Source organism: Malaclemys terrapin, chromosome 11 (genome assembly GCF_027887155.1).
Source record: "Malaclemys terrapin pileata isolate rMalTer1 chromosome 11, rMalTer1.hap1, whole genome shotgun sequence".
Classification (NCBI taxonomy): Eukaryota; Metazoa; Chordata; order Testudines; family Emydidae; genus Malaclemys; species Malaclemys terrapin.
Window position 1 is genome coordinate 31961605 of NC_071515.1, and position 144179 is coordinate 32105783.

Sequence of the window (144179 nt, forward strand, 5' to 3'; positions counted from 1 at the left end):
GGTCTCAGGGAAGTCTAAGTTGTTGTAACTTTCACCACAATGGACAGAAGAGGGATGTAGTAGGAAATGTAAATAAAAATAAACCACCTGCTAATATAATTTACATCTTATTCCAACATTTATTCATGTAAGTTATACCAATTTATCTTCTTTAGCCCCATTTTTTGGTATATAGAGTTGAGCAAAAGCTGCAAAAAAAGTTAATGGAAATGAATTTTGACTTCATAATCATTACTATTTATACCAGAAACCTGTTTCTAACAGATATACCCATTCAGTCAGGAATCAGATACGCATACATGACCTATGTGTCAAACCAAAACAACTCACATTGTAAATACTCTTATAAATTGCTCCTGAACTAAATAGACTGAGAATTATTCACAGAAATATGAATAACAAATAAATCTGAGAAAACTGCAATCTGTTCACAGGCCACTCATGAATAGAAAAAGAGCTGAAATCTATTAAATGTGGTATTGACCATGAATTATTTCCTGAGCTCTACCAATATGAAATGTTGTCATATTGTAATTTTGTAACAGAATCACTGAAAAAATTAATTTATTTATATTGGTTTGTGGCCACAAGAATAGAAACTGCAGAATGAAATGCTATTAAGCAACATTCAGATCTAGCTAGCAGCTTTAGAGGAAATAATTTCCCGCTGCATTCGGAAAACATGAAAATATAAATAAAACAATCAGCACTTCACTTGTACTGTAGAGAAAAACATATTTTAAATTTCATCTAATCTGTCTTAAAGTATCCAGATATGTTATATTTCTTTGATTCAGCTTAGTTGTCTCCCAGGAAAATTGGGAGAAATGATGTTGTAATTATTTATGTGTTTACTCAGCTTTTGCTTAGGTTGCTGCTAAACTGGTTCACTTCATATACTTTCTGCCACAGCAGATTTAATATTTAATTAAAAAAGCATTAATGATGGCACTCCACTGAATTTCCTTTAGACGAGCTCCAGAACTATAGCAATCCAAACAAGGTTTGCACTCTGGGAGATGTGCTTGAAAACAAAGCAAAATGAAAGGCAATAGTGAAGTGTGGTTTGAGTGTTGATAGCATTATATTACACTCACAGGTAAACTTCTTCCTTTTAGAAATAGAATGTAAATTCTTACTGCAGTGTCACCAGTCTGTTAAAGAGCCTCTGGTGCAAATTGTCTAGAAAAACAAATGTTGACAAATTTCTAGTGTGTGTTTTTCCCTTTCCTGTTTTGGGTATTTATCAAATGTCATCTAGTTAAACAGACAACTCTCCCGCTTTAACCACTCCATTCTGCTCATGAAATATGTTACCATCTGAGGGTATGGATGCATTTCCAGTTACATCTTTTCCTCTTTCCACACTCACACTCTTCCTTTTTCCTTGCCAGAAGCAGCAGCAGAAGTAAGGGTTACTTATTTTGAGAAGAAAAGGAATGCTTATGCCATTCTCGAAATCAATGGAGACAGTTCTTCCCACAGTCACATGAACCTTTTAACTTGCAAAGCCTTTTTCACAATCACAGAACGACCAACAAAACATCTATAAGAGCCATCACTTAAAAAACAAATATATTTAGATTTGTCCTTATTAAACTGAATTTCCTTGAAAGCATCTGACTCTTTTCTGACATAAGCATGTAATGGTTAGAAAAAAGACAATTTCATGGAACAGGCTCATCCCCTTTCTGTTGCTCTGAAACCCATCACTATGTTTTACCACTGTGTATCTCAGAGCTGGTCCTTGAAGAGGGTTGAGGGCTTACCTGAACCTATGCCAGATTTGGCCTTCCTCTCCAGGTGGAGGAAATGAGTAAAGTCAGCTGTTCATAGAGCAGGAGGCCAGCTAGCTAACCTGTTACTGTAGGAAGAAGCCCTGGGAATGAGTGTTTCTTTTATTTTATCGTATTTGATTTGGGTATGGTGACTCTTCAACTTCTTATGGGTTCTCAGGGCTGGGAGACTATAGAGGGTGAACTTGGGTCCCTCCCCATAGTACCACCTGGTGAGGTGAGGTGGTGACTCTGGATGTTAAGGGGAAAAGACAAGACAGGACGGGGACTGTTGGGTGCCCAGCATGAGTTGAAGATGGAAGAATGGCGTCTTCCATTTTCCTCTGACTATGCTGGAAGGAGCAGACTTTCTGGGCTTAGCTCGAGGGCCAAATCACCTCTGCAACTAGATGGTGCAGGAAGCAAGTCACCAGAGACACTTAACTATGCTGAAGACTGAGAGAATGCAGTTTTAACTCAACTCCCAGTCACATGCCTAGTGTAGTCTAGTTCTGCAGGTATCATCCAGGAAGGAGAACTGAGAGAACTCCTGAGAAAAGGCTGGTGTTAGTCTTTCCAGAGCCAGGGGTCAGACTAAGGCAATTATTTGCTAAATATCCTGAGCTGGAGAGAGCCACTGGCTCTCAATCATACAGGCTTCCTTCTTTCAGCTGTGCAGAGGTTTCCTGTGCAGTTGCACTGCTGACCTCTACACCTGCTCAGCCTCACTATGGGGCTGAAATGGTGATAAGGACCCCACATAGCTTCTCTACACTGAATCCAGTGTGAAGTGAGATCTGTGGATGAAAGTCACTATGCAAATGCAAAAACAACAAGGAGTCTGGTGGCACCTTAGAGACTAACAGATTTATTTGGGGATAAGCTTTCGTGAGTAAAACCTCACTTCTTCGGATGCAGAGGTTTTTACTCGCGAAAGCTTATGCCCAAATAAATCTGTTAGTCTCTAAGGTGCCACCAGACTCCTTGTTGTTTTTGTAGATACAGACTAACACGGCTACCCCCTGATACTATGCAAATGCAAAGCATTTGGATTTTGCCCCCAATCCTTAAATATTGGTCGTTTGCTACCTGACCATATTTTTTGAATGCTAATGTGATCAGAGGCAACTTTTAGTACTTTTTTCCTCCCTTCCAAAGGGAATTTCAAACACTGTTGGAATATATTTTTCCAGAGTGCTTTTGCCATTTTTAACCTGACTCCTGAAGCTCAATCTCTCTCTCTCGGTTTAGATTAGAAATAAAACTTGTAAAGGGGGAATAGCTGGTTCATCCCATGATTACTGACTTTATTATCATATTTGGCCTCTATGGAGTGTGACACTTTGGCATTCAACCCAGACCAGTAAGGGGTTGTGTCACCACCTGCCCTGCAACTCTAGATGCCTCAAATGTTATGCTGCTGTGCCCCACAGCCCTGACACCAACAACCAGTTTTACAAACATGCAGGTCACACCCTGGCTTTTACTGCATAGTTTATTTTTTACAGACTGACTCTAACACCCCCAGTTCTGAATTTCTGCAAAACCACCTATCCTGTCATGTCCAGCCCATTTCTGGAACACTCACAGAAGTTGTTAAGTTTGTTGTTCCTTGAAAGAGTCAATACAGTGGAGCTCATTAATTTAACGGGTATTGGATAAACACGCTTATTTCAATCAAAGCACAGGGTTTGTTTAGGTAAAAAGTAAAACAAGTTTGTTTAATTAAAAAGACAGATGGTTTAAATGAGTTCAAGTATAAGGAATAATGATAGAGGCTTGCAAGCAAACAAAAAGTAAAAATATGCTTCTAAGACTTAACACTTAATTTCAGTAAGTTAGTCTTTTCCTAAGCAAGTTTCTTACCTAAACTTAGTTCCAGGAGACTTCCCCGTTGGATGAAGGACCTAGCATTCTGGAATTTCAAGTGCTCTAGTCTCTTGGTTCCCCTTAGTGATAGATAACAGAGTGGTTCCCCTTTCTTTTCATAGTCCACTAAAACTCTGAAATGTATTCTTTAGAAAGTAAACCCAGCCCTAGCTTCCCTCTCCGGAAGGGGTATAGATGCCATGCTGTCTTCCCAAAGTTCACTGACCCTGCTTCAAGAGGCAGAAAGGTTCCTGGGAGTGCAGTCTCCATCCCCCTGGTGATATGTATGTAAACTGCGCTTTCATTGTTTTGATTCTACCCTGCTTAATTTATGGTGGAGACAGGGAGACAGTTCATAGATTCATAGATTCTAGGACTGGAAGGGACCTTGAGAGGTCATCGAGTCCAGTCCCCTGCCCGCATGGCAGGACCAAATACCATCTAGACCATCCCTGATAGACATTTATCTAACCTACTCTTAAATATCTCAAGAGAGGGAGATTCCACAACCTCCCTAGGCAATTTATTCTAGTGTTTAACCACCCTGACAGTTAGGAACTTTTTCCTAATGTCCAACCTAGACCTCCCTTGCTGCAGTTTAAACCCATTGCTTCTGGTTCTATCCTTAGAGGCTAAGGTGAACAAGTTTTCTCCCTCCTCCTTATGACACCCTTTTAAATACCTGAAAACTGCTATCATGTCCCCTCTCAGTCTTCTCTTTTCCAAACTAAACAAACCCAATTCTTTCAGCCTTCCTTCATAGGTCATGTTCTCAAGACCTTTAATCATTCTTGTTGCTCTTCTCTGGACCCTTTCCAATTTCTCCGCATCTTTTTTAAAATGCGGTGCCCAGAACTGGACACAATACTCCAGCTGAGGCCTAACCAGAGCAGAGTAGAGCAGAAGAATGACTTCTCGTGTCTTGCTCACAACACACCTGTTAATACATCCCAGAATCATGTTTGCTTTTTTTGCAACAGCATCACACTGTTGACTCATATTTAGCTTGTGGTCCACTATAACCCCTAGATCCCTTTCTGCCGTACTCCTTCCTAGACAGTCTCTCCCCATTCTGTATGTGTGAAACTGATTTTTCCTTCCTAAGTGGAGCACTTTGCATTTGTCTTTGTTAAACTTCATCCTGTTTACCTCAGCCCATTTCTCCAATTTGTCCAAATCATTTTGAATTATGACCCTGTCCTCCAAAGCAGTTGCAATCCCTCCCAGTTTGGTATCATCCGCAAACTTAATAAGCGTACTTTCTATGCCAATATCTAAGTCGTTGATGAAGATATTGAACAGCGCCAGTCCCAAAACAGACCCCTGCGGTACCCCACTCGTTATGCCTTTCCAGCAGGATTGGGAACCATTAATAACAACTCTCTGAGTACGGTTATCCAGCCAGTTATGCACCCACCTTATAGTAGCCCCATCTAAATTGTATTTGCCTAGTTTATCGATAAGAATATCATGCGAGACCGTATCAAATGCCTTACTAAAGTCTAGGTATACCACATACACAGCTTCACCCTTATCCACAAGGCTCATTATCCTATCAAAGAAAGCTATCAGATTGGTTTGACATGATTTGTTCTTCACAAATCCATGCTGGCTGTTCCCTATCACCTTACCACCTTCCAAGTGTTTGCAGATGATTTCCTTAATTACTTGCTCCATTATCTTCCCTGGCACAGAAGTTAAACTAACTGGTCTGTAGTTTCCTGGGTTGTTTTTATTTCCCTTTTTATAGATGGGCACTATATTTGCCCTTTTCCAGTCTTCTGGAATCTCTCCTGTCTCCCATGATTTTCCAAAGATAATAGCTAGAGGCTCAGATACCTCCTCTATTAGCTCATTGAGTATTCTAGGATGCATTTCATCAGGCCCTGGTGACTTGCAGGCATCTAACTTTTCTAAGTGATTTTTAACTTATTCTTTTTTTATTTTATCTGCTAAACCTACCCCCTTCCCATTAGCATTCACTATGTTAGGCATTCCTTCAGACTTCTCGGTGAAGACCGAAACAAAGAAGTCATTAAGCATCTCTGCCATTTCCAAGTTTCCTGTTACTGTTTCTCCCTCTTCACTAAGCAGTGGGCCTACCCTGTCTTTGGTCTTCCTCTTGCTTCTAATGTATTGATAAAAAGTCTTCTTGTTTCCCTTTATTCCCGTAGCTAGTTTGAGCTCATTTTGTGCCTTTGCCTTTCTAATCTTGCCCCTGCATTCCTGTGTTGTTTGCCTATATTCATCCTTTGTAATCTGTCCCAGTTTCCATTTTTTATATGACTCCTTTTTATTTTTTAGATCATGCAAGATCTCATGGTTAAGCCAAGGTGGTCTTTTGCCACATTTTCTATCTTTCCTAACCAGCGGAATAGCTTGCTTTTGGGCTCTTAATAGTGTCCCTTTGAAAAACTGCCAACTCTCCTCAGTTGTTTTTCCCCTCAGTCTTGATTCCCATGGGACCTTACCTATCAGCTCTCTGAGCTTACCAAAATCTGCCTTCCTGAAATCCATTGTCTCTATTTTGCTGTTCTCCCTTCTACCCTTCCTTAGAATTGCAAACTCTATGATTTCATGATCACTTTCACCCAGGCTGCCTTCTACTTTCAAATTCTCAACGAGTTCCTCCCTATTTGTTAAAATCAAGTCTAGAACAGCTTCCCCCCTAGTAGCTTTTTCAACCTTCTGAAATAAAAAGTTGTCTGCAATGCAGTCCAGGAATTTGTTGGATAGTCTGTGCCCCGCTGTGTTATTTTCCCAACATATATCCGGATAGTTGAAGTCCCCCATCACCACCAAATCTTGGGCTTTGGATGATTTTGTTAGTTGCTTAAAAAAAGCCTCATCCACCTCTTCCACCTGGTTAGGTGGCCTGTAGTAGACTCCTAGCATGACATCTCCCTTGTTTTTTACCCCTTTTAGCCTAACCCAGAGACTCTCAACACTTCCGTCTCCTATGTCCATCTCTACCTCAGTCCAAGTGTGTACATTTTTAATATATAAGGCAACACCTCCTCCCTTTTTCCCGTCTATCCTTCCTGAGCAAGCTGTACCCATCCACACCAACATTCCAATCATGTGTATTATCCCACCAAGTTTCAGTGATGCCAACAATGTCATAGTTGTATTTATTTATTACACTTCCAGTTCTTCCTGCTTATTGCCCATACTTCTCGCATTTGTATATAGGCATCTAAGATACTGGTTTGATCTTTCCTCCCAGTTTTGTCCTGACCCTCCTTTCTCTCTGACAATATAGCCCACACTCCCTCTCGTTTCCGACCCATCTCCCCGGTCTCCATGTTCCCCACTTACCTGTGGGCTTTGCTCACCTGTCCCCGTCGAACCTAGTTTAAAGCCCTCCTCACTAGGTTAGCCAGTCTGTGTCCAAATAGGGTCTTTCCTCTCCTCGAAAGGTGAACGCCATCTCTGCCTAGCAGTCCTTCCTCGAATAGCATCCCGTGGTCTAGGAAGCCAAAGCCCTCCTGGCGACACCATCTTTGCAGCCAGGCATTCACCTCCATGATGCATCTGTCTCTGCCCGGGCCCCTACCCCAAAAGGGTGCTTGCTTTTCTTTCTGTCTGAACTTATTTCTCCCTGTGTTTAATCACTGACTTTGAAGCATAATATCATTAGGTGTCCATAATTGGTCATATAGTGTTAATGCATACATTTTACCACATTACTGTATTATAAAAGTGTATACAATCAGTTGATTCAATTGCTTATCATTTGTGGTTCAGACCTCCGGTCTTTCTAGTTGAAACTATCTCCCCCACTCAGTGTTTTGCTGGGTTTGTTTATCTTTTAGGTAAATGTACTTTCATTGTCTGTGCCTGATGACCAGGTTGGTCAGATAAGCAAATACATATTCTTTTGTCTAAGGCAGCCTGGGCTTATGCATTGCTTGCCGAACATAATTCTAGGACACATGTAACTCTCTTTTCATACCACGTACATACATCATGCAACAATTCAAATGGTCAGAGAGTTATTAGTTTTCCGTTGATACTACATGACATCTTGTGGGCATATATCATAAGTATGTTGGGTGCAGTGAGTCTGTCATGCCTGATAAGAGTTGCTGACACAGAGTAGTTATTCACCAATGGCCCCTGGCCTCTGTGTCACATAGGGTCATAAGGTTATTTCCTTAGTGGTTGTTTACATGTTGAGCTGGAAGGTGTGATTTCCAGTTCAAGGAGACACTAGTGTGCTAAAAATAGTGTGGGTGCAGCAGTGCAAGCAGCAAAGAGGCAAGGGTGAGGGGGCCTGAGGTAGCCACCCAAGTACATACCTAGTGTATTGAATGAGTATGTACTCAGGTGGCTAGCAGCTCAGGCCACTGCGGCTGCAGTTCTATTTTTAGTGCGCTAGCTCCACAAGTGTTAGCGTGGGTGTCTCTCCTCAAACTGAAAATTATACCTCCCAGCTCTAGTGTAGACATGCCTTAAGTACCCTAACATTCTATATGCTTTTAGTACTGCCAAGCTTGAATTTATTCCAGCTTATTCAGTGTTCAGTAACAGATCATTACAAACTACATACTCAATAGGAATCGTTTATGTGCCAAATACTATGAAATAGAGCTAACTTTTTATGACTGAATACTTTTCTAGCAATCTGTGGTTGGTGCAACTCCCAGCATGAAACTCTGGTATCACATGACTCCCTTGCACACTGATAAATCTGACCACTGCCTTGTATACTCAGCAGTGTTCTTTGCATTGTCTTGTAGGTGCTTCCTTTGTGGACTAAATTCCAATATTGTCTTTTCTTTTCACTTCAGCCATATAGTGAACTGATATTTCCCCCCAATAACTTTTCTGTAGCTCTTACCTCACTCTCCTCAGGCCTGATCCAAAGCATGTTGAAGCCAACAAACTCCCATTGACTTGGGCTTTGGATTTGGCCCTTTGTCATCATTGTGAAACTGTAAATGCATGTTTTCTGCCTCGTGTGTGTGTGTCTAATAGATGTTGTTTTACAATCATGTTAATCCATCTACATTTTATTTACAAGCCTAGTCCCTTAAATGATCCAGACTCTTCTGGAAGGCTTGCAGTATATTTTTATTCTTTGATTTTCCTCCTTTCTTCTTCTCCTCATCGTCATTTTAGAGTTTCATACGATCATCTACTGCCACACAATCTCGGTGCCTACTATGTAAACAGTAGACTTCTTTGAGTCGTTGGCTTGTCTTCTTTTTTGGGGTTATAGAAAGGTTTGACTTGGAATAGTATTTTTGCTGTGAAACTCCTTGTTATGATGGCATCATCAGAAAAAATTGCTAGGTCATATTTGATATTCTCGAACTTGGAATTGAAGAAATTCAAAATGGATCCAGGATAGCATCAACTGTTAGGTCATCTCTTTCCATTAGATAATCAACTCTATGCAAACATAATAGCTTCCTAGGTTGAAGATAGCATTTTCGCACAGAAAACTCTGACACCTCATAAAATCGATCCCTTTATATTGAAAATAACCTTAAGTGTGGGTACTTAGGCCATGCTTCTGCAAAAACTTGGGCTTGTGTTTAGTGCTCCAGTGGCAGAAAAGGGAAATACAATAAAACATGCCCCATTTTTTCAAATCTGGAATATAACTATACTTTTCCGGGTAGGCTTTTTTTTTTTTTTCTTAAACTGACTCTCACAACTTGTTAGGCATTTCCTCAACAAAGGATGTGCTATGCAGTGTCTTGGGCTGGTTTCTAAGCAATAATATACTTTTGCCATTTCCTAGCCTTTAAAAATCTGTCCTGAAATTAGGAAAATTCTTAAAAACAGGATTGGAAGTGAAGTGATGTTTTTGAACATTAGCATTCTCACTTTTAAGAAAAGGCAATCGGAAAAAAAATCTAGTTTTATAGCTGGCTTTTCTTTCTTCTCCCCTGAATTGTATGGGGAAATGGGCTCTTAAACTCACGTGCATGCATCCACAAATAAAAAAAACCCCTCATTTGGACCAGAAGGGCCCTTAAGGTAAAAAAGTCCCGTCTGTCTAAAAATCCCAGTTGTTTGCACTGGCTATAAATGACCCAGCACAATCTGCTGTTGAAGTCAGCAATTTTACCACCATAACAGAAAATGCAGTTTTAAATTCCTCTTTTTGTCCAGTTGAGGTGCCTAAACTGTAAACCTCTGAATATGTCTGATTGCCGTTTTTTCCAACATGCTCAATTGCATATGCACCATACTTGCCTCCCATTCTCTTGACTAGCTTGTCAATACTCCCAGTAATATTGTTTGTCACTGAAAGAAGAATCACTGCCTGCTTGCTTGCCTCTTCTGACAAAAAATGCACACACCAGTGAGCCTCCTCTTCCTCCTCCTAATATTTCTTTTTCTTGGTTCTATAGCTACCTCTATTTATTGTCTTGTGTTATATAAACCCATCCACTGAATCGCCCTCACTGACATCCATTTCCCGAAAGCTACTGGGGGTGTGTGTACCTCTATTTCATTCATTTTTTACTATACATCCTTCCTCTTTTACTACCTTTGCTATATCATCCTATTTCTCCTTGTTGTGCCTGCAGATTCTTTGTTGTCACTCCTGAATCTAAAAGCAGTCATGGGTCATCAGTAAACTTCTCCTGTTCATTGATCTTCTTGACAACATCAAGTTATCTCTTTAAATCTATTGCAGTGTCTGCATGCTAATATCGTAAGATATTTACATTAAGGGCCATATCCACAACTAGTGTAAATTAGTATAGCTTTAGATTTCAATGATGCTAGGGCAATTTATGCCACCTGAGATCTGGCCAAGACTTAATATTTTTAGGCTCAAATTCCAGAAAAGCACTTACACATATGCTGAACTTTAAACACACAAGTAGTCAACTGGATTGAAAACTGAGAATAGGTCAGATCTTCAGCCAGTGTAAATTTGTGTGGCTCCGCTGAAATTTGGACCTACATTAATTACACTAGTTGAGGGTCTAGACCGATTTCCTACTGTGCTTAAAGTTTAACACAGGTTTCAGTGCTTTGTTGGATTAGGGCCTTAGTTTAAATGCACACATCAGATTATCTCCATATTAGAAAGTCAAATAACTCTCACCTTACTTTTACTAATAAATAATGTAGCTTTGTTGGGACTTGCCTTCTCCTTTGGAATTTTAACTTACTAACTGGTTTCCTTGAAAACTGTGGTGAAAGAAGAGAAGATGGTGTCCATTCTGCTTGACTCAATAGTATGAAAGGCCACAATTTAAGATATATTTCTCTGCAGGAATAATCTTAGAAATGAGTTAAAAACATTTTACTTACAACCAAAATTTGAACCTGGCTCCTGGAGGTGGCCATCTCACTGAAAACAAATATTATTTGTCAGCATGGGATCCCATTGTGAAAGATTATCCAACTGAGTTTCCAAATACCTTTAATACTGTAAGAAACTACTATTTCAGGCCAGAGTTTTCTAAGTAACGTCAGTGATCCAAAATATCTAAGCAAGTGTGTGGCCTGACTTTCAGAGGTAAAGACAGCTGTAGCTCTGAAAATCAGGTCCTTTGTATTTAGGCACCTAAACTAGGACTTTTTTGGCACCGGTTCAAGAATTTGTACTGCATTTTGGGTGGTGAAAGGGAGAGAATTGGAAAATAGATCTGGACAAAATTCTTGTCTTCTAACAAATACTACTATTGCTAATCAAGGGTCAGTTACACTGGCATTAGCAATGTTAGTAACCCTAGAGTAGGCAGCTCTCTCAGTTGCTTTCACTACAGTCTTAATTAGACTTGCTCTGAGCAGGTTTAATTAAATGGTGCTTAAGATGGATGTCAGAGCCAGACAGCAATACTGGTGGAACTGAGCTGGTGTTCCCAATTGTCAATTGGGAATTCCCGTCTTTAAATACCCTAGTGTAGGCAAGAATAACGAATCCAAAGCTACAGCCCTTACTCATGTGAGTGGTCCTACGAAAGACCAGGATTCGAATGAGTATGGACTATGTGATTGAATCCTACCAGATAACATTGAAAATGCTTTAAAAACCCCACAGATTGTTTCAAATTCTGTCTAGGTGGATTTTGCTACTATTTGTGATACATAATATAATAATGCCTATTATACAGCACAGACACTGTCTGCAGAACCCTAATTCTTGCTATAGGCATGACAGGGTTACTACTTCAATTGTCATTCCTGAAAGTGCCAACTATCTCCATGTAACACAAATGATCTGTAATCCAGATGTTATGACATCTTCCAGAATTATGCTGTAAAGAAAAAATATCCTATTGCCATATTCATATGATAGGAGGATTAAATAAGATTCTTATCTCTGCTGTACTAATTTATAGTCACAATCTGTGGTGAAATAGAAAGTCATGGACATTAAGTGCAGCACGTGGTTCTTTTATTATAAAATTCATGTTGTGCTCTACCATTTAGCCTTCATCATGTGGTTTTGGTTTAATTTGTTGCCGTTTGTTATGCTAGATAAGTTTAAAAAAAAGTTGTTATATATTAATTGCTACAGAAAGTGCCTGAAAATCATAGTGTTGGAAACACAATCATTGATCAAATAATTATTTTTTTACTCTGAGTCTACAGAACATTTTAAATTGATTCTAGATATATCTGCTACATACTAAAGGTTTTGGCCTCAATCTCTTTGTTAAAGGCCTTTTATCTTCAGATCAGTTTTGTTCCTTCCAAAAATACGTTATTTTTTTAATGAGAAATACTCACTCCCCTCCATTTCAATTTATTTGCTGGGAACTGGTCCCACAGAACATCTACAGAACCTTTTGAAGGAGAGAGCAAAAGAATGAGCTTTTAATGTAATCAGTACCAGCAAAGTGAATTCAGAAACCTCGGATCTGAGGATGCTTTGGTACAATTGGTTAGGTTCTTGAATATTTTCCTTCAGTACAAGAACTCTGCCTGGAAAGTTTTTTATATTTTGTCATACAGGATTTGATGCTTAAGACCTTTGCAATAGTATTTATAATGTAAATGTTTTTATTCAATAAATAAGGTTCAACTGTTTTCAGAGTGCTTTCTACACAGTTTGCTTGACTTTAAATGTGGATTTAGATGGTATCTATTCAATTCTCCACTACATTTTGGGAGGACTGAAATATTCTGATTTAAAGTTTCAGTATTTTGTAAATGAAATGCAAGGTCTTAAGAATAAAGACTACCCATGACATATGTCAAGAAAAAAATGTGAATTCAGTGTCCAAGGTCAAAATCCTGTATTTGATTAAATGTCTATTTATGAAATATAGTAAATCTATGTTCTTTAATGTTTTTTTTTATCCTGTAAGAACCAGGTGTCATCGAATGATACTTCTTTAGTTCCAGTGGTAGTTTGTTATGCGTGTGTCCTGGCTCTCTTATTTCTCATTTTGCTTCCTTCCTGTTGAAATATTAAAATGCAAAATTCCTAATAAGATGACATTTATGGGTCTTTTTAAATATTCTTGGAGAAAACTCTCAATGGATGAATCTCCTGAAAGTTCCGTGTTTTGGTTTCCATGAGTGCCTCAAAGTCAGGATGTTTATCTGAATTTAATCTCAAGATATCCATAACACCACCTTACGTAGGAGACTGAGCCGACAATCTCATTGGATATTGCTTTTTCATGAGATCTTCAATGTAGCCTCATTTCAACTGTATCAGAAATGCTGTGATGGTCACTATCCTCGTAATATTAGTGCTTTTGGTCCTAGGTGAAATTAGGAAATTTAGAAATGTAAGAAAATTAAAAACCGAACACACATTATTAATCACTTTTTTAAAAAGCTGGGGATTGACTTTTGATTAATGACTGTAAATGAACCAGTTCACCGAGCTCTAGGGATGAAGGGCTTGATTCTCAAGCCTGGTTATGGCTCAAGGGACCATACTCCTGTTACAAGAAGAACAGGAGTACTTGTGGCACCTTAGAGACTAACAAATTTATTAGAGCATAAGCTTTCGTGGACTACAGCCCACTTCTTCGGATGCATAGAAGTGGGCTGTAGTCCACGAAAGCTTATGCTCTAATAAATTTGTTAGTCTCTAAGGTGCCACAAGTACTCCTGTTCTTCTTTTTGCGGATACAGACTAACACGGCTGTTACTCTGAAACTCCTGTTACACATTGCCAGCGGACAATTCCCCTGGCATATGTGAAATGACTGGGCACCTCTGCTGCCATGCCCTAGTCCCTGGCCCAGTATAGGGGCATATTCAGAGTGGAATGGGAGTAGGATGGAGCTCTGCTCTGTAATGCTGATCCCCTGCTGCTCTATTATGACAATTAGTGGTGTAATTTAGGCCTTATCTTCACTGTGAAAAAGTTGTGCTTTTAACTAGTCAGCTAACTCCAGTTAAAATCCTAGTGAAGACTAGGCTATCTGTAGTTCCCATCTGTGTTAGCTGGCAGAGTTAAAGTCTAAGAGGGAGCATTGGGTTTCCCTAGACCTTCTAGCTTGTGTGAAAACTACAAAATGCCTTGTTTTCACTAGGATTTTGCCTCGAGTTAGTTAACTCCAGAACACTTTTTTTCCACACTGAAGATACTACCTTAGAGTAGGCTGGCAGTAGCTCCATGATATTAGAGTTGGGTCTCACGCACAGAATCAGGGAGCTGGAACCAGCTTCCCAATGCACTCCCTGAGCTGAAGGGAGCTTTGGCACATCTAGGAATATATTACTAGGCCTCAGCAGTAATTATAGTATATAAGGTAAAATGGACTAAGATAAACAAATTAGAGTTTAGTGTACAGACAAATAGCATATTCCAGGATATAACCACTTAGCTAACTATATATTTGCTCCTTTCAATGTGATATACTACCATATAGATGGTGTTTTATACTTCTGTGGTACAAGGTTAAGGCAAAATTTATGGCTAATCTGTTGACAATAAACATCTTTTGTAACAGGAGTGAACAGCCAATCTATGGACTTTGGTTATGAAAAGGAATTATACCATTGTCAAGATCTTCCCCAAAATGAAATGGTTCTTCTCTCTTCTTGTTTATATTAAATAATTATATTCTAGGCAATCCTATTTGGGTGTTATACAGATCACAGATTTCCTGCTAAGAATAAAAGGGAGGGTACAGAAAGGGGGAGACAGACAGAAGAAACTGCTATTAACTGGGAACCACCCTACAAATGTGTTTAATTCTGTCATCGAGCCCTTGCTGCTATAATTTTTTTAAAATTCCAAGCTAAAATACACCATCCGCTAAGAGTACAAAAACATGCTTAGCTGTGAGCTGTCATAACTGTGTACGACACTATGGAATGTCATGATTTTATCCAGTTCTTAACTGCAATGTGACTTTGCAATCATATGTAAAAGTTTTCCCTCAGAACTTTGCAATAAAAGTAATCAACCCTGCCTTCCTAAAATCATTCAATATAATATCCCAAAATTCCAAGCTTTTGGAGACAGCTTTGCAAAATGTCTGGTCCTTGCCAAACACTCTTTTCTTGTCAGCCACAAAGAACCTGAACTGTTGGATTACAGCTTAAAAAACATGTTTTGTTAAAGATTGGCCTGTTAAACCCAGGGTTGTGAGTTCAATCCTTGAGGGGGCCACTTGGGGATTTGGAGCAAAATCAGTACTTGGTCCTGCTAGTGAAGGCAGGGGGCTGGACTTGATGACCTTTCAAGGTCTCTTCCAGTTCTAGGAGATGGGATATCTCCACTAATTATTATTATTATTATTATTATTATAGTTCCCGCAATGGATCAGATCTTGACCTAGAAAATTATCTGAGGATACATGACACTGTTTTTGCTATACTTTAGAAGGAATAATAACTCAATAACCTGGCAACAGTCTTATAACAGTTACTGCATTCAATCTGACCAAAATTGGACTCTGAAGGACTGTCTTATATCATTTGGTATATCCTGTCACTTTATATTTCTTATATTTAGAATCTTTTTTTTGCATATAAATGTTTTTACACTCAAGCTTAAGAGCATAGAAAAAACTAAAAGGGGAAGAGGGCTAGATCATCAGCTGATGTAAATTTGACATAGTTTTACTGAAGCCAATGGCCATAAATCTTCCAGATCCTCAGCTGGTTGAACACCATGGACTTCAATGGAACTGTGCCCATTTACACTAGTTGAGGATCTGGCCTATTGTGTTTCTGTTCTATATCTCATCCAGCTTGATTGTATTTGTTTGGAAAAGGTATTGTGCACTGATATGTTCGTATAAAAAGTTAATAAATAAAGGCAGTGACTGAGCTAGCTCATTCTGTATTTGAGAGGATCAGAGGAAAAAATACTGTACACACTTCTTTATAGATTCAAATTGTCAAAAGCTTAAAATAGTGGTGGCCTTCTTTAGTTGCACTACCAGCATGAGTATTAAAATGCAAATCTAATGCTTAGAGCAAGAACTCTGGATTTATTTCTAACATTGGCAGCAATTTGGGTAAATCATGTAACCTCTTGTATTATTTCTGTGAATTATAAGGTATATGGGTTAATAAAATGTGGTTGAGGAAAGTTCCACTGTAGCTATTACACTTTAAGAATAGCAAACAAACAAAACACCACAAAAACGACTTCCTAAACTAGCTTCATGAGGGGGACAAACCCTGAAAGACTGGCAGAAAAAGTGACATTTAGAGAACAAAACTGTAAGGGTCTCATTACCCACACACTTTTCTTTCTTCCAATGCAACTTATTGCCAAGTATCTACTGGTGAGCATCTATCAGGAGACTGAGTCACAGGCAGTCAGCCTAGTGATCAAAGTGGGAGTTGGGTCTAGCGGTTGGAGTCCAACTGTCAGAATCCAGGCTCAAGACAGAGTTGGAGTCAGGAATTAGGGCCAAGGGTCAGAACTGGATTACCAGGAGTCAGGTAAGGCAGGAGCAAGGCTGGGACAGGATGGGAGCAAGGCTTGGGTGCAGGGCAGGATCTGGGCTAGAGCTGTGGAAGAGCAGAGCAGGAGTAGGGTTTGGTGAGCAAGTAACTGTGTGCATTGAGCAGCCAGCGAGCTGCTGCTTCTGAGCTTAAGAACTGGCCTGCTGGCTTCCTCAGCCAATCAGGCAGGGTGGTCCGTCAGGCAGCCTCGCTGGTTCATTAGGGCGTCAGACATATGGAGTAAGCACAGCTGAAGGGCCTTACTCCTGACCATACCTCAGGAACATCTGGAAACAAACGTGTGAAAAACGAGGGATGGTTCTAGATCCAGAATATCAAGCATTCAGCACAGGCCGCAAATGGATGGTTGTATATTATACTTGAGGTAAGTGTGTAAACATCTAATTCAAGCAGAAATGGAAGAAAATTTGAAAAGAGACCATAAAGTGCTGGAAAAAACCCAGGAACTTATGATCGCTCACCGCAAATGGAAGTGGTGAAAATTATAAATAGATTGGAACTGGAGTCCTGAAAGAGCATACCGATGTTTGTGTTTTTGTTTTGTATTTTTCTGTGCTGTGTATGGAAGCAGTAAGGCCCTAACCTTCATACCGAAGTGTCTGATGTTGGCTACAAAATTCCATATTTTAGATGCCTAAAAAGTGGCTTTTTTTCAGAGGTGTACCCTCTATTCCTATGTAAGTGACCTGATTTTTCAAAATTGCTGAGCACCCTTATCTTCAGAGTTGTAGTTGCTTAGCACCTCTGAAAATCAGGCCACCTTTTTTTTTTTTTTTTTTTTTTTTTAAGGTTCCTCTATATACGTATGGGTGCTTCATTTTAAGCACTGAGTTCTGGAAATGTATTATTAATAAAACATGTTTGTTGTACTAGTGTCTAAGGATCAACCAAGAACTGGACCCCATTGTGGTAGACATTGTAAAAACACAGAATAGCAGACAATCCCCGCCACAAAAATCTTACAATCTAAACAGATCTGAAAGGCACAGGCTGGTGGAAAGGGTATAACACACAAGCAGAATGAACAATGTGATGGCAAATATCATTTTAGGGGATGTATTTGGGGGATAAGCTAAATGGAAAGAGAGGTGAAGGGAAGGTGAGGTGAAAGGGGCAGGTGTGGAGTCAGACTGAGGGAGTGGGAGGATGTAGAGGTTGGAGCAAACAGTCAGCACAGGGCAGAGACAGTCCAGTCAAAAGCATAGAAAGTTCTCTGAATGTTCAGAGCTCTCTGCATTAGCCACTTCTCCAGCAGCTCCTGGTGGCTGGAGCCTCTGTTTGCTTATTCCCTGGTGTTTTTCCCCAAGCCACAGGGCGGAGGGAGGGGAGACATAACCTGGGTTTCAGTGCCCCCAAAGCATTTTGGGGTCCATGTAAACAGTTCTGGTCTGTTTGGTATTGAATGTGTTATTTGATACTCCCACCATACAACAGTACCCTAAAATAAGATACAGGGCCAGCTGATGCAGACTATCTTGACACTCCAGCTGAGTTCAGTAGGTGCTGGATTGGGTCCATAGTTTATATACAACCCATCATTCTTATTTTTTTCATTTTGGAAAGAGAAGTGGTGTGAATTTTTTGTGTTCACATTGGCTTGGGAAGAAAAACTCTCTAGTTTTATTTTCAACCCTTGAACAATAACATTTAAATGTACAATTACAAAGGTAATTTCGCCCCCTCCAACACTTGTTGAAGCAGCCCCCCAGTCTCTTGTGCATTATCCAAGCTTCAGGTGTAGCAAAGTGGTAGCTTTTACATACCAATGATAGAGAGGGAAATAGCCCAGCAAATAAGGAGAAGCTTTTTTGACTATTTAGTTGATTGCTTTTAGATAGTGGGGAAATATAAAAGATTAGATTTTTAGTTAATCGTACAGAATTAAATCCATTTGAGTAAAACCAATTGGAAATGGATTTTATCCTTGGCTCTGGCCCTTTGTTCTGCAATAACTGCGCCATTTAATGTAAATTGTCCATCAAAGCACAATTCTATTCCGGCTTTTGACAAATTGCACAAAACTGTTTGCTTCCCCCCAGGGAAACACAAATGTGAGTAGTTGTGTAGGTTTCTTTTATTTTTTTTTCCTGCCTGACATATAGGTTGCCTGAACTTGAGGGCTGAAATGCTTTTAGGTGCAGCATTAAGTAAGCCTAGAAAGGTTATATGTAGTCCAGCTGAGCTGAAGTGAAGACATTTCAAAACAAGTAGCTTATGTGGTGTGATGACACCAGAAATTGCTCTTTCACCACAAATCATCATTTTCAAAGCATTCCTCACTCTTTAACAACGTAATAATTATCCAAACAAAATCACCATTGATTATAAATCTTTTGTTTGGTCAGAGATGCTCTGAGCAGCATGAAAATAATTCAGGTGCTTTCCAAATTGTTTATTTACTGCACAGTTGACATTGTAGGATATATTGAGCTTTCCTCAGCTAAGAAAAGTTTAGGTAGCAACCTAAAATTGATAGAAGGAAGCCAGTCAGATAAATGTATCATTCTTTTGAAAATTACATGACCTAATTTCATCACTCACTGCTCTGTCTAATTTATGTGCACACTTTAGTGAATTGGATGTCTGCTTTTAAAGAAGAACTTTACATTTATCCATCCTATTCCATCTATCCACAATCTTTTTTCATATATAAACACACCCACAAGTGCACCCACAGCTCTTCTTTATATTTAACATCATTGTATATTGGATGTCAAGAAGAACAGGCTAATAATCCAGAAACGTCATTACTGGTTAGTGTGGTGGAATCTGTTGTGAGGACAGCAGAAGAAGGAAGAAAGTAGCAAGTCAGTGTCTGAGAAATAACACCTCACTTTTTCTACTGGTTTAAAACATCAACAAAAACACTTCTTCCTCTTACATAGATGTACTGTTTTGGGTCTCTGTTCCTCTTTTGAAGGTGTGCATAACTTCACTTTTTGAAATAGGTGCATATTCTGAGGGAAGAACAGGGAGTCAAACTCAAGTGAGTGAGGATTAATAACGTCCTATACTAAAATATGTAGGTGAGTAGGATGAAACTGTTATGATGGAAAGTTCTAATGGCTGCCCTTAGGGGGTTCTTGGATCCAAAGCCAATATATGTGCAAAGTACTCTTTTTTTTTAGCCTCAATGGGTGGAGCAATGAAGCCATTATACAGTAAAACCAGCTGTAGACATGGGGGCACTGGACTGCATGACCAAGCCAGAGCTAAACTAGGTGAAGCAATGGGGGTTTACCTGATTGCAGGTTGTGTGTGTGCTGACAGGACAAGCCAGCAGAAGGAGTTGTGAGCAAGTCCCTGAAAAGAAAAAGAGACAGCACGTGCTAGGTACAGAGCTTTCCGGAATGGCAAACTGTGGAATTTTTGAGCAAGGAAACTGCCTGATGTTTGCTTCCTCTCTGCTCAGGGAAACAGGACTTAATATAGTCTTGTTTGTTTACAAAACTGTATGCAAAGACTATGCCTCACTTCTGTCACTGATGTCTCATCCAAACTGAAATAACCCTGCAAATCCCTGAATTTTGGCTAACTGCTTGGGCCAAATGGGCAACAATATCTGTCATTTCAGCATTCTCCAAAATAAATATAAGGCCTGATCCACTGTTCATGGAAAGGCTCCCTTTTACTTCAATGAGCAATTAATTGGGCTGTTAAAGTATAAGAATCGCCATAGTAGAAAAGATGCACTTAGTCCTGTACCCTAATTGGGCAGTACCCAACACTTTAGATATAGGCATAGAACCCCCATAATGTATCCAATTGCACTACCAAGAGGAAATTTGGTCAGTTTGTGTGGTCAAGCATTAAGACTGATTGCCATTGTATTTTTTATTCCCACTATTGTAGCTATGGAGACTATTTGTAGTCTTCTAAACAGGATTCAGACATTAGAGACTGAAACTCATCCAGAGTACCTCTGATGTGCAAGGATAGATGCCATTGTATAGCACTGTTTCTCTGACCCCTCTGGAAGAGAATTTTAATTAATGCTTTCGGTGACATTTAGAAGTGTGAACTTTGGCAAGTTTTTGAAATTTTTCATACAATTTAAACACATCCATGCTGAGTCGTGTCTCCAAAAAGTCACACTTCAGACATACTAAAGTCAGACAGACTGAGAAGCAAACCATTTAAGACCAATAAGGAAAAAGGCAATTAAAAGGCATGAATATTTGGAAGCAAAGCATAGCTGCTGAGCAGTTGCACTAATAAATCTAAAGACAATAACATCAGTTCTTAAAATATCAAATCATATTGGGAGTAGGGGCTTGTCTCTTTAAATAAATTATTTTTTGAATGCTGTTGAAAATCTGTCCCATTTGTGTCTCTCTCGCTCTCTCTCTCTTTTTGTATATATATATTGAGCTTTCCTCAGCTAAGAAAAGTTTAGGTAGCAACCTAAAATCGATAGAAGGAAGCCAGTCAGATAAATGTATATATATATATGGAAAAATAATTTCATTATGTCAATTTTTGGTGTCCAAGAAGAAAAACTGCTATACTGTAAATGAAGACAGATATGTTAACAAGCATTCCAAAATAATATTAAGGATAAACTTACTGGAATAAAGAAATATGTATACATATTGTTGTGTACAGTACATAAGTCAAATCCTTAAACTTTAATTTAATGATGGCTGATCAAATGAAGTATGTGTTTTTTTTTTAAAATGCTCATTCAACAAAGCTGACTTGACTCCTGCTGAACTGAAATAATTAATTAGCAATCAGAGGGGTTGTGGACATGTAAAGGCCAGGAGACAGAGGGCAGAATAGGAAAATACTGAGAACTTGAGGAGGAAAAGCCAGAGTCAGTTTGTGAAATTGGATGTCTTTCTCAAGACTTATTAAAAATTGCTAATGGGGAGAAACCCTAATGTAGCTGGTAATGTTGTTAGTGAGCCTCTCTTAATACTGATGAATAGCAGGTGAGGAATGTAGAATGTGTGGATTCTGTTGCAATAACTCACAGAACAATACTTACTGTTAAATCCTGAGTGGAATGGGGAGTTGAAGTCACAGATCAGTAATGGGGAAAAAAGAGGGGATATACCTGAAATCAGTAAGGGGAAGGAAGCACAGCCTGCTTTTACATTTATGGAGCCATATGTAAAGATGATGTGGAATTTTATCCAGATCCCCACCACCACTCTGTAAAACTATAACATCTTGCCTCCACTTCCAAGCAAATAGTAGTGGAAATTCCTGGTAAAGTGGAAGATAGGCAGGGGCCGGGGTGGTGGTGGCCATAGTGCAAAAGAATGAATCTTGGATTGGGCAGGTGCAGTGGTACAGGGGTTCATTGTGTCTTATGCAACGCATAGGCTGTTTAAGCCTAAGGTTGTACCTGGAAGTTAGCAGTAAGAGGGCCAGCGAGTGCAGTGGACTAATGAACGCTATTACCACTGGAAGAATAAGGGTGAAAATAGACACTGGAATGAGCAAGAATATACATACAAGAAGGAAGAAGAGAGGCAGAGAAAAGTAAAAACCTGCTTTAGTATTGCACAATTCTGAGATCTTAGTCATGCTGGGTAATTACTAATAGCACAAAGCAAAATGACTTCCTAGTCACAGAGATCTGCATATTCAAATCCAGTTCCTCAGTGGATCTTAGTACTTTGGGGGCTTCTTAGCACCTTCCAAATTCTTTGCTTACACAAATGCATATGCCTAATATACTTATGCCTTTGGGCTGGCTTTGTACATAGTTTACATATCCAAACTATGCCTGCATTTGATCATGAATCTCCTCTCTGTGCTGTGTATCAAAGAAATTTACTCTAGTTTACCGGTGCTAAATATGGGTAAACTCTCTAGTCAGTTCAGAACCTGATATGGTAAAGCTCATTTCTTATCTTGCAATCGGATCACTTGATGCACACTGATGCTTCTGCTGAAAGTGGTATCTTTAGACTCTCTTGGGAGGGTACTTTGTTGCACACACTCACGTGTGCTGCCTGAACAGCTTTATTCTTTCATGTGGATTTTGTCCCTGATGCATTTGTTTCACATAGCTTGTTACATAGGTCCTTTTTTCACAGTATTTCCAATATAACTCCCCCTTTGAAATAAGTTCTTTAATGGTCTGGCCACAGAGAAAATACTTAACTGGGATGCTTAATCTGACACAGCTAACATGGAGTTAATTTGGTTTACATAATTTTTATCGTGGATCACTTCCTCTGTTTCTCTCTTTCTTCAATTTCCAATTGAGAAAGCAGTAATCACAGTTTAGGAATAAATAAGGTCAACCTTTGTCAACAAATGTTTGTTTTTATTAGACCGTATGCTAAATGAGCCCTCAAAGAATCATCTTAATTTGCCCAAATTCCTAGTGCTGTCTTAACTTCTTCAGTTCTGCCACATATGTAGACAATGCAAGCTGATGATTCTGCTTAAGGAACTGGAAATGTTTTGTTGTGATGAGGTTTTGGAGTCAAGTGCCTTTGTGTAAGTCTTCTGGTATGCAGCAGTCCATGGTTTATTTCACACAAGGCTCAAGAGTGATGTTACCTTTGTGACCCCCATTCCGCTATTAACAAAAACTGCTTCAGACTTTTGGGTTATGATTCACATCTTCATTATAAATGATTGTGTCCAATAAACCAGCCTTTAAGTCTAGAGACCCAGAAAGATCTTTGGTGGAAATTAAAATACATCTTCTCAAAACTATTGCTTACTATGATCATCTTCACTGTTCAGGAGGGATATGAACAAAGAGTTTACAATTACTTTTTACAACACCTTCCAGGAAAAACAATATTTAGAGAAATAGTATGGAAAGGGCATGGAGGTGCGGGACTGATAACTGGTAACAATTTGCAGTAATTTTGTAATCTCAACAATTTATATTTTGAATATCTGCAATGGGCCAGATTTTTGTACCCTTATTTCTCTTAAGTAACACTTTGTCCCCAGTATTCTTTCATTTATTCAGATGAAAGGGGTATTTGAAATAACTACAAACATAAGAAATAATAAAATGTATTAGAAAAAATTACATCAAATACAGCAGGTATGGTGTATATTTCCCCTTAATTTCCAACATTTACTTGCTAATAAATACTATAAAATTGCCGGTATCTGTTAATGTCCCTCACAATGCCAATGTAAGCAAGTAGATATAATTTCCTTCTAAATAATATTGAATATATGGGAGTAGACTTGTATGTCTGAAAGGTTACAATGGACCAAATGATTCTGATCCAAAGCCTGAAAATCTAAGGGCCTTATCCAAAAGTTAATAAAATCGGTGGAGAAATTCCCATGGAATTCAGTTGCTTTTGGATCAGGCCCATTGACAGGGCCTGATCCAAAACTCACTGAAGCTGATCGGAATCTTTCCACTGATTTCCCTGGGCTTTGGGTCAGGCCTTTAGAGTTCCAGGAGCTGTTGAGATGCAACTGTTTTATGCATTGTATTAAACAAATTGATTTCAATGTTTGCATCTGGTCTCAAACAATGGCAGTGTGGTCTGTTTTATTGTATCTATTGTACATGGTGGTACATGTAGACAGTATAGATGAGTTGTGTGCAGGAATGCAAGATCAGGCCCATTCAAAGAAAACATCCGTATTTATTTTTATGATCTCCGTTTCAGTAAATGGGACCCAAAGCCTACTATTCTTAAATCTATCTGCTTACACTGATGATTTTCTCTGTTTCCCCATAATAGTAAAATAAGGGAGCATCCAAAATAAAAGGACAGTGAATTTAAAATGAATAAAGAAGGCTGTCTTTACCCAGTGTAATACCGTGCTTATTCAAAAAGGGGTGAGGTCAAGGCTAAAAGGGATAGCTAGGTGTCTGAGACACTTGTATAATAATTAGAGTACTGTCACATTGTGAAGTGAAGCCATTAAAATTCTAGACTTTATGCTGTTAAGTCATGATAAACCACTTATTTCAAAATGACTCTTTTAATGCATGAGAAAAACAACTTATTAAATTCAAACTGAAAGTGAATTATGATTAATATTCATTATCACTAATAACAGCTTAAAAATCTCCCCCAAATATATCTGGAGATAAGCATTTTAATTTTGACATTATATAGTTAGTAATTTTCTTTTGCCTTGTGACATGATTGTGTCTCAGATCTTTTAAGAAAGATGGAAATTTGCCATTTGTCTCTTTTCATTCCCACTGGGTGAAAATGAAAGTAAAATATCTAAAATGGATAACTGTTGCAGGACCAGGCCTTGTTTGTATGCAGAGAAATGCCTGTTTTGGGATCAAAAGTCATCATGCAGTAGCTTTGAAAGAAAGAAATGAAGCTGCCTAAAGGGGAGACTGTTATCTGCTGGTTAGAGCAGAGGAGGTTTACATTCAGGACTGCATTTATTCCAGACTTTGCCATTAACTATTAGAATACGATCTTGGGCACTTACAGCCTGATGCAAAAAGCCATTTGGATTCAATGGAAAGACTTCTATTGGTTTCAATGGGTTTTTGATCAACCCTTAAATGCTCCATCTCAGTTTACTCATCTGTTAAAATGTCTTTAATAATATCTACCTCAAAATGCACTAAAAGTCTTAGAGAAGTGCAACTAGAAACAAATTGAAACAATAATGCAGTACTTTGCATTTACAGTATATCGTATGCAGAACGGACACTAAAACTGGGCAGAGAATCCACCTCTTCTGCAAAATACGGCTGCAGACTCCAAGTTTTCATTTAAAACAGAAATTTAAGTTCCTAACTCTTATGATTGGGAAAACAGCTTTCCAAATGTTAACCTAATGTAATTTGAAGGTCTGCTGTCCTGACTCTGCTGACAGCATGAAATAATTTTTAAGGGTGGTGGTAACTGCTTCCATTCATCTCAGTGTGGTATTAATTCTGAAACCTAATTGTGACACTAAGTGTCAATATTGTGAACTATTTCACTGCTGCTTATTTTGGTAGAGATATCCAGCTAATTTACTTATTCATCATTTTGGATGCAATATAATAGTAGAGAGCAGGTCTCAGACTGGTTGCTGTTATGGTGACTGTGGTGGGTGGAAGCAACTCCAAAAAGTGTATACATCCTTTGAATAAGGGCCATACTCCTTCCTGGAGGTTTCTTTTATTGTTAATTTGAAGAGAAACAAAAGTTAGCCAGCTTTCTGCTAATATTTGGTTGTTCCTATGATCCTTCTATTTCCCACACTAGCTGATTTTGTCTCAGCTTCTGGGCTGAAGCTAATAGGCTTCAGTTAATTTGGCATCAAAGTGTGTCAACAAAAATAACTACATTTCTATACAGAAGCTGAGTTTTACTAGCACCAATTCTAGTGGAAGTGGTATATGGAATGGGACTCTCCTCAACACTATAGTGAGACAATGTTTTCAAAACTTCTCCCTTTGAAACCAGGTAACAGAAACAGTGTCATGTCATTTGTAGTTAACCCACATAGTTGATTTTTTGAAATACAAATGATCAAATATTCACAGTGAACTGTTCATGATCAGTCCTTCACATACAGCTGCAGGAACTTCTAAAATGTGGCAGTTTCAAAACAGCAGACTTCTGAGTTTGAGTATATTAAAAGACAAGTAATGTTTTTATCATATTTGAAAAGTTCTCTTGCAGCATTCGGGGAGGACAGAATTGAGGACTCCATAAGAAGCTTATGGGAAATTCATGTCTAATGCTTATAGTAAATACAATCTGTATCTGTAGCCTGTTGTACTTAATAATTAATGTGACTTATTAGTGAATGATGCCTGACCGTTATTCCAGGTGCATCTCTATCCTTAGACTGAAACTTAAGAAAATTTCCCAGCAGTTATGTGGCTCCCCTGCTAGTGAAAGAATGTCTGTCTTGAGTTGACTATAAGTAATAGTCTCTGTGGTAGAGATAGATACGTCTAACCAAACATACAAGGAGCTGTATGGGAAGATTGCTATCACTGGCAGTTGTTCAGCTTTTCAAATTGCAGGCGATTGTTCAGATTTCCTTCAAGATAATCTCCAATAAAAGGATATAATCATATTTATTTAACTTAATTGGCTCAGCAATGGCAGATAAAAACTTTGGAAAAACTGTATTGCAATCAGTGGACAGAGATGAAAGCTTCTCAACAATAAATGAAAGGAAGTAATAAAAAGACTCACTAGGCTGAAGTGCCTCATATCAACAGCAGCCGATAAAATATTAAATGATTTACCTTGTGTAATATCTTTGGAGTGCACTGTTGGAGATGCATTGTACCATGACTGACAACTTGGAAACCTCATTGTAAGCCACACAAATATTGCACTAGATAATATGACTTTATCTCCTGTAAAAAAGAGCCATAATAAAGACTACTAACTTACTTTATTTTTTTTTTTTAGTGGAAACATCTTCTGTTCTCTGACCTCAGTGTAGTTTATTTTGCTTACAACAGAATAATCTTTGCAATGACTTCAAGTCTAGAGTTGTGCATATAGCTGGCAATACAGTGTGAAGTTTGAAATAAACTTTCACAAGTACGATGTGATCACTTATCATACCTATATCCATTTGAAGGCATAGGGGAATTCTTTTAATAGATAAGTGGTGACTTTTTAAAAAATTACACAGTGTAATAGATAGCAAGGAAACCATTACTGTATAAATCGTAAAATGTGCTGATGTAACATCATAATTTCCCTGCCAAAAATTGCTTCTGGTATCAAAAGATGACAATCATAAATATAGATTTGTTTGGGTTTTTTTGCTTCCTGATAACCTAACCCAAAAGCCCAACCTGTTGTAACAAAAGACAAATTGAAAACGTAGAGGCCCTAAAGCTAAAAGTAAAGGAAGGAAAGAGATGGAATGGATGCTACTTAAAAACAATAATGGTCTCAGCACATGCATACCACTTTACAAAAAGGGATCTAGGAAGGCAAGGAGCAAACCAATGCAGTTAAATGGCAAGATTTGAGAAGCTATTGGAGACAAACAGAAATTCTTCAAAATTTGGAGATCTGACCCTAGTGAAGCCAACAAAAGAACATAAATTACAGCAGGCAATAGGTAAGAGAGGAAATGAGAAGGGTCAAAATGCATTTTGAAGAGCAAAGATGTAAAAATCAAATGACCCTCACAAAACACCCTCCTTCCACCCTAGATTTGCTGAACATTGAGGGGAAATAAAACGAAACATGCCTTACTGTTTAGAGACAGATTCTGTGAGGAGAAGAGTGCCTTCAACCGCAACTGAATTTTGTAGGAAATGAGAGTGCTTTGCATCTCTGAAGAGGCCCTAAGAGGATTGGACCTGTAGAGCACTCCTTTTGGTGCTCTGTGTCCCCTTTCTCTCCCACACTCACATTCTTCTCATAAGGGACACTGGAGTGTAGATGATAGCATCTGAAGTGACTGTGGTTTTGGTTGTACAAAATGGACAGCAGTCATTATTTTGGTGATGGGTTAGCTTCAAAATACCTGACTTCTTATGTGGGTTTGTTTTGAAAGAGATCAAAGATTCACTATACTTGTTCCTGAACTCCCATTTTTAGAGTTAGCAAAGAACAGGTGCAAAATGGTGTATAAAGGCCGGAAGTGGGAAAAGTTGTAAACTTGCAGAAAAGAGTCTGAGTTTTCCCTTTGTAACTTAAAACAATAAAGTCAGACACATCAAGGAAAGTTACATTTCATTTTTAATTAGAATAAAAGTATATAAATTAGGGCTGTCGATTAATTGCTCAAGTGATTAACTCAAAAAAATTAAGCATGATTAAAAAATTAATCGTGATTAATTGCACTCTTAAACAATAGAATATCAATTGAAATTTATTAAATATTTGTGGATGTTTTTCTATATTTTCAAATATATTGATTTCTATTACAACACAGAATAGAAAGTATACAGTGCCCACTTTATATTATTTTTTGATTACTAATACTTGCACTGTAAAAATGATAAACAAAATAAATAGTATTTTTCAATTCACCTCAGACAAAAATTGTAATGCAATCTCTTTATTGTGAAAGTGTAACTTAAAAATGTAGATTTTGTTTGTTTCATAACTGCACTCAAACAAAACAATGGAAAACTTTAGCACCTACAAGTCCACTCAGTCTTACTTCTTGTTTAGCCAATCGCTCAGACAAACAAATTAGTTTACATTTACGGGCGATACTGCTGCCTGCTTCTTATTTACAATGTCAACTGAAAGTGAGAACAGGCGTTTGCATGGCATTGTGTAGCCGGCATTGCAAGATATTTATGTGCCAGATATGCTGTACACTTGTATGCTCCTTCATGCTTTGGCCACCATTCCAGAGGACATGCTTCCATGCTGATGATGCTCGTTAAAAAAAATGCGTTTATTTAATTTGTGACTGAACACCTTGGGAGACAACTGTATGTTTCCTGTTCTGTTTTACCCACATTCTGCCATATATTTCATGTTATAGCAGTCTTGGATGATGACCTAGCACATGTTCTTTTTTTTAAGAACACTTTCACTGCAGATTTGACAAAACGCAAAGAAGGTACTATTATGAGACTTCTAAAAATAGCTACAGCACTCGACCCAAGGTTTCAGAATCTGAAGTGCCATCCAAAATCTGAGAGGAATGAGGATGGAGCATGCTTTCAGAAGTCTTAAGAGAGCAACACTGCGATGTGAAAACTACAAAACCCGAACCACCAAAAAAGAAAATCAACCTTCTGCTGGTGGCAGCTGACTCAAAAGATGAAAATGAACATGTGTTGGTCTGAACTACTTTGGATTGTTATCGAGCAGAACCCATTATCAGCAAGGACGCATGTCCTCTGGAATGGTGGTTGAAGCATGAAGGGACATATGAATCTTTAGCATATCTGGCACATAAATATCTTGCAACGCCAGCTACAACAGTGCCATGCAAATGCCTGTTCTCACCTTCAGGTGATATTGTGAACAAGAAGTGAGCAGCATTATCTACTGCAAATTATAACCAAACTTGTTTGTCTGAGCGATTGGCTGAAGTAGGACTGAGTGGACTTGTGTGCTCTAAAGTTTTACATAGTTTTATTTTTGAATGCAGTTATTTTTTGTACATAATTATACATAATTATACATTTGTAAGTTCAACTTTCATGATCGAGATTACACTATAGTACTTGTATTAGGTGAATTGAAAAATACTTTTCCTCTTGTTTTTTTTACAGGGCAAATATTTGTAATAAAAATAAATATGAAGTGAGCACTTTGTATTCTATGTGGTAATTGAAATGAATATATTTGAAAATGTAGAAAACATCCACAAATTTTTAAATAAATGGTAATCTATTGTCTAACAGCGCGATAAATCACGATTAATTTTTAAATCGCTCGACAGCCCTAATATAAATTACTCCAAATCCAGTGAGAGTCTTACGTTGATTTTAGTTCACAGGTAAACTTAAGGTGCTTAATATAAATGTGAGAACTGCAATTGAATTAAGAAATGAATGGATAGAACTATTGGTTGGAAAGAAATACTACTATTGAAAACTTGTCTTTTTTTTTAATAGTTGTTCAGGCCTTTTCTAACTTGAGCTGGTGCCTAGGAGTTTCCAGGAAATTGAGGCACCAGCTAGAGCATATAGTCTCATCACAACTGTGCAAACACTGGTGAACTCTGAGTCTATTCACATGCATAACCTAACTCCTCTGCACAAGTAGGCGCTAGGCCTAAGGGGGGAGACAAAAAGAATCTGTTCTTCCTGGGGCTCTGAGTGCTATACAAGGATATCTGCAGTAGTTGTAAGGGGTAAAAAAACCCAGAGTGGCCTCACATGTTAAAACACAAGTCCAATAAATGCATGGACTACAGAAGAGGGCGACTGATCCTAAGACAAAGATAATGTTACGCCATGTTGGCACTAAGAGTTACAAAGAAACACACAAATTACCATCTTCACTCTTCTATAACAATAGCAAGCACAGCATAGTGTTTACAACAAAGGCCTGGGGTTCCAGACATGAAGGATTTGGTTTTGGTTCTGTAGACTTGTTGTGTGACCCTGAGCAAGTCATTTAACTGTGACTCAGTTCCCACATCTGTAAAATATGGATAATAGCACCTCCCTGACTCAGAGGGGTGTTGTGAGACTTAGTTCAGTAATATTGACAAACTGTTTTGAGATCATCTTACAGAAAGTACTAGGAAAGTACAAATTATTACTGCTTTATTATTTTATTCAACTATCTGCAGGGAACAGCTAGGATTAATTAAAGGATTAACACATCCCTCTCATGCAGACACTACACCCAATATTTTCACGGAATGTGGATATTCAGAAATCACAAAATGAGGTAATATATTTTTTAAATCCCCTGTTAATCCTCTGCAGTCAATAAAATACATACTTTATGTTCAGTTTTCCTAAACCGTGTCCTTTCCAACTGTTTTCAGCTCAGCTCATTGAGACAATGGGGTGTACTTTGTTACATTGTCTCCTTATATTGCTTTGTGCAAACTGACATGATGAAAGAACAACTAGGCAGACTGCATAGGAAAGACTATTCTGACTTCGAAAAAATCTGAGCTGTGTCCCAAAAATAGTTCCACAGAATAATCAATCAATCAACCAACCAACCTCTCTCTCTCTCTCTCTCTCACACACACACACTCGCACTTCAACTCTGAAAAGTAGATCATAGGGAGAGCCTGTGGCCTATATCAACTACAGAGGGCAAAGCATGAGCACCAGCAAGGCAGAAATTCCATATTTATTACATATGAAATGATAGGCTTTGTGCTCTGACCTGTTTCTATGAGAACTGGTCCTTTCCCAGTTGACTGCTCATTGGTTCCCTATGCACACACCACTCTGCTTTCTATTTATTAAAGAACTTAGATTATCTGTGTTGTGTTAATTAATGTGATAATGACAATAACAAGTTAACTTTTGAGAGGGGAAGAGGCTATGTTTATTCACCTCTTACTTTCTTGCTAGCTACTTTTTTCATATGTTCTCATTCTCCTCCTCTCTCATTCTCTGCATTTCTTCTGTGCTGTATCACTTTGTCACCCTACACTTAAAATCAGCGTAATAACTATTAATAGTTTACTTCAGTTTTCTGACAGAATTACACCAGATAAGTAAGCTTCACTACCAGTTTTTGGCACCAGTGGATTTGGCCTAGAGACTTGAGAGGAGTTGTACCCAATCACTATAGCAGATAATTTTAGCCCTTATTTGGATGCCATGAATTACTGTCAGTATCTCCTTTCTACGGCCCACTTAGCTTCTCTATCATCTTTCCAAGACCCTGACATGCATATGGAGCTTTTGTGGATGTGTTGATCCAACAGCACTGTGGAATGACTGTTTCTTGGAGCAGCTTGTCCTGGAATCCACAAGGGGAGAGGCAATTCTTGATCCAGTCCTTAGTGGAGCACAGGATCTCGTCCAAGAGGTGAATATAGCTGAACTACTTGGTACTAGTGACCATAATGTAATTACATTTAAACATCATTGTAGTTGGGAAAAATGCTAAAGAAACCCACCACAGCAGCATTTAACTCCCCAAAGCATTAACTATACAAAAATGAGAGAGTTACCCAAATGGAAATTAAAAGGAGCAGTAACAAGGGTGGAATGCCTGCAAACTGCATGGAGGCTATTTAAAAACACCAATATAGAGGCTCAAACTAAATGTATACCCCAGTTTTTTTTTAAATACCCTGGCTTAACAGCAGAATAAAAGAGGTGGTTAGAGATAAAAAGACATCTTTTAAAAATTGAAGTGAAATCCTAGCCGGGAAAGTAGAAAGAAGCTCTTGGAAGACATGTGTAAAAGCATAATAAGGCAGGCCAAGAAAGAATTTGTAGAGCACCAAGCTGTTGGTTTTTTTGTCTTTAGTAAAATTTGTTAAAAGTACATCAAAAGCAGGAAGCCTGCTAAACAGTCAGTGGGACCACATGCCAGTCAAGGTGCTAAAGGAGCACTCAAGGAAGATGAGCATTGTGGAGCAGGTAAATGAATTTTTTGCAGGTGTCTGCACTGTATAGGATATGGGGGAGATCATCACACCTGAGCCTTTCTTTCTAGGTGACAAAACTGAGGAACTATCCCAGACTGAGCTGTCAGTAGAGGTGGTTTTGGAACAAAGTGATAAATTAAATAAGTAATAAGTCACCAGGACCAGATGGTATTCACCTGAGTTCTGCAGGAACTCTAATATGAAATTGAAAAACTACTGATGGGTATATAACCTATTGCTTAAATCAGTCTCTGTACCAGATGACTAGAAGATAGCTACTGTAATGCCAATTTTTAAAAAGAGCTCCAGAGGTGATCCTGGCACGTACAGGCTAGTTAGCCTAACTTCTGAACCAGACAAATTGGCTGAAACTATAGTACAGAACAGAATTAACAGACTCCTAGATGAACATGATATCATGGGGAAGTGTCAACATGGCTTTGGTAAAGGGAAATTATGCCTCACAAATCTATTAGAAGTCTTTGAGGAGGTCAACAAACATGCGATCTAGTAGATGTAAGGTACTCGGACCTTCAGAAAGTCTTTGACAAGGTCCCTCACTAAAGGCTCCTGAGCAAACTAAGCAGTTGTGGAATAAGAAGGAAGTTCCTCTCATGGATCAATATCTGGTTAAAAGATAGGAAACAAAAGGTAGGACTAAATGGTCAGTTTTCACAATGGAGAGATGTAAATAGTAGTGTCCCACAAGGATCTATATTGTGACTTGCAGGGTTCAACATATTCATACATGGCCAGGAAAAGGGTTAAACAGTGAAGTGGTAAAGTTTGCAGATGATACAAAATTACTCAAGAGAGTTAAGTTCAAGATATGGAAGACTTACAAAGGGATCTCACAAAACTGGGTGACGGCAACAAAATGGCAGATGAAATTCATTGTTGATAAAGGCGAAGTAATGCACATTGGAAAATAATTCCAGCTATACATACAAAATGATAGGGTCTAAACTAGCCATAGCCAATCAGAAAAGAGATCTGGACAATGTCAGGAATAGTTAGTAAAGGGACTGATGATAAAACAAAAAATATAACAGAACTATATAAATTTACGGTAAGCCCAAATTTTGAATACCTTGTGCAGCTCTCATTGCCCCACCTCAAAATAGATATATTAGAATTGGGAAAAGTTCAGAGAGAGGCAACAAAAATGATATGGGGTACAGAATAACTTACATATGAGGAGATATTTAAAAAGACTGGGACTTTTCAGGTTAGAAAAGAGGTGACTAAGGGGCAATATGATAGAGGTTTATAAAATCATGAATGATATGAAGAAAATGAATAGGGAAGTGTTGTTGTTTACCCGTTCCCGTAACACAAGAATTAGGGATCACTAGATGAAATTAATAGGCAGCAGGTTTAAAACAAACATAAGGAAGTACTTCTTCACACAGTGTACAGTTAACCTGTGAAACTTGTTGCAAGGCGGTATTGTGAAGGCCAAAAGTATAACTGGGTTAAAAAAAGAATGAGAGAAGTTCATGGAGGATAGGTCCATCAGTAGTTGTTAGCCAAGATGATCAGGGATACAAACATGTTCTGTTCATTCCCTCTGGAGTTTTTGGCACTGGCCACTGTCAGAGACAGGACACTAGGCTAGGTGAACCATTGGTCTGACCCAGTATGACCATTCTTATCTAAGGTCATCATGCCTCAGCTACAAATGTTAATTTTTGTTGAAATGGCAGCAAAGTGTTTTGGATGTTCTTACACTACGGGGGTGAGGGGAGAAGATACAGAATTCAAAACAGCAGATGTGTGTTAGTGTAGTCCAGATCACATAATCTAGGCCAGGACTCTGAGACACCGTGTGGTTTGGTCCTGTTCTGAAGAAAGGGTGCAAGGTATGGGACATTTGTTTAGTCTGTGGTGCTTTCCTGTCAACTGCATCCCCCGCCCCTGAGTGCTGCTGTGCACAGCAGCTCCCACTCTGGGTGTCCTAAGGAAATACATTTGGTTTCTGGGCTGCTGCAGTGAGTCTCACCTGCTCCCTGCATGGCTGAGGAGCAGGTACTCATTTGGATTTTTCTGGGCCTCTTCTCCCCTGCTACATTTGGCCTCCGAGCAGCAAAACTCTCTTCTTCAAACCTAAAGCCCACGGCAGGGCCTAGAGGAGTTTTTTTTCCTAGTAAGGACTGCTGCACAAAACTTCATTGTGCTCGTCCTTGGGTTGGGGAGGGTACAACACAATGTTTGTGGGTCCCTTGGTGGTTGTGCGTGGGTTCAAGAGGTGCCTGTGTCTGTAGGAAGGGGCAGACGTTCCAGCTCCAGTTCACATGAAAAAGAAATCTTGCACAAGCAGCTTGTGAGGTTCTGCTGCAGTTGTACCCAAAGCCTTAGCCGAAGCCTCATCCAGGTCTGGATCTGAACACCACTGCCTTTTCCCATCTGTAAACTAGATTATAAATCATTCCTTTTGAGAATGATTTGATTTTATTGTTCTGGTGATATATCACACTTTGTAATGGTGTTTTTGATTATTACTAATATAAACAGATATGCAGAGATGTGAGCAGGCTATTGGTGCATAAGGGGGAGAAATATGATGGAAATTTCACAAAAAAGCATCTCAAGATTTCAAATTTAGGCTTATGGACAGGGAAGACTTGTAAAGTTTGGCTATGAATTTAAAGTTAAAGTAAAGGGCCTGATTTAAAGCCTACTGAAGTCAACAGAGACTCTTAATGACTCAGCTGGGCTTTGGATCAGGCACTTACAAAGTGAAGTTAGCCCATTAATTAAGTGAATTTAGTACTTGTAAAGGGGGCTGTACAAATGACTTTGGAAATAAAGTCCTTCTGTTAGGACACCCCTGATGATCATGCTGTATTTGGCTTCCCTGGTGTGTTGACTACTTGCAAATATTTTATGAAATATAAGTCATCTGTAATGAAAATTGTTGCTAAAAAGAAATCGAGTACTTTACAGTCAAAGTGAATTATGTATAGTCGTTGCATCATTTTAATGTAATTATTGCTGCAGTTTGTGATTATACATATTAGTAGATATGTGCGTGTGGATTAGTAGAACGTAATGAATCTAAGTTCCTGATGTCAGTAAAATACCAGTTTTGTGTAAAGAGTGATTTTATAGCGTATAGAAATTGCCTATCAAAACCCATGAGAGATTCTATTAAGACATATTCTTTTCCCAAGTGGCTACTAAATCAAATTATTAAATGTTAATTAAAATCCATTAATGTGTTGCAACTGAATATTAATATTCAGTTTGTTGTTAAATTAAACATCTGTTTAGTTTAGAATTAAAACCTGATGGGTAGGACACCGTTTTCAGAGTTGATGTGGATCCTCCATTAGTTGTACCATTGAATAATATAAGCCCCAATCCTGCAGTGAGCTGCAGATGGGTGAATTCTTGCAGTTATCTGGCACCCCACTAACTGCCAAGGGACCTCACCTGGGTGTGGGAGGGTGCCTCCATACAACTCTGTTACAGGATTGAGGCCTGAATCTGTGCAACATGATCATACTCCCCACCAATTGCTGAAGTATTTATAACAAATATATCAGGGTATGTGTGACAATTTGGAGAATGTTTGTTGCCAAGGAAGCACATGGGGGTTGGGGAAGGGATAGGCAACACTATTTTAAACAAATACATCAGAATGTAGTATTCCTTTCTTTTTCATAATAAATATAAAATTGTGTTATTGGCTTCTACGCATAAATAACCAAAGCTGACTGTCGCAGTTTCAACATGGGGAAAAATACTTCCCTCATTTCCCTTAACTCCATCCCACCCAACTTCTGCTTCTCAGTCCATCTAAAGAAAACACAAACAAATACAACTAAAGAGATACCTAAGGAGGAATATTTCAAACTGAGAACAGGAATCATAACAGGGTAAGGTACAATAGTTTTGTATTGGAACAATACTCTCTAGCCTACAGCAAAGTACCATATAGAGGACACAGAATGTAGACATTTCCTTATAAACTGTGCTAGTATAATGACTGGATAAAAGATTAGATCTAATTATATTTTGAATTGAGGAGCATGAAAGTAAAATAGGAATCACTGAGACAAAACTGATTTGTTGAAAAATGACAAATCAAGGTGCAATTATTGGCTTATTGATTCAGGGGAAGAGAATATGGGAAACCATTTGTGAAATTGCAATTTAAGCATGCTAAAGTATTCAGTGAATACCCAAGAGTGAAAAATATTCAGAAATAATTTCAAAAAATCTTGGTGTTCTTGAATCCTCTTTCAAGTAGAAGATTTCTATAGTTTTGGGATATAGTCTCATGATATGTCATACTCATATACTTTCATAGTTGTGTGCTATACTTACTTTCTCTTTTAAAAAGGACATATAGCAGTTTTGGCATGTCATAAAGTGTGTTATATTAAGATATGTCATACTGACAGTGAGCACAAGAAAATATACTTGGACCAAAAGACATTTTTCCAGACTTGTTATGGGCACTAAAAGAAATGAAGGAAAAAGGGTGTGTTCTGTCAAAAACTGATTTTCAGTGTATTAATGAGTTGACGTTTTCTACTCAATTTTTTCTGTATTTCTGTTGGTCCCTAAAACACAAAATTTTATTTGAAAAAATCTTGACCCCTTAAACTAGTATCCTCAGATTGCACATTATTCTCAAAGGTACGCATAACACTTGTAGCACCTCTCTAGTAGACCAAAATGTTAAGAGATTGCTTGTTGTTCTAGAGTATGCTGTATAGCATTCATAAGTTTTAACAGCCAGATTTCTCAAACAACTGCAACAAAAGAAGTGAATCCATGTGAACCGCCAACCCTGGAATGAGCATGGTACCATTGTCATGAGGGCCATGTCAGAGGTGGCCTGGAGCCTTCTACAATGCTCGGGCACCAGTTTCAGGAAGGGAATGAACATTGACTCCTGGAGGCAGTGGAGGGAGGTGATAGGTTAGGTGAGTATCAGATATTAGCAATACATCTACTGAAAGCTATTGTACGTTTTTGATAAGCAGCCTGATCCAAAGTCCATTGAAATTGTTGGAAGTATTTTCATAGTCTTCATTGTTCTTAGAATCAGGCCTATGCAGTATAATACAGGTTTTTTTTTAACTTTGGCTGTGAAACTTTACATGTTAAAGTTTACTATCTAAATCTTTCCCTGGCTCTAATTTCCATTTATGCTCAAACTTAAACAGGGAAGACAATATGGGGAAGACAAGAATACAGTTTTGAAAATCCTCCAGTACAGTCTATCACAATGTTCTTCCTAAGCAAAAAATAGTATAACTTTCTAATATTACTGACTCAATATTTTACTAGAATCCTAGTTGTTAGTCTAATAAAGTATTTCTTAGCTTAAGCGTTGTATACTGCCTTGTGAATGCATGCACTGGATATAAAATATGTTGTCTTCATGTTGGATCAGTTTTAAACAACACAGTGTCAGTTGGAAAACAAATGCATGGTGTTATTGTAATGTGCTTACCTTTCTACATCCTTACTACCTGTTGCAGTAGCACCATAATTATTATGTATTAATTATCGTGGTACTAATTAAAGATCCAGTGTAAGAACATTAGGGGAACCTTGAGTGATTTTCCTTGAAATGTTACTTTCAGAAAAGTCTGCTGGCTACACTGGTTAATGTGGATTATAGCATTATGTCCAGTCTCAATTCCCATGTACAGCAGCCTGCCTTTAAAAAGGAAATGTTCCATCAGATTCTCCTTTTATCTTGCCTTAAGCTGCTATATGTGATCTTCTGCACAAAACATTTTTTCGTATGAACATTACTTTAAAAGTCCTGTAATACCAGTAATTCAGAGATCCTATAATGTGGTACCCTTATTCTCATGTTCTGTTAATTCCTCCTGTGAGCCATTATAGGATTTAAAATGCATACAGAGCGGTTTCTTATATAATGGTAGCTATTATCTTTTAACTGTCACTAGCACCCTTTTAATCTAGACGATCTCTTTAATGTTTTGACTGTTTGGCATAATGCTTCCACTCCATAGTACCTGTTGCTTGGAGCCGGTGACATTGTTTGCTCTCATGGATCATATGTGAAAAGATAGATTTTGTAATGGAAATCAACTGTAGTAAGAGCCAGACTATACTAGTCTATCCCCAAGTTTTATAGGGAGGAGATAGTGTAGTGTCTGTATGACTCCAGAGTAGTTACAATTCTCCTTATGTGTAATGAACAATTAATTATAGTTTTCAAAAGGAACGAAAAAGGCAGTCACTGTGGGTAAAATCCCACCCTTCGTATTAACAGCTGCCTTGAGGAGAGGAGAATGGAACAGTGCCAGCCATGCACGAATAACAAGAATCATCCTCTCAGTGCAGGGCAGAATGGAAGTTGGGGCATACACACAGTCATATTGAATAGGGGCAGCCTGTGCCCTCAGCAAGCATGTGCTGTAGACTACACGCTAGCTGACTCAGGGTCTAGCCAAATGGCCTAGCTGGCAGATTCTGCCTCTTTGGGGAGATGAGCTGGCAGTGGTATGGTAACTGGTTTTGAATCCAGCTCTGATGCTGGGTGGTGGTGGTGGTGGTGGTGGGTTGGGAGCTTCTTTGGGCCTTCTTTCCTGATTAGTCCATTTGGGCAGCACACTGCGGGATTTGATCAGATGTGTTCAGATGGATTCATAAAATATGTATGCAGGAAAACTTCCAAGGTGTCTATAGTCCTGTCTGTCTAGATGAGGTACAGTGGCCATTAACAAGTCATTATTTGCCAATAACTACCATTCAGTTGCCACAATTTTTCCATATGTTTACTACAGGAAATAACTGTGGTAACCATATGCCAAACTGTTCACAGAAGTTGGCTTTTGGATGACAATCACTGTAATTCAATACATGTAGATCTGAGGGCCCAATCCATGGTTACCCATGGTAACCCAAAATGCAACAGAAATCCATCAGTTCCACTGCATGGGGAAGTGAGGAGAGGACCTTGGGAAGCTTGTGCAGGATACTCATTAGTTACATGTTTGCACTAGCATGTCATTTCAGTTCTTTATTTAGGCAGATTGTGGGGTGGGACATGTGTGCAGTTTGGGGGCAATGGACCAGTGAATCCAGTTTGTGTACACTGCTGTTCCAAGGAGGCAATGTCTGGTGGATCTGTGTAGTGGTGATCCATCAGACCTGCTTTTCCCTAACCTGCCTTCCTCCCCACCCCCTCAAACTTGTAATTACATTAATTCCATCTTTTCTTTACATTTTTAGATTTTCATGATAGATAATAGCAGTAATGCTGGCTTCCAGTTAGGCCTTTCATGTCAGTGAGTAGTGGCTGGGTTAACAACAAATCCTGCATTGTGGCAGAGGGTTTGACTAGATGACCCTTGCGATCCCTTCTAAACTTATAGTTCTAGGATTCTGTAAAGAGCCAAAGACCAATCTCTAATCAATAATTAACTGCCAGGGAGCATTTTCCTCATGGATTATTTTGATTTAAACATGATAATTCTGGAATAAGTTTTTAATATAAAATGAGCAAAATGTATCCAAGTTTAAGCACTCAAACCATTGGAAAATTAATGAATGGATAAACAGAAAGAGACCCCTATTTATTGCTGCTTTGTTCACTGACAAATGTAAGCTGTTTAAATTGGGGAACATTATTTGTATGCTGAAGGTTCTTTTCCTGTCTTTTTAGGTAGAATACTACAGCTTCTCTTTTCTCAACAACTTCCTGACTTATAATACCTCACAAAAGTCCTATAATGAATTGGCTGCCTCACATTTTAAGATTGATTTTTGCCCAACATCTGTCTTTGTCTGCATAACCTCCAGACTTTGCAGTTCTATACAGTAATTACTTTAACAACTATTTAAGATCTCTAATTGGAATAGCCAGGATTCCACCATTAACATTTCTCTGACTGTATGAATTTAGAGTTGTATAGCAGCTAATATTCTTGCCTATTTAATATGGTGATTATATTTGTAAGCTGTTGCATAAGTAATATATTTAATTGGCACTGTTGAATGTCAGCTGTAGTCAAATAGAAGCATAGGTTAGTTACTCTTAATTAAATTGTAAGGATTTAAAAGGATGCCTTTACCAGAGTCCAGTGTCAGAAGCAATAACAATCCCATATTGCTGACTCATTGACTTATATACGTTATTTAGTAGGCTGTCAAAAATATTAGCATATACTGATTTGAAAAGTGACACACTGCACAGATTGTTCAAGATAGGAAGCCATTTCACATCTGGGGGAATAAATATACTTGCAACATTTGCAATTTTGTGGTAACCTAACATACACACATTTTCTTCTTGCTGGGAGCAATGTCACTCTGTATTTTGATATCACAGATAAACTTGAGGTGGGTAAAAAGTTCAGTTCTTGTAAGGTTCCATAAATATTGTAAGTTTGGCAGGATTTTGTAACTTGCACATTTTCAGGGTAATTTAGAAGTATTCTTAAATTATATGTTGCCTCTATGTTCAGCCCTACATAGATATATCTGTCTGTGTACAGTTTCTGCATATATCTACACATGAATTTTAATATAAAATTAATATAGTCATGGCTATGGATGTACATACAGACAAATGCAGACATTTTAATTAGAAATTAAAGTCTGGAGGTTATCCAAGCTATTGAAAACTCAGGCCTTGATCCATCAAAGCAATTAAGCATTTGCTTAACTTTAAGCAAATGAACAGTCCCATAGATGTCAAAGTCACGGGACCAAGACCTATATTTGCTAATGGTCTAGGGTACATATGATAGCCAAAAATTGTGAAAAAACCAAGTCATCAAGTTTATAAGGTGAAGCAATGATAATGACCTATAGGACCCTCATAATGTGAATTATGTTTCACGGTTCATATCTGGCTCATTTGTGCTCAGAGACTGACTCATTCTTTAACAGTTTAATCATTCTTTAATATTTTATTGAAAAATCCCCAATAATGATTTTCTAGATGGATAAAATTCAGTTGCTGCTACACAGTGAATTCCTGCATGCAGTGTTTGTGATGAAAACTAATGTCAACCTTATTAATATGTCAAATATGGTAACAACAGTATTGGTTACTCACTAACAATTTCACTTTAATACCATTATCAAGACAGCTTGACAAATTTTCAGTGTGCACTTTCCTTGATGATGATGTCATATCTGTTTTGGTTGGTTCCATTCCATTAATAAACATTTGAATTACTCAGTGAAACTTGTTTATTCAACTTTATATGGTGATAGGCACATTAGATATATGTAGATTGGCTAGAACTCTTAACAGAATAGATTTTTCAGCATTCCACCTTACATCACCAGTTCTTATTAAGAACGGCATAAATCCCTCCTTCCTTTTCTTTAATATCTCTGTCTCCTCCATTTCTCATCTCTAAATTTCTTATGCATTTCTTTGCCTTAGACCTTAGGTGGTCAGCAGTGCCCACACCAAGGCTATCCAGCAGTAGACAAAAATGACAGTAATGCAACAATGTGTTGCATAGTTAAAACTTAAAAAAAAGGCCAACATTTAGGTTTCCTAAAGCTATGTTAACTTGGCCATCTTGTACATATGTAGTAGTTTCTGATTTTGCTTCTCTTGGTAAATTTGTAGTTTAATATATTTCTGTTTTTAAATGTATACCATAAAATAAGCAATATTGGCAAATTAACATTGCTATAGGGATTTCTTACTCCTGACTGGGTCTTTGCTCCCTGAATGACCACAGAGGGAGGAATTAACCCAGCATCTGCACTGTCTTGCTAAGCCACAGAAAATAGTAAGGACAAATATTTTTCATGACTGGATTGCTAAAGGAAGGTGCAATCTAAAGTATTTTTACTATGTCCTTTCCTTTAAAGGTCTTTTCTAAACGTCTAAGAAATTAGAGATCGGGAAACTAGGCTATTCCCCCTCTAGTGTAACCTTGCCCCAAGTCTAGTTTTAAATTAAGATTCTAGAGGTGAACTGCCATCATTTTCCTGGTGAAACAGCTCCACAGACCTATAGCTCTCACCATGAACAAGTTTTCTCTGATATTTAGCTTAACCTTTCCATTTGCTTATCTTGACCCTTTCAGTTACTTCCATGGACATCCTACTCATCTTTATTTTTATTAAGAAAAAATAATACCTTGTCAGAAATAAAGAAGGGTGAGATTTTCAAAGGTGCAAATGTCTGTTAGGAGCTCAGTTCACGTGGTCTGTGTTATTATACACTTTTAGCAAACAGCAACTATACCAAGAAAAGTAGCATCAGAAAATACTGCATTTGACTTCTAATTGGAATTGGAAACTTAACTACCATTTGTGCCTTTGAAAATCTTCCATGAAATGTGTAAGCTAATGTTTTAAGTTTTAGTGTATCTGTCCTATTCAGGAACAATTGCTTACCACAGATCTTTGATTAGAAAGTCCTGTCACCCAAGCCAAGCCTGTCCTATATCTTATAAAGGTTTTGGGGTTGAGTGGAGGTATTTTCTTTGGCAAGCAAGAGAGAAGCGAAGACTTTTTGTTCACATGGAACTGATGAGATAGGGAAGGCAGAAAAGGACAAGAAATCATTCATTTTCACAGACTTTGTCAAAAGGATACTAGAGTGCACTGACCTAGTATATAAAGTATATCTGAAATCTGTTGGGCTCAACTTGTTCCATGTAAGTTAGAAGGACTGAGGTAAGTAATGTCAGGTTTCAGAGTAGCAGCCGTGTTAGTCTGTATCCGCAAAAAGAACAGGAGTACTTGTGGCACCTTAGAGACTAACAAATTTATTTGAGCATAAGCTTTCGTGGGCTACATCCCACTTCTTCGGATGCATAGAATGGATCATATATTGAGGAGCTATATATACACACACATACAGAGAGCATGAACAGGTGTATCATGTTTGTGGGTCTGGAGGGACAAAAGGAGAGGCCCCGAGATAGGACAGACTCTTCTGCTGGGCTAAGAGTATAGCTGGAAAGATTAATAATATTGTTGGGTGGGTTACCTACATGCCTCTAGCTTCCATCCAGGACACACCACAAGATCCATTGTCTACAGCCAAGCTCTAAGGTACAACCGCATTTGCTCCAATCCCTCAGACAGAGACAAGCACCTACAAGATCTCTATCAAGCATTCTTAAAACTACAATACCCACCTGCTGAAGTGAAAAAACAGATTGACAGAGCCAGACGAGTACCCAGAAGTCACCTCCTACAAGACAGCCCCAACAAAGAAAATAACAGAATACCACCAGCTGTCACCTTCAGCCCCCAACTAAAACCTCTCCTGCACATCATCAAAGATCTACAACCTATCCTGAAAATGATCCCTCACTGTCACAGATCTTGGGAGACAGACCTGTCCTCGCTTACAGACAACCCCCCAACCTGAAGCAAATACTCACCAGCAACCACACATCACTGAACAAAAACACTAACCCAGGAACCTATCCTTGCAACAAAGCCCAATGCCAACTCTGTCCACATATCACATATTCAAATGACATCATCATAGGACCTAATCACATCAGCCATAACATCAGGGGCTCGTTCACCTGCACATCTACCAATGTGATAAATGCCATCATGTGCCAGCAATGCCCCTCTGCCATGTACATTGGCCAAACCGGACAGTCTCTGCGCAAAAGAATTAATGGACACAAATCTGACATCAGGAATCATAATACTCAAAAATCAGTGGGAGAACACTTTAACCTGTCTGGTCATTCAATGACAGACCTGCGGGTGGCTATTTTACAACAGAAAATCTTCAAAAACAGACTCCAACGAGAAACTGCTGAACTCAAATTGATATGCAAATTAGACACAATCAATTTAGGTTTGAATAAAGACTGGGAATGGCTGAGCCATTACAAACATTGAATCTATCTCCCCATGTAAGTACTCTCGCACTTCTTATCAACCTGTCTGTACTGGGCTATCTTGATTATCACTTCAAAAAAATTTTTTTCTCTTACTTAATTGGCCTCTCAGAGTTGGTAAGACAACTCCCACCTGTTCATGCTCTCTGTATGCGTGTGTATATATATCTCCTCAATATATGATCCATTCTATGCATCCGAAGAAGTGGGATGTAGCCCACGAAAGCTTATGCTCAAATAAATTTGTTAGTCTCTAAGGTGCCACAAGTACTCCTGTTCTTTTTGAGGTAAGTAAGGGTCTTGTTTGGTGGAACAGTTTCAGACATGAATACCAATGACTTAGTAGTGTTTTGATTTGGTTCTAATGTTATTCTGTGGGGAAATCTAAACCCACAAAGGGATTCCTTCTTTTGATGCCAGTGGATTGAACGCTTGATGCAACAAAATGCTCTGGAAAAAGCACTGAAGATTCTGCACAGCAGTAGATACTGTACTTTCAAAACATTAATTCAATAGTGAAATTAATGTATTGCTGTATGGTATCTCTTCTACAGTATTTATTTTAAATAGCTACAAGCACAATGTTGGATTGAAGGAACTAACTGAAAAATATTGTTCTTGAACCATTCATACATTCCCATTAAGAACATAAGAATAGCCATTCTGGGTCATACCAGCTGTCCGTCTAGCCTCGTATCCTGTCTTCCGACAGTAGGTGGTGCCATATGCTTCAGAGGGAATGAATGGAATAGGCAATTATCGAATGATCCATATCTTGTCATCCAGTCCCAGCTTTTAAGAATCAGAGGTTTGGAATACCCAGAGTATGGGGTTGGAACCCTGACCATCCTTGCTAATAGTCATTGACGGACCTATCCTTTATTAACTTATCTTTTTTGAGCTCAGTTATACTTTTGGCCTTCACAATATCTGAGTAGGGGCTGCTCAGTTAGGTGCAAAGTAATTGACATGCACAGGATCCTATTTGTTGCCATTGATTCTTTTTTCATGATATTGGAGAGCCTCGTCATGCACAGGATGCATCACAGAAATGGTTACAAGAACTCTTGATCTGATTTTCATAGTAACTGAGCACCCAGAGCTCCCATTGTAACTAGTGGACCAAAGCTAGTTGACATCAGTGGGAGTCTTTCCATAGGCTTCAATGGGATTTGGACTAGGCCCTAAATGTTGAACATCGATGAAAAACAGGCGGCTGTTCCTTGCTGCACAAAGCTGCCAAGCTAAAGCCAGACATAACATATAACAAGTGATTTCCAGAATCAAAAGGAGGAAAGAAAGGGATGAAAAGGCTGATTATAGAGGTACTTTGCTTACTGCTCAAACTCAGACCTGATTAAATTTCACATCATTATACTTTTCAGCACTATAAATTGTCAGAATCACCTTAGGCCTCCTTATTGAACAGCGCACTGACTGAATACACATAGTATCATTTACAATTAATTGCCTTCATCAATAGAACTTTAAAAGGTTTTATTCAAGTCATATTGATGGATTGCATTTCATTCAGACAAGAACGACCCACTGCAGTTACCTGGAATTTACATTAGCAGTGTTCAATTGACAGTAAATCAAACTAACTCTTCAGTTTTATGTTCTTAACATTTGAGGAGCTAACCTCACTTTAAAACCAATTTGCATTATTTTGAACATTTTGAACCCATCACATTAACCTCCCATTATGTTCTCTTTTTCTTTCCGACATGGCCATTTTCTTTTAATTTTTTTTGCATTGCTTGGAACTTTTGTTGCACAATTATTAATACGCAGCACCTGATGGCAGGTTCTGCATGACTCAGAATCAATTCAAGCTCTGTCATTTGGCCATTTGAGGTCTGTTTTCTTTGTGACTCTGGGAAAAAAAAGTTGATTATTACCATGCAAAAGATTTCTCTGACTATACAAACCACAATTCGTTTTGCACATTGTGAAATTAGTCAAAGAGACTAATTTAGTTTGTGTTCTTTCCCCTCACTATCCCAACTAAGCAGTCCTACATCATAAATAAAGTTGCCAGGTTATTTCCTACTGTATATTCAGTACTTAGTAAATAGCATATATAGCTATGCTGAATATATTTGTGCAAATAGAAATGAATGTGTAGCTCTAGAAAATTAAAATAATGCATCTTGGAACTTGGGGGTACAGATTTATCAAGCCTTTTTAGAGTATGCATAATATAAGCATTCTTTGAGTTCACTGGTACATCTCAGTTGATCACTCACAGTAAGTGGTGATAGAGAGATGGGAAGATGGGGAAAAGGATAAAAGGGAGCGAAATAAGGTGGGGATAAACAAAGGGCTACAGGGGTAATTAGGCAGGCAGTCTGCATCCAGTTCTGGGTTCTCCATCATAGATATCTTTCTGTTAACCATAGCTAATCAAGTGTATGTGCATGCATCAATAATACTTCATAATTATTACAGGGTTACAAGTTGAACCCGGTGAACAAATCACTTATAAGTTTATCTTTTTGATTCATACTGGTATAGATAAATAAACTGCAAGCTTAGGGCTTGATACACTACACATGTTCTGTCTAGTATTTTACAAGGTCTGCCACCAAAATTATGGACTGTGCAGAGAAGTAGCGCTCACTGCCCGTGTAGAAATTCTGATATTTTATATAACATAAATTTTACCATCAGGTGTTCCACAACTCTTAAAGTAGAATTCATCAGGCCAAATTGATCCCTAGTATACTCTACTGACTTATTAAAGTGGCATTGACTGCCACTTATTCCAAATGGAAACCCGGGGAATTCCCCCAAATTCAATGCCATGTACCTCTCATGGAGAAGCTTCTGTGAGATTCAAGGTAAGGATCAATTCAACGTTATGAAGCAGCAGCTGTGATACACTGAATCTCAATTATTTCCAGTCATAGAACAGTAAAATCCATCAGGCTTTAGTTTGTTGCTGTCAAGTCTCTTGGGGGAAGATCTTGTGCTATCATCCATCCTTATGGACAAAGGGGGAAGTACTGTGCAATGGGGAATTGGGGTGTTTTAAATAACTTCCACCCACAGGGATTCTTCTAAAATGTTCTTCATAACATGCATAATTTCTGGTTTCAGTTTACAGCAGGAACACAGGCAGAGTCTATCAGCAACTTTCATGGGTTCTTAATTCTGTGTATTTCAAAGAATTCTGCAAGTTGAATTCATTTCCGTAGGGTAAAAAGTGTGTCTTTGGGTCTGATCCAAACTGCATCAAAGTTAATGGGAACCTCTAAATTGACTAAATGGGTGTTGGATCAGGCCCTTATATTCTTTTCCAAATGTTTCTATTTAGTAGTTCTTAAGTATTGACATACATGTCTCAACAGCAGAATCAACAGATAGTAGGATTTGGTTGCATTAACTGATTGCCATTGAATCAATGACAAAATGCCTATTGAATTCAGTGAGACCAGGATTTGGCACTAAAGGTTAGCCTTGATACAAGGCCGCTGCATTCTAACTACCACCACCAGCTTGAAATCCCTAACAAACTTCCTCAAATATGAATACCTCACTCCAGCTATGCAAAATTCTTATATCTTAAGAGCAGCCTAATAGAAAGTGCACTCTGGGTGAAATCCTGACTCCACTGAGGTCAATGTCAAAACTTCTATCAATTACACTGGGGCCAGTGTTCAACCCATTGATATTGTTTAAATACTGTTCATTATATTAACATAAGAACAGCCATACTAGGTTAGACCAAAGACCCATCTAGTCCCCCCCTTTTAAAACTATATTTAGTGTTAAAATTGTTTATGGAACTCATATCTTAGACTCACATAAGAACTGTTTTGCCTTAGTCACCATAGAAGGTTTTCCTTTAGATGTATCTCTTTGAAGCTTACCTGGAAACAAAGAAACCTAAAGCATGTGCCACAACTGAGAACTTTTATTAATCATTAAGTGTTAAATAATTGTAACTTGCATAATATCTCTGTCTGCTGAGCTTGAGTGGACTGGGATTTGTAAATGCTGTTTACATATACAGTATTTTAAAAGCATTATATTAAGCAGTTGAAAACTTTATGAAAACAACCATTTCATACAGCACATATAATCTTGGGGAGGGGATTGATGGGGGAGAGGATACAAGCTATCACAATCAAAAAGACAAATCATATTCCCCAGTTTTATCTTTTTTTCTGTGTTTTTAAATAGTAAAATGCTGCAGTTATGCATGCTTTCTGTCTGAGTTGTCAAAACATGTTACTAATGGTAATAAGTACTATTTCCCCTCATTTTACATATGATAAAATTGTTGTGCAGAGTTTGAAGACTATTTATGTGGTTAAAATTAAGCATTTGATTAAGTGCTTTGCTGCTTTGGGTCTGGTTGCTAAAGATCTGATCAACCACCTGTTGAAGTCAATGGGAATCTTTCAAGTGACTTCAATAAGCTTTGGGTCAGGCCCTAGGAGCCTGAAGCAGAGCAGGCCAAAGAACCCATGTTTCCTGGCTCCCAGTCCCCTGCTTTAGCAACCAGATTATTCTGCTTCCCTTTTCTAACCTCTCCTGATCAGGTTTGTGGCACTGGATATTTTCTAGGAATTTACAACTAGAGCTGGGTGAAGGTCATTGGCCAAAACATTTTTTCATCAAAAAATGCAGATTTGGATTGACCAAAGCATTTTGTGAATTCAGGTTGAGTTTACTGAATTGTTTCACTGGGGAAAACAAACAGGAAAAATAATCAGAAAAAAAATCAATGTTTAGTTTTAACACTTTTGAAATAAACCATTTTATGATTCCAAATGTCTTTTCATTTTGAATGTTACTGCCATTTGAGTTTAAAAATATAAATTATTATTAGTCATTAGTCCATAAACTTTTGACTGACTGTACAATAAATATTACTACTTTAATATTATTCAGTAATTGTTCTTACATTATAGCAGATTGCAGTTCTTGTAAAACCAGGTTAATTTTTATCACCTGCTGAGAGATTAGACTAATGGCAAAGAGATCATTAATTTAAATTTCATTTAAGGAGCATTCCACTTCTTCAAGGCCCAGCCTGACACACATTAATTTTTCACCCAGCATGCTCAAAGCAGACTTGTAGATATCCACACATAGTAACTCAGCATTTTGGGATACATTATCTTCCTTTATTTTTTGCCTGTGCACTAGGGACCTGATTTGTTCTCTTATATTTCTTTCATCTTCTTCGTAATAAGTGAGGATCTAGCCTTCCTCTCTGAGGGCTGAAAATCTATGTAAAAAGGTATTATCTGCAACCTTTTTGTCTAATGAATTATGGTGTCTAATTCTATGTCTAAATATCATTGCCAAATGGATTGGTTTATCCTTGGACTTCTGGGATTCTAAGAAATATTTGTTTCCCTCAGTTCCATTTGGTATGTCTAATGTCCTAATGTTGTGGGGTTATTGTTTCATTCACAAAGAGTGAAGCTGAATTCAGGTTTAATTAAATAAGGGTACGTCTACAGTACAAAATTAATTCAAAATTATTCTATTCAAATTTTCGGAAGCGATTTTATCCATTCGGTGTTGTGTGTCCCTACTAAAGCGCAGGAATTCGGTGGAGTGCATCCATGGTACCGAGGCTAGCATCGAATGTCGGAGCGGTGCACTGTGGGTAGCTATCTCACAGTTCCCGCAGTCCCCGCCGCCCATTGGAATTTTAGGTTAAGCTCCCAGTGCATGATGGGGCAAAAACATTCTTGTGGGTGTTTCTGGGTGTGTGTCATCACTCACTCCTCCCTCTGTGAAAGCTACGGCAGACGCCATACTGCCAGCAGACGGTGCAGTACGATGCATCGCCTGTCTCCTGGTACTATGAATCCACCTCTCATGTCCTCTCGTCTTTCTATCTACTCTTTTATCTAACCATTTCCCGCCTTTTTTCGGCCATCGTGAACTGAGACGCACAGCTTGCTCCGCAACTCTGCTCTCATGCTTTTGCATCACTAGCTAATTTTTCCATGTTGTCGGTCCTGGGCTCCCATGGAAGCTACAGAAGGCAACAATTTCCCGCCGTTTTTTGGCCATCGTGAACTGAGATGCACAGCTTCCGCTGCAAACTCTGCTCTCGCTTCCGCAGCAAACTCTGCTCTCGCTTCTGCCGCAAACTCTGCTCTCCCGCTCTTGCAGCTCTAGTGAGCTTCCCACCTCTGTGAAAGCTACAGAAGACAACCATTTACCACCTTTTATCGGCCATCTTGAACCGAACATCTCTCCTACGTTTTGCGCCCTTTTTCCAGGATTACCTGTGCAGATGCCATCGCGCGGCAAGCATGGAGCCTGCTCAGATCTCTGCTGCAGTTTTAACCATTGTAAATACCTCGTGCATTATCCAGCAGTATGTGCATTACCTGCATAACCGGGCGAGGAAGCGACGACTGCGCAATTACTATACTGATGAGGACCTGGACACAGATGTTCCTAGAAGCACAGCATGTGGAGATTGGGAGATCATGGTGGTGTTGGGCCAGGTTCATGCCATGGAACACTGATTCTGGGCCTGGGAAACAAGCACAGACTGGTAGGACCGCATACTATTGCAGGTCTGGGATGATTCCCAGTGGCTGCAAAACTTTCGTAAGCGTAGGGCCACTTTCATGGAACTTTGTAACTTGCTGTCCCCTGCCCTGAAGTGCAAAGACACCAAAATGAGAGCAGCCCTCAGAGTTGAGAAGCGAGTGGCCATAGCACTGTGGAAGCTTGCAATGCCCGACAGCTACCGGTCAGTCGGGAATCAGTTTGGAGTGGGCAAATCTACTGTGGGGACTGCTGTGCTGCAAGTAGCCAACGCAATCATTGACCAGCTGCTATCAAGGGTAGTGACTTTGGGAAATGTGCAGACCAATGTGGATGGCTTTAATGCACTGGGGTTCCCTAACTGTGGCGGGGCGATAGACGGAACGTATATCCCTATCTTGGCCCCGGCACACCGGAGCGGCCAGTACGTAAACCGCAAGGGGTACTTTTCCATGGTGCTGCAAGCACTGATGGATCACAAGGGACATTTCACCGACATCAATGTGGGATGGCTGGGGAAGGTGCATGACGCTTGCATCTTCAGGAACTCTGGTCTGTTTGAACAGCTGCAGGAAGGGACTTACTTCCCAGACCAGAAAATTACTGTTGGGGATGTTGAAATGCCTACAGTTATCCTCGGGGACCCAGCCTACCTCTTAATGCCATGGATCATGAAGCCATACACAGGCACCCTAGACAGTAGTAAGGAGCAGTTCAACTATAGGCTGAGCAAGTGCAGAATGGTGGTAGAATGTGCTTTTGGATGTTTGAAAGCGCATTGGCGCAGTTTTCTGACTCAATTAGATCTCAGCACAACCAATATTCCAATTGTAATTGCAGGTTGTTGTGTGCTCCACTATCTGTGAGAGTAAGGGGGAGACGTTTATGGCGGGGTGGGAAGTTGAGGGGACTTGCCTGGCGGACAATTTCGCATACCCAGACAAAAGGGCGATTAGAAGAGTGCAGCAGGGCGCGCTGTGCATCAGAGAAGCTTTGAAAGCCAGTTTCATGACTGGCCAGGGTACGGTGTGACAGTTGTGTTTGTTTCTCTTGGAGTTACCTGCCCCCTATATATATGAAAGGAAATAAAGTCACAATTGTTTAAAAACCCTTCTTTATTATTTGTTGCACAACACATTGAGAGAAATCAGAAGGTAGACCGGGGGTCGGGGGGTATTGGGTTAGTGGGGTGGAGGAGGAGGGAAGAACAAGTTCAGAAACCAAATCAAAAGTTTGCATATGCCAACTTTCTGCTGCTTAGGCGATCCTCTGGGGTTGAGTATGTGGGTCCCTGTAGCCTCGCCCTCGTATTCTTGGGAGTCTGGGTGAGGAGGCTATGGAACATGGGGAGGAGAGAAGGCGGTTATACAGGGGCTGCAGCGGCAGTCTGTGGTCTTGCTGCCATTCCTGCATTAGATCCACCATACAGCGGAGCATGTCAGTTTGCTCCCCCATGAGCTTGACCATAGCGTCCTGCCTGCTCTCATCACATGTGTCCCTCCTCTCTTTGTGTTCCTGTAATGCTTTACGGGACTCTGCAATTGTTTGCCTCCACGCATTCAGCCGGGCCCTATCAGTGCGGGAGGACTGAATGAGCTCGGCAAACGTGTCGTCCCGAGTTCATTTTTTCCGCCTTCTAATCTGGACCAGCCTCTGGGACGGAGTAGATAGGGGCCGCGTTGCAACATTTGCACCTGCGGGAGGAGAAAAAGGGAGGGTAGTATTTTAAAAGATACATTTCAGAGAACAAAGGGGACACTCTTTCTCAGTGAAACAGGCAATTCATAGTACACAGCACATGTTCTTTCTGTACAAGTTAGCATTTTGCCTCTTATACTGAAGTGCCTGCCACTTTGGTGTGAGTAAGTGATCATACATGGCCGACAACAGAATTCAGCTTGCAGGCAGCCTAGGGGCCCGCTGGGTTCTGCTTCTTCCACATTCATTTCAATGCTTTCAAATTGCTGGGCCCCCTTTCCCATAGCAAGCAATGCCTGGTGGGTTTGCCATATAAAAGGAGGGCCTGCGGGCTCTCTGGGATGATTGCTTCACACAACACACACACACACACACTCCACACCCACCACGTGGCTCTGATGAGGTTCTGAGCAGGGATAAGCCCTTAAAACTAAACGCAAACAGCCCAGCACGGCTGGGTTTCCCCCCTGCCCCCTACCGCATGGCTCCAATCAGGCTCTCACTCACCAGAAGTACCTTCTCCGGGGTCATGGTCCGGGAGCCCGCCTTGGGAGTGGTGGGAGGCTATTGGCTCCAGCGTTAAGAATAGTTCCTGGCTGGGGGGAAAATGGATTCCCCACTTGCCGCCTGTGCACTGTTGTCGTCCTCCTCCTCCTCTTCATCCTCCAATGACTCTTCCTCCTTGCTCCATGTAACTCCCCCCTTGCAGGTGTCCACGGACAGTGGTGGGGTAGTGGTGGCGTCACCCCCCATAATTGCATGCAGCTCACAGTAGAAGCGGAATGTATGGGGCTGTGACCCAGAGTGCCCATTTGCTTGCCTGAGCTCCTTGATTTTTGTACGACACTGCTCTGTGTCCCTGGAGTAGCCTCTTTCCGTCATGCCCCTGGAGACTTTAGTGTACGTATTTGCATTCCTTTTTTTGGAATGTAGTTCTGCCATAACAGATTTGTCTCCCCAACATGTGATGAGATCCAGTACCTCCCGTTCGGACCATGCTGGAGCTCGTCTGCGAATCTGGGACTGCATGATCTCTTGCGGTGGTGGACTCTGCATGGTCGCCTGCGATGGTGGACTGTGCTGATGGTGACCTGTGCTGATGGTGACCAAACAGGAAATGAAATTCAAAAGTTCCTGGGGTTTTTCCTGCCCACCTGGCTAGTGCATCAGAGTTGAGAGTGTTGTCCAGAGCGGTCACAAGGGAACATTCTGGGATAGCTCCCGGAGGCCAATAACGTCGAATGCATCCACAATACCTTTAACCTGGGATTGTGATCTCGATTTAAGTGCTACTCCACTTGCCGAGAAATTGGATTAAAGAGCCCTTTAAATAAAAAAAACCAGTTTGGTCGTGTGGACGGAATCATTTTTTTTTAATTAACTCAGCTAATTCCGAAATAACCGACTAGTGTAGACCAGGCCTAAGTGGAACTTCATTCAACCCTGTAGACTGCTCTGTCTTTGTGACTGAGTTGCTTCTAGCCTAATTCTCTGCGTTGCCTGTTCCCCTCATGTTCTGTCAATAACAATTCCTCCAGGGCACATGGGCCCTCTGACTCAGAGCCACTGATCATGATACACTCTTATATAGAATTCCCCCTAATCTGCTCCCTCACTCTTCTTATCAGTAATGGCTTGTCTTTCAGTAAGCAGATGATCTGTAGTTAATGGCATATATTCTATTTACCCCTGCAGAGCCGAGCTGTGGAGGAGGTTGCTTGGCTCTGATGGGCTTGTCTGTGCTGGAAACCATGAGGCGTATTCATGAAGACAAAGAGTTTCATGTTTAACACAGTTTCAGTTGGTTGTGGTTAACCCCACTATCATATTTGAGTAGTTGAAGTATCAATGTATGATTCCATTCAATTTATTTTAATTTTACTTCTGTACTAAGTTTTCCCTGTGTTTTTAGCTTGTGACAATTTTAACTGCACTGGACAATCTATCTTCAGTACATTTAAACTTGATCAGGATTCATTTGGGCAGGAAATTGTTTTCCTGTGCAGTGAAAATTTTAGATTTTGAAAAAACCTTAGTCCTGAATTAACATAAAAAGTAAAAATCTCAAAATTTTGTGGACCAAAATTCTGGAAAAAATATTTGGTTCAGAGCAATCAAAATGTTTTGTTTCAATTTTGACTGTTTTTAAAAGCTTTTTTTTTTACTATCATTTGCTTAAATTTCAAAATGAAGTATTTGTTTCAAACTAGAAAACTGGATTTTGTTTAAAAATTGTCAATAAATTTTTTTTTATAATTTTGAAACAAAATTCAATTCAAAAATGTTCAAAGTCAAGAAATTAGTCAAACTGACTTTCCTGTGAAAATTTTTGATTTTGATGAATCCACATCTTCCGGGTTAAAAAAAATCATTGAAAACTTCCTGATGAGCTCTAAAAAGAATATGGTTTACCACTTTTAGGACTAACAGGATAATAATCTGTATTAGTAGCAGCTTGTGAATGTAATGAGACTGCATGTGATGATCTCTTCTCTAGTTTCCCTGTGGAAGCTTGACATAATTCCTGCATTATTAGTTAAGCATAGTTACACAGAAAATACTCAGTTTTTGTGGTAAGTGGAAATCTGTTGGATAGTTACTAATGATGACTTTGATCTTACAATATAATACTGCTATTGTGAAATGAGATTGGTTGATCCAGTGAATAAATATGCACGAGATGTGAACCTAACTATCCTGTTCCATAACAAATCAGCTCCTACCCACCATGGACAGAGGATTAGCGGACCCATGGAGGTTGCTCATTTGTTTCAAACTAGAAAACTGCACAAATGAGCAGTGCTGTGACCTGCAATAGGGTAGTCAGTGCAGCAATCAGGCCAAAAGCCTCTGGTGTGAGTTTGTCATTTTATGACCAAATGTTGAACAGCTGGTGATGGGCAAGTTTTGTATAATTTCTGACATAAAAGAATGAACATAGATAAGCCAATAATTGCTCACATCAATGGCCAAACCATTTTTGTGAACTGAAATAACTTTTACAAGTTTTCACTTCATTGGAACACAACCTTGATAAAATGATTGATTGATAACATGTGCGAGGAGTTTGGTTAAGATGCTCACAGCAAGTTTAAGCAGTTTTACCTCGGTCTGATCTCACTGCTTCTAAAGTGGATATTTACCCCTTCTTTTTTAAAGCAGTACCAGGAATAATAAAGGAAACACCTTTTGAAAAAGATATGCAAATCTATTGTGCCTAACAAGGGATTTAAATGAATCAGGCAGGTAAAATCAATATTGACATAGTTAGTATCTAAGTCAGTGAAAATACTCAGGTTCATTTATTTCTGGAAAGACAAAAATAGATTTAGACACCATTAGTCATTTTGAGTGCTGTTGGAAGGACTTGGAGAGAATGTTTCCGTATTTTTCTTATAATTTTGGTTAGTGGTTAAACAAACTATGTTGGTTTCGTCTTAGTAAAAGTCATTAAACTTATTTCTGTAAGAGGTTCACTTGATACACAGAGCACGTGTACGTTTGTAACTTGGCAGTGGTGCTGCAGTTACATATTTTGATTCATCAGTATCAGGTACTATAGAAGATCAGTACAGTTCCTATTCATAGTTTTCAAATTGAGAAGAGAGTTTGACTTGTCTGACATGTTTAAAGGTCCATTAGGTGGTATTCCCAAAAAGTTAAAGCAGAAGTCTTGGCAACGAAATAATTATGGAAATGAAGTAACTTAGCAATGGAATAACTATGCTTGGTGTCAAATGGAGAGCGAAAAGATCAAGCAAATGCGCACAAGAACAAGCCAAAATGAAAAATATCTTACAGTGAACAAGCTATAGTGGCAATAGGCTTTGTGACTGTATCAAAAGAAGTAAAGATGAAAGATAGACTATAGAGATGACAGAGATGACAAATGCTGGCATAGCTGGTCTTTTAATGGCAAAGATGAAGGGATGAACTAACTATAATAAAGACTTATACAGTCACGCTGGGCACTGGGAAAGGTTGCTTTGTATCACGATATTGAGATGGACGGCAAACGAGGTTGTAATGATGATAGTAACCTGCATGTAACTGTGCTCTGAGCATTGGAACTCTCTGGTACAATAAGGTATTATGGTTGGCAAAGCCTATAGATAGCACTTTGAAAGCTATACTGTAATTTTTGAGGATTTGAGGGATAAAAGGATAGATATCTGCCTCTGAACTGGGTGATGTTACTTTTTTAGTGAAATAATTATATATGTGTGTCAAAAACCATTTGCCCAGATAATAAGCAAACTGCATTTTTTGAATATTTAATAAGTTATTATTATTGATATTTCTAAGTGTCTGGCTGTTTATGTGGCCAGTTCAAAATAAAATGTTTTAGAAAGATGACTTACTCTTTGTTATTTACCTCAGACCAGGCAGAAGGGTAGAATATAAAAACTTAATCTGTAGCCAGTTCTAGACTTAGTCCACATTTCGGCCAATAGAAAGGTATTAGGGACATTTTGGACAGCAACACACTGTTAGGTGAAGCATTGAGGAAAATGCTTATTTATTTTGTTTTCCTACTAGGCAGCAAAAATTTCTGGTGTGTCCTCCACATTCAGTCTACGGGGGTGGGGGTGGGGGTGGAGGTGGACAAAAACAGAGCCTGCAATATAACACAGAAATAACATATGCATTCATAAAACTAACACAAAGGGTTTTGGACACACGTCTACTGGGGCCCATCATCTTTGTCTATGTTGTTTTGTTCCTGTTTTCTCTTCTGACTCCCATTGACCAGTTTGGGAATTTTTCAACAAAATACCTTGGTCAATCTGGTGGTGTGGGAAAAATTCCTTCCCAGCCCCCCCAAGAAAGGAGCAGCTAGCGCAATGCCCACAGCAAGCCTGACCACCTCCGGTGGTATTTGCCACCTCCGATGATAGGGTAGGTGGATGAGTTTGCCCCACCTGGTCCAGGAAGAAGGGGCTTCTCCTGCTGAGATTGCCCTTTATCAACTCCTCAGACCTGTGGGGTGAGTCAGCATCACCAGACTGACGCACTGCCCTTCTGCAGCAGCCACCCATAAAATGCTTTACCCCTTCCCTTGGCAAGGCGGACCAGGCCCCCTCCCCACTTAAAGGTGCGGTGTGGTCATTGTCTGAATTCTCATTTCTTACAGATATTTGAAGTATCTCTTCCTTGACTTGTTCATCACAATGAATACTTTTGTATAGGGATTTTCTTTCTTCACTCTCTCTATGTAAAGTTTATACAACCTTCCCCCAGTTATGTGATGTGTGCCTCAGATATAAATCAGGTATACTATTAGACAAGGCATATTTAATATATAGTACCACCATTTAGAGGCTGTTTTTAGTGCTGAAGAGCATTAAGTGCTGAAGAGTATTAAGCACAAAACTGTGTCTGCAACTATTGTTAAAAATCTGAATCAAATGCACAAAAGCTAGGAAATACAGATGTCGGCTTTCTTTCTTTCTGTAGCCTTAGCTCATGCTTTTGTGCCTTCGTATTACAGTCTGTATGGTATTGTGATGAGCTACAATAAAGAAGGAAAGCTTCCCTCATTCTTATGTGTGGAAGTCATAATTGTCACATCACTTTTGTCCTTTTGTCATTTTTTTTTAGCATACAGCAAAGAAACAAAATAACTGAAATAATGATTGTTCCATTAAAATATTGCATTTTGTTACCAGGAAGCTCAGTCCTACAGAGTTCTGGTCTTGATCCAGCATGAAAGCACATGCTTAACTTTAAGATCATAAATAGTCTCATTGACATCCTGAGATAGAATGCTTTGCTGGCCTGGGGCCAAGTGCTCAGCACCTGGCAGGACTGAACCCAAAAGGCAGAGGAAAAGTCTCCAGTCCTGTGACATAGCCCCATAAACACCTTCCTTTCCTCCTGATGCCCTCAAGTTCAGCTAACTATTCTCTGACCGAGCAAGCACTGTGTGGAATCTGTCAAGGCTACTCCTGAGTGGAGCTGGCAATAAACTAGTATTTTCCTTCAAGAATTTTGAAAGAAAATTAACAATAATTGGGTGAAAATTTCCCATGTTTTTCACCAACTGAAAAGTGAAACATTTTCTGGTTCTTTTTTAATTTGTTTGGTTTAAAAAAAATTCAAAATTTTGAAAGAAATTTTTTCATGAAAACTCTTTTTGAAAAAAGGCCATTTTTCACTGCAAATGTTTTTTGAACAAGGAAAAAAACCTTTTAGAGGGAAAGAAAGAAGTGGAATGTGATAGGAAAGAATATGATGTCACAGCCCCAAGGACCCCCCCTCAGGGGGTCCCACAGGGAGGCAGATCAGCTTTGTTGGTTGCTAACACTGGTGCAGGCATTGCAAAGCATGTCGGGAAGGGTCAAAGGTGTGATGTGGAGTGAAAGATTCTTTTGCAGGTTGTGAGAGGCCAAAGAGGGAGAGAGAGAGCAGAGAATGGGTTAACTCGACACTTCAGCTAGCTCAGTCCAAAGATAAGACGCTGAGTCCAGCCCAAGGCCACAGCACACATCTGACTCTCAGCTGCCGGGCAAGAAAGACGGGGGCATATACCACCCCGACCAGCCATGAGAAAGGAAGATTCAGCTGAACAGGACTGCAGGGGCTGCAAAAACGAGCGAGACAGTGAAGGCCATCAGGGGGAGGGGGAGAACAACCGTTTCCGCGTCCCTGAGGCTGGTGTATTTTGGGAAAGCTGAGAAAGCCACGGAAGGCCGGTTTGGACTGGTACAAAGAGCACCAGGAACAGAGGTTCCTGAACAAGATGCCCCCAAAGGACCCCAGGACTTAAAACCCTCCTGAGAGCTGAAACAAGTCGGAGATCAACAGCGGACCCTGGACGACGCGTACACGGGGCAAGAACTCCTGTCCACCCTTCCCCCTCTTCTTCTGACATTATACCCAGGCTTGGCCAGCCTCGGGTTGTGCGGGTGGGAGTATGAAAGTGGGTTAGGGCTCAGGGCACTAACGCTTTCTTCCTTCCTCTGAGTGACGTGGGGAACCCCGAGCACTCTCCGCTGTTGTTTTTTTATTTTATTAATAAAGCTTTAAAACGTAGACACTTGATGTGCGCCGTCATCTCCTCCCCTAATGATCCTGTGGCCTCAGCCTGCTCACCTGACGCCTCAGGCAGATTGGTAACAGAAATCTGTCACAATAAGAGCCTTAAAAAGTTAGGTTAGAGAGATCTTGGATAAAATGTTCACAATTGGGAGATTTATCTGACCATCTGAACCTTTTGTGATTTTCCCATTAATTGTATGTTCTTGCAGATTACTTGATGATATTTTACTAACTGTTACCCAGTTCCTTAGCTCAAATGTTTCTAAGTGACTTGCAGTTTTATAGGTTTAATATAAATGCTATAGTGTTAAAACCAAAAGAATTAGATGAACACCCTTTCTTTACATCTTAGATTACCACACATAAGAATCTTTTTATCACCTTCAGGTAGTTACAAATTACATGGATCTTACTTTGTGTGAAGGTAAAATGAAGGAATAGCTTTTTTTCTCACCCAATCTTCAAGAGATCACATATTTTTTGAAAATAATTACATATTTAGAGACGCAGCTGGTGTAAATCAACATAGCTCCATTTGAAATCAATGGAACGAAGCTATTAGGGCCTTAATGTTCAAAATTCATCAAATATTTCGAGGTTAGGATTGCCATCTAAGATTACATACGTGGGCCAGCTTCTCAACAACAGATGTTCCCACTGTGAGAGCCTGTGGTACCCATTTATCCTCCTCCTTTCCAAAAGACCACAAGAAAAAAAAATTGTCCATACATAGAGTAGTCATGAGACTGTAACCTTTATTCTGACAGTGCTTTTCAATCTTTCCTCCATGCTGTGCTGACTGCAATAGGTCTTTTTAGCACTCACATGTTTATTTCAAACTCCTGCCGTTCACAAAATTAATTTCAGTTGGAATCAAAATGTCATGATGAGGCTGGTTATTTTGACTGGGCTTTTACCTTATCCTCTATACAAAGCAACTGATTTACTTTCTATTAATTATGCATCAGCTATAGGGACCTCCTGGTGTGTTCTCTTCAAAGCATTCTGCCATTAAAACTTGTTCTCGCATTTACTGTATTGAAAGGTGTGTGTGTGTATGTGTGTGTGTCTGTCTTACCATCAAGCTTAAAGTACTTTTCAATTGTAGAATGCAAGGGAATGATTATTTTGTACATGCATTACACTCCACTTATGTTCAAAATAACAATACCTGTTGCAAACACTTTACATTTTTTTTTATTCCTTATGAATATAAGCAAAGGAAGTTCAACCAAATTGTGCTTCTTTTTATCTAATTATGAAAATTCCTGCAAAATTAATCTCCTGTTCCTTCCTGCATACTACAATGAAATGCTTAACATTGCTTTGTCAGGAGAGCGATCTAATGTACCAAGCTTACTGAAGCTTGAAAGATTAATAAAAATGATATTCTTATATGGTTTGTCTAGAAAATATATTGTTCAATGCACCTTGAATTTAAGGACACATACTAAAGGTGGTTATCGCACTTATTTGCTTTGATCCCTTTACAGTACTAGCCAATAAATTTTTCTTTGTTTTGCCATTTCCTGTTCTGTTGTTTGTCTGAGAGGTGTAGATGGGGATTACACAAAAAGGTCAACTGAACCTGGCTGATCTCATTGCTATAGGGCTGGTTTTCTTCTTATTTGCAAGAGTTGAGGCACATAGATATCTGCAAGTGTAAAGAATGATAAGGGTGTATAACTTGGAGTTAAGCTGTAGGACACTATAACTGGATGTCAGCCTGCAGGATACTGAATGGAGGTGTGGAGACCAAGTGTGTCTCATTAGCACCATTCAGTAGCATAAAAGGCTGAGTGTCTCTGAATCAAGTATCGGAGAGGTAGCCGTGTTAGTCTGTATCCACAAAAACAACAAGGAGTCCGGTGGAACCTTAAAGACTAACAGATTTATTTGGGCATAAGCTTTCATGGGCATAAGTTTACAGCTACTGGCATAAATATATTGGCACATGAAGAGAAGGGAGTTACCTTACAAGTGGAGAAGCAGTGTTGACAATGCCAATTCAATCAGGGTGGATGTGGTCCACTCCCAATAATTGATGAGGAGGTGTCAATATAGGGACTGGGAGTGGCTGGCTCACTACAAAAGCAATTTTCCCTCTCTTGGTATTGATACCTCCTCATCAATTATTGGGAGTGGACCACATCCACTCTCACTGAATTGGCATTGTCAACACTGGTTCTCCACTTGTGAGGTAACTCCCTTCTCTTCATGTGTCAATATATTTATGCCCGTATCTGTAATTTTCACTCTATGCAGCTGAAGAAGTGGGTTTTTTACCCACGAAAGCTTATGCCCAAATAAATCTGTTAGTCTTTAAGTTGCCACCGGACTCCTTGTTGTTTTTCTGAATCAAGAGAGAGCTAGAGGGAAGGGCACGGGATGTTTTGTAGGGAGAAATGCTAATGAGCCTAGTAAAATGGGAGTTTCCAGGCTAACGTTTGTGTGAGTACAATCTCTCCTTATATCGGGGGTAGCCGTGTTCATCTGTATCCACAAAACAACAAGGAGACCGGGAGCACCTTAAAGACTAACAGATTTATTTGGGCATAAGCTTTCGTGGGTAAAAAACCCACTTCTTCAGCTGCATAGAGTGAAAATTACCAATCTCTCCTTATGGCCTTTTACTGTACTGTGATGTCAAGGTGCTTCATAAGATCACTCTTCTGTCTGTTATAAGCCCTCTTACATTGCTGTGTTTATTCAAAAGCGTTTACCAAAGTATTCTATAGACAAGTCAGGCACTATATATAGCACTGTACCGAGGAAATATTGTGTCTGCCGGTGCTGTTCATCACATGAAGCTATTTGTGTACTCTGTACAACACATCAATAAGTGTGGAATAAGTGGCTCTAGTGACACTTTAATTGCTTGGAATAGGATTATCCTATATGGTATCTGAGAACTGTTTTAATCTCTCTTATTCTGCTTTTGCTTTACAATATATTTTTACATAGGTAATGTAGAGCATAGAACATTTTGAGAGTTATAATAAAATTCAGAAGCAGTAAACAATATTTATGATGGAAGGACAATCTGATATTGATCAAATTAACATAATAGATCAAAATGTTTCCACTAGCACTGCAAGCTGCCATGGTATATGAACTGTATGTCTCCGTATTATGCCAGTTCTAGTTCCGCAAGAAAGGGCAAAATTCATCTGTGTGGGAGGCAGAACTTTCTCAAGGGCTGGTCTGCAATGGTGGAATTAACTCCCACAGGAACTAAGGCCTTCACAAACCTCATCACCGTCTGCTTCAAGTGAAAGCTCACTTCTTTGACCTTCCCTTCTCTGATATAAACACATAACAGTACATACATTTAAAACAGAAACAGCCCCTGTATACCGCAAGCAACATGCAATCAATCAATGGCACCGTCGCTCTTTACAGAGCGTGTGTATGTGCCAAAGAGTTCTTTGGATAGCAGCTGAGTCCGATGCACGAGTGACAGTCCCATCCAAAGGTAGAGCACACCCACACCCTAACAATGCTCTGAATCCCAACAGCATATTCTTTCCTCCTCTGACGTCGGTCATCACAAAGCTTGGTCCTCACAACACCTCGCTCCATCTACAAAGTGACTCCGCCAATTAGAACGGCATTCTGCACTCCTTTCCCAATCATTCACATTCCAAAGGATACTAAGTCGTCTTTGCAAGCATTCCAAAATTTGCGCAGTGGTCTGCCTCTCTTTCTAGACTTTTTGTCCTCTTTGTTCCTTTTTTAAAAATAGGTACTATGTTTGCACTTCTCCAGTGCTCTGGGATGTTACCTGTCCTCCATGAGTACTTGAAAATAATTGCTAATGATTCCGAGACTGCTTCAGCTACTTGCTTAAGTACTCTATGGTGAATTTTGTCAGGCTCACTAACTTGAACACAGCTAACTTATCTAAATATTGCTTAACTTGTAAATCAAGACAAGATCACAAGTTAACGATACTGCTACCTGATTGCTAATCTGATGACTGCTCTCCAGTCTTTATGAATATATTTTAAATAGAAAGCCAGTGTGATAGACAGTGATGCAAAGTGTTGGATTTTGAGTTCTTTTTTTGTTTTTGTTGGTTAATTACAGGAGAACCTAGAGGCTCCAATCACAGATCAAGGGCTCATTGTGCTAGGAACTGTTCCCACATGTAATAGCAAGACAGTCTCTGCCACAAGAGTTTACAGTCTTAGCATATGATGGACAACAGTTGGATACACCAAAGAGGGGGGAAAGGACAAGGTAACAGTGAAATTATCCTGGTGAAGTATAATAAAAGTTAAGTCACAGCACATTAAACACCTGTCCATTGCTGAGTGTTTTGTAAGAGCCATGGCAGAGGTGAGTTTCAAGAAGGGATCTGAAGGACAATGTAGTGGCTTTATGGATTTTTACCGGGAGTTCTTGCCATGAAGAAAGGTAATAGAGAATCATAGCATAGAATGTAGGTACCAGTTTGACACGACGATTCATTGTACAGCTCCCAGTCACGTCTGTAGGAGTTGCACCTTTTTAACTTATAGCAAATTAACTTTATGGGGTCCATTACTTTATGACAGTAATTGAAGTTGCATCAGGCCCATAAGGTATATAGATGAAAAAATGTGAAGTTCTTTAGTTCATTCTATTGTCAATGCAGGATTATATCTCCAAATAAGTATTTTTTTCTAGATCTTTTTTCCAGTCCAATTTTAAAATCCACCAAGTGATGGCACTTCTACCTCTTCCATTGGAAGATAATTCCAAAGTCACTGCTAGGAATATTCTTCAATAAACCATCAAAATTCATCTATGTTAATTGTATTCCCTTACTCTGTGGTAGTTATACCCCCCTGAACAGTTCCTGCCTAAACAATTCCTCTCACTCTTTGCAGACAGTTATCTCCAACTTTCCCCTTAGCCAAGCTAAAAAGCACAATGCAGTATTATGTGTCTCCTACAGGTGTTTCCCTAATGCCCAGACAGTGTCCCTCCTCTGAAATTGACAATCAGATCAGTGAGGTGCTTCATTTGGTCTTTAAATTCATTGATCAGCTGAGTTCCCATCTCTATAATATGAACATAATCCTGGGTCATCTCCCATTGACATCAGTGGAGCTCCATCAGCTGAGGATCTGGCCCAGTGATTTTAAAAATCAATGAGTTTTTCACCTTGAAATTTGTCTTTTATTGTGAAACTACTCTTAGTGAAGAGTGAGACTCAAATTTTCACATGGATGTACACACAAGTGTATGCTCAATTTTGGATTAACCAGTTTAGGTGCACACAGCTCCATTATCTAAGCACATGCTTAATTTTAAGCACCTGCATAGCCTAATGGAAATTAATGGGGTCATTCCTGCTTAAAATTAAAGCTTAAAGTTCTGCAATCAATGCGACTAACTCTGTATTTAAGTGCTTTACTGGATCAGAGGCAAAGTGCTCATCACCCTGCAAGATGGAGCCCAAATCCCTGGATTTATAAGAACAAGCCAAAGTGGCAGGTTCACAAAGAGGTTTGATTCTGTATGGTATTGAGTAATGCCCTCACTGTGACTGTGAAATGAATGCGATTTTAGGGCAGTTAGGTCCTCTCAGGATTGATCGGACAGGTATAAGTGTGCAAAGCCAAGTTGTATGCACACAGGGGATTTGTGCATGCATACGTTGGACAAGACAAATGTGCACATATGCTTTTGCACATACCCTGTTAAATATTAAAAACTCTTTCCAACTGGCAACACAAACAGTGAAATGGAAAGTTTTACTAGTTTAACTTATCTTGTAACATTTGTCATCTCTCTTCCAGTTTGTTTATTTTTATACTGAATGTTCTTGCATTCACAAACTGTAGTCTTACCTTGTTATCTCGGACTCAGTGCCATTAGCAGCTGGCACCGATTGAAAGGTTCATTTAAAAAAGGTTATTGTCTAAATTAAGAACACAAAGGAAATCCGTAATGTTCAGTAAGCATTAGGACTGGATGTGAAATTAACACCTATATGTATCTGTGTACATATTTTTACTATATGTTAAATGTGTATTAATTCAGATGAAGATGATCTTGAACCTTGTATGTGCCAGTTTTAAATAAGAGACTTATTTATTTTAAATGACCATCATATTGCTTATTTTAAAGATTGTGTCATTGAGCTTAGTGAAATGAAGACATTACCATCTCAATACTCCAAAATCATTATAAATTTCAAATGGCAACTAAATCTGAATAAAGTACGTGAATTTAGCTGAAGTGTATGATAGGCACACAAGCAGGGGATAAAATGCAAATTATGTATCCTTCAATAATCAGCATTCCGTTTTGATCTGATAACTTGTTTATAGTTGTAAAGAAAAAAATAATATGTGAACCGTCTTGTCTAACAACAAACATAAAATTCATACTATATTTATACTACTGGGATTGCTATGACATTCTGATTTATCAGTATCAGAAAATGGCTTATTTTTATTGAGATAGTTGTCATTGGCTGATAAAGCAAGGCAAGAATACTGGCCTTATTTAATGTAGCACTGGTGCTTGAGATCAAATGTATTTTGGTAAACTGAAACATTAAATTAGTAATATCATGTTGTATCATCTTCTCTGGCATTCTGGGCTTTTATGTTCAGATATTTGCTGAACATTGTCATTGGAAGACATATCTAATTCACATAGATGGAAGGATTAGCAGCAGTAACTTGATAAGCAGAATGTTTTTCTGAAGTGAAGATTTTTTCCTCTCTTTTTAAAAAAATGGTCATTATCTTTATTTTGGGTTCATCTGTGCCCCACTTTTCCACCTATTATATTGCTATGGAGACATCTCCAGTGGCAATAAGATAACTTCTTCAGAAATGATTCCCACACATTTCATTCTCAGGTTGAACTAAAAGCCCTTTTTGCATTGAAGAGTCGTGAATATTTTTACGTGACTATTTTTGTTGCAGCAATTAACACTCAATCTCTATTTTGTATATACTGCTTTAGTCAATAGTAATATGAACTGTAGTCTTGTTTCCATCTCCTGACCTTGCTGCTTTATATGACTACCCTCCTGTCCCTTTGAACTCTGACCTGAATGACACTTTATGGGGGCCTCAGTTTTGGATTGGCACGTATTTTGCAACAGCGAAATAAAGACACTCTTTTATGATGCTTGTTTTAATAGTTCTTTCATTAATGGCTATTGCATTATCCAGCTATGAGCAACAGTATTTTATTTTTGACAATAGTTCACAAATAATCTTAAATTCAGTGGTTTCATTTAAAACATTCAGTTCAAATGGGATTTGACCGAAGTTTATTTTTCCATATGTTTGTAACAATTTCTTTATTGCTAATATTGAACTATGTTCACAAAAAATCTATACAAAATTATTAGACATAGATCTGACAAGTTAATACTTATTTTATTTCCAAGCTTAACGTAAATGGAACTTTATGTAGCATAGGCCAGCAGGTTTTATATACTCTAAGACCACTAAGCTGATTTCACTTATGATCTAACTGTGCAATCCCTAGAGTACTAATGAAAAGTCTTATAAAGGTTCCATCAGGCTTATTCTTGCTACCTTTCTTTGGAGTTACAGTATATATCAGAATAATCAGACTTTCAATCCTCAAGAGATACTATAGCTATAAACTATTAATTTTTTTCCTTCTCTCTGATTTTATCAAAAAACATCAGTTTCTTTACCAGAATGAGGACTTCTAACCAGTAGACTTGTCCATGCTTTCAAAAGGTTTGAAAGCTAGACGCCTCTGGTAAGTGGCTGAGCCTTAATCAGTGGGCGGGGCATTCATACAGGCCAGGGCTTTATAAAGCAGCACACAAGCGACCAGGGGCTGCTAACAGGGAGTTTCTCAGGGGAGTTCTCCAGGTGAAGGAGGAGCAATACAGCACTCTTTTGGGGTAAGTGACTGTCTGTAGTGTGTGTTTGTTTGTGTTTGGGGGTTACTTGCTGTGTGCTGAGCTTGGGTTTGTCAGTCTGTCTGTTTGTTTGGTTGTTTGAAGGACCATGTGCTGTGGCTGGCAGTTGAAAGCTGTGAGCTTCAAAGGAAGGTTTGAAAGCTAGAAGCCTCTGGTAAGTGGCTGAGCCTTAATCAGTGAGCGGGGCATTCATATAGGCCAGGGCTTTATAAAGCAGCGTACAAGTGACCAGGGAGCTTTTGCAAATAAGGGCTGCTAACAGGGAATTTTGCAAGGGAGTTTGGAAGGGGAGCGGGAAGGGGGCGAGGGTCCCTTGCCGGTTCTATCTGTTTTTCCCTTTATTCCCCTTAAAACCTATAAACCAACTACATTCAAAACTTCTTGCTTAAACAACCCTTTCAGCGAACAGGGGGATACAGACAGGGGAGTTTGAGAAGGAGTTTGACAGAGGGAGGCTTATGATGGTTAGGAAGACCCGCAACACCTGTGCCAGCACTGCTTCTGTCTCCTCCACCTGCGCCTGTAGCCAGACAGAGTGCCTGAGCATGGATGCTTCTACCCAGATCCTGATGTGGTTTTGCAGAGACTGTAACTTGCAATTTCCACTTATTGATATCCAGGCTGGGGGGACCATCCAATGTGAAAGGTGCCTGCTGGTGGAATCTCTCAGGCAGCAGGTGGGAGAGCTACAGGAGGAGGTGGCTAGGTTGAGGAGCATCCGAATCCATGAGCAATTCCTGGACAGTGTCCATGTGAAGACAGCTGAGGTAGCTGTCCCAGTACACAGGACTGCTGATACATCACTGGTGGAGGAGGAGATGGCTCAGGGTGGACACTGGCAGCTGGTTACTTCTGGCAGCAGGCAGTGCTCCACCCCTGCTCCGAACTCTCCTGCCATGGTAATAGGTAACCATTATGCTCTTCTTGATACAGGAGAGAAGGAATCACCCCCTACAGTAAAGGAGGAGAAGCCTCGTACCCCTAAGGCTGGGAGGTCTGCTGCCATCACTGCAAATAAGAAACGTAGGGTAGTGGTGGTCGGAGACTCTCTGCTGAGGGGGACAGAGGCGCCCATCTGTGACCCTGACATTTCATCTCGGGAGGTATGCTGCCTGCCGGGAGCCTGTATCCGAAATGTTACGGAAGCATTGTCGAGGATTATCCAGCCCTCTGACTACTACTCCATGCTACTCATCCATGTGGGCACAAATGATACTGTGAGGTGTGACACTGAGCAGATCAAGAGTGACTACAGGGCTCTGGGAGTACGGGTGAAGGAGTTTGGAGCACAGGTGGTATTCTCTTTGATTCTTCCTGTCAAAGGTAGGGGCCCAGGCAGAGACCGATGCATCATGGAGGTGAATGCCTGGCTGCAAAGATGGTGTTGCCAGGAGGGCTTTGGCTTCCTCGACCACGGGATGCTATTCGAGGAAGGACTGCTAGGCAGAGATGGCGTTCACCTTTCGAGGAGGGGAAAGGCCCTTTTTGGACACAGACTGGCTATCAGTTGCAGGAGATAATGCTGCCCGCATCTTGTTTACAATGTCACCTGAAAGTGAGAACAGGAGTTTGCATGGCACTGTTGTAGCCAGCATCGCAAGATATTTTTGTGCCAGATGTAAAGATTCATATATCAGATGTATATGATGTAAAGATTCATATATCCCTTCTTGCTTCAACCACCATTCTAGAAGACGTGTCCATGCTGATGATGAGTTCTGCTCGGTAACAATCCAAAGAAGTACAGATCAACGCATGTTTGTTTTCATCATCTGGGTGAGATGCTACCAGCAGAAGGTTGATTTTCTTTTTTGGTGGTTCGGGTTCTATAGTTTCCGCATCAGAGTGTTTCTCTTTTAAGACTTCTGAAAGCAGGCTCCAAACCTCATCCCTCTCAGATTTTGGAAGGCACTTCAGATTCTTAAACGTTGGGTCGAGTGCTGTAGCAATCTTTAAAAATCTCACATTGGTACCTTCTTTGAATTTTCTCAAATCCTGCTGTGAAAGTGTTCTTAAAACAAACAACATGTGCTGGATCATCATCTGTGACTGCTATAACCTGAAATATATGGCAGAATGCAGGTAAAACAGAGCAAGAGACAGACAATTAAACAAATTTAATTAACACAGTTTTTTAACGAGCATCATCAGCATGGAAGCATGTCCTCTGGAATGGTCGCCAAAGCATAAAGGGGCATATAAATGTTTAGCATATCTGGCATGTAAATACCTTTCAATGCTTGTTTTCACTTTCAGGTGACATTGTAAATAAGAAGCCGGCAGCAATATCTCCCATAAATATAAACAAATGTAGCGATTGGCTGAACAAGAAATAGGACTGAGTGGACTTGAAGGCTCTAAAGTTTTATATTATTTTGTTTTTGAGTGCAGTAATGTAAGTGGCATTTTCATGCTAAATAGATTTTGCTACAGTACTTGTATGAGGTGAACTGAAAAATACTGTTTCTTTTGTAGTGCAAATATTTGTAATAAAAATAATAAAAAGTGAGCACTATACACTTTGTATTCTGTGTGGTAATGGAAATCAATATATTTAAAAACATAGAAAAACATCCAAAAATATTTAATACATTTCAGTTGGTATTATATTGATTAACCGTGCGATTAAGATTACGATTACTTTTTTTTAGTTAATCGTGCAAATTAACTGATTAATCAATAGCCTTATTTTAAACTAATTATGTTCATATATCCTTTATGCATTTCACATTCCAATATAAATTACTTTTTATGAGAACTATCCTTTACAAATATCCTTTTGCTCTGCTGCTTGAAGCACTGAGACTTTACTTAATTTTACATCTGACGAAGTGGGCATTCACCCACGAAAGCTTATGCTCCAATACATCTGTTAGTCTTAAAGGTGCCACAGGACCCTCTGTTGCTTTTTACAGATCTAGACTAACACGGCTACCCCTCTGATACTTAATTTGACTGTAATTTTATAGCACTCTGTTTTATAGTACATAAACTCCTTTGTAAATGTCCCAAGCAGCCAGTGTAAAATTGATTTTGTGATATTCAGATTGTTCTGAATTATATTAATAGCTTTTATTCATTATTGTTTTTATCTTCATGGTACCGTACATCAGTCAGAGTTTCTAATACTGTATAGGACAATTTAGTAATTACAGCTAGAGGTCCATAAACAGAACTGGTCAGAACATTTTTGACAAAACTCAGAAATTTTTCACAGACATATTCATTCTGTTTTCAGTCCAGTGCCCACTGGTTACTTCTGACAAAAAAGATACTCTTGTGTGCTCTAGCCTTATGGTTAGGGCAGGTGCTGGGAAGGTGGAAGACCCAGGTTCAAGTCTGCCTGATTCAGAGCAAAATTTTTAATCTCAGACCTTTCTGAGTCCGGCAGAACAAGGACTTGAACCTGGATGTCCCACATCCCAGTCCAGCAGCTTATAGAATGAGTCTCTGGTCACTTCTGATCAGAAAGAGAGCCCAGAAAAACTTGGTGGAATGAGGATAAATAATGAGACACAGTAATACCAGGGTACAAATGATATTGGAAGGACAGAACAGGTTGTGCTGATGGGGGAGTGGCACTATATGTGAAAGAAAGTGTAGAATCAAAAGAAGTAAAAATCTTAAATGAACCAAACTGTACCGTAGAATCTCTATGGATAGTAATTCCATGCTCAAATAATAAGAATATAGCAGTAGGGCTATATTACCGACCACCTGACCAGGATGATGATAGTGACTGTGAAATGCTCAGGAACATTAGAGAGGCTATAAAAATTAAAAAAAAAGCTCAATAATAATGGGAACAACAAGGAGTCCGGTGGCACCTTAAAGACTAACAGATTTATCTGGACATAAGCTTTTGTGGGTAAAAAACCCACTTCTTTAGATGCATGGTGTGAAAATTACAGATAGAGGCATAAATATATATTGGCACATGAAGAGAAGGGAGTTACCTTACCAGTGGAGAACCAATGTTGAAGGCCAATTTAGTCAGGGTGGATGTAGTCCACTCCCAATAATTGATGAAGGGGTGACCCAAGAGAGGGAAAAATGCTTTTGTAGTGAGCCAGTCACTCCCAGTCCCTATTCAAGCCCAATTTGATGGTGTTAAGTTTGCAAATGAATTGTTGCTCAGCAGTTTCTCTTTGAAGTCTGTTTTTGAAGTTTTTTTGTTGAAGAATGGCTACTTTTAAATCTGTTATTGAGTGTCCAGGGAGACTGAAGTGTTCTCCTACAGGCTTTTGAATGTTACCATTCCTAATGTCTGATTTGTGTCCATTTATCTTTTTACGTAGAGACTGTCTGGTTTGGCCAATGTATATGGCAGAGGGGCATTGCTGGCACATGATGGTATATATCACATTAGTAGATGTGCAAGTGAATAAGTCTCTAATGTTGGGTCCTATGATGGTGTCACTAGAGTAGATATGGGGACAGAGAAGGCAACAGGATTTGTTACAGGGATTGGTTCCTGGGTTATTGTTTCTGTGGTGTGGTGTGTAGTTGCTGGTGAGTATTTGCTTCAGGTTCAGGGACTGTCTGTAAAGGAGGACTGGCCTGCCTAACAAGGCCTGTGAGAATGGGGGATTGTTTTCCAGGATAGGTTGTAGATTGTTGATGATGCCCTGGAGAGGTTTTAGCTGGTGGCTGTATGTGATGGCCAGTGGTGTTCTGTTATTTTCCTTGTTGGGCCTGTCCTATAGTAGGTGATTTCTGGGTATCCGTCTCGCTCTGTCAATCTGTTTCCTCACTTCCCAGGTGCGTATTGCAGTTTTAAGAATGCTTGATAGAGATCTTGTAGGTGTTTGTCTCTGTCTGAGGGATTGGAGCAAATGCGGTTGTATCTTAGGGCTTGGCTGTAGACAATGGATTGTGTGATGTGTCCTGGATGGAAGCTGGAGGCATGTAGGTAAGTATAGAGGTCAGTAGGTTTCTGGTATACGGTGGTGTTTATGTGACCATCACTTATTTGCACTGTAGTGTCCAGGAAGTGGATCTCTTGTGTGGACTGGTCCAGGCTAAGGTTGATGGTGGGGTGGAAATCATTGAAATCCAGGTGGAATTCTTCAAGGGCCTCCTTCCTGTAGGTCCCTACGATGAAGATGTCATCAACATAATGTAAGTAGAGGAGGGGTGTTAGGGGATGAGAACTGAGGAAACGTTGTGCTAAGTCAGCCATAAAAATGTTGACATACTGTGGGGCCATGCAGGTACGCATAGCAGTGCCGCTGACTTGAAGGTATAAGTTGTCCCAAAATCTGAAAATAGTTGTGGGTGAGGACAAAGTCACAAAGCTCAGCCACCAGGTGTGCCGTGGCCTCATCAGGGATACTGTTCATGACAGCTTGTAGTCTATTCTCATGTGGAATATTGGTGTAAAGAGCTTCTACATCCATGGTGGCCAGGATGGTGTTTTCAGGAAGAACACCAATGCATTAAGAACAGGAGCACTTGTGGCACCTTAGAGACTAACAAATTTATTAGAACATAAGCTTTCGTGGACTTCTTCGGATGCATAAGTGGGCTGTAGTCCACGAAAGCTTATGCTCTAATAAATTTGCTAGTCTCTAAGGTGCCACAAGTACTCCTGTATGCGGATACAGACTAACACGGCTGTTACTCTGAAACCCACCAATGCATTGTAATTTCCTCAGGAAGTCAGTGGTGTCTCAAAGATAGCTAGGAGTGCTGGTAGCGTAGGGTCTGAGGAGAGAGTCCAAATAGCCAGATAATCCTGCTGTAAGAGTGCCAGTGCTTGAGATGATGGGGTGCCCAGGATTTTCAGGTTTATGGATCTTGGGTAGCAGATAGAATACCCCTGGTCGGGGCTCTAAGGGTGTGTCTGTGTAGATTTGTTCCCGTGCTACAGCAGGGAGTTTCTTGAGCAGATGGTATAGTTTCTTTTGGTACTCCTCAGTGGGATTGGAGGATAGTGGCCCTTTGGTTCTTGAATCCAGCAACCCAAAAATCACCGAGAGTCCCCAAAGTCCAACACCCCCAAAGTCTCCTGGGTCCAGCAACCACCCAAAGTCCCAAAAGTCCAAGAGACCCCAAAGTCTCTGTCCCTGGTCAGTGCAGCCCCAGAGTAAAAGGGGGGGGCACGCAGGGTGTTAAGGGGCACCTTACGTGATCCGAGGCCGTCCGGCCGTCTCTCCGTGGGGTTCCGCCACAGCCTTCACCACGAGCCAGTCCACTTCCTGCCATCCCACAAACTGCTCCACTCTACAAGCTGCTCCGCTGCGCTCACCGACCTGTGAGCCGCTCCAGCCGTCCCTGCAAACAGCTCCGCTCACCGTTCCTTGGGCCGCTCCAACCGGCCCCGCAAGGATCTGCGCCGCTCGCTGCTCCTCCAGTCGTCCCCACAAATTGCTCCGCCAGCTGCTTAGCAATATAGGTTCAGGCTCCCCCACTAGTTAACACAGCACTCAGTGATCTCAGCTCTTAATAACTTCAGCTCTTTTGGGATTTCAGCTCTTAGCAATTTCAGCTCATAGTAGGGGAGCCCAGTGCTAGTGCACCCTTGGCTCAAAGTGAATTCAGTTCAGCAGCCTGTAACTAGACTCCTAATGGAATCAAAGTTAGCTCTGACATTCAACAGTGGAGAGAGAAGGTAGTGCAATTGGTGTTTCAAACCCTCAGAGGGAGGCCCATACCATCAGGTACAAATACCTATCCCCATCCTCTCTCAATTCACTGGGTTTTGTAACCCATGCCCCTTGTCAAGCAAGTGCTACTTAGGTAATGGTGAAGGACTCACTCAGTCCTTCTGTCATACAACAGTTCCACTGGCCTTGATTCACAGAATGAGGGTAACAAAACTTTATTCTTCCTGCCCCAATAACAGAGAAAACTGGGGATCCCACACCAGCCAAAGTAACCACTTTGAGTTGCTGTCGTTTCATGCCAGGCGAGTGGGTGTGCCTATGCAAACAAGATCAGCCCCTGGAGTTCTTTTCCACACTCGCCATAATTCACCACCAGATGTCAGGGTAGAGCTCATCCTGACTCTGCTTACATGTACATTCACCAGACTGATGGGTTTAGGTCCCACATGCTGGACCTGTGAGCTTTTAAGCTTTCCCTTGGTCAGGGTAGGCTCCATTACTTCTCTCTCTTTGGCCTCTCTGCATGCTTCCTGGGCACAGACTCTGCCTGTTATTCCATCACAGAAGTGGGACCTTGTAGTCACGCTGCCCTAGGCCCCCAGGATGAGTGTGGATCCCCCAAGACACCCGACTTGCTTAGGTACACCCTTTCCCAGGACTCCAGCCTTTTGGGCACTCTGGTTTACAATTTACCTCTCCAGGGTCATATGATAGTCGAAGCACATAACACGCAGATGTTGCAATGGTTTCTAACACAATTACTCTTTTTTCTTTCGGTAGCACAAGAGATGTACACATCTAGACCAAAAAAAAAAAACCAACAAAAAATAACTAAAAACAAAAAATCCCACCTCTACCTCATCCCTTGCTTCAGTTTCCATACTACTGTTGAGCATTCTTTGGGATTTGGCCAGAGTCCTTTAGGGTGTCCAGGAACCTTGTGCTCCTACACATGGCTTTTCCTCCTTATCATAGAGAGTCTCTCTCTCTCTTTCTCTCTCCTCCCCCCCACCAAAATGGATGGACAGAAACCTTTTTATAACCTCCAGTCCCCTTTGTCACGTGATCACCTCAATCAGCCTCATCAGGTGATCACTCCCCCACCCTGTGATTGGTTGTTACCAGCCCATCTTGTTCTCGTGGGCAATTCTTTGTTCAATGGAGCTTTCACATGAATAGAGGACCATCAATGTTTAACAAGTTTTCATTAATAGCCCTGTATCACTACCCCAGGGAATTTCAGTCGAATATGGAGGTAAAAAGACAGCAGAGAAGGTAGATAGTCCCATATTCAAAATTGACTCTGCATTTTGACACAGATACACATACGGTCCCCAGTATTAAACAGAATTCATTAGGTACACATAGACTTCCCAAATTATCACAAATTCTTATATGCTTATGTCATAACTATAAAGGGAAGGGTAACAGCTGTCCTGTGTACAGTACTATAAAATCCCTCCTGGCCAGAGACTCCAAAATCCTTTTCCCTGTAAAGGGTTAAGAAGCTCAGGTAACCTGGCTGGCATCTGACCTAAAGGACCAATAAGGGGACAAGATACTTTCAAATCTTGGGGGGGGGGGGGAAGGCTTTTGTTTGTGTTCTTTGTTTGGGAGTGTGTTCGTTCTCGGGACTGAGAGGGACCAGACATCAATCCAGGTTCTCCACATCTTTCTAAGCAAGTCTCTCCTATTTCAAACTTGTAAGTAAATAGCCAGGCAAGGCGTGTTAGTTTTCCTTTGTTTTTCTCAACTTGTAAATGTACCTTTTACTAGAGTGTTTATCTTTGTTTGCTGTACTTTGAACCTGAGAGTAGAGGGGAGTCCTCTGAGCTCTTTAAGTTTGATTACCCTGTAAGGTTAATTTCCATACTGATTTTACAGAGATGGATTTTTACCTTTTTTTTTTCTTTAATTAAAAGCTTTCTTTTTAGAACCTGATTGATTTTTCCTTGTTTTAAGATCCAAGGGGTTTGGATCTTGATTCACCAGGAGTTGGTGAGAGGAAGGAGGGGAATGGTTAATTTCTCCTTGTTTTAAGATCCAAGGGGTTTGGATCTTGATTCACCAGGAGTTGGTGAGAGGAAGGAGGGGAATGGTTAATTTCTCCTTGTTTTAGATCCAAGGGGTTTGGATCTGTATTCACCAGGGAATTGGTGAAGGTTTTTCAAGGTTTCCCAGGAATGGAATCCATTGAAATGGTGGCAGAAGAACCAGAGCTAAGCTGGTAGTTAAGCTTAGAAGTTTTCATGCAGGCCCCTACATTTGTACCCTAAAGTTCAAAGTGGGGATCCAGCCTTGACAGCTTATCTGTAGGAAGAACAAGTATCATCTACCACAGGGGTGGGCAAACTTTTTGGGCTGAGGGCCACATCTGGGTGGGGAAATAGTATGGAGGGCCGGGGCAGGGGGTTGTTGGAGGGGGTGTGGTGTGCAGGAAGGGGCTCAGGGCAAGGGATTGGGGCAGAGGAGGGGTGCATGGTGTATGAGTGGGCTCAGGGAAGGGGGTTGGGGTGCAGGAGGAGTGCGGACTGCAGGAGGGAGCTCAGGGAGTTGGGGTGCACAGGGGTGCAGGATGTAGCAGGGAGCTCAGGGCAGGGGGTTGGGTGCAGCAGGGGTTTGGGGTGCACGAGGGGGCTCAGGGAAGGGAGTTGGGGTGCAGGAGGGGTGCGAGGTGCAGGCAGGGAGTTGAGGGGTGGGGTACAGGAAGGATTCGGGCTACGGCCCCACTTAACTTGCACCTTAGATCTCACACCAAAGATGCTGCTTGTAGCCAATCCTATAATAAAGTATCTAGAGATTTATTAACTAGGAAAGGTATTTATAAGTAAGCTAAGGCATGTAGCATTTCATAAAGTCTAAACATGAAACCCACTTTTATAACTCTAATACCTATTTTAACAATACTAACACACAGGTGAGCCAGATTGGTTCCAGCTATGTATTTGTCAGTATTCAATTGAGACTTAGGGGACTCAGCATGAGCTGGCACCTGGTCTGCCAGCATCACAAGAGGCACTGTGGTCCCGACTAATTGTGGTTACAGAAAATCTCATGACACTAAGGGCTTGTCTATGCTTAAAACACTGCAGTGGCTCCACTGTAGCACTTCAGTGAAGACACTACCTATGTTGATATGAGGTCTCCTCCCATTGGTGTAGGTCAGTGGTTCTCAACCAATGCACTAAAGGCTGTTAGGCTTGCAGGGTCGGGAGTGTGGGCTGCCCCACCGCCTGGCATGGCGGGGTCCAGGGCCCTGGCTGCCCTGCCCAGCATGACGCTGTCCGGGCTCCTGGGCTGCCCTACCCCACGCTGCGGGGTCTGGGGCATTCCTGTCCCGCATGGCAGGGTCCGGGTTTGGGGTTGTCCTGCCTCATGCGGCAGGATCCAGGCTCGGAGCTGCTCTGCCCTGCCCTGCTGCAAGGCGGGGTCCGGGGTTGGGGCTGCCCTGTCGTATAACGGGGTCCGGGGTTGGGGCTGCCCTGCTGCGTAGCAGGATCCGGGGTCAGGGGCCCTCTCCTGGCCCCACTCTGTGGAGGGGTCTGTGTGTGGGGGAGGGTTGGGGTCACTGTACTTCTCAACCTGCAGCCCAGGTAATATATTGTGACCCACAGTAATAAATAGGTTGAGAACCACTGGTTTAGGTACTTCATCTCCCCGAGAGGCGGTAGCTAGGTGGATGGGAGAATTCACCCATTGACCCAGCGCTGTCTACACTGTGGGTTAGGTTGGTTTCACTTCATGTCTCAGGGGTGTGGATTTTTCACACCTCTGAGAGACATAGTTATACCAACCTAATTTCCCTACTGTAGACCAGGCCTAAAAGTAATGGTAGGCCTGGTGCTCTGGTCAAATTTCCACATGGCTAACTACTTTCTGCCTACCTCAATCTTTCTTCACTTCCAATTAAATTTGATATTTTTCATGTGCTAACCCCAACATTTGGGTTTTATAACTGTGTTTTGTTAATATTGCCTTTATTTGGCACCAGAGGTGACTGCATTCTAATAGCAGATGAAGTGATGCTTGTGTATAGTTCCTATTTCAGTTTCAAGATCTAATGTTGCAGGATCTTATGCATATGCTTAACTTTACTCACTGTGAGTAATTCCAATGAAATCTCCGCAGGATCAGAGCCTTAATTTGTAAAATGCTCTGGGTTCTTTCAAGATGGAAAGCTCTATATAAATATAATATAATTTCATGATTGTCAGCTGGACACTTGAGCAGGCACATGAAGTATCTGACACACAGAGCTGCTGAGTGTGATAAGTAATATAGAAGAACCTAAGACCAGGGCCGGCTCCAGGCACCAGCCCACCAAGCTTGTGCTTGGGGCGGCACCTGGAGGGGGGTGGCGCGGTGCTCCGGCTCCGGCCGCCAGGGAGAGCGGAGCCCCGGCTGGGCTCTCCGGCCTCCCCCCGGCGCTCTGGCCACCGGGGAGAGCGGAGCTGCGGCGGGCTCGCTGCCCTCCCTCCGGCACTCTGGTCGCCGGGGAGAGCGGAGCCGCGGCGGGCTTGCCGCCCTCCTCCCGGCGCTCTGGCCACCGGGGAGAGCGGAGCCGTGGTGGGCTCTCCGCCCTCCTCCCAGTGCTCTGGCCGCCGGGGAGAGCGGAGCCCCGGCCAGCTCGCTGCCCTCCCCCCGGCGCTCTGGCCGCCGGGGAGAGCGGAGCCGTGGTGGGCTCGCCGCCCTCTTCCCGGTGATCTCGCCACTGGGGAGAGCGGAGCCCCGGCCGGGCTCTCCGCCCTCCTCCTGGGGCTTCGGCCGCACTCTGGCCGGTCGGGGAGAGCGGCCTGCGGCTGGGCTTGGTGCCCTCCGCTGGGGCAGCAAAAAAGCCAGACATGGCCCTGCCTAAGACAGAGAGCTTGAAAAGTATTTCCAGTAACCAGGAGCGGTGCCAGGGTTTTTGGTGCTCTAGGCAGGGGTCCTTCCACGCTCCCGGTCTTCGGGGCACTTTGGCGGTGGGTCCCGGAGCGAGCGAAGGACCCGCTGCAGAATTGCTGCCGAAGACCCAGAGCGCGGAAGGACCCTCCTGCTGCTGAATTGCCGCCCCGCCAAATCCTGGCACCCTAGGCAACCGCCTAGGCACCTAAATGGAAGCGCCGGCCCTGCCAGTAACTCTGAAATTACTTTGAGTCAAATGATCTCTAATTGCCTAACATTGGCAGTAATTTGTTTCTAACTCCGAGAGAAGTGAGATGAAGTCCGTGACACCGGATAAAAAAAAATCATCCTCATTTTCACCTTCTCCGCCTCCCCCAAAAAACATGCATACATATATGCCCTGCATTACTTGCTGTGAACTTTATGCACAGGGCCCAGTTTCAAAATTTCAGAATGTATTGTTTACTTCCTGGACAGGCAAAACCTGAATGTTGTGATCATCAGAGCGCAATTGTTGCTGATTGTACTTCCCACAACTACCCTAGCAGCCCTTGCTGGCTTAAATAGATGAGAAAAAAACTTCAAAGGGAGGTCTAATATCTACCCTCGGTGTGAGTGTGACTCTGGAAAGCACAGAGATGGTTCTCCTAGAGAAATGGTGTTTTGTTCTGTCAAGCAGGAACAGTTCTCAATAGGAATAGGGAAGCAGTTTGTTTGTGGGACATCACATACCATTGCAAAAGTGCAAAGTACAGGATTTTGCCTTCCCTTTCTGTTTAGACTCTAGGTTCATGTTACTGACAAGATATGTCAGTCTCAAGCCTAGAGAGTCAGGTGGACTTGAGAACCCGAGCTGCAGCCCAAGCCGCACTGTTCACACAGCCAGTTTTAGAGTGCTAGCTCAATCCCCGTTAGTGTGAGTTTGTCTACCCAGGCAGGGAGGCTCACTCCCAGCTGCAGTGTAGATGTACCCTGAGGATCTTGATCTTGGGTACAATAAGGAGCCATTTAACATTGGATGGAAACCTTGTACAAAAGAGAGCTTATATTGAAAGGGGAATAAAAGAAACAATAGTTTGTTTGCAGGATGTTTTTGATTGTCAAGGCATCTGGTTTCGGCAGACTTCTCTGGTTGCATTATCAGCAAATAGCACAGGAGTTATTGTGCAGTGCGCAACACCAGGCAGGTATTTTCAAAGAACCATTTGCAGTGTTGATTGTGGGAATTCACTCGTCCGTACATATCTTTCACTTAATGTAAAGAGAAATACAGATCCAACTTTTGTTGTTTTAAATCATAGTCCTGATGCTTTGGTCAGTCAGTGATTTCTTTAGTACTGCACAGCATTGTTATAGTCATATCCTTAATTGACTCCCTCCTTATGTTTAGATGTTCAGAGCCTCTCCTGCTGTATCTTCCTCAGGAAGGGCACACCTCAACCACTGGCTCTTATGGGGCCTCTGATTGGTTGTTTACCACGAGCCCAGATTTCAAGGGGCTTTGTGGTATAGTTTACTGCTTATCTTCACAAGTACTCCTGTTCTTCTTTTTGCTTATCTTCAGTTCATAGATGGTCTTCTTGGGCAGGCCTAGAACTTATGTTGACTTAAAAATACCCCCAAAAAACTCATACAGAATAATTTGTAGGTAAACGAAGTGAGCCTGATTTTTTGCTTGAACATATTGTTTTTACACTACTGTAGCTACATTGACTCCAGTGGTGTTATTCCAGTTTAACTAATGCAAGGTCAGAATCAGCCCCCATAATTGTAAATGGCAGTAGTAGTAATAGTAATTGTAACTGTAATTCTGTTACAAATCTTTTGGCCTAAATCTGCATATTTTTACTCACATGAATAGTCGGATTAACTTTGCTTATAAATAACAAGGAAACAGTTGCACAAATAAAGTTTCAGAGTAGCAGCCGTGTTAGTCTGTATCCGCAAAAAGAACAGGAGTACTTGTGGCACCTTAGAGACTAACAAATTTATTCGAGCATAAGCTTTCGTGGACTACAGCCCACTTACGAAAGCTTATGCTCTAATAAATTTGTTAGTCTCTAAGGTGCCACAAGTACTCCTGTTCTTTTTACAAATAAAGTTGTTTTAGTATTGATTACATTGTAACTTTGCCCTTTGTAATGCAGCAGTATACTATAAAAGCATCAGCCACTGCACTACTATAAATAAAACAAAGTATCGTACACTAATGGCATATTATATCTATATGTTAAACATATAGCTGAGGATGGGGAAAGTTTATGCTATGTGGCTTAAAAATAAAATGGTACTATAATAATTTTCACTTGATTTAAATAGGCCAATACTTGTATTAGGTTCTTTGTGCCAGTAAACATTGCTTGCTCCTAGAAATTCAAATTAATAGTGTCATATGGAAACTGATTTGAAGAGCTTAGAGAGGCTCTGTAAACATTAACATGACAGTTTAGAATGCTGCTATTTTACACTTTAATATTAATATATGAATATGTATTTTTAATTGGGCTAAAGTTTGAATTGGTCTTATAGCACCTTAAAATAAGTCACTCAGGGTAAGTCTATGCTGGGATAAAAAACCCACAACTGCCCTGGATCAGCTGATTTAGGGTCAAGGGACTCAGGTAGGGGGGCTGAAAAATTCCTGTGTAGACATTTGGGCTCGGGCTGGAGCCCGAGCTCCGGGACCTGTAAGAGCCCAAATTTGGAGCCCAAATGTCTACACAGGAATTTTTCAGCCCCCCCTGCCCGCGTCCCTTGACCCCAAATCAGCTGATCTGGGGCAGCCATGGGTGTGCTGCAGGGCTGTTATCTCTGTGTAAATGTACTCTCAGGGTCAAATTTTGAACTTATTGCTCATATTAGTGAGCACTTAGTCACCAAAATAATCTCATTGACTCTGTGACTATTTGGGTGAGGAATTGCTTATTAAGTGAGTAAGGGGCTCAGTCTGTTCCTTATTATGTTTCAAAGGCATATGCATCTGGTAAAAGAGGAGAGATCGCAAAGACTCTTACAGTGATCAATGTTTTAATTGCTTTTCTACCTACTCATGCGAGTCGCTACATAATAAATCATTAAATAATGTTATATTTAAAAACAATCCGAAAAACATTTAGGAGCTAATGTTAAGAAGAATGTGTAAGTGTCCACTTCACCCAAAGTGCTATGTTCCCCTTTTTTTGCTGAAGTTGGAAAAGTCAATGGTATATATCATTTACAATCATTGCACTGGTGTAAAGCATCACTTTACACCAGCTGTTGATCTGGCCCATAATATTTTACATTTTTGACCATTAGAAATTAAAGTGTTTTGTGCAGAACTCTTCCAATGAGAGAAAGTATTAGTCTATAGGTGGTGCTCTTGTCACTAAAGAGATACTGGATCTGTGACCAGTTGCAGCATTTATGCTCAATTTTTACTTTTAATATTCTTGCACTGATCAGTTTTGTTGGAAATATTAAATCATGCTGCTGCCCCTCCGTTATGTCTTTCCTATAGGAGGGAGTATGAGGCAATATAGACTTTTTTAGGTCTGAACTATGTTGCTTGGCTGAAGCTTGTTTTTCCTTAGCAAGCATGTGTTACTTTGGGGCCAGAATTAAATATTCAAAAACTTCAAAAAAATATGTTATATGAGATCACAGGCAACTTTGTGCAACATGGATTCCCTAACTTCTGACACTCATACAGCTTCAGGATTACCAGGTTAATTTTAAGGCTTCTAGTAATAAGTGAAGAGTAAAGATCGCTGCTGTTCTACATACTTGCAGATTAAAAACAAAGTGCTAGAGATCTAAATAGGATACATCCATTTCACAAGTTGATATTTTATTTATTTTATGCTAGTTAGTCTCATATATTGGACCACTGCATAGCCAAATGAAGGATTATATATTTAATGGGTCTATGGAGACTACAAATATGAGGAAGAAATGCGATCTATGCAGGAGACAGTGCATAATGAGACAGTAAAGTGTTAAAGCATTTTGTTTATTCTTTTCTACCATTTTTTCTTCCAAGGCTTTTGTAGAGCAGATGGGCTGGAAGGATTTAATGGATATTTATACATGGGTGCTCTTTTGTTGTATTGCATATTTTAATTTATAAATTAGGATCCAGAGCATAGAATGGGTGCCTATAAAATGTTTTATATGTTGGACAGAAAATATTGCAAGTATACTAAATCATATTGGGGACTTTCATTTTCAAGAAGAACTCTGAAAAGCCTAATTTTGTAAATGACATTTAAGAAAATAGAGAAACGGGTTTTGTACTTGCTAGCATCAGTCAATATAGTTTTATTTATCATGAGGTATTATCCATTGAGGGGGAAAGGAGTCCAGGAGAGCTGGCTGTATTTTAAAGAATCCTTATTGAGGTTGCAGGAACAAACCATCTCGATGTGTAGAAAGAATAGTAAATATGGCAGGTGACCAGTTGGCTTAACAGTGAAATCCTTGCTGATCTTAACCACAAAAAGAAGCTTACAAGAAGTGGATGATTGGACAAAAGACCAGGGAGGAATATAAAAATATTGCTCAGGCACGCAGGAGTGAAATCAGGAAGGCCAAATCACACTTGGAGTTGCAGCTAGCAAGGGATGTTAAGAGTTTCTACAGGTATGTTAGCAACAAGAAGGTGGTCAGGGAAAGGGTAGGCCCTTTACTGAAAGGGGGCGGCAACCAAGTGACAGAGGATGTGGAAAAAGCTAATGTATTCAATGCTTTTTTTGCCTCGGTCTTCACGAACAAGGTCAGCTCCCAGACTACTGCATTGGGCAGCACAGCCTGGGGAGGAGGTGCCCAGCCCTCTGTGGAGAAAGAAGTGGTTCAGGACTATTTAGAAAAGCTGGATGAGCACAAGCCCATAGGGCCGGATGCGCTGCATCCGAGGGTGCTAAAGGAGTTGGCGGATGTGATTGCAGAGCCATTGGCCATTATCTTTGAAAACTCATGGCGATTGTCGGGGGGGGGGCGGGTCCCAGATGACTGGAAAAAGGCTAATGTAGTACCCATCTTTAAAAAAGGGAAGGAGGATCCGGGAAACTACAGGCCAGTCAGCCTCACCTCAGTCCCTGGAAAAATCATGGAGTTGGTCCTCAAGGAATCAATTTTGCAACGCTTTGAGGAGAGGAGAGTGATCAGGAACAGTCAAAATAGATTCACCAAGGGTAAGTCATGCCTGACTAACCTAATTGCCTTCTATGATGAGATAACTGGCTCTATGGATGAGGGGAAAGCAGTGGACGTGTTATTCCTTGACTTTAGCAAAGGTTTTGATACGGTCTCCCACAGTATTCTTGCCAGCAAGTTAAAGAAGTATGGGCTGGACGAACGGACTATAAGGTGGATAGAAAACTGGCTAGATCATCGGGCTCAACTGGTAGTGATCAATGGCTCCATGTCTATTTGGCAGCTGGTATCAAGCAGAATGTCCCAAGGGTTGGTCCTGAGGCTGGTTTTGTTCAATATCTTCATTAATGATCTGGAGGATGGCGTGGAATGCACCCTCAGCAAGTTTGCAGATGACACTAAAGTGGGGGGAGTGGTAGATATGCTGGAGGGTAGAGATAGGATACAGAGGGACCTAGACAAATTAGGGGATTAGGCCAAAAGAAATTTGATGAGGTTCAACAAGGACAAGTGCAGAGTCCTTCACTTAGGATGGAAGAATCCCATGCACTGCTACAGACTAGGGACCAAGTGAGTAGGCAGCAATTCTGCAGAAAAGGACCTAAGGGTTACAGTGGACGAGAAGCTGGATATGAGTCAACAGTGTGCTCTTGTTGCCAAGAAGGCTAACGGCATTTTGGGCTGTATAAGTAGGAGCATTGCCAGCAGATCGAGGAACGTGATCATTCCCCTCTATTCAGCATTGGTGAGGACTCATCTGGAGTACTGTGTCCAGTTTTGGGCCCCACACTACAAGAAGGATGTGGAAAAATTGGAAAGAATCCAGCAGAGGGCAACAAAAATGACTAGGGGGCTGGAGTACATGACTTACGAGGAGAGGCTGAGGGAACTGGGCTTATTTAGTCTGTAGAAAAGAAGAATGAGGGAGGATTTGATAGCTGCTTTCAACTACCTGAAAGGGGGTCCCAAAGAGGATGGCTCTAGACTGTTCTCAGTGGTAGCAGATGACAGAACAAGGAGTAATGGTCTCAAGTTGCAGTGGGGGAGGTTTAGGTTGGATATTAAGAAAAACTTTTTCACTAGGAGGGTGGTGAAGCACTGGAACGAGTTATCTAGGGAGGTGGTGGAATCTCCTTCCTTAGAGGTTTTTAAGGTCACGCTTGATAAAGCCCTGGCTGGGATGATTTACATGGGGATTGGTCCTCCTTTGAGCAGGGGGTTGGACTAGATGACCTCCTGAGGTCCCTTCCAACCCTGATATTCTATGATTGGATTGCAAACAAATTATAGTATGTATATTTATATAACATCAATAAATAGGAATATATATTATGTGTATATAATGCTTAGACCCACACAACAGTAGTGAGATGGTCTGTCTTCCCACCAAAATATTGAAAGCTTGCAATATTGCACTTTGTTGCTGGGTACCACAGCATCAGTGTTTCGGCTGTGATACATGTAAAGGCCCAGAAAAGAAGACAAATATGTTTCAGAAAAACTACTAAATCTTTCTCTCTCATATCCCACACTTCAGTCAAACACTTTCTATAATGATCTATAGAGCTTAGCATTGAAGATTCTATTTATCAAACTCACAGCAGCCTATGACACCACAACATATCATTTTACTCTATGGTGTCTCAAAATTTGAGCTAGATTGAAGAATGGCATATTCAGTTTCCAGATAAGATGGTGATGGTGACTGTAAAATGCTTACTGATAGCTAGTGATTTCATCGACCAGTTGTACAGTTTTACAGAATGTAGAGAACTGATATCTCGGTGTGATATAAATGAACTTATTTATAGAAGATCTCCTGTGACATATGGATCAATGCACATGTATGCTAATATCTGCTGTTTGACTCATGAAAAGGTTTCTGAGGCATGTACATTTTGATTTAACAGGATACTTTAATTACTGAGCCTTTAAAAAAAGAAGGTGGAATTTAAAACCAAGCGCAGGAAAGACTTGGTTTGCATTTCATTCTACAAACCTTCAGGCAGGCAGATAAATGGTCTCTAACCATTTTTAGAATCTGTTGAGATATAGGAGTAAAACTGTCCACACCGTGTATGTGCAAAGCTTGATCAGCTGTTACCTTATCCATCACATCTAGAATATTTTTATCAGAAGGTAACCTCTTGAACTGCCTTGTTGGGGGACTACTTATGCATCTGATCTCCTTATTGTACACAAAGCTGAAGCTTACAACTTTTCTGGAAATTTACAAAAATAGTTTAGCAAAGCAGGCAATGAGCATGTATTGATAGCAAAGGTGCAGCCAGAAAGAAAATTCACCCCTCTCCTAGCTCTTGAAGCATGATGCAAAGATAATGGGGTAACATTTTCAGGCACTTGGGAGCCAAACTTGCTGTTAAAGAGGGGACTTAGACTCTTAGGTCATCATTGGGATGCTTTTGAAAATTTTACCCATGATCAAATATAGACACAAAATTATGGATTTAGAAAAGTGGATATTTTGTTAAAGTTTTATCGAAATTATTGAAATACATATTTTAAAAATGGCTGATAGCTGCCTTCTATAACTCTTTCAGCACTGGCTTGTACGCATCACTTAGCTTTCTGATAGACTGTTGACACTTTAGAGAATACTTCTACTTCATAGGAGCTTAAACGAACAAGTGATGCAATTTGAAAAGAGTCATTTTTCTGTATAGACCATTATGTCTTAAAATACTAACATCAAAAGGCCTTCACCGCCAGAGAAAAGGTCCTAGGTCCTTTTGCAGATGATCTGGGAAAGGGTAAGCCAGCCATTTGTCCAACCTATAAACAGGGCACTTGTGGTAATGATAGCCCTGTGCTCTGCCAAGTTTGGATAATTCAGAAAAGCAATGCATCCCAAGTATCCATCCAAAATTTCAGCTAAACAGTGACAGGCATAAATGGTAAGCAGTGCTGAATTCTGTAAATGACAATAAGTAAGTAATATAAAACTACCTAAATATGTTTAGGATTCTACTGTACCTGCAGATTGAAACAATGAGTAAATTCTCTATTGCTATCTTCCTCCTTTGTTACAAAGCTTGCACGTAATTGTGTTATTACACTGTAAATATTATTGAATGTGAAATGCAGTGAATATAGGTATGTTTTCTGTGACATGAGAATATGGGGATATGTGTGTGTGTGTGGGGGGGGGGAAATGGCTGGTCAGATGAGATGTTTTTTTCCAGAAAAACGTACTATTTAAAACAAACCAACCATAGATATATATTTCCCCCCAGATGTTCAGTGTTGATGCTTATGTTGAAATATGTATAATGTATTGGTGAGCAGAAAAGCCTGCAGAATTATAAAAATCTGTTTATAAAGTATAACTAGAAAATCATAGCAACGAAAGATATAATGCTGCTTCTGTGCTAAGTGGAACACACAATTGCCATATTGGATCAGATCAGTGATCCGTCCAGTCTAGTATCCTGTATCTGACTGTAACTGTCTGTCAGTAGCCAGTACCAAATGCTTCAGAGGAAGTGCAAGAAATCCCTTAGTGGGCAATTATGGAATATCCTATCCACAGGAGAAATTTCGTTTTTGAAACCCCATCAGCTAATTGGTTGGTATAGGCCTTGAAGCCGTGAGGGTTTATATTTGTTCTAATTAACAACTTTACATTTGTTGCCATTCAATTAACCTGAACATCTCCCATGTTCTTGCATTAAAAATTGAGTCTGATTTACCTTCTCTATGGGTAGGACCTTATCAAATTCATGTTCCATTTTGGTCTATTTCATGGTCATAGGATTTTAAAAGTCAAAAATTTAATGATTTCAGCTACTTAAATCTGAAATTTCACGGTGTTGTAATCACAGGGATCCTGACTCAAAAAGGAGTTGTGGGGTGGTGGGTCGCAAAGTTATTGTAGGAGGTGGTGTGGTAGTGCTACCCTTACTTCTGGACTGCTGGTGCTGCCTTCAGAGCTGGGCAGCTGGAGAGAGGCAGCTGCTGGCTGGGATCCCAGCTCTGAAGGCAGAGCTGCCTCCAGCAGCAGCGCAGACGTAAAGATGGCATTGCTACCCTTACTTCTGCGCTGCTGCCTGCAGAACTGGGCCCTTAATCAACAGCCAACATGCTCTGGCTCCCTAGCTCTGAAAGCAGCAGCACAGAAGTAAGGGTGGCATCTACAGTATTGCCATGCTTACTTCTATGCTGCTGCTGCTGGCAGGGTGCTGCCTTCAGAGCTAGGAGCCCGGCCAACAGCCACCGCTCTCCGGCCATCCAGCTCTGAAGGCAGCGCAGAAGTAAGGGTGACAATACCATGACCTCCCTAAAATAACCTTGCCAACCTGCTGCAGTTCCCTTTTGAGTCAGGACCCCCAATTTGAGAAACGCTGGTCTCCCCCATGAAGTCTGTATAGTATAGGGTAAAAGCACACAAAAGACCAGATTTTATGGGAGGGAGACCAGATTTCACAGTCTGTGACGTGTTTTTCAATGGCCATGAATTTGGTAGGGCCCTATCTATGGGGTAGCTATAGTTCTTTTTATCATTTAATTGTGTTAACATGAGTTAACCATGACAATAGATATTTCCTATGTAATTAATATGTAATCAATGATTAATAGATTTAACTGGTAGGATTATAGGAGTATAAGATTGACAAGTATTTAGGAGTGATGAGTGTGCATTGGGAATATAAGTAAAGTAAAGCTGAAATGCAAAGCCTACAGGCTCCTGCCTGTAAGATTTCATCTTAGTCACACGAGGCCTCAGGTTTAAGGAGGCTTAACATAGGTAGATGACCCAGGAATGACACAATGTCAGTAAGATTACAAAATTACTATAAAGGATGTGCCAGTAGGGGATGTTCCCAGAAAATATGTCACAATGTACATATCTAGATTGCAGTGTACCGATACTGACTGGAAGACACCTGATAGTAACAGCAAGAAAAGTTCTGCTCTGACCACAGGTTACATGGGGAACATTTTAATGTAAATGTTAAGATGAGAATAGGGGGAACATATGAAAAATAGGACATCCCAACATTTATGGGTGTGGAAATACAGGTAAGGAAAAGGAGATTGGAACCTTCATGCATGTGCATACAGTGGTAGGCATGATCAGAATCACAAGATAAAAGGGTTCCCTGGTAGGGAGAGGATGGGAAGACCATGAGAGATGACCTCATTGGAAACACCTCAGCAGGAACCACTTCATTATCAATGACTGTCCACTAGACTCTCTAATATCTTTGGGTATGTGAGTATGAATATGGAATTGGCCATTGCTTGGGTTCTCCTAGGTTTTATATATTTGTTTGAGATTGTAACCTTAATCATCTACTTAATAAAACTTATAGTAGAAGATTTTTTTACGTGTGTGTGTGTGGCCACTGTCTTCATTCTTTGTGTGTTCCTAGAGCCTCCAAATGTAAGGATGATTTGCACCCTATTGATCTTAAAACTGTAGCAATACAGGAGCTGGACTCACTGTAATTTACCAAAGAACTGTCAATCAATTCAATTTAAAATAAAGGCTAAAACGGTATTCATTACTTTTATGTTTCTATTATAGTCCCTTTTATCACCTCCTCTCAACACTGCAGTTTCAGTCTTTCCTCATATGGAAGCTTTTATGCCCCTCTAATCATTTTTGTTGCCCATCTCTGAATATTTTGAGATGATGTGCCCAGAAGTGGACAAATATTGCAGGTGATGATGTCCCATTGATTCATATAATGGGATTATACAATTCTCAGTGTTTTCTATACTATACCTGATGCATTCTGACACCTTGTCTGCTTTTTTGACTACCAGTGAACATTGAGCAGATCTCTTCATTGAACTTTCCACAGTGACAACCAGGTCTTTTTTTCCTTGAGTTGCTAATGTTAAATTTGAAACTAACAACATAGATATTAAATTAGAAACTAGGAGTAGCTTAAATTACTCTTTGCAATATATATTACCTTGCATTTGTCAGCACTGAATTCCATGTGCCATAATACTGCTTAATTGCTCTGCATTGTTAGGTCCCTTTGAATTTCCACAGTCTTGCATTGCAACCTAATAGAAGTAAAACTTGTTATGCACTGAAAAATTACAAAGCCACCACATGAATCTTCATAACAAATACCAAAATTTCACACCCAAATTGGAGTGAGGGAAATCAGAGGAATGAGAGTAATTCCTCCAGTATCCAGAAATTACCTAGGCAGAGGTTCCAGAGTGGAGTAAATCCCTCAGGCCTGGAGCAGGCTTCTACCTAGAGTGAACTTACAAACTGGAATAAATCTTTTTTGGCTTTATAATTCCTTTGCCAAATAGGTTCTGGCCAATCAGCCTCCTCCACCTGAAAATGCAGTCTTGCAGCTTAAAAAAGGCACAGTGGCCTCAGGAGAACTCAGCTCCAGGAGAACTCTCTAGAAATACATCCCTATGAGGTAAGAGACCTATTGGTTCTAGACACAGATAAGTTAGAAGAGGAAAGGAGAAATACCCTGTAAAGCAAGTCCTAAATTGATTTCTACTTTCCTATTTCTCTTTGTGACTTAGAGGACTTTTTCGACTGGATGCCTGGCAACCCTAATTAAAGCCCTAGGCCCTGAATTGAAACCCCAGGCCATATGACAGCTTCTCCTCAGCTTTTTACAAGTGCCTGTGATTTGAGGTGCTTCTGTTAGTGTTTCAGCCACCTGATTACAATGGCTTCTTTACATTTATCTTGAATATAAGGTGGTGGCCATACCTGCTCTAAAACAAAAAGTTTTAACTCAATCTATAATGATATAGGATCCATTTAACCCTTCCACTGATCAACCCTGTGAGTCTCCAGGCTCCACTGCAAAAACAAACACACACAAAAACCCCCAACTGACTCAAGCTCATGCTCTGGGGCTAAAAATAGCAATGTAGACATTCCTACTTGGGCTGGAACCTGGGCTTTGAAAGTCAGAGCTGAGTCAGGGCTCCAGCCGAAGCAGAGTTTACACAGCTATATTTACCTCCATAGCTTAAGCCTTGCTAAGCCAAGTCGGTTGACCTGAGACTTGCTGCTGTGAGTATTTTTTTTGCAGGGTAGATGTACCCTGACATATATTACTCCACAATGCTCACCAAAAGAGAGAGAATTTATACAGCAATGTAGTAAGTAATTCAGTTTTTTAAAAATGGTTTCAGACGTTTGTTTGCCTGCTACTGTGTGCTTGAAGCTGTTTGACATTTCAAGCAGGTCAATGGTGCAGCTTACAGCACATTTTCATATTTCTCTTCATCTTTAGTGTTAATGGATTAGATCTCTGTAAATTTAGGAGCTTTTACAAGTAAACCCAGAAGGGCTTGTTCACCAAATCTCTGACCCCCCAAAAAATCTTCCTTCATTAGCTCTAATTTTCATGTACTCCTTTCAAAAGTGTAACAGATTGCAGTCTTTAAGTATTGATTTTCCCTTGTAGGTGCTTGCTAGATGCTCTGTGGAAAAAGCTTTCTTAATTTAAAGCTTCAGTACTGATTGATGAATTTAAAAATCCACTGAAGCATGGGTATAGCTGATTATGCTTCTGGCACTTTAGCTACTACTTGACAACAATTTATGTAATTGGAACAATCAGAGTTTACTAAATAATCTTGGCTAGACCTTTGGCATAAATTTCCTTTTTACCTCCAGCAAAATCTGGAAGAAGAATAGTATAATGGATGATTTAAGGGCTCATTTATGTTTTATGCTTTAAACTAATCAATGGTGGATTTGATTAAACTTGTTTCAGAATAACCTTGATGAAGTTTAGACACCTGAATTATATGACCTGTAACTATCCTACATGAGCTATTGAAAATATTTTGAACTTTGTCAGCTGGAAGAGGGTGTCAATTTCAGAAAAGACTTTTGTTTTGGTTTTTTGTTCTGTGACCTTTATTGTGTATAACAATGAATCAATACACACACACACACACACACACACAAACACACAGTTTTATTGTCAAGGTAGAAAAAGACTTGATCCCGAGAATATTTGACCAGGAACAGTGAACCCCAAAAAATACCATTTTACCAACTTGCACTTAATACGATATTTAATTTTGGGAAAGTGTAAAGTTATTAGGGCATAGAGAAGCTCTACAAACTGTGAGATTAATATCAAAAGATTACAGGTAGTAAAATGTCCTCAGAAGCAAAGTATTTTATGTAGGGGTAATAAAATTGTCCTGAACTTTCAAGTATCTATAAAATAATATATTGGGTATGTATAGTAAGAGGGTCTCTATCTTTCAAAGACATGACAAGATTTTTTGTTTTATTGGCAGGGATTTTGACTAGGGCATGTAGTAAGGGTTGTAGTAGGTATAAGAACAATTGGGCTGATCCATTGCCCATGGGAGTCAAAGGAAGGACTCCCACTAACTTCAGAGGGCATTGGATGAGGCTCACACTGCATATCAATTTGTTGACTAACCCATGATAAAGTACTACTATCATTTCATCACATTAATGAATAACGTGTGTGATGGGTTGCCCCCCTTTAAGATGCCACCTGATGTGTTGAGATACCACTGAACCCACCTGTTCTGCCAGCCTGGGCACCCTTTTTACCCATCTTGCTGAGCCAGGCTATTAAGCCTTCTCCAGCAAACACACAGGCAGGGCCACACCCAACTGCAGAACGACACAGACACTCAGATGGCCACCTCCCTTGGAGTGCAGACCCAAAGGTATATTATGAAGTCTGCCTCCTCCTTCAATGTGGAGGAAGGTTCGCACAGCCTCTTACCCACTCCCCAATTATGAATTGCGCAAACTGGGTTTAATAATGAACCAAACAAATTTTATTAACTACAAAAGATTAATTTTAAGTGGTTAAAGATATAGCAAACAGAACAAAGCAGATTACTAAGCAAAAAAAACCCCACACAAATAAGCTTGTTTCACTAAAGAAATTGGTTACAAATAGTAATTTCTCACCCTAGATATTGTTACAGGCAGATTACAGAAAGTCTTGAAAGACAGCTGCACTGGTCTGCAGCTTGAGACCACAGATATTATTACTCACAAGCTAGACGCCCTTCCGGCTTGGCTCAACCCTTCTCCCCGCAGTTCAGTTCTTGCTTCCAGGTGTTTTTCAGTGTCTCTTTAGGTGGGGAGGCAGAGGAGAACCACAATGATGTGTCTCCCCTGCCTTATATAGCTCTTGTGTATTGCAGGAACCCTTTGTCTCCCAGTGGAAGAACACTGGCATTCCAAGGGGTGGGTCCAGTACCAGGTGACTCAGACCCATGTCTCTGCAGGGCCGTGGCAGCCGTTACTTGTAGAACGTGAAAAGTTGTCTCCAGTGGCAAAAAAAAAAAAAAATTGTTCTTGTTGTTGCCCTTGATTAAATTTGTGAATTCTCCCAAATGTTTATGAAAAAATGGATGTTCAAAACAATGGATACAGGCTCTCTCACCATCCCAGGAAAGAACCAGAGAGACACCCAAGCCTGTTTCAGACCCATGCCTCATGGCCCAATGTATTGGTTAAACACAAACTAGTGATGAAGACAAAACACAGTGATTCCCCAGAGGTATTTCCTTGGCCTCTCAGTTCCCCCAGAAAGAGGACATATCCTTCCCTTAAATTCCCTGTGGGTCATGTGACTCCCAGGTAGCCCTTAACCCCTTTCCAATTGTTTCCCCCTGACCCAAGGGAGTGTCATAAAAATCTTTTGTTTGGACAATGGAAGTTCAAAAGAAATCTACTTATTCCTTAATGCTATGGCTGGGATACATATATATGTTCAGTTCACTCTTTAGTAGTTGGTCTCAGTTAAGCTCCTGTTGATCATTTCTTCTCAACTTTTGCATATAAAATATTGTGTAATAAAATAAGAACTCCCAGAGTAGCACAGCTCATTCCCACCATCAGATTTACTGCTGCAATGGGTCACATATTGGCAAGCTATACTTCCCCCTTGTGCACTACATCGTGAACACCCAAGCGCTTGTTTACTCACTGATGAGAAAGGGAAATATCCTCTGGCTAAATCCCAGTGTATGTTTGTGTTTTTTGCCCCTGAAAAACTGGGGGAGGGCAACAAATATAAACACTGAAAAACTTTATTTGGCAAAAGAGAAGCTTCCTTGGGCCATGTAATAGGTTTTGTTCTTGGTGCCATAGCCCTTTTCATCCCTGGTGAGGGCTTTTGTCAGGGATCCTCACCTCTGGCACCCCCTGCTGGCCACTTCCTCAGCCTGCAATGGCCTGGCCATCTGACCAGGTCACCTCTTAAGCTCAGCCCCCTTCCAGGGTAACAAAAGGTCCATCTATAAGTCCCAATAAATGCAAACTATTAATTCTTTTGCACCTTTCCTGGCTCCACTGAATTTCTCTGCTTCTTGGCCCCTTCAGAGCTTCTCAGATGTTGCTTCCTCCCAGCAGGTTTTCCCTGTAGTGCTTCCCCTGCCTGGTGACTCTGGCAGCTTTTCTTAGGGCCTAAAATGATCGGTGAGATCTCCATCTCAGGGCTCATCCTCATCCTCTTCTTGTCGTGAGAGGGAAAATAAAGTACAGTAACTCCTCACTTAATGTCATACCAGTTAACGTTGTTTCGTTGTTACATCGCTGATCTATTAGAGAACATACTCATTTAAAGTTGCGCAATGTTTGCTTATAATGTTGTTTGGCTGCTCCCTGCTAGCGGGTGGGGGCTTGGAACCAGGATGGGCCGGCAGGCCCCATCAGCTCCCCTCCATCCCCCAGTGCCTCCCACCTCCCGTTGGGCCCCGCAGATCAGCAACTTCCCCCTCCCTCCCCGTGCCTTCCGCCTGCTGTTTCGTGGTGTTCAGGAGGCTGGGGGTGAGGAGCGAGGACGCGGCATGCTCAGGGTGGGCCTGGGGCAGAGCCGAGGGGTTGAGCACCCCCCCGGCAGTTTGGAAAGTCGGCGCTTGTGAATGTACCGCCTAGAGGAGGGAGTGGTGTGCTCCAGTGGGATAGCGTGGGTTCATCATCACATTCAGTTTCTGCAGGGAAGTGTTTGCAGCTGCTGCCCTGCATCTATTGTATCTCCTCCCTCAATGCTGTCTTGTACAGTGTGAGGCTACATTAACAACAATGTGTTAACCCTTGAGGGCTCTGCCGAGTGCTAGTTCATCATTTAGCAGCAAGGCATTCCCTGGGAAATATCCCACCTGATATCAACATGGTCGCGTTAGGAGACACTCAGGGAGCTCATGAGCAGGACCCCAGAAAATCCTCTGATTAGAACTTATTTAAAACTTATACTATATATGTATATAATGTCTTTTGTCTGGCAAAAAATTTTCCCTGGAACGTATCCCCCACAATTTACATTAATTCTCATGTGAAACTTGGATTCGCTTAACATCGTTTCGCTTAAAGTCATATTTTTTCAAGAACATAACTACAACGTTAAGTGAGGAGTTACTGTAATTGAAGGAAATAATGTAAATGAGTTCAAGAGAATATTGTATTTGTTTATGGATAAGGGGTTGAAGAGCCTTAGAGTTTGAGATGAACCTAAATTGGTTGTCCTAGTTTCTTTCCTATCTTTGTATTGCCTTAGAGTCATGTCTCAATCAGGCCAGTCTGTGACCCTGAGTCATCGCTACTAGTATTCTCATAGGAAAGCCTTCATGGCATATGTATGTTTCAGGTTGGGCTGAACCTTAGTGAATGCCTGAAGGGGGAGAGGATTTTTCCTGAAATATGGTTTGGTTAATCCTTAATAAGTGAGGGCCCTCAAGGTATATGCTTTATACCTGGAGTAGAATAAGGTGATGGAGAGTCTACACTTATACATGCAAGTGTTAGGGACTCTTGTTCCTTAAACAAAACATATCACTGTATGATCAAGAGGCTTCATGAATAGCTTATGTTTTGTTGCTTTTGTTTACTTGTGCAATGTATCAGTGCGTCCTGGTATGTTAGGCAACGTAAAATACAGATTTTCATCTCAAGAAATGTGCAGAACACCACATTAACATTGGTGTGTGTTTGTATATCCCTGAACCTTGAGTTGGACACACCACTGCATGTAATACATGCGCCATAGGAAAGAGAGTCAGGTCATCAAAGGGTTTAGAATTAAACATTCATATTGTTTAGTACTTCAGACTTCCACATTCTGATTTGCATACCTCTGCAGTAAATATTTTCTTACCATGGTGCTTCCAGCATATCATGAAGGGTTCCCTATAGAAAACATTAAACTGTTAATTCATGCATTTTCTATGTGTTTAATTCCAAGCTCCAGCATCACAAACTTTCAATGCAATATTCTTAATTGCTCACAATTAATGAGTATTTAGATTCTCATAAGCAATAGAAAATGTTGCTAGTAATTAAGATGCAGAAGGTTATCTGATTTGATTTTATTTCAGTTTGTGCTTGATGCCTTGTCTAACGGTAATTGACTCACCTATAATTTGAGTTCCAAGGGTCAAATGCAATAATGCACAGTTAATACCCAGCTTGATGATGATGTTCTGTATGAAACAAAATATTCACCAAATCACGAGGGTTGCAGGAACTAATACCGCTCCTCCCCGCCCCCCACACTATTCAAAAAGAAATTGAAAACCCATTGCAAAGCAGAACAAAATGCTAGAGAAAAGAAATAACACAAAATAACCCTTCTTGAAATTAACTGCTGAGGTGTATTTTCTGGCCTGAGCCTGATTGGTGATAGGCCTAAGCAGAATACAGACTTCTGGTCTTAATTTACAAAATGCTCGCAGGACTGAGATCATAATATCCCATTTCTTCCTCTGTGATTCTCTGAAGACTGCTATGTTCCCAGAGACCATGAAGCTTAACTAAACCTTGGTTTTAACTATGAGACAGAGGAGTAGAGACTTCTCAGTGACAAGACTAGTTGTGGAACTGTTTGCTAGAAGAAATCAGACTGAGTGTAAGCCATCGTAAGAAACTCCTTGAGGAAGGATAGAAGGGAGTATAGCAAAATAGAGACAATGGATTTCAGGAAGGCGGATTTTGGTAAGCTCAGAGAGCTGATAGGTAAGGTCCCATGGGAATCAAGACTGAGGGGAAAAACAACTGAGGAGAGTTGGCAGTTTTTCAAAGGGATGCTATTAAGGGCCCAAAGGCAAGCTATTCCACTGGGTAGGAAAGATAGAACATGTGGCAAAAGACCACTTTGGCTTAATCATGAGATCTTGCATGATCTAAAAAATAAAAAGGACTCATAAAAAATGGAAACTAGGACAGATTACAAAGGATGAATATAGGCAAACAACACAGGAATGCAGGGGCAAGATTAGAAAGGCAAAGGCACAAAATGAGCTCAAACTAGCTATGGGAATAAAGGGAAACAAGAAGACTTTTTATCAATACATTAGAAGAAAGAGGAAGACCAAGGACAGGGTGGGCCCACTGCTCAGTGAGGAGGGAGAAACAGTAACAGGAAACTTGGAAATGGCAGAGATGCTTAATGACTTCTTTGTTTCGGTCTTTATGGAGAAGTCTGAAGGAATGCCTAACATAGTGAATGCTAATGGGAAGGGGGTAGGTTTAGCAGATAAAATAAAAAAAGAACAAGTTAAAAATCACTTAGAAAAGTTAGATGGCTGCAAGTCACCAGGGCCTGATGAAATGCATCCTAGAATACTCAAGGAGCTAATAGAGGAGGTATCTGAGCCTCTAGCTATTATCTTTGGAAAATCATAGGAGACAGGAGAGATTCCAGAAGACTGGAAAAGGGCAAATATAGTGCCTATAAAAAGGGAAATAAAAACAACCCAAGAAACTACAGACCAGTTAGTTTAACTTCTGTGCCAGGGAAGATAATGGAGCAAGTACTTAAGGAAATCATCTGCAAACACTTGGAAGGTGGTAAGGTGATAGGGAATAGCCAGCATGGATTTGTAAAGAACAAATCATGTCAAATCAATCTGATACTTTCTTTGATAGGATAACGAGTCTTGTGCATAAGGGAGAAGCTGTGGATGTGGTATACCTAGACTTTAGTAAGGCATTTGATACGGTCTCACATGATATTCTTATCAATAATCTAGGCAAATACAACTTAGATGGGGCTACTATAAGGTGGGTGCATAACTGGCTGGATAACCATACTCAATGAGTAATTATTAATGGTTCCCAATCCTGCTGGAACGGTATAACAAGTGAGGTTCCGCAGGGGTCTGTTTTGGGACCGGCTGTGTTCAATATCTTCATCAATGACTTACATATTGGCATAGAAAGTACGCTTATTAAGTTTGCAGATGATACCAAACTGGGAGGGATTGCAATTGCTTTGGAGGATAGGGTCATAATTCAAAATGATCTGGACAAATTGGAGAAATGGTCTGAGGTAAACAGGATGAAGTTTAACAAAGACAAATGCAAAGTGCTCCACTTAGGAAGGAACAATCAGTTTCACACATTCAGAATGGGAAGAGACTGTCTAGGAAGGAGTACAGCAGAAAGGGATCTAGGGGTTATAGTGGACCACAAACTAAATATGAGTCAACAGTGTGATGCTGTTGCAAAAAAAGCAAACATGATTCTGGGATGCATTAACAGGTGTGTTGTGAGCAAGACACGAGAAGTCATTCTTCCGCTCTACTCTGCTCTGGTTAGGCCTCAACTGGAGTATTGTGTCCAGTTCTGGGCACCGCATTTCAAGAAAGATGTGGAGAAATTGGAGAGGGTCCAGAGAAGAGCAACAAGAATGATTAAAGGTCTTGAGAACGTGACCTATGAAGGAAGGCTGAAAGAATTGGGTTTGTTTAGTTTGGAAAAGAGAAGACTGAGAGGGGACATGATAGCATTTTTCAGGTATCTAAAAGGGTGTCATAAGGAGGAGGGAGAACACTTGTTCACCTTAGCCTCTAAGGATAGAACAAGAAGCAATGGGCTTAAACTGCAGCAAGGGAGGTTTAGGTTGCACATTAGGAAAGTTCCTAACTGTCAGGGTGGTTAAACACTGGAATGAATTGCCTAGGGAGGTTGTGGAATCTCCATCTCTGGAAGATATTTAAAAGTAGGTTAGATAAACGTCTGTCAGGGATGGTCTAGACAGTATTTGGTCCTGCCATGAGGGCAGGGGACTGGACTCGATGACCTCTTGAGGCTCCTCCAGTCCTAGAATCTATGAATCTATGAAAGCCTTTCCCCCCCAAAATGGCTACCATGAATGACAACTAGAATTGGGCTAAATTTTTGAGACAAATAGTTTATTCACAGAAAAATGCAGATTTGGGTCAACCTGAAACTATTTATAAATTTGTATTGAGTTTGTCGAAAAAGTTGAAATATTTCATTAATGCCAAGACTAAATGTTTCACTTCAACCTGAAAAATGTTGTTTCAGCTTTCAGGCATTTTGACAAAAGCAAGCATATCAGGAGGTAGTAGTGCTTCTTTCCCTATATGCCAGTGATGGCCAGCCTTACTCACTCTCCAAGCCACATATGATAATCTTCAGAAGTTTGAGAGCCATACATGCCTGCCGGGGCTACTGCCCTGCGGTGTAATAGTGGGGCTCGGGGCTCCTACCCTGCGGGATGGGGAGGTCGGGGCTTCTGTCCCATGGGGAGGAGAGAGGGGGGTGTCTCGGAGCTTCTGGCCTGCAGGACTTGGGGTTCTCGGAGCTTCAGCCTCATGGGGTGTGCCTGCCGGGGGTTCAGGGCTTCTGCCCTATGAGGAGGGGGTCTTGGGGCTTTAGCCCTCTGGGCTAAATTAAATAGTGATCGGAACAAGGTCTTGAACTTGGGTCTCCCATACCCTAGGTGAGTGCTCTAAAGCACCTGGTTGTAGAGTCGTTCTTGGTCTCTTTCCTTGGCCAAATGACTGTTCATTGCCATTCATATTGGGAATAGCCTCTTCCCCATTTTGTGAATTGTTTGCTTGTTTTGGGCAAAATCCCTGCAAATTGAAATATTTCAACATTATTGAGACATTTTGACTTGACATTTTTCATTTTAGTAATGTCAAAATGTTACTTCATTTTGACTCAGTCTTTATTTTTTGTTACCAGGTTTTTGGTGTGAAAAGTGTAGTTTTCAGTTTGACCTGAAACTACTTGTTTTCCTATTTATTTTGAAATTGCCAGCTGTGACGTCCTGTCCCTTTAAAATTCAGGGGCGGAGGACGCTGTTCTTTCCCCTGCCCCAGTGAAAAGCTTCAGTTTTGTGTTATTTTCAGTTTTGCAGCCAGAACAATAAAATGAGCACAGCAGACAGTTCTCTGTCCATCAGCTCCTTCTACGTATCTCTTCTTCTCTGCTGGCTCCAGAAATATAACACCAGCAAGCAGAAAAATCAATTGTTTGCCCAGGTCTAGTAACACAAGAAGGAGAGCAACAAACCAAATTCTCACTCCCCTGTACACAAGGCAACAAAGAGAAAGTGCAGTATTTCTCCTAGAGTCTGGTGTGTTTGACACACAGATACCAGGATAATAGAAATACCTAAGAAAGCTCCACAGAAAACACTAAAGGCTATCAGGAATCGGGGCCTCAGCAGAGCAAGTCTCCAGACAGCCTCATCCGAACAGCTGGCCTGCAGCAGGCTGCCTGATCAGCCACAAAACTGATCGGCTGCAGAGGCCAGCAGGTTGGCTCTTAGGCCAGCAGCAGAGCAGCTTGCTGGCGTCTCAGCGCTCATGCCCACCGCTGTGCCTGCTCCTGCGTTACCTTGTTCCTGCTACTCCTGCCTGGCACCCTGCCTTACCTCTGCCCTGTCCATACCTGGAACCTCTCCGTGCCTGCTACCCAGATTGCTCCAGTTCCTGAGCTCCGGCTCGACCCTCGGCTCTAGTACCCACTTTCTGTCTTGGCTTTGGCTCCTAACTAACTACGGCTCTGACCCTCGCCATTAGGCCTGGTGCCTGCTCTGGCCACTATTCTAGACTTTCCTCATCCTGGTCAGCTGACAGAGGGTTTACCCTGCACAGCACTATGCTCTCCATAGCTTTTAAATTCAGTAGCCGTTTTCTCTTATTACAGTGCTCTCTGCAGTTTCTGTTAGTTTGGTATTTATATTTTCTAGCTTATGCGGAGGAGAAACTGATATAAAGAGACTACCCAGAGTTTTGTTGCTTTGTTCAAATGATTCATGTAAAAAAATCAGTCACTGTGTCTAGAATGTATAATTTAAGCATATTTTTTAAAACCTAACGAGACAATGCATCTCTTGCTGTGCCAGTCTGCCATAGCTGTGGTCAGTATGGGGTGACCATAAGAGGCGATAGCATTATCTGCGAGGACTGAGAGAATCTGGAGCTTGCTTCCTCCTCCTCTTCCCCTTTAATCCATAACTGCTTGAATGTGGTGACTTTCCAGGTGTGCTGCAAAAGATACCTGAGGCTGAGTGTATGTATCGTAGATGATGAAGGGGTAGGGAGCATGCCAGCCGGCTTAATTTGTGTGGAACGGAGTGTAATGCTCCTGAAATTTAATTTAATTTAATTTTATATGAATAATTATGTTGGATAGGTATCTTTATTGTTTTAAATATTATCTAACTATGTCAGACGTGAAACAATAAATTAATGGTTTTCTGCTGTTAGGTTGTAGTCCAGAAAGTTCCCCTTCCATGTGGTGACTGCTGGTGAATCATTTCAGAGAATGTCAGAATCTTGGCTTGGTTAGCTGATCATATTAAGTTGTTCCACAACAGACATTTCTAAAGGCTTTAATTCAGCACACTGCTGCATATTCTGAGCTGTATATTTCCCGCACAGGCAAAATAGAAACTATAGAAAATAGAAATAGAGCTACAACACTACTATGTACATTCATTAACTGTAGCTTTCTTTAGCCTGGGGAAAGAATTCTCCTTAGATACCAAAAGCATCAGAAATATTGTGAAAAATAAAAATGTTATTTTCCAGATGTGCCAATCCAGCCCTGTATCAATCTGTTTTCAGATGAAGAGGTGGTAGGAAATAAACTGCCACCCAACAGTGAGAGTTATGAAATTTAGGAAAGCTTGCTTTATTAGTAATGGATTAACATGTAGCTTTTTAATTTCAGGGATAAACATTCTACTTGCAGTATAAATACCAAAGCAGTTAACATATTTTCTTCTGCCATCCGTTTATTTAAGAGATTTTCAAAATAACCCAAACTATACCACCAATCCAACTGCAACTGTTTTCTAACCTCTATTGCAGATTGTTCTAGTGAATAGTAAGTGCCAGCAAATAGAGGTGCTGCAGACCTATTGGGGAAGTCAACAAACAAGAAATTGCAAATAGGTTTACCTGTTGTTCCCCATGGATATCTGTTTGTGCTCTTTCCAATTTTCCCTCTCCTGATAACTTAAGATGCTGCAGTGCTTGGCTGCTGATTTTCCCTTTAGAACTGTTACATGTGGGCTGGAGGGAGAGTGGGTGGTGAATTTGAATTTAATTTAGTCTTGGCACAATACAGAGGAGAACTGGAATATGGATAAAAATTCAGGGCTTAATGCTGGGGTGAATTGGTATGATCATCTTTGAAATACTACTTTAACAGGGGTAGGAGGCTATAATCCCAAACACAAAGCTTGACCTTTTGCCCTCTATCTTTAGTCTCTTGTGGACTGTAATTGAGCTTTCTTTCATCACTGGTGAGTCTCCTTGAGCTACACTGTTGCCTTGAGGTGCAGTTACAGGCAGCAGCTTGCCCTTGAGTAGAAGCAGCATGATCATCAGGTGTAGATACAGGCCACTGAGCGGCATGATTAGACCTAGTGTAGCAGACACAGAATAACTTGCAAAAGTTGGTTTGTACATGTGTACTCAATTCCTCAGTACCTGTTTCTGATTAAGATGGTGCGTATGTTCTTCGGACTTCCATATATCAGGAAAGAGATTTTGATTTCTGTGCCTGCATGCTACATATGTATTGGTAAATGCAGGGAAGTATTGTGATCTATTTGCATTGAACGCATAATGCACAATTAGACATGCACGTCAGGAAATCTGCTATTAAATTTACACAGTAGTCCAAAATGATGCATTAGTAAGTTTTAGGCTGCTTGGACTGCAGAGTGACCCCAACACACCTCCAGTCTTAGATTTCCCCTCAGAAATGTATGTCCTGTACTGCCCAGCCCTCTCCAGGACAATACAAATTATATTACGTCTTTTATTTCTTTTAAAGAATAATATGTCAGCTTATTTCAAAAAGTTATTCAGACACTTCAAATTTAAACACACTGGATTAGATAAAACAGTAAAACAAGTTTATTAACTACAGAGAGAGAGATTTGAAGTGAGTACAAGTAATGAAGCATAAAAGTCAGCAATGGTTGCAAGACAAAGATAACTTAACAAGCTATATTAAATTCAAAGTTCTCTCATCACATGCTTTCAGCAGTCTTACCCACCAAACTTCTTAGATCAGGACCCCTTCTGCCAGAGTCTAACAAATGCTTCCTTTGTAACTTCCGGTATAGTGAATGCAATGGGCCAGAACAGAGATGGAGGTGTCTGCCCCTTCTTTTTACAGTCCTGACCCCGCCCTCCCATTGAGAACCATTTCCAGCTGGGAGCAAGATGACAGGCAGTCTGTATAAAAGGGAACTCCATGTTGTTTCTTCATTAAAATGTAGACTTTTTTTTGCCCCTTTCCTGTCAAAGAATGGCCACTTAGCAGGTAATGGTCCATCAGCTTTGTTTACACCTGGCTGAGGTGTCAGTTTGCCCTTTGTCTCTGAGGAACTCATTTGACCACTCCCGCTCTGTTCAACAGGTTCATCAATCATGCTTAGAGGTTAAAATGATTTATGTTAAGCCTCTGCATGCGCCTAATGTGATCTAGATATTTCCAGAAGCCTGAGCTCAGTGTTCATGCCCTTAATAGAAGTGCTGTATCTTCTCTCCAATCACCTTGTCTCTCGAGTCCTTATTAAGTTTTAATGTGGAGAGCAGCACATGCCTTGTCCCCCCCGCCCCATCTCCACACAGAAATTCAGAGTTCCTTCCACAATGATTATCTTTGAAGAGCTTTCTGTGTTGGGCTACTGCCCAGGCTGCCACTGAGGTGGAACACCAATGAACATCTTCATGTCAGAAGTGCAAGATACACAAAAGATCTCCAAGATCATTATTCAAAATGATCTGGACAAATTGGAGAAATGGTCTGAGGTAAACAGGATGAAGTTTAATAAAGACAAATGCAAAGTGCTCAACTTTGTTCCTTCCTATCAGTTTCACACATACAGAATGGGAAGAGACTGTCTAGGAAGGAGTACAGCAGAAAGGGATCTAGGGGTTATAGTGGACCACAAGCTAAATATGAGTCAACGGTGTGATGCTGTTGCAAAAAAAGCAAACGTGATTCTGGGATGCATTAACAGGTGTGTTGTGAGCAAGACACGAGAAGTCATTCTTCCGCTCTACTCTGCACTGGTTAGGCCTCAATTGGAATATTGTGTCCAGTTCTGGGCACCGCGTTTCAAGAAAGATGTGGAGAAATTGGAGAGGGTCCAGAGAAGAGCAACAAGAATGATTAAAGGTCTAGAGAACATGACTTATGAAGGAAGGCTGAAAGAATTGGGTTTGTTTAGCTTGGAAAAGAGAAGACTGAGAGGGGACACGATAGCAGTTTTCAGGTATCTAAAAGGGTGTCATAAGGAGGAGGGAGAAAACATGTTCATCTTAGCCTCTATGGATAGAACAAGAAGCAATGGGCTTAAACTGCAGCAAGGGAGGTTTAGGTTGCACATCAGGAAAAAGTTCCTAAATATCAGGGTGGTTAAACACTGGAATAAACTGTCTAGGGAGGTTGTGGAATCTCCATCTCTGGGGATATTTAAGAGTAGGTTAGATACACGTCTATCAGGGATGGTCTAGACAGCATTTGGTCCTGCCATGGGGGCAGGGGACTGGACTTGATGACCTCTCGAGGTCCCTTCCAGCCCTAGAATCTATGAATCTATGAATCTGCACTACTTCTTATTTTAAAACTCGATACGCTTCTGTCATAACTATAAAGGGAAGGGTAATAGCTGTCCTGTGTACAGTACTATAAAATCCCTCCTGGCCAGAGACTCCAAAATCCTTTTCCCTGTAAAGGGTTAAGAAGCTCAGGTAACCTGGCTGGCATCTGACCTAAAGGACCAATAAGGGGACAAGATACTTTCAAATCTTGCGGGTGGGGGGGGGAAAGGCTTTTGTTTGTGTTCTTTGTTTGGGAGTGTGTTCGTTCTCGGGACTGAGAGGGACCAGACATCAATCCAGGTTCTCCACATCTTTCTAAACAAGTCTCCAAGTCTCCTATTTCAAACTTGTAAGTAAATAGCCAGGCAAGGCGTGTTAGTTTTCCTTTGTTTTCTCAACTTGTAAATGTACCTTTTACTAGAGTGTTTATCTTTGTTTGCTGTACTTTAAACCTGAAACTAAAGGGGAGTCCTCTAAGCTCTTTAAGTTTAATTACCCTGTAAGGTTAATTTCCATACTAATTTTACAAAAATAATTTTTACCTTTTTTTCTTTAATTAAAAGCTTTCTTTTTAAAACCTGATTAATTTTTCCTTGTTTTAAGATCCAAGGGGTTTGGATCTTGATTCACCAGGAGTTGGTGGGAGGAAGGAGGGGGGATGGTTAATTTCTCCTTGTTTTAAAATCCAAGGGGTTTGAATCTGTATTCACCAGAAAATTGGTAAAGGTTTTTCAAGGCTTCCCAAAAAGAAAATTAGCCTTAAAATGGTGGCAGCAAAACCAAAGCTAAGCTGGTAGTTAAGCTTAAAAGTTTTCATGCAGGCCCCTACATTTGTACCCTAAAGTTCAAAGTGGGGATCCAGCCTTAACAGCTTCTATGATTATTGAAGACTCTTGAAGTATTGTCTTTCATAATTAATTCCACAAAAATAATTTGTGATTGTTTTTAACCTTATTGGTAAATACTTAATCCATTTTTTTGTTACTTCAGTCACAAAGGTGACAGGAATTTTCCATAGACCTCTTTAACAGAATTGCTTATTGTATTTCAGCTGGCTAACAAACAATACACTATTAGAATAACCGTTTTTATTTTCTATAATATTGCAAAGCTGGGGAGAGCCCCTTGATCCTGAAAAATACTCTGAGGGCCTAATTCTGCCACCTTTACTCATGCTTAGTAATCTTGCTGAAAATAATTTCACTACTCAGAATAATGAAGTTTGCAACATGAGCAAGGGTAGCAGAATTGGGCTCGTAGTATTTACATCCTCCATATATACATATACTTTTATCCAGTCTTCTTGTTCCTTAGTTATCACTTAACAGAACATGCATATCTAGTTCACTTAATCTTAGCTGATGCAGTAAACCAATCCCTTTAATCACCTAATCAATTTGTGACTAAACCTTTAGTATATTTCTGAAAGCAATCTATTGATTGCTGTGGGGGTATCATTAGACAGCTATAAAGCAACCCCAGAAAGTCATCCAAATATTATAGACTTTAATTGAACTATATTTTTGTTATATACTCTCTTTACATTTTGAAACAGAAGCTCTTAAAATTTGAAATCACACTTTTCAGAAGTAAACAGTTGACCATAAAATCTGTTAATTGGATGTCTCTATTTTGGCTGGTATTTCTATGCTAGTTCAATTTTTTTTCTTAGACCAAACATTTGATGCTTATGTGTAATGCCTGTTTCTTTTTTAAGCCAAAACAATGAGGACATAGAAGCTCAGGATTATAAATATTATCCTTTTTCTTGACACTGCAATAATAAAAGTGGTCATATTACAGTTTATCCATTGATAAGGATTCAGGGAGTTAATTAAGGAGAGGTATGCTCTTTTAGTAAGTACCCCCCTTAAATTAATTATCGCATCATTTCATTTTATCTTGATTTCTCCTTTCACCTCCTGGATTCTGCACAATCAGCTCTTTTGCTTCGCCCAGCTTTTCGCTTTCCTTTGCAGGCAGCAAAAATGAGCTAAGGAGTGGTGGAGGGGGTTTGGACACCTTACTGCCATGGAAAATCATTGGGAATTAGGCCTCTCGTGTCATGTGACAGTCTCCACCAAAGATTGTTTTGTACACGTTAATCTACCTAATGTATTCAATCTTATCGAGACATGTAACCAGCATTCATTGCTGTGACTGAATCCATCCTTTCACAATGCCTCCCTGTTGTGAAGCTGAGAGCTGCTGATTAATCCTGATCATCTACCTTTTGAATAAGCCAAAAAATAGATCATGAGTAAATCTGGCAAGCTTGCTTTCCTGTTGTTCAAGAGTTTGTATTATTTATTGTTAATGAATTTAAAACAAACAGACCCCAAAATAACCAGAAGATACTGGCACAGTTTTGCAGTTTGCCCATTGACTTGGATTCAGGGAGGATGAAATAATTTCCCTTGGATAAGCTCTAGTATTTGAAGCCTTTGCCAGCACAAGTAACCCTGTTTTAAAAACAAAACAAAACTCACCTATTGGCTGATCCAAAGCCCATTGAAGTAAAGAGAAAGAATACCATTGTCTTCGATGGGACTTTGAATCAGGTGTATGGAAACTGCAGTCACTAGAAAAAATGCAATTGCTAGACTTTTATATGAACTTTGCTTGTATGACCTGCTGCAGAGAACTTAATTTGCACAGCATTTAGTCAACTGTGCTGCAGGGACTATGAAGTCTGAGATAAATTCTTCTCGTATTGCCTGTTCTCCTAAAGTATTTCAATGGTGCTGTTATATAGTAGATAGAATCTGTCTAATAAGGAACTACCAGTTATGTGACACTAAATGTGTGTGATCTTTAGTATATTGTTAATAGGTTAAAAACTCCAGGTACTTACCAGACTAACAGTTCAATTGTAAATAGCTTGTTTGCTTTTAGTGACTTTTTCAAATTGTTAAAGACTGAAGCTAACAAAGTCTTTTGACTGAAGCTGCTTTTCCCGGCTGTCAATTGAATATAAACAGCTACATCTGTCATTATCCCATATAATATATTGTTTTTTTTTAAAAAAAAACACCTAAACCAAAACACCTCTCTTTGATTTTAATGATCTATACCTGGAATTTTGGCAAGACCTAGCCTCAAGGCAGAAAAATTAAGCCATTCACAGGGGTCACTGTCACAATTAAAACTTAAGAGGTTTGCATTAAAACTCATGTAGTGAAACCAGTAAGTTCTACATGGCTGTAGTTGTCAAGCATAAATAATAGGACAAGTAGGCAAGGGTTAATGAAAAACAAACAATGGGAAATGGCTTAGTTCTGTATTGTTCCCCAGTCCAGTTCTCTGTCCTTTCACCTGCTTGATATCTATCTAGATCATGGGGTAGGAACCTCTTTTCTTGCCTGTTGGTATGGTTCTTAGCACGTATAAATAATAGAGAATGAGAACTTCACAAAGCTTTGTAAAGTACGCTGAGGTGCTTGGATGGAAGGTACTAGAGAAGTGCGTGAAGTTATTATTCCATATTAACCAATGTGGGTTTATTTAACGTATCTTGTATCTTTTATAATTAAAGCTGGACACTTTTCTTTCCAAAAATTGCTTTTGATGTTATGAAAATCAGGCCAGGAGTGGGAGCATACACTACTGATGTGACTTGATGGGCCCCTCTCTACAATTCAGCTTATTACCCAACCTTGTTCACCTAGCCAGCTCTTCTGGCTAATGCTTACTGGGGGGCAGAGCATCCTTCCTTCCTTCTTCGGGGTGCCATGTGACCCTGGGGAAGTAGCAAGGGAGCAGTCCCTGTGTTCCCTAGAATGAAGTAGCTACAATTTTGCCTGGCATTTATGCAGGCTCTGCAGAGGGATGTTGCATCCTAATTCTCTCCCCACCATAATTGCCAGACATAATCTCTCCCTGTATGTTTTTAAAATGAAACTAAGTACACTGCAGTTATAATGAAATCCAACTCCAATACCTCCCCACTGACACATGAACCACAATTACATGTATGCCCTTCAGATGTGTTTATTCTCAGAAAAGAGGACATTCCATGCAGATTGTTTGTGAACTATTTTAAGGAATTCTAGCTGGTGGCTGCAGCCTTTCCCCCTTTATACTTAAATAGAGGGCAGCTAGCGCTATAGGGCTTCTTGCTTCCCTAAAAATCCTTCGTATGAGAAGAGGGCAGTGATTCTTCCTGGTGTGTGCCCCTCATCACCGAAGACACAATAGGAGCAGAGACCTATATGGTATAGCTCCATAGAACAAGATATTTTGAGCATCGGCAAAGGCAAATTTCATCATCATCTTATTTTCAATGATAATCAGTCTTTAGACTGCTATAGAAGCTGAGTAAAAAAAGTAACTCCTTTTTGCAGTTAGGGACAAATTTATGTACAATGGGCTTTGATTTCCTCTGTAATTGTTAGTCATTTCACTGGCCCAGCTACTTTTTCTGTAAATGATGGGTTTTAATGATCCTGCTAGCAGTCCTATTATGCTTGTCAGACATCATGATTTTTGTCAAACATCCTGCTCTAAGATGGAGTCCCTGACTCTTGTGTGACTAGATGAAACTGTAATAATAATAAAAAAACAGATTTTTTTTGACCATCTAATGGTGCATGAGGTTTTGTTTAAAGCTTCCCTTAACTCATTCTGCTCCTGCTGTCATCTAAGAGTTTGTGCTAATGTGTGAAACTTCTACCTGGAATAGTAGCTCCAGGATCACTGACAGGGGCTAGTGGTGCTTCACTGGATGCTGATTTAGTGCAGCAGGCTAATTATTCTACCTCTACATGGGAGGCTAGTAAGTGAAATAGGATGTACAAAGAGAGGCTTTTGAAAACAAGCTGTTCATTTAAAAAGGGAGGTTAAATGGAGGGAAGGAAGCAGAGTGTTCTCCCACATTACCTCAGAAATTGTCTTGCTCTGGTTGTCAGAAAATCTGACCTGCAACCCTAATAGCTTAATCATGGCACAAAGGTCTGCATTTGTTATAGAGGTCTTGTACTTATATTTATGTAACTCATGTACAATCAAGTTATGAAGCTGTTAAAAGCTTTACCCCAGGGCCTAAAATTTCAATGTATTGCTCAGGGTTTTAGCCAAATGACTCTCATTAATGTCAATGAGAGAGATGCTGTTAAAACATCGTTCAACACTTAGAAAATGAAGCCCCATTGTGTCATCTTAACATATGGATGTATATATTTTTTCCCAAGCCAGTCTTTTAGAAATTCAGGGCTGTATTCTGAACTTGTGCAAATAGGTGTAGCTTCACTGACTTTTCTGCAGCTATGCTGGTTTACAGCAACTGAGAATCTGACCCTCCGTTTTATAACAAAACAGATTTTGTGTCAGACTCTTTTCTTTTTAAAAAAATATTTATGGTGTAGCACATTAAAAACTTCTTCAAACTTGCAGCTTGGTAAGTTAATTAAGACACAGCAATGTTATAGTACTCCTGGTATTAAAAATAAGGAGTACGTCTGTCCACACTGTAAGAGCAGGTGTGATGCACTAGTTGTGTTGTATTTATGTGAGATCATTTTTTCCTTGTAGAGACTGGCTATGATGACTATACAGCTGGACAGCAGAAGGAGTTTGCTTCTAGCTCAAGTGGTAGAGGCATGTGCTTTTGGTGTTAAAGTTTGATTCCCACTTGTGACTATGCTGCCTGCGTGCACACATCAATATGTTGTTCATGGTTTTTTGTTTTGGATCTATTTTGAGACATGCTGATAACTGTGCTCAATTACAAGAGTGATTCATTGTAAATACTGTCCTGTCAAAATCAGAATGTTGAATCTGAACCCCTTTGAATTTAATCTTGGCAGGAAGCATAGGTTTAATTTTTAATCCTTCGTTATAAGTTCAACCTTATGGTGTTGGTTCCAGGTCAAGTCCAAAACTGTAAGGTCTATCTTCCTGTTCCAGTTTCTGTGTGGATACTGGAAACTTTGTAAAGTAAAATGATCACATGCAGGGCCGGCTCCAGGGTTTTGGCCGCCCCAAGCAGCCAAAACAAAACAAAACAAAACAAAAAAGCCGCGATCGCGATCGAAAAAAAGCCGCGATTGCGATCTGTGGTGGCAATTCGGCGGGAGGTCCTTCACTCGCAGGCGGAGTGAGGGATCGTCCGCCGAATTGCCGCCGAATACCTGGACCTTCCGCCCCTCTCCGGAGCGCCCGCTCCAAGCACCTGCTTGAGAAGCTGCTGCCTGGAGCCGGCCCTGATCACATGAAACTTCCACAGTTCAAAATATGCACTGTTGTTGCAGCTTTGTTGGCCCCAGGATATTAGAGAGAAAAGGTGGGTGAGGTAATGTCTTTTGCTGGCTCAATTTCTGCTGGTGAGAGAGAGAAGCTTTTGGGCTTGCACAGAGCTCTTCTTCAGGTCTGGGAAATGTACTCCATGTCCCAGCTAAATACAAGGTGGAGGAGATTGTTTAGTGTAATTAGTTAGCACAATTCAAGATGGCCAGTCAATAAGGCAGAAACTCCCTGCTCCCCCCACCGCCAACTTCTGTGCTTCTTTTAATTATTTAAACAATTATTTACAATATCTATCTATGCTTTCAGATATGTAATCTTTTAATAATACTGCTCTACAGCCAAAATGCTTCTGAAATAAATGTAGTCAAACTTTACTAATTCTGGGTCACTGAGAATGAAAATAATGCTTAAAATTGTTGATTGGCTCTAGTTTTCAAGATATGCTATTGGGTCAGTATATACGAGCCTTGACTTGGGAATGGCGGAGGATAAGTGAGTTATAAAGGGAAGGGATCTCAATTTAAACCAGAAATGACTAAAATACATCTTTGACTGGATCTATGAATAAATCTATGGCTGGGTTTGGACAGTACTTGCTTTTTAGGCAAACCAATGAATGATGCAATCTGAAGCTGGTATTGCGTTACATGATATGAATTGCATCATGTTATTCCTAGAAGTCATGGATGATGCAATCATAACAAAGCTTACATCACTCTGCTGAACAAATTGCCCTATATCAGCTCTAGAAATCATACAGTGTCGTGCTCTCTTATTTGTCAGTGTTTGATTTTGCAAAGGGACACATTTCTGTTTAGCCAAAGTGAGCAGAGATGCCTCATACTTGCGTGAACAGTGCAGATAACTTCTGCTATGTTTGTGGTGAAGTGACTTTTGCATCACAAAAGCGCAGTATAACCACTATGGTTAAGAAAGCCTATCACCTTTATTTTGGCTGCAAAATTGGAGATCAGGGCAAGAGGTGGGCTCCACACATATGCTGCAACACTTGTGCAACAAATCTTCACCAGTGGTTGAACAGGAAAAGGAAATCTATGCCTTTTGCAGTGCCAATGATTTGGAGAGAGCCAACAGATCATACCAGCAATTGTTACTTCTGCACGGTGCCTCCAGTTGGGAAAGGTGTGTCAAATAAGAAAAAGTGGACTGTGCATTATCCAAACATTCCATCAGCTATACGCCCAGTACCCCACGGAGAAGGACTGCCGGTTCCTGATGCACCAGAATCATTCTCACTTGAGTCAGACAAGGAAGAGGATGAAACTTCTGGTCCTGAACCATCAATGTCACAGGACCCACATTTTCTCCCATCCTCCTCCTCTGAACCACACCTCATAACACAAAGTGAACTGAATGACCTTGTCAGGGATTTGGAACTACCCAAGAGTAAGGCAGAGCTGTTGGGCTCCAGACTACAGCAGTGGAATCTCCTGGCAGGTGATGTTAGGGTTTCCATGTTCCGTGACCGTCAAAAGGATCTTGTCCCATTCTTCTTCATGGAAGGTGATCTTGTAGTATGCAACAACATCGATGGTGTGATGGCAGCCCTCAACATCGTTCACAATCCAGATGAGTGGAGACTGTTCATTGATTCATCGAAGATGAGTCTTAAAGCTGTTTTACTGCATAATGGCAATGTTTTGCCATCAATTCCAGGTGGTCATGCAGTCCATATGAAGGAAGCCTATGACAACATGAAACAACTTTTGAGGGGCATAAACTATGACCAACATCAGTAGCAGCTGTGTGGCGATTTGAAGGTTGTTGCTCTCTTGCTTGGTCTGCAGACTGGATACACAAAGTGCTGCTGTTTTCTCTGCGAATGGGATAGTAGTGCAAGAGATTCCCACTACATCAAGAAAGATTGGCCGCTCCGACAGTCATTGGAGCCTGGGAGGAAAAGTGTTCAGCATCCACCACTTGTTGAATCAAGGAAGATTTTGTTACCACCCTTACATATCAAGCTGGATCTGATTAAGAACTTTGTCAAGGCCATTGATAAAACACAAGCAGCTTTCAAGTACCTCCGTGGAAAATTTCCAAGGTTAAGTGATGCTAAGATAAAGGAAGGTGTCTTTGTTGGTCCTCAGATTCGTGAACTTCTTCGAGATGATGCATTTGACCATGCACTGCGTGGCAAGGAAAAGACGGCATGGAAAGCCTTCCAGTTAGTGGCAATAAATTTTCTCGGAAACAACAAGGCAGACAACTACAGGTTGTTGGTGGGGAAAACCTCCTCAAGGCATACAAAAGCCTTGGTTGCAACAGGTCACTAAAGATACATTTTTTGCACTCTCATCTAGATTTTTTTCCACCGAACTGTGGAGCAGTGAGCAACGAGCACGGCGAGCGATTTCACCAGGACATTGCAACAATGGAGAAACGCTATCAGGGCAAATAGAGCCCATCAATGCTTGCAGACTATTGCTGGACTGTGACAAGAGATACTCCATTTAATGAATACAAGAGACAATCCAAGAAGTGCCGAGTAGACACTGAATAGGACTAAACTATGTACATAATAGTTTTTTACCTTTTTGTTTCATAATAAATTTTTGTTTATATAACCCTTTCGCTGATTTTTAAAGTGTTCCATAAACAGGACAGGTGAAATATTATCATGTAAAGCAACCATAAACACATGAAAAGACCTAGGTTTACAATTTATGATTAAAACTCTATCTACACAATATACATAGACATAAAATGTAAAAACTTAAATATCTTAGAAACAGTAGCCACTCAGTTGTTTTAATTGTCATATTTGAATTCAGCACATCAAAATACATAATAAATAGCACATTTTATCTCTGAAGCAGACGACTTCTCAAAAATTGTAGACCAGTGTAATTAAAATAACTTGGGGCAAAAAATGAAATAAAGCCTGGGCTGAAAGCTCATGAAAAGGGTCCAACCGGATTTGGGTACTCAAATCATGGCTCTAGATTTGATCTTAAACACAAACTCTAAACCTCATCCTGATCTGAACAGTGGCTCCTTGGTTCATCTCTATAGAAGATTGTACTTCCCGTCCCATTGATAAACCTGGCAACTTACCCACATAAAATCTTTTAAAAATATTGTACTTCCATCTCCAGCATAGTATTGATAAAGAGGCCAAAAGCGTATTATTGATGAAGTACCACTTTCTCCTCCTTATATTATTTTTCCATAGAAGTGTATAGGAGCAATAAGAAGTCATATTATAGGGAAATGTTGAACAGAGGGAAAAATACAATAATAATGAAGACTTTAATTTTATATTGGACCCAGTCTTTCATCAACCAAGCAAGGACTAACATAAACAATCAAACCTTATCCTGTAAACATGTTAGCATTCAGTAATAAGCACTCAATTTTTTAGCTGATAAAATTTTAATTAAAAATATTGATTCACTTGGCAGAGTGTATTGCTGATTTCTTTCCCCTTTGCCTGGTGGAATAATCACAGAAATAAGGCTAAGCTTAAGGTTTTTAGAATTCAAATTCTAAGAAAAAGGCAGTTCTCCAATTTAATATTCTGACTCCATTAATAAACGATAAGCTATTCTGGGAGAGAGCAGTCTAGTTTTTCTCATGGAATTTGTGTATGAGAAGAAATTTTAATGACAAGGCTGAGGAAGCAAAATTATCTCTAAGCATTTGCAACAAAAATGTTGGCACACTGGGAGAGTGAACTGTACAGGGAGTCCTATAAGAGATTTAAACCCCAACTTGATATAAAAGCACTGTCCCTCAGTTGAATTTGGGTAGCTTTCAAAACAGAAATCCTCTATGGCAGTGTAGGTTTCTCAGTACTGTGCCAATATTATTTTTAGATATTATCTGTAGGTACTTGAAAGCTTAAAGATTATTTGTTTTCATACCTATTTCCTGCCAAGACTGTCAATGAGGATGCTAATCAGTGCTGAGTACGGTAGTTCTGTGCAGGATGAGGGTGGAGGCACCTGCAGTTTGGGAGGAGAGAGTATATTTTTCACCCCCAAAACTTCCAGCTCAGCTGCAATGCATGAGAACATCATTGCCAACCTCTTACCCACTGGGAGCTGCTCTTCTGCGTGGCTCAATAATCAAAATGCTAGTGATTGGATCTCTCCCCTGGACCATCCTCACATCCCCTCCACTAGAAACCACCCACCTTAATTGTCTAGCTGCAGAGTGGGCTCATGGATGATGCTTGCTATCTGTGGAATAAATATGTAGCGGTGGCAGAGGAAGAGTTAAATAGAGTTGATGGGCCCCTGCCTGCTCAGCAGGATCTGTACCAGCCCCTCCTTGACTTAGCTAGTTGGAACAAGCAGAGGGAATGATCGACAGGATGGACAGGGACTTGGAAGGGGTGTGTTGGCAGGGAGTAGGAGGAGGTTGAAGGAAGGGAGATATTAAAGGGCCCTATGGAAAACAGTAATTTTACCTAGCAGAATAAAACCTGTAGTTGAGAGAATACCTTAGTTACCCTTAGAGGGTCAATTCTCCCATCCTACTTTTTTCTCTTACTTTGCTGTTGGTTTGAGTCTAGCTTGGATGATGATCCTATGTTAAATTCTCCTCCTGTTTCCTGTGTGCCCGCCATTGGCCCACTCAGCTTGGAACATGGCTGGAAGTAAAGAAAAAAACCTGGCCACCAAGCATGCTTCAGAGCTTCAATAGAGTCTGTGGGGGCTCAGCATTCTTGAAAATCTGGCCATTTACTTAGAAGCATAAATATGGGCTGTGAGGTAAAAATTTCAAAAGCATCTAGGTCCCATTTTCAGATGTGACTTAAGCATTTGGGTGCTTGTCTTATTGAAAATCAATGGGATTTTGGCTTCTAAGTCATCTAGGCTAAGATTTTTGAAGATATTTAGGTGTCGTTGCATTGTGTGCTGCAATGCCTAACAGATGAAGGAGCCTAAATCTTATTTTCAAAAGGATTATACACATTTAGGAGCCAAAATCCCATTGACAGTTGATGGCATTTAGTCTCCTAAATCACTTTTGAAAATGAAATATTGGCTCCTACATCAGTTTCACATTGCAACTCTCAGCTCAGCAATGCCTAAATACCTTTAAAAATCTGGGTCTTATGTCCTTTTGAAATATTTACCCTAGGAGCCTAACTTGAGGTAATCCCTCCTGCCTTCTTTTTCTCCTGCATCTCCTAATAGGATAGGGTTACCATATTTCCACAATCAAAAAAGAGGACACGGGGGGGGGGAACCCCCGCTCCGCCCCATCCACTCCCTCCCACTTCCCACCCCCTGACTGCCCCCCTCAGAATCCCAACCCCCCCTGCTTCTTGTCCCCTGATTGCCCCCTGCTGAGAACCCCCCACCCTAACTGTCCCCCTAGGACCCTACCTGTCCCCTGCCTGCCCCGACCCTTATCCACTCGCATGGGTGGCAGGGTTTTAGAAATTTTGGTGGTGCCCAGAACCAACCCCCCACACCTTCCTAAGGCTCTGGGAGGGGGGTTGGGTGGGGGGAGGAGGTCCGGGGTGCAGGTCCTGGGCTGGGGCAGGGGGTGGGTGTGCAGGCTCTGGGATGGAGTTTGAGGGTGGGTGGCGGTGCAAAGGGAGGGAGTGCAGGCTTTGGGAGGGCGTTTGAGGGCAGGAGGGGGTGTGTGGGAAGGGGGAGGAGGTTTGGGAGGGAGTTTGGGGATAGGAGGGGATACAGGAGTGAGGGCTGTGGGTCTGAGGATGAGGGGTTCATGATGCAGGAGGGGGCTCAGGGATGGAGCAGAGGATTAGGGTGTGGGGGGAAGAGGGCTCGGGCTGGGGATGAGGGGTTCATGATGCAGGAGGAGGCTCAGGGCTGGGGCAGAGGATTAGGGTGCAGGGGGATGAGGGCTGGGGCTAAGGGGTTTGGGGCGTTGGAGAGGCTCAGGGCTAGGGTGGAAGGGCAGGGTAAGGGCAGCCTGTCTTCCCATTAGTGGATGGGGGACGCTAGGACCTCGGGGCAGCAGACAGCAGTTGCTGCTGGCTCTGGCAGTACAAGAAGGGAAGGGAGAGGCAGGCAGGGAGGACATGGGGGGGGGGACACATAGAGGGGGGGTGGCAGGTGGAGGCCGGGGACCCATCCAACACTCCCCTGCTCCCTGACTGCCCCCCCTCCCCGGACTCCCCTTACCATTCTGGCTCCACATGTAGGCAAAACACGCTGCCCGGTGGGTCGGTTTGTGTGTTACACAGGGCTGCAGACAGAGGGAGGGGGGAGCAGGGGAGGGCTCTGGCTGCTGGAGGCCAATGGTAGCGGCTCAATCGGCCCAGCCGCCCAATCAGCAGCCACACTCTGTATGGAAGGGAGGAAGGGAGGCGAGGGAGAAAAAAATCCTGGACATTTTAACCTTGTTATCAATTCCTCCCGGACGGCTATTTAGAGATGCAAAAGCCAGACATGTCCGGGGAAACATGGACGGATGGTAACCCTATAATAGGTTAATAGGGCTCCATAGCAGCATTGGAGGGCATAATTCCACTTGGAGTGGATAAAGTGGTGAATTTTCATCAAAAAAAAACCTTTCAGATTCAAATCCTGTTAGATTTGTTTTATTGTCTGATGTCTGAATATTACAAGGAAAAGGAGATGTTGACCGTTATTTTATTTCTATAATATCTATGTATTTACTTGTCTTATAAATTATTAACTTGTATAAGGAAAGGTAAGTTGTTACTTATTTTGGACATTAATAGCTAGAGTGGAGAAATGCTAGAAATTATGTGGTTGGGAGTAATCTTCCATTAGAAGGAAGATTGACCGTGGGATCTAATTGTTTTTTTCACCCTAGCTCTAATTTGTATGAAAAAGCTGAAATATTTACAAATTGCAACTAAATATTGTCAGTTGGAAAGTTAGCCATTCAGGGGATCAAACTAGAAAAAGTACAATATTATATTTGGATTACTCCCTGTGCCATCTCAGTAGTTGCATGTGGGCCCAATCCTGCAAACACTATGATGTATAGTCCCATTGCCTGAGGGTATATCTACACTTTGAGCTGATGGTGTTAATTTCCAGCTTGAGGAGACATACCCACCTTTGCTTTGATTGAGTTAGCACACTTAAAAATAGAAGTGTAGCCCATATCCCATCCAAGACCCTAGGTATATTCGCAGGTGGCTAGCCTCTCCCACCATTTGTGCCACGGTGGCTAGGCTAGGCTTCTATTTTTAGCATGCTAACTTCATCAGCGCAACGGTGGATGGTCTCCTCAAACTGGAAATTATACTTTCAGTTTAAAGGGTAGACATATCCTTAGTCAGTGGGACTGCTCAGGGTAGCATGCATGATGCTTAGTCATAAGTATTTGCTCCTGGAAGTAAAAGTCAGCATGAAGGCCATATATTGTTTAACATAGCCATTTAACTATCCAATCCGTGCATTGCTACTTCATAGTTATTTCTGCCATCTATTTTTTCTCTTTTAACTTTGACTTTTTTATATTGCTAGTAAATGCTTTTGATCAGGTAATATTTCATAATACTAAAAAGAATTTAGACTTAGTAACTTCATGCTTCAGTTTGCTGTATAAAAACTGCAGTAGTGTGTTATAGTCAAAATTAATAGAGCCTAAATAAACAAAGCAAAGCAATTGCCTCACTACGTCAAAATAGTTAGATAAAAGCTAACTAAAGCTAAAAACATAGTGCTAGCATAATTAATGAAAGATTAGTTTTTATAGACAGGTATATCTAATTCAGCAGTTTCCTTTCCAATATGATGAGGATTATGTAAGGGCAAATTGTTTTATGCCCATATGAAAGCCAATACTTTGCTAGGTCAAATTATCTCTCAGATTTATGTTCAACATGTTTTTAGTTGTCTTTGGCCCCAGTCACAATCAGATCTAAATAGGCAATACCTTCAGATCCCACAGATCTATTTGCAGATTTTGGACCTTAACATTTTAGGTCCTGCTTTCTGAACTATTTCCGAAATGTACATGACACGTTGAAATTTTCCTCCATTTATCACTAAAGCATTACACTGTCTTAAAATTCAGCCAACAGCTCGTTGCTCCCAAATATGAGTTATATAATTGGACACACTGTGGTTTAAGCATACTTTGTGTTAGTGACTCAACAGCAGCAAAATATTCTTATTTAATTTCAGCACACAATTTTCTTCAGGCACCCTGGACCTCTGACAATGTCTTCCATAGAGGAGATTACAGCCACATAAAACTGTGTCAGTTGGATTGAGCATACTTGCTTCTCGGATTTATTGCATTAATTTTTTTTTATTAATATAAGTAGGATAAATGCAATCTGTGCACTCATTTTACAAAAGCACTTTTCATTATGTTCTGCCATTTGCTCAGAAAGAATTATTTTCTAGTAAACACAAACATGACATCTAAATACAGTTTAATGTTAAGGGCCAAATGTTGCCTGTGTGGGTGAATATGCACTGTTTTCCTTGACTTAAGTTGGAGCCAGATGTGGGTGTCTGGGCAGAGTGGACTTTGGTTAGCTACAGTGACTCATCAAGGATGTGCAAAATGTGTTTTTACAAAAGATCTTGAAACAGATTATGGACTAGAATTTTGGCCAGACCTGCCTATCTGAGGTTTCACTGTTTCATGGCTTGAATATTCTGACAGACAGTGTAACTCTTTAGCATTCATGCTGTCTACCTCATGTGCAATAAGTAAACCACTATTGGGCCATTTTAACAACTCCAACTGCTTAACCCAGTAATAGTCTGCACAACTGGGCCCAAGAAACCAAACTCTAAAACCTATATTTATCTGAATGCTTACTAAATTAATCTCTTTTGCATTACTAAAGAGTCTTTGTAAATTGACCAGAGGTTTCTCTGCTCCCCCCCCCCCATTTTTTCCTAAGGCACTCTGAATGAAATTCTACACCAGGGGTCGGCAACGTTTGGCACGCGGCTCCCCAGGGTAAGCACCCTGGTGGGCCGGGCCAGTTTTATTTACCTGCTGACGCGGCAGGTTTGGCCGATCGCGGACCCCACTGGCGCAGTTTGCTGTCCCGGGCCAATGGGGGCGGTGGGAAGCGGCGCGGGTGAGCGATGTGCTGGCCGCGGCTTCCCGCCACCCCCATTGGCCCGAGACTGCAAACCGCAGCCAGTGGGGGCTGCAATCGGCCGAACCTGCCGCGTCAGCAAGTAAATAAAACTGGCCTGGCCCGCCAGTGTGCTTACCCTGGCGAGCCGCGTGCCAAACGTTGCCGACCCTTGTTCTACACAATGCTGTTGTCTAGTGCTTCAAATTCACTAACCTCTCAGGACTGAGAAAGTATTGCTATTCCACTGAGACCAACCATGTGTAGAGAAAGAGCTTGATGCTACTTCTCTATTAGAAGAAATGTACTGTAACAGTCACTGAATCTTATACACTAAACAAATTCTTTGGTTTATCCTCAGTTCAAACAAACACATCCCTCATCTATGTCATGAAACGTTGTCAGCTAAGAAGCTTTACATTAGGGCTGTGTAAACAGTTTTTCAAACCTGATCCATATTAAAGAAGTTGATGACCCTCTTTAACACTCCAGGTGTATACTAATTGGCTAAATTTCCCCCTCAGCCCTGGTCCCCAGTTAAAATGTTAGCTACTACATTGTATGCACTGTTTCCAGATTTATGCAGGCACATTCTCTAAAATGGCTTACTGTCTCTCACTTTCTGTGTGCCAAACTTCTTGTCCTACAGACAACTGAACTTTTATTTCTCTGTACATTGGATTAATTACTTTCACTATGGATCATGCTTTTCTGATTTCCACAACATCAGTGAGTTCCTGCCAAATTAATTTTCTGTTTGTAGATGGCCCATTAACTACAATATAAAGCCTATGTCCCCTAGGCAAAAATGCTAGCAGCACACTTACTCTATTTTGCTGTGCTGGATCAGGCAAGTAGAGAATAAATATTTCTGCCATCAGGTTGAAACTGGGCTGTTTTCCAGTGTGTGTCTAAATGATCAACAGACTGAAAATGCTTTACTATGTTTTCTTTTTTTTCAGATAATCCATGTGAAACAGGTAACGAGAAACACGTTTTTTGTAGCATGAAATAAAATAACATTATCAATAAACTTTTGGAAAACAAAAGTGTTCCCTGTCAAAACAAACCAACAGTACTACCATAGCTTCCTAAAGAACAGCACCTTCCAGGCAATAATCATTAATAATTTCCCTGTTTACATGCATAAGGTGCTAGCCTGGAGCTGTGGGCCATGTTGAGATGTGTTTATGTAAATGAAGGACTGGCTCCCAAGAAATACTGTCCAAACTCAGTGCCATTTGCCAAGTAAAGAGTCTGATGATGTAATACCCTTCTAGGTTCTCTTAGCTTCACAGCTAATGTGGCTTGCAGCTGCAAGCATGGCTGACGAGATGTGGGGGAGGAGGTGGAAGGAGAGGGACAATTGTATCAGGCCCCAAGCTCAGGGCCGCCCCAAAACTGTCTGTAACTGGGATGAAATGGGGGTGAAGCAGGAGGGAGTGGAACGTGATGAAGCCGGCCCCCAGATTTCTTTTGATGGGCCTGGCTTCAAGAGATGTCAAAAGTAGCATTCTGGTAAGTTTTGGTGGTAAGAAAACAAAGCTGTTCTAATGCTCTTTATATGTGATGTCCCAAGGCAAACTGAAGCATGGTCATTAGTCATTGATGTACATTGGGACGGTGTACTTAATACACAGAGTGGGAGTAGGTGAAATGCTGCTTTCTTTAAACATTGAGCTGTGACACTGTGGCCTCATTGTTCTTTCTTGGTATGAACCACATCATTTGACTTCTGCCTTTGCAAAGGAGAATTGTGGACCCATTTCATTCCGAGTGCTATGCAGTGCATACCAATAGCAAGAACGTTAATTGGATGTGGCAAGAATGGATAACTAAGCTGAGATCCCATTAAAACAATTCAAAGCTCTGCATGGCATGGCATGGCCAGACCAGAAAACACAAGTAACTTGAGGAAAAGGGGGGAGAGCATGCCCTTGGGGAACTTAAAGTATGCTTTCCAAGAGGGAGTCTATGCCACAGGAAAGTACTTGAGCAAAACTAAAGTGAGAGTAGAACAGCTTTCGGGTATTTAGTCTCAGTCCCAAACCAGATTGTCTCATGTGAAATAATGTGCATAACTATGTACTTTTTCTTCTGTTCAGATATGGCAGGCAGTTTATACCGGTACAGTAAATACTGTGACTTCTCCATAGCCCTAAATCTATCCTACCAGTTCTCATAAGTGATTACAACTTCTTTTACTGTTGCCTAGGTACCAGGATTGTATTTGACAACGTCTGCTGCTAGCATGGTTCAGTTCTACAAATATTCTAGTGGGCAGGAAAATGGGTAGCACAATACTGTTTCCCTTCTGCCAAGTGGTTGCAGATGTCAGAGGCCTTACAGGTCAGCAGCTTCCTGTTGGAGAAAAAAATCAGAGATGTGGAGCCTGGGTATATTTTTAGTGCGACTTGTTTATTCTACACTGTATACACTTGCCCTTGTACAGAGTTGATCACAAACAACATACAGACCATTCCCTTTCAGAACTCTCAGCCAAAACAGCAATGCCCACATTCAAGGGAGCAATTCTGCCTCACAAATTGACTCTAGTTAGACAGATTAAGACAGTGGGCAAACTCCATTGCTCCTTGCAACAGCTAGTGGGGGTGTTGAAACGCATTATAATATGTATAGCTCCTTTGCAATTTCATGTATTCAAGACTTATAAAAAATGAGTTTTAAATTTTGAAATCGGTTGACTGCATTTTTCAAAGCTGAAAAGGAATTTTTATTAATGTTAAGGTGATGTTGCATAGGGCACACATGTGAAATGAGTTTGTAGCACCTGTCGTCAGATGTTTGACTGCGTGTGTGTGTGTTCTTTGTGTGCTGTCCCAGCTCTGCGCAGCAGACCTCAATCGAACTGCCCAATGACCACAAGACTTGGTTTAGTAGCAAAGGCGCCCGGCCAGGTTTATTGTCAATGAACCACAGTAATAGCACCTGGCAGCCTCTATGAGGATACTAAGACATGTGTGTCCGTGACAATGGACGCAGCTCAGTAGGTGGTGGGACTTTCCACTGCCCCCTAGGCTGGACAAAGGGTTAAGGTGAGGTATCAGAACAATCAATCTAGGATAAACAGCTTATGTATCATCTTACTCATTTCATGACATTTGTTACCTCCCCTTGTACTTTCCTCCTGATGTTTTAGACAAAACATTCCTATTTACCACCTGTCTTTGTACTTTCACACCTGATGTTTCAGACAAAATATCACTATTCATCACTTTTGTCAAACCATTTTATCGTGTGCTAGGTTGGGGTGATCTTGTCCTGCCCTGCTGAAATGTGTTTACATATTCAGTGTTGAGTTTGTGTACTGGACACTGGCTTGCAGGCAAGCATCTGCTTTTGACAGGGCCTGACTGTTCTGATAGCATAACTTTTGCTGACATTGGTTCAGCCCCAGGCCTTGCACCAGGCCCATGCTTCAGGCTCTCTCTTTCTACTACAGCACCTATTCAAATTGCAACCTATTTCACAAATGCAGAGAATGGCTATGAATTCTGACCTTGTAACAGAACACTGAAGCTACTCCATGTATACCTTATAAAAAAGGAGTTGTATGCACAGAACAGAACACATTACCCAGTGGAATCTTACAATCCTTATTTAAGAGGGCATCCAAGATTCCCCAGCCTTTTGCAGCTTTGTGGGAGAGGAACTTGAGTCCCTGCCAATCTTTGTAATCCCCACACCTGAATGATTCCATCCACTTCCATGGGGTTCTGTATGACCTTTCTCTCCCATTACCCTCTTTGGAAGGGGGCCACTTAAGGAATCCTAGTGCCCTCCATACAATTAGATCTGGGATAGGTGAACTAGAGGACATCTGGTGCCCGCAGGCAGAAGGATCAGGAAAAAAGCTCTTCTGTTGCTAGGTGTTTCCTAGTGATGCTGCAGATGTGACTAGGAGATAGGAGACACACACCCTTTCCCTCCCCTGCATTCCCTGAACAGGGACCGATGACATTCACTGTCTCTGTGGAACCCCATGTGTAGGCCTGTTCATTCCTGGTATGCTGGGGTACCAACCATGTCAAAGGCAGTGGGGACGATCTTTCTAGATTTTAATTAGATTATTTATCATCATAGTAACTGAGCACCTCTGACAGGTATCAGAGTAGCAGCCGTGTTAGTCTGTATCCGCAAAAAGAACAGGAGTACTTGTGGCACCTTAGAGACTAACAAATTTATTAGAGCATAAGCTTTCGTGGACTACAGCCCACTTCTTCGGATGCATCCGAAGAAGTGGGCTGTAGTCCACGAAAGCTTATGGTCTAATAAATTTGTTAGTCTCTAAGGTGCCACAAGTACTCCTGTTCTTTGAGCACCTCTGGTATCATGACTCACCCCTCAGCCTCTGCTTTTCCCCTCTATGTGCTATTGATGTTGGCTGGCCACAGAGACGGTGGGGTGTACATCCTGCCATTGCCCAGATCAGATCAGCAGAGCTCTTTACTCAAGGCAGCACCTTAATGACACAACTGAGCCCTTACAGTTTTATCATCTTGAAAACACCCACTGAAAAGCTCTCCCAGCGGGTGTGAGAAATAGGCGTGCCTTAGAAGACATGCATCACTTTGGGAATGAAAAATACCCTCTTTACATTTCCAAACCCAGTCTCTGGGAGTATGTCTATACAGCAATTAGATGCCCACGGCTGGCTCGTGCCAGTTGACTCGGGCTTGCGGGGCTCAAGCTAAAGGGTTGTGTAATTGCAGTGTAGGCTTCCAGGCTCAGGCTGGAGCCCTGGCTCTAGGAGTCTGTGTGGTGGGAGGGCCCCAAGGCTTGGGCTGCAGCCTGAGCTCAGAAGTCTACACAGCAATGAAACAGCCGGGAGCCTGAGCTGGCTGATACGAGCCAGCTGCAGGCTTTTCTTTGAAGTGTAGACATATCCTGTGCAACTGATTCAGTGACTCCTTTTTATTGTAAGTGGCCTGACCCTACTTCACTTTCCCTACCGCAAGTGCTAAGCTTCTAGTAAATGTTGCTTAAAGGAAATATCAAAACTTTTCTTGATGCTTACCAACACAATTTGGCTATAAAATCCCAGCCTATTATTTCATTGTTTTCTGTTATTAGAACAGCGACTAACTTCATTGAATTTTAATTGTATTCTCCTACCAGTGCTGGATGGAAATAGTGAAATCTTGGCTTTTTTTATATGTAAAACTCAAACAAAATCATGTCACTCTCCTTTTCCTTTTTTTTATACAGCTTGTTGTTCCCTTCAAAAAGCTCTTAAGTGCTTGTAATCATGCATTGCTTTAAAACACATCAGCCTCTTGCTGCAAAATCCCTATTCTGTCATATTTAATTATATATATATATATAATAATTGTATTCCCTTCTGTCAGTTAGTATTTTTCTAGGTTTAATGATTTATAAAGCTCTAAGAGCCAGATTCTCACAGGATCCATCCCCTTTGTGCCATTATGTTGGCACAATAGGGCTGGATATGGATACCTGAGAATTCCACCCCCTATGACAATGTCCCCAGTGTAGTGATTCCTGCCCTCCACCCCCTCCTTTCTGGCCAAGGCAGAAGTGAGGTATGCCAGGTAGGGTGACCAGAAAGCAAGTGTGAAAAATTGGGACAGGAAAAACTGGGGGGTAAAAGCCCCAAATATCGGGACTGTCTCTATAAAATCAGGCTATCTGGTCACTCTAATGCCAGCTGCTGAGCAGGAGGGCTGCATAAGAGATTTTACCATTGCAGGGCCCCAGGCAGGAAGTAGAGAGTCAGTGATTTGTAGCCAGGTCCCTGATGACCATCTCACTGTGCAGTGCTGAGCATGTCTTGGCTATAGCAGAGAATATGACCCAATGGTCAAGAGAAAATTGTTCACTTGTTTAAGCTTAGTTATTACAATTATCTATTTGATTATTTCTTTGAAAGTCTTTAGTTCATGATCAGATGAAAGCTTAGTCCCCCACCCCTATACCCCATATTTCAGAATGTATTAGCTAATGATTTTCCTAATATTTTTTCTTTAGGTATAAGGTCACCAGGTTATTTAGTGAGGAGCTGAGAAACGCTGTGCAAAAGCAATCCAGCTAAAGTGCATTGTGGAATTGCAATTTTGATTTATATATTAGAGATATTACTTGGGGAAATTTAGACTACAGCCTTTAGTAAAGATCAACCAATGCACATGGACTAGGACCTAGGAATAGATTGGATGCATCATTTTTATTGATCCCACAATTTGCCAAAAAAAAGTCATAGCAGCAATCGTACAAATATCCATAATTCTATCTTTAGTTATGTGTTTCTTAACAAAGAAAAGAAAATTGTAAGTCAAATATGAACAAGACTGCAACTTTAATATTTAATATCTTCAAGTTTAAAAATTCATTTTACTATCAAGATGATGTGACTTATTGTAATTGAAATGTATGATAAGAGGATTTAAATTAGATATGTAAATGGTTACAGTTTATTAACTATGATAGCACACAACATTTAAAAAGGGAAAGATGTAGTGTTTTATACATCTCTCTCTATATCATTACAGGGAACTATAAACATAGATGTTTTTTTCCCTTACCTCTAAAAAGTACAAAATCATATGGACAACAGTAAATAAGACATTGGTGTGTATACCAGCTAAAATAAACAATAAAAGACAAGCTTATATGTGTGTGTTTATATGTGTAGAATGTCTAATGATGCTTTTTGTTTAAATATATTTGTGGAGACCATGAATGAAAACCGAGTCTATGGTTTTCCTTAAAGGAAATAAAGTTTTACTGAGGACACTAAAAACAAGTAGCTTTAATAAGCAGAAATCCTTAGTTCAACAAGGCTTAGGTTATCAATAGTGAGTGCTATGTACAGGTTTATTCTGGGGGACTAGCTTTAGTTTTAAAGGGCCACTGCAAACTTGAGTTTTGTTTTTTGACATTGCCTCATTTTTAAAAAAGTTCAAGTTTGTGTTAGACCACCCTTTAAATAGTATGGTATGTCTTGCATTTTTTTTAGAACTCTGTTTTATAAAGTTTTAGAGGGTTATTTTAGTTTTTTTTTTTTTTTTTTTTTTTAGCAAGGGTGAAGTGGGTGGGCCTGAGATCAATGATGCCAAATATACACCTCTACCCCAATATAACGCTGTCCTCAGGAGCCAAAAAATCTTATCGTGTTATAGGTGAAACCGCGTTATATCGAACTTGCTTTGATCTGCCGGAGTGCACAGCCCCGCCACCGTGGAGCACTGTTTTACCGTGTTATGTTCAAATTCATGTTGTATCCAGTTGCGTTATATCGGGGTAGAGGTGTATTTAGCCACTGACTTCAATAGCTGTGCAGAGGTATAATTGGTTGCAAAGTAGTAATCAGTTGTGTGAATGATACAGAAGATGGAATAGAAACTTTAGCTCTGTTGGCTTGGCAGGGCTAGCAGAAATAAAAAGCAATAAAAACTTTAGTTTATCATTAAAGTCAGCAGATATAACTCAGAATACGTAAAAGGAGCAGAGCTACTATAAGAGAGCCATTTTTAGTCACTTCTTTGAGTATGACCATGCCTGGTGGAAGCAAAGGAAACTCTCCACAAGGTGAATCTTCTGGAGTTTCTAGGGGTTTCCCCACTCCAGTGGGTGTCTATGAAGAAGGAATGATTGGGCCTTTACTTTTCTGCCATAGTTATGTTAGTATTGTATTCTGGTCATAGACTATATATTTCAATAGTAATTTGTCTATGGAAAATCCTGACCATATAGTATTTCTGCATTAGCTTGAATGGAAATGAAATTTTGAAATAGATTTACAGAAAGCATCCTGATGAGACCCTTAATTATTTCTTAATATTCTAGGTGGAATACTGTAATATACTAAAATATTATTTCTTTGAATTAATAAAATATAGGTGTCCATCCCATGATGTGGGCCCCTATTTTATAGGCTAAAGCAGGGGTTGGCAACCTCTGGCATGCGGCTTGCCAGGTAAGCACCCTGGTGGGCCGGGCCAGTTTGTTAACCTGCCGCGTCGGCAGGTTCAGCCAATCGCGGCTCCCACTGGCCACGGTTCGCCGTCCCAGGCCAATGGGGGCTGCAGGAAGCGTCGTGGGCGAGGGATGTGCTGGCCGTGGCTTCTCGCCGCCCCCATTGGCCTGGGAAGGCAAACCGCGGCCAGTGGGAGCCACGATCGGACGAACATGCCAATGCGGCAGGTAAGCAAACTGGCCTGGCCCACCAGGGTGCTTACCTGGCGAGCCGCATGTCAGAGGTTGCCGACCCCTGGGCTAAAGTATGAAGTAATGCATTATATGACTACCTCGTCCATCAGCCCTCTCTGTCCACTCTTTACATAAGCTATTGATAAAATGATGCACTTTGTAGTATGCCTTAAAGATGACTAAATCTAGGCTCCCACAGACCCAGGGAGCTCATTCCAAAGACCAGAGCCTCCCACAGAATGCCATGGCAGCAGGCATTAATCATGTATATCAAGTGCACCATAAGTCACTTGATATTTCAGCTATGAGGCATGATCACATGAAGAGAGGCAACCATCTTGGGTAACCATTTAGGACTTTATAGGTATAAGATAATGTAATATTAAAATTCCATCTCTCTTTTCTGTTCATTATCTAGTAGCCATTGATGGTGCATCCCCAGTGAGATCGCTTTAAAGCTGAAACCCAAGAAACAAATGTTCCTATTTCTACTAATGAATTTGTAGAATTTAATGATCGTTCTGATCCCCTCATACCACCATAATCTGAGCCCCATCTTTCTTGGGTGCAGTAATTCATAGTACGTAGTGCTCTGTACATAGTTGTCCTGTTGGTGAATGGATGGAAAGAAAGAAACCTTTTGTCATTCCAAAGAGCTAGAATGTCTCATGAAAATCATGATGCTGTCATGGTAAACAAGCCTTTTAAGGCAAGAGACAAGGTCAACCGTGCTGGAGTTCTTGTTTGTGGTGTTTACTAGAGCCTACAGACTGTTGAAAGCCAGGTCAAATGACTGGTCATTAAGATTTCAGTACTTTCAATCTGATGCCTTGTTTGGTGCCTTAGTTGAAATGACTTTGTGGTTTCATTCCAAGTCTTGGCAAAGTGTTCATGTCATGTTTGTCAATCTTGTTGGTAGGTTCAGAAGAAGCATGAAAGATTGAATGGATATGAAAAATAATTTATTATAATGATAAGAAATCTTGCACTGCTATGAGCCCTGCTGTACCTGTTTTGGACCAGATTGTGAACCACTGACACAAGTAAACTAATTGAAATCTATGGGACTTCCCAGATGAGTAAGTGATTACTGATATGATGATCACAGCCTGGCCCTCCTTTAGGGTTGTCAATCCATCTCCTTTTGAGAGAAATAAAACCACTCAGTAAAATGAGAACAAACATTCTGTAACAAAATAAACATAGCAAACACTGATAAACTACAGTTATGAAATTGTCTAAAATTACTGGGGCTGTGATAAACCTGGGGTGCTTTGAATCCTAAAATATGGCTTATGTATGCTTTTGTATGTTATCATTCGGAATACTAAGAAATAATGTAGTTGCAATCTTCCAGGAAGAATTATTTTTATTTAATATCTCTGTGTATGCTGTGAATATAATAAAGGACTCTTAATAATAATAATTAATTAATTAATAATAATTAACAAATAAGAGCTTCCCTAAGAAGACAGGTCAATGACGGGAGTGTGACAGTCTCTGGAGACTAACTGAGATCAGGCTGGGTTCCAATAACTCTTAGGCTTTCCTCTTCAGTTACAAAAGCATACTGGAACCAACTTACATTCTCTTAGGAAGCCCATCTAACTTGTAGTGAAGTGTAAAATTAGATTAGACTAAATGTGTGTGTGTGTGTGTGTGTGTGTGTGTGTGTGTGGAGGTTGGTTTAAAACATCTTTTATCTAATGCTTTGTTCTAGCTGATAAATTAAAATACTTTGTTTTCAGAAGGCTGATGGTTAATAGAACTGGTCATAGATTCCCAAAAGGAGGAAATGCAAGTGCCCCAAATCCGGACTGCTCAGTAGAGCAATAACAGTTGGTAATAGATGGGGTAGCCAGGCCCAAGTCCTGATCTAAGACTGGAAGAAACACACGATTCCACCCAGAGACAGTAAGAGCAGGAGGCTCAAGACCTGAGATGGGTGCAGTCAGTGAGACCAGAAAGGGGACAGAAGTGCAGCCTTGCATCCATGACCATCTTAAAAAAAATTTCTTTAAAACATGGGAAAAGTCCATGTATTTCTCTATGCATCAGCACACAATAAAGTCAATCTAAGATCGTGAGGTGCAGAAGTTCCCTGTATTATTTAAGTAAATGTTTTAGATTTTTGAATATATTATTTTCTGCAGATATGTAACAGGGTGGCTTGCCCTGTTACATATCTAGTAGAGGTGAGTAGACAGAGGTTTGGGCTTTCAGTCATTTCTTTAGAAGGATTATTTTTAAAAGTTAAGACACCCACCTTTTATTACTTAGGGCTCAATTCAATTGTAAATACTAGAGCAGGGATTCTCAAACTGAGGGTCGCAACCCCTCAGGGGATTGTGAGATTATTATGAAGGGTCGCGAGCTGTCAGCCCCTGTGCATGCCGGAGTTCTAGCTGTCAGCCATGCACTATTCCAATTTGGAATTGCCCAGGGGCTGGAGAGCCTGAGGCTAAGTCAATTCTGATTACAAGATAAGCCCTAGCTGAGGGGAATCAGGTAATTCAAATATAAAAGCAGGAAGCTCTAAAGGTGCTGTGGTTAAGAGAATACCAGAGGCAGGAGCCTGGTAGTAAACCAAGGAAGAAATTGTGTTGAACCTGAAACTGATGAAAGATTTTGTTTGGTTTGGGACCATCTTGAGTTTTGTTTTGGACAAGCTCTGTTCCCAGCTTGGTGAAGAATTAATTAAAGGACTTGGGCCTAGAAGGAAACTGGAAATGTTGTTAGTTCTGAAAGGGGAAATAGAAGTGGATGGCAGCGATGGGACTGTAAGATACAATGCAGGTAAGAAGAAATTAACATTTTGATTGAATATTTATAATACAAACCATGCCCTAAGTGTTCCCATGCACCATATTAGTCATGCTAGTAGTTAGGGTTTCTATGTGTATTTGACTAATAGTCATGTTCTTTGGCTTACATGCCATTAAACAATGCAAGATAAATGAAACTTAGGTGGGAAGCCCTTTCCTTTCGTAGATCAAGGTCTCTGGGGTGCAGTTTTCTAGACTTACAGGTGGAAACAGCAGTTCTTGGTAGTGCTAGTAGTATGATGATGCAATTCCTATTTTGAATTGTCTGCTGAGGTTCAGATCCAGTGCACACTGAAATCAGTCAGAATGTTTCCATTGCTGTACTCTGGATCAGGCCCATAGTGCCCAGTGGTGTATTAGGAACTGTATAGACATATAATTAGGTTCCTGCCCCAGGCAGTTTATAGTCCTAAAACCCTGATCCTGCAAAGTGATCTTCATGCATATACCCTTGCCTTTATATGGTGTTCTATTCCAGCTAATGTCAACACTTACAAATTTTTGTATCGCATTGAGGCTACAATAGACAAAAGGTCATGGTGAAGTCGAAGAGAAAGGGCTCTGAGTTGAGGAGTGTTTGGCGAGGAACTCTGCCTGTGTCTTTTTTCCTCAGCTGCTCTTTTGCTTCAAGGGGAAGATCTATAAATGGAAAGGGAACCCATGTGACACAAATCCTGGGACTTAGAGCATCAGAGATGACTTGGGGAAAGGGGGACATAAGTCTTCAAGTATGTAAAAGGTTGTTACAAAGAGAAGGGGGATAAATTGTTCTCCTTATCCACTGTCATTGAAGGTTTTTAAGAACAGCTGTCAGGGATGTTCTAGATAATACTTAATCCTGCCTCAGTGCTGGGGACTAGAATAGTTGGTCTATTGAGGTCCCTTCCAGTCCTCTATTTCTAGGATTCTATTAACTGTTTTCTCCGCTCTGCCTCGGCTTCATTGTCTTTAATAGTGAGCTTCTACAATCATGTGTAACATGTTGAATATATCCCTAAGGAATCATGGAGGAGCAGTTCCTTCTTTTATGTATTCCTTTTTTATTTACAGCGCAATATTTTATATCTGGTTTCCAAATTGCAGCCATGGAAGTTCCAACAGGACTGATCTGCTGCATTCTGCATGCTCCTGCATGCGATTCTGATGCTCTAGTACAGTGGTTCTCAAATTTTTTTTGCTGGGACCCCCTCTGAAAATATTTAAGGCTGTGATGACCCCTCCAAAAAAGTGGCAACCCCTCCATATCATGCCACCCTTACTTCTGTGCTGCTGGTGGTGGCACTGCCTTCAGGGCTGGATATCCAGCCAGCAGCCGCTGCTCTCCAGCCGCCCAGCTCTGTGCATGGCTGACAGCTAGAACTCCGGCAGGCACAGGGGCTGACAGCTCGCGACCCTTCATAATAATCTCACAATCCCCTCAGTTTGAGAATCCCTGCTCTAGTATTTACAATTGAATTGAGCCCTAAGTAATAAAAGGTGGGGGTCTTAACTTTTAAAAATAATCCTTCTAAAGAAATGAGTGAAAGCCCAAACCTCTGTCTACTCACCTCTACTATCTCTCATAAAGCTCAACAAGCAGGTATTTATTTGAAACAATGATGTTCACCACTGTAGCTGAGTCCCAGATGAACCATTTTGGAGATTGCCAGTATAAATTAATTTCCCAGTTCCCACATTGCTTCAGAACAAATGGTTCTGGAATCTGACTATATTTTGTCTTCTGTTATACAGCTGCTCTCAAACAGCAGAACTAATTAATTGTCATGACTGTGGAAAGGAATGCCCTGTGCTCATAATGTTAAGCTATCTGATTAGAAAAATATTCCCAGATCTGCACTTTTATTTTGAATTGTCATTCAGAATACATAAACACAGAGACAAATAATTTATAAATTCTCGAAAAATAATCACCTGGGACATATTTCATTTAAAGCTTTTATTATTAGTATTGAAGCTAAATATAATAGCGGAATGAAATATACTCCAAGAAATAACCTGTTTGTGCCTAGCCAGAGGTAAATTATTGGAACTGAACAAATGCAGCAGTTGGATTTAATACAAACATATTCCAGATTTATGATCTGGAAAAAAATTATAACCTTTCATAAAAGCCTTATATTAACATTTTGCCATATTTTACAACATTGTTTTAATATTCATATCCGCTGTATTAATGGCACTAGGTACTTGTACATCAAAAGTGCATACCAATAACTAGATCTGAATTGAGTGTAAAATAAAATCCCTATTTTTTTTTTTCTAATTTATGTGCTTTCCAACTTAGTGGAAGCAAATTTGCCATAAATTTTCTCTGAGCATAACTGAAATTATAACTTTCCTAGGTATAAACAGAATTGCTCCCACTTTTTGTGCACAACTCTGAAGAGGAGGGGTAGATCAGATGTTGCTAGCTCTGACAATCACTCCCACACTACTGTATGAGTGGGAGTGATGGATTACTTACAGTTCTAATAGCTACACCTGAAGTAGCAAGCTAATGAAACAGAAACAGGAAATTCCGGATTCAGTCCAGAAATGGACCAAAGAATGTGATAGTGTGAGGAAGTCTTTGTACCAGTTTTGAATAAACTGGTGTATTGCGGCAGGTTGGAGAGGAGCCAGTGGCTCCTCGAATATGCAGACTTGGTATTCAATTCAACTTCCCTAGCAAGTCAGAAATACTGTCATGTAAACTATAAAAATCAGATTAGACCCTAATAACACAGGTGAAATAATTCAGCAGTAGCAGACACTTAACAATAAGAGTAGATTTTTGTTTCATAGAAATTAGATGAAAAAGATCTAGTAGGAGACCTAGTTTGTTCCTCTGCCAGCACACGTTTGTTCACTACATTGTTTTCTTTTATTCTAGAACACCAATAGTCTGAATATATTAATAGTCTTATATTCTTTAATTTTTGACTGAATATTAAGATGTAATTTGGAGATAATCCACCATTGTAAAGTTTCTCTTGTAATAACAAGCTATTATTTCTTGAACCTGAACCTGGGCCAATATTACAGATGCTATCTTGTAGAGTGCTGAATGCTCTGGCCATAATCCTGCAAATCTGTACATTCCATGGATAGTCTCACTGAAGTCAATGGGATTACACACATGTATGAAGTTAAACACATGCTTTAAGGGCCAGAGCACTCAGCATCTTGTAAGATTGAGCCTGTTACCCTGATTTGTTTTGGAGTAAAAACTTTGCCAGTGTTGTACATTTACATATATCAAACCATACTTATACACACGTGCACACACACACAGTCACAATGGGTCAAATCTATCTGTGGTGTTACTCCACATGATCTCAATGGAATGACACCTGGGTTTAATTTGACCCAATAGATTAAATACAACTGATTTCTATTATGGCTAGATTTTAATATTGTCAAACCTTCATGTGCCTGCCTCTAACTCATTTGGTACTTCTGTTATTTTCCCCCCAACTGTCTTCTCCATTTTGCTACATTATTTCTTGTTTTCTCTTAGAATTCTGTATTTAGTTCACTTGCATTTCTCTTCCATTGTGTTGTTAAAGTTTGTTTATATAGTGTCTCTCTACTTCTTCTTACTCAACACACGCTGAGTTCAATCCTTCCTTCATTCTTCCCTCTTTCTCTAAATTCTTCACTTTTTTCTCTCTGCTTTTTTCCCCCCTTCTCCTCTGATTTCCTTTTAAATGCCCTTCAACTTGTTTCTTCCCTGCTACACTGTCGATCATTCTCTTCCCCTTCTCTCCAACATTCTATTCTTTTCTTTTCCTGCACTGACTTTCTTTTTATTCACTGCCCTTCATGCAACATACATGGTATCTCCATGATGTTTAATTTAAGCTATTAGAAGATCTCCCAAGTATAGTTGTTAGCATGGAAGCCATTGAACTTGTGCATTTTTATAGAATAAGTCGGGATAAATTGACTTATCCAAAACCCTTAGCAGCAGTGTTCAAATCCAGTCCATTTTCAGCTGAATTTACAGGAGGTGGGAGATTTTGGTTCATTATGTGGATGCACCATTCACTTACACTCTTATTCAATATATGATAGAATTTTTCAACACCAAAAAATGGTTTTCCTCCTTTACCTAAGTATTTCCTATGGTGTATTTGTAACTGCAAAGCATTTATTTTCTTACAAATTACTTTTTTCTAGCTATTAATTTAGATGTCTACCCAGGTAAACAGGCAATGTTTTTGGTTAAATGTTGCTATCTAATTAATATTTCCTACTTTACTGTGTTCAATTTTGTCCTCTCTAGAATGGGACTTTAGCCTTTATAATGCTGCTCTCAGCATTTTTAAAGGACAGAGAAGAGTTATAAATAACAATTCATAAACCTTTCAACTGTAAGTCTGAACATACATAATAGAGTATGGTGGCCTAGCACTCAGAGAAAGAGATTAAATTGTGTAATCAGTGATAAAAATTGCAGTCAATAAATACATTCCTTAAAGTTCCATTGCAGGGAATACTTACCTCATGGTAATGATAGAGCTCACCACAGAGCAAAGTGACTATGACTCAATATTATTGCTATGTGACAAATATCTGCATATCTTTATCCGTCCTTTAAATACATATTTTTAAGTTGCAACTTGAAACACACAAACATTGTTAACTCTAAAAGCTTAGGAGAAAAATAGACTATCTCATGTACTGTTGTCTGATCAGAAATAAAATACACGTGACATTAATTTTGAGGTCCATAGTCAATGAACAAATATGGTCAATACTTAAAGAAACAATAATTTCGAAGAACGGATTGCACTCTTTTAGTCAGACTATTTTTTCCCTGTTTTGGGAAAAAGAAAAGAGTTTAAATGAACGCACATTTGAAGGCCATATCTTTTTTTAAAAATGTGGATAAATAACACAGTTTATGTATTGTCACCTCTGAAGTCCATCTTAGGATGCTAACATATCAAATCATTTCTTCTAGTACTCGTTCAGCGCCCATAGAAGTCAGTGAGAAACTTTCATTGGCCTCAGAGAGGCTCTAAATAGATGGAGCTGGGACATCATCTGATTGGTCTGGTCATGTCCCTCTCCTCAACTGGTCTTTTTCAGGCAGGGTGGAGTTGGGTGGCCATCTCATCTCATTGTGCTGGTGCCATGTAGTACAGCTGGTTTCAGTATCAGGTGAAAAGCTGAGGGGGAGAAAGGACAGGAAGAAAATAGTGGGAGATGGAAAAGAATGTACAAGGGATGCAAGATCAGAGCAGGATCTCAGTGTCTCAGGTTGGATGGGGATGGTAGCAATCAATTCTTGAGCACTTCTGACCTGGGAAAGCCCTCGCATGTGAAATATTTCAATAGAGAAACTGGTTCCAGCTCACTGACAAGAGAGTCAGATCTGAAACTCCCCTAATAGAACTGAGTTAAATAAGGAGGGCAGGAATGTTGAAGGTGAAGGCAGATGAAATGGTCTTTTTTTGGATAAGTGGAAGGAAGTGATTGGTTGGGATAGCAAATGAGTCCAGGATTTCAACCCTGAACATTTCAGATCTTATTCAGAATGAACCTCTCCATTGTTTTAGGTTGGTTGATTCTTTAGTTTTTTAAACAAATGACTATATAGAATGTTAAAGAAGAGCAATAACAAACAGAAAATAAAACTAGCAGCTCTAACCTCAGATAGCATTTTATCATTGACTCTGGGACTGGAGCGCTTTTGGTGTATCACAGGTCAGTTATCCTGCCACTTGTGTGTGTGCAAATATACTCATGAAAATGCAGGACTGCCAGTAAGTGCAGTACAAACTTCCCCACCCATGCAGCACTGTCAATACACCTCAGTTCCAACTTGAACCAGTCCTTTTATTCCAGTCCTGAGCCTCTCTTGAGCAGAGATTGCCAATCATACAGAGTTATTATTCCATATCATGTGCTAGGTTTTGTGATGTGGACAAATATCCCCCTAGAACTAAGATGATAAAATCAAACTAATTTTCTTTGGTCTGATAAAAGGCTGGTGCATTCCTTAACATGCCAAACCACCTCATGGAAACATACAATAAGCATATAAATCAAATACTTGAGAACACTATTAGATTTCTCCACTCACCCCGAACAGCAGAAATGAACAAAGAAATGAACAGACAGGCTGGAGCAGTTGTCAGACATAAGTGGAACATGATGGAATAATTTTGGCTTGCTAAGTAATGAGATACCGTAAGAAAATTAGTAAAGATGGATCACATGGAGTAATAACACAGCTGAATTTAATAGTGGTTTTAGTGCAGAGTAGGAAGAATGGAGTATGTCACCAAACAATGAACAGCATCTAAAGTATACTCATGACCAGATCTGGGCTATCTGGGTCATAACGCTATATAAAATGTATACCCGGTATGCTATTGGAGGTAAAGATGCTGGTGTGTGCCAACGAAAATGATCAAGAAATCGTTTTAGCTCCATCACGTTACAGTATTTCACTCTATTCGATTTGTTTAAAAAGGCTAAGTGAATTCACTACCCGAACTGTTACTTGAACTGAATATATTGGAACCATTAGTTGCAGACAGTAAGCTTTTATTTTTGTTGTTCAATGCACCCTACAGTAATCCATCATCTTTAGGGAAAAAAAACATATGCTATCTCTTCAACCTATCACCTTGTTCAGTGTTTTCATCAGCCTTGAGACATATGGCAGAGTGAGATTGTGTAGTGCTGATCCGTAGAGTATTTGCTGTTCAGAGTAGCATAGGCTTGAGCAGCTGCAGTTCTGAAACTTAAAAAAGAGGGCGGTGTGTTAATTTTTCTTATTTCCTCTTAAAAAGTTTGTTTGCTACAGAAATTTACTTCGAAAGGGGAAGATCCCTGTAAAATGAATTAGTTTGGTACTTATTTTACAATCCTATGGATTGAGCCCCCTTATAGATGTCATTTACATTGGTTTTTGAGCGGCTATCGTTTAATGTCCATAATGCAGCTAAAACATGCTTGTGCTATGACTTCTGCCATCCATGGCTCATATGAATTTCTTTCCCTTCCAATTTTATGGCAACACCAACACTGTTTGACAAACGTAACAGAGTGCTGAGGCTGGCTGTCTCTCAGTTGGTATTTTCCAACTGCAGTGCAGTATTTTAAATGATTTATTCATGCATAACGGCAGCTGAACAGGCTGGAGCATACAATGCTATTACCTTACACCATGTTTATTTGGCTGGCAAAGTGGAAAAATTATGGCTGCCTAAGGGTTAATATTTGCTGCTTCACTGGAAGAGGATGAGGGTGATGTAATGCCATATGTGCACTATAAAGATGAACAAAATTGCATGTGCTTTTTCCTAGAGACTCTGCATTATATTATACTTCCTCCTTTGAAATTTATTGCGCTATTTCATTCTGTGCATAAAAAGAACCTGTCATTCAGCTATGTGGAAAGGTGTGCAAATAAAACAGAGCCTGAGCTGAACCCGAAAAGGTACTAAGTTTTTCAGAAAAAAGTATATTCATGAGCATTTTCTAAAAATGGAAGATGCCTCAGCCTTGGGGCTGTATTAACTTATCTGCCAACCATTTACTCACAGAGCTGCTGGAGCATGTACAATACACTGCTATTCATCATGCCTGTGTAATTGCTGCATCACGGTAGCATTCCCCCAACTTAGAGGCACTGTTTTAATATTGCATATTGGATTAATTGAGTTTTACTAAGGAGAACATGAGTTCTGTTATGGAGAGTCCAAGATTTAATAAAACAGATATGTACCCCGCATGGCACTCAGACAACAAAAGCCAGTAAAACTTGAGTTGGACCCCTGTTGTGAAGGAGGGAAGGTTCTAATTAAGGACAGACTTATCTTATACATTAGGGACAATATCTTTCAGGGGCCTGATCTTGTAGTCCTTAAACAGATTGAAACTAATGGGAGTTTTTCCTGAATAAGCACTGCAGAATTTGACCTTATGATTATAGGCCTCAGGTATTTTTCAGACTGCTGATTCCCATGGACAACAAATCTCGTTCCATCATCCTACCATACAGATGCTTACATTAAATGAAATGCCCACTCAGGAGAGACGGGCCTGGCTTTTACTGGCCATATTCTGCTTTCAAACCCAGGGAACCAGTGCCATCTTCTGAAACTGTCAGAACTGTGCACTGGTTCCAAAGTTTTCTTTTATGGGAACACTTATTTTCTTAAATCAAAACAATACTAAACATAGGTTATCAGCAAAACACCACTAAGGGAAGAATTATCCATCTGTGAATTCAGGAACTAGAAATATGTGTCTACAGAATATTGACTAATTACTATGGTAATTTGCTTTCATAATATTGCTTACAAGTGCAGTATTAAAGCCTACAATCTAAAAGAGAGTTAGTGCTGTAAACTGTTGTCTTTTGAGCACCAGATACCAGGAGTTTCTTTTTGGTTCACTGTGTCACATGAAGTATGGCTGCAACATGAACCTTAAAACAGTCAGTACAGTCTCCGCTGTAATGGCGCAGTGTGTTATGTGACTTCCCTTTATGGAGTGAGAGAATGCAGTTAGCATGTGTCAGGACAGCCACCAGCCCTACCGCAGCTAAGGGCTGCAGAGGGTGCCCTTTCATGACTGCATCCCATATTCACTGATACTACAGAGCAGGAGGTGGAGAATACTTGCATGGGAGGGAGACAGATTCAGATGAGATCTAAAGTCAATGAGATCTTTACCACTGGCTTCAATAAGGCTAGGATTTCAGGTCTCCCATCCTGAACCACTATGTGGCACAGAGGCTCCTTAGCAAAGGATCATGTGTTCTTTGCAAACATTTCTTACCTCAGACCTGACAAACTCTCTACACCAAACACATGTCTGACAGGATATTTATCCATAAAGAGTAATATGTAAGGAGCTGGAGAATGCTTGAAACTTGTCAAGTTTTATAATCATTGTGAGATATATGGATGGGTACTATGTAAGGAATAATGTATTTATATTGAAAGTAAGATTTATGGACTTGAGTAAAAATTAGTCACCAGTGGACAATCTCTCTTGGTGATGGCCCATTCAGGCAGGAGGGAGTTGTCACCCTACCCTGTTTAGCCGGTGATGCAATGCAAGGCTCGATGGTTTAGTCTTGTGCAGTGCTAAGACTTTAAATGAAAAAACCATCAGAGGCAACTGCAAATAATGGAGACCACATAAAGGTAAAGGAAAATTACCACAAGACTGGGATTGGCCCTTCCTATGAAATAGGAACAAAAGACTGTTTCAGTGTAACACAAAGGCGGAAGAAGCACTTTGTCCACTCACCAAGGAAATCCCTTGTGGATAGGGGTTTTTCAGAACATTTGGATCTTGGTTCTTCTAAAACCAAAATAAGGGTGGGAGGGGGAACCTACTTTATTAGATATGGATGGTAACCATTAATAATCATTGACCCAGGTTTGTGTTTTATGATTTTGTTTTGTGTTGTAACCATTCATTTCATCATTTTCTCTCGTTTCTATTTAAATCTTTACCCTTTCTTAAATCAACCTGCTTTTGTTTTACTATAAGTGCTTCCAAATGCTATGTGGTTTACAGGAGGAGTGATTTAAGGTAAAGCTGGTCAACGGGGGTACACTGCACTTTTGGGGCAGAGGGTCTGGAATTTCTGTGAGTAGTCCATGTCAGTGACAGGATATCACAAGGGAACAATTCAAAGAGACTGGGGTGCACCTATTGTTAACCTGCAAGGTGAAAAGAGGGCTGGCATAGCCCAGAGGAGAGAACTTGAGTGGCTGAAAGGCTGGTGATGTCAGGGAGCTGATACAGTCAGGCACTGGCAAGATCACCTCACACCAGAGGCAGGGGCTAACAGGGTGACCCTCAGTACCAGGTGCCCCCAGAACTGTGTCACACTCCTTCCTCCTTTAAAAAAAAAAAGTATTGTAGCTTTTTGGCTTAGTCTGGAAATTAAGAAGCAGAAGAGGAGAAATAGGTAACCTCACTACAAGCAAACGAAGAACTTAATCAACACCAATGATAGAGGAAAGATACATTGTTAAAAGATCATTTTAGCTGGAAAAAGGAGCAGTGGTAATGGGACTTGATTAAATTGGTACAGTAAGAATTGAAAGAGTGAATTGTCTTCAAAGAATTCAACTCTGACTCTAAAAGATGTATATTAGGTTTTTGTAAATAGGGCTTTTTCTTTTACTCAATAGTTTTTTATTTTTAAATGGGAAGTGGTTGTAAGCTCATTAATAAATTCAGACTCCTACTAACCAATAACACAAAACAGGGGTTTTGACATTTGTCAGTGGCTTAATGAGTAAGAAACAGTTGTTTCTATATCATTGTTGAGATTAGAAATTATTAAACAGCTATTTGAAGTGAAATGCTACATAAATATTACAGACAGTTATGATTAGTCAATATGCTGCTGCTAGGGAACATGGAACAATGGATTCTTGCATCACCACTACTGAAGAGCATTCCTCTTCCTTGTCACTATGAATAATTGATTACACTTGTAAAGGATACTGCCAAACTATTATTTTTTTAATTTTTGTTTTTGTTCCCTACTGTTTGCGATATGCCCTCATCTGCTATAAAATATATTTTTTTCTCATATGATGCCCTTTTCCATTTAACAAACTGATATTTTCCCCCCATTCTTCTAATGGAGGTGGGGAGTGGGGAGAAAAAAACTAATAACAAGAACTTCAATGTACTTAGCACCTTATTGAACTAAATCATCTCTTTGTACAACAAAACAGCCAGTCAAACACAAATGAACTAAACTTCCAGATTGGTTTATTTGAGTTTGGGGGTAAATCCAGTTTAAATTATTTTCACCTATTCCATAATCTGTAAAGTATGTCACATTTTAATCTAATAACTTGAAGACCACTTTACACTGAATTGTAATGTAGTATTAGATTATGGGAATAAATAAATTTTTATCCACAACCAGCAATGGGCCACACAGTACCACAGGGAAAAACTGACTTTAGATGTGTTTTCTTTTGTGCAGACAACATGTGGATGCATTTTTACACTTGGGACATCAGAAAAATAGATTGGATTCGATACACAAGAGTTTTTTGATCAATGACATGACCTGGGTCAAGGCTTCAAAGCCAAATATCCGTGTCACGTGACAATGGTCCTGATCCAATGACTTCAGTAGTTACTATTACAAGAAACACTCATTTTTAAAAATCCTTAAATATAACAAGTTGTGCAATTGTACTATTATGTAGAAGAACACAAATTATATTAGTGAGTTAATACTTTTATAGGAAACTTTCCACAGACAAGTTAAAAGTAAAGGCTTTAAGCAGAAATCCTTACTATGTGTGAACTGATTTATAAACCAGATAAGATATCTAGGTGTAAGTGAACATTGGCCCATCTTTTGGGTCAGAAGAAAAGAACCTTTCAAAGTGTAATAAACAGTTGAAATAGCTTCCTCTGTTATAAGCCTAGCTGGGTTGGCACAGTCTAAGTGATGGGGGAGAAGAGGGGCAGTTTGTTCAACATGCGGAGCAGATAGGTCAGACTTACCTTGAGGTACACCCTTCTGAGAGACTGCCCTAATGCAAAAGGGCTTCTTAGTTTTTATTTGGAAGAAGTTTTGATGTCCAGACATCAAAGATGATAAGAACTATGGTTTAGTTAAAGTTCTGAGTTCTCTTTCTAATATCTCACAAAATGTGGCAAGAAGGCCATTTTACCTCACTGAATAAAATAGATCCCCTACATTTTTTTTGAGAAATCATATATGATCCCCGATGAATCATGTTATATTGTGTCACCATGGTTATAATTATACAATTAAAGTATATTAATTTTGTAAAAAAATTAATTGTTCTTCCCCCAAATGACTAAATCTAGAGTAAAACAAACCACAACCACAGGGACACTTGCTGTCCATCCAGATAGTAGTGATTTGAAGAGATTAAGTGTATTAAAGTAGCTCTGCACAGGCTGGTATTGAGATCAAAGAATCTGCCAACACTTTCATAACTCCCTATCTTAAACCGGTTTAAAAATAGGATGAAAAATTACACAAAGAATTACATTCATAACTGACAGAAATAATCTCAACTCCACTGAAGCCAATGGAGATGGATCTGCTTTTGCTACTCATGAATTTGGCCCAAAATAGCACCTTGAGCAGCTTTGTTTAGTAACATTAGTTATAGAATATGACAAAATTGAAGAGAATGTGTAAATAAATAAAAAATCTAAGATCTATTACATTGGTTTTAAATGTTTGCAAGTAAATAACCCATATTATAATTACAACACTCTGTGACACATTCTCATTAAGTTAAAGCCATTCAGGAGTTGCAATGAAAACTCCTTCTGACTGATATCAAGAATACAGGACAGAGAAAGACATTGAAGGGGGGGAAATTCAATGCTCTCCTGTTCATTCTTTGAAATTAAATCCTTAACTGTAAATGTCTTTCTTTTGGGAAACTTGTAGCAGGTTTCTAATGTTGTTTTAATCCTGTTTTTTTGGTTGTCTGACTTGTTATTAATTCAATATATTTCTCTATATTTGGTTAGATATTTACCTGTCTCCATTTTTCATTAGATATTAAAAACTCAGATAGCATGCAGACTCTCTAGAAAGTATCGCCAGGGCATGAAGGGAGCCATAAATAGCTTGTTTATTTGCTTTTAAATGTGTAGACATTTGTATGAATAAGAATATCTTCAGTTTACACAGTCTAGGATAAAATGACAAGGGCATTAATCATCGTACTGATGTGCACACGTGGATCACTTGCCTGGAGTTCCCTGTATTTTATGTTACATAATTAGGCACATGAAGGCTGTTCAGTGACCTAATGTGTAATGAGTTAGCAGCCTTGGTATGTTCTTGGCGGAGAAATATCCGCATCACAGAAATCACCACATATTGCCATTAAATGGCACACTTAGCTGCCAATATTTCAAATAGTTTATAAAGAGGGCGCTCTGCCATTACGCATCA